Source organism: Mus musculus, chromosome 10, assembly GCF_000001635.26.
Source record: "Mus musculus strain C57BL/6J chromosome 10, GRCm38.p6 C57BL/6J".
Taxonomy (NCBI): Eukaryota; Metazoa; Chordata; class Mammalia; order Rodentia; family Muridae; genus Mus; species Mus musculus.
The window spans coordinates 118,932,302-119,076,480 of NC_000076.6; the positions used below are offsets into that span (position 1 = coordinate 118,932,302).

Sequence of the window (144,179 nt, forward strand, 5' to 3'; positions counted from 1 at the left end):
TCCTCAGGGAGAGATGCATACCAGAACAAATTCTGGATTCTGATAGGATTAAAGAAAGATGGCAATAGATGCCAGCTTGGCACCAAGAATCTCTACAGTTTCCTTGGATTGTGGAGCCCCACTCCTCTCAGATACGAGCGTTAGTGTCTTAGTCAGGGTTTCTATTGCTACAATGAAGTAACATGACCAAGAAACAAGTGGGAGAGGGATGGGTTTATTTGGCTTATACTTACACTTTATTCATCATCAAAGAAATTCAGAACAGAAATTCAAATAAAGCAGGAACCTGGAGGCAGGAACTGATGCAGAGGCGATGGAGGGATGTTGTTTATTTACTGGCTTGCTCCTCATGGCTTGCTCAGTCTACTTTCTTTTTAATTTATTATTATTATTATTATTATTATTATTATTATTTCATGTGCATTAATGTTTTGCCCAGTTGTATGCCTGTGTGAGGGTTCCAGGTGCTCTGGAACTGGAGTTTACAGAGCTGACATGTGGGTACTGGGAATTGAATCCTGATCCTCTGGAAGAACAGCCAGTGATCTTAACCACTAAGCCATCTCTCCAGCCCCAGCCTACTTTCTTATAAATCCTAGGACCATCAGCCCAGGATGGCATCACCCACGGTGAGCTGGCCCCTCCCCCATCAATCACTAAGAAAATGTCCTACATCTGAGTCTTATGGAAGCATTTTCTAAGTTGAAGTTTCCTTCTTTCAGAGGACTCTAGCTTGTGTCAAGTTGACACGAAACTAGCCAGCACAATCACTCTCTAGGGGACATTTCTATGAACTTTGTGTTGGAATTGTCTGAGGTTTGTCCTCCCGGGAGAAGATCACTGTGGTTTTATGTTTATATTGTCTGTTTTTGTCTTCTGATGGTGTCAAGTGCACGTGGTTGAAGATGTCAACTTTTAGACTCATTTAAAAATCCCAGAGGGGAAAAAAAATAAAAACAACCTCTGAACTCGGAAACCAAAGCAGATAGATGAAAGGGTGATAATATTTGAGTTTCAAGACTTTAAAAACTGCTTAGATAGAGTAACCAAAAACTGCTGACTGAGGGGGCCTGATGCTGACATCATTTAATCACTTAACCCTTCACACCTCACTGTTCAAAGAGTTCACAGCATCAAACTTTGCAAGTATGTGTGTCAAACTGATAAAGGAGACACCTACCAAATAGTCCTCTGTGGACAGAGTAGGATACCTGAGTTTGAGCTTTTTTCTCTGGAGCTCTTACGCCTATTTAAATAGATTTATTTCATTTCCATGCCTCAGATCATGGGAGCCGTGGTGATAGAAGCCAGGAGAAAGTGAGGGTCATTTCAGATGAAACGGAGGAAGGGAAAAGTGGCAGTGGCCCTCATGAACGCTTGAGTTTGCAACCATCCCCTGGCTATGTTCCAAGGAAGCTACAGACATTTAAATTTGTGATGGTGTGCTTCAAGAGACCAAAACAGTAGAGAGGAAAAACTTCAGACTACTTCAGGCTTGGGAAAGAGTCTAGAATGACCAACTCTTGCCAGGCGTGGTGGTCCATGCCTTTAATCCCAGCACTTGGGAGGCAGAGGCAGGGGAATTTCTGAGTTTGAGGCCAGCCTGGTCTACAGAGTGAGTTCCAGAACAGCCAGGGCTACACAAAGAAACCCTGTCTTGGAACCACCTCCCCCCCCTCCAAAAAAAAAAGAATGACCAACTCTTCCAGGTAGGTCTGGACTGCCCCTGGGATAAAAATCTTTGAGTGCTAATAGTTGAGAAATTGTGAGCAAATCAGGATCCATCTTGATTACACTAGGGGAATCTGATAGAGTGGAGATTAGACCTTCTTCTGCCTCGTGGACACCATGTTTGCCTCCTCCATATTTATCTTTTCCAAGTAGGGTAACTTGAAAGGAGGTGGCGTTACAACATGGCTGTATGATCTTAGTAGGTATAAGATCAGTCTTTGGCTGAGAACATTAGGCCAAAATATTTCAACATTCATAAACTTTTTATTCCAATAGCTGCTCTTTACACTGTATGACAATTCCAACATAGTATCTTGTAACCAGACACATTAATACACCTGTAGAAATAATTGATGATATTTCTATCAAGTAAACTAAGTATCTTAAGTATCAGATACAAAGCTTGGGCTAGGTGTTGCTGCTGAGTGGGTTCAGCTTTGCCTATAGTTATTGCACTCTTCTGAAGCCTTGAGGTCTTGCAATGAAGGATGATGGAGTGCTGTGTTGTAAATGTTAATCAGCATAAAAACACATCTTCAATTTATGATGTCATCTAGTTGTGTTCCAAGATCAAATCTACTTTGTCTTTCCCAACATTTACTGAGGGTTCTAAAGAATTAATGAACACATAATGCCACTTAACACACTCATGGAATTAAATTCCATAGCTCCTCGAAGGGACAATACTCAGGGAGAGATGCAACATTCCTGTGTTCTATTTACACATAATGGATTTTTTTATCCAGGCAACCCAGGTGCAGTTATCACCGTCTAAAATAGCTCTGCAGAGGTCAGCTGAAATGCTGGATCTGTTTGACTCGAGCGTAATGAAGCAAAAGCTTACCCTTTAGTCCTCCTGCTAACTGAAGGGCCACCCCAGGTTTGTAACCATCAGGCTTTGGGTGAGAAAGCTGTCTTTATCGCCATAGGGAAACAAAGTCAATGACACTTGTTTATGAAGTGTCCTCTAGGGATCCAAAATAATAATAATAATAATAATAATAATAATAATAATAAATGTATAAGCCTAGAAGCTATGGTTTTTGTTAGCACACTTGTGTGAGAGCCTAGTCATTCTCTTCTGGATTCAAAAGCTATCAAACATCAGCTCCCCAGGGCCTGAAGAGTCACAGCAGGTAAGGTAACCAAGGGTGTCTTAGACACTTGCTCTCTAGTGAAACCATGTCTAGCATGAACTTAAAGTGACTCATCTCTATGTTTGTACCTACCTTACATTGCTACATATTGTGTAGATTGGTTCTCTAGTCACATATGCTGGAGAGTGAGACATGAACTTTGAATGGAGCTTTTTTTTTCTTTCTTTCTTCATTTCATGTGGTTTTCAAAGGGCTTCGAGATCAATGTTCATGACAGCCCCAGTCACTCCTGCATTTTAGAACTCCTTGGTTTCAGGATTCAGTGTAACCCTTAGTCTTGGTATTCATGACAAACTCATTACATGAGAAAATCTAAACTATTTGTGGATAGATAACACTTTGCTTCTAATTATTGCAAAGAAGGCTTCATCCCTCTTCTACTATTTCATCAGTGAGTAACTCTTGTGTTATCATTTTCTTTCCCAGCTCATTGAAACCTTCAGAACAACTCACCTCCTTGTAGCTTCTCCAGTGGTCAGTGCCTCATGGGGTCCCCTGTTGCCTTTGTTGTGACCCCTAGCTCAGTGCACTCTTGAAACTTACAGGCTTTGTCCAAGGCCAGGTGGACTAATGTGACACAGGTGAGTCTGGATCAAACCCTGTCCTTCCTTTGGAATGTCCCCCCAGAACCCCAGCTGATGATAGCTTGAAATGAGAGTCCAGGGTAGAAGCAAATTCATTTTGAGGTTCACTGTAAAATATAATGACCGATTTTTTTTAAAGCCTTGGACATGAAGATCTACGTTTCTTTCATTGTCCATCTGTAACTAACCTCCCTCTGTGGAAGATGAAATCTGATAGAAATGGAAAGTCATAGAACAGATGAGTAAAGAATGCAGACTGTCTTATTTCACTGTGTGCGCCCAACCCTGCAGTCCAGCTTGAAGCACAGTGGAGAGGCGAGGGGTTTCTATTTTTCCATCTACATCCTGCACGTAGACATCACGCTGTAAGGCAGAGGCACCGATAGTCACCTAGGTAGCATTTTAAAAATATTTAGCAATGAATACATGTCGGTCCAAGAATGGTGAGTACCACAGGTGCTCGTGATTAGCCTATTCAACGCTGTGGAGTGGGTCCAGAACGAACAGTGTAAATGAGTTATCATAATCATTTGGAGATATCAGTGACTTGGAACAGTGTCTGGCTACACCCCAACCCTTGTTAGCACCCCAGCCAATGGCTCAATACCCAAATAGCTGCTATGTATATTCATACACAAGAAAAATAATGTACACCTCCCTCCTCAAGGTAGCATGCGGTGTCTTTTCTTTCTCAAAAGGATCCAAGCTTCCCCTAGGGTTATAGAAACACTGAAAATAACTACCCTACAGCTTAGGTGAGTAGGAAAATAGCCCTAAAGTCTGTTGAGCCTTAAAAAGAAGAAACAAGATTCTAAAAACTGAGGGACAGTGCCCAGCTCCATGGGACACAGCTAAGACTGAAATTATTAGCCTTCACTCTTGAAGCCATCTGTACCCCTCCTTTGTGACACATTCACAAATTGTATTTCTTGGGTTAGCTATGCTCCGAGTTGTCACCAAAGACTGAGAACATTTGGTGTTGTTCTTTTTTACTCTGCTCAGAAATTTTGGAAGTTTCCACCTGTTACCTTGAAAGTAAAATTAGGTCATCTACATTCCATAAAAGCTTAAACAGAAGCCAGATTGCTATTTGAAGGGAAAATATTTATGTTTGGATAATTGCATCACCTCTAAATTGGAATGTTCAGTATGAAGCTCTTTAGGACAGCAAGTCCCCTGTAAAAGACTGTTCCTAAACTGCTTCTGGGTGGCAATTTGGAGTGGAAAGGTGAGCTGTAAGTGACCATGACCATACGGGTTACTGCTAAGATCTTCCTTGGATACCAGCTTCTTGGAAGCTGTCTTAGTTAGGGTTTCTATTGCTGTGAAGAGATACCATGACCATGGCAACTCTTATAAAGGAAACATTTAACTGGGGCTGGCTTATAGCTCAGAGGTTTAGTCCATTATTCTCACAGAGGAAAACAAGGCAGTATCCAGGCAAGCATGGTGCAGGAGAGGTAGCTGAGAGTTCTACATTCAATCATCCGGCAGCAGGAAGGGTGAGACACTGGGCTTGGCCTGAGCTTCTGAAACTGCAAAGGCCACACCTCCTAACAGTGCCACTGCTTTTGGGCTTATGGGAACCATTTTCATTCAAATCACCACAGCAGCCTAGAGCCTTCCCTGCTGAGCATTGTAAGGGAGTGGTGGCCTTTAATACACACACACACACACACACACACACACACAGAGAGAGAGAGAGAGAGAGAGAGAGAGAGAGAGGCACATACACAGAGACACACACAATCATGCATATGCATGTATGCATGTATTAGTCAGGGTTCTCTAGAGTCACAGAACTTATGAATAGTCTCTAAATAGTAAAGGAATTTATTGATGACTTACAGTCGGCAGCCCAATTCCCAACAATTGTTCAGTCGCAGCTGTGAATGGAAGTCCAAGGATCTAGCAGTTACTCAGTCTCACGCAGCAAGCAGGCGAAGGAGCAAGAGCTCGAGCTAGACTCCCTTCTTCCAATGTCCTTATATTGTCTCCAGCAGAAGGTGTAGCCCAGATTAAAGGTGTGTCCCACCACACCTTTAATCCCAGATGAAAGGCGTAGCCCAGATTAAAGGTGTGTTCCTTAAACTCGGAGATTCAATCTTCTGGAATCCATAGCCACTATGGCTTAAGATCTTCAAACCAAGATCCAGATAAGGATCTCCAAGCCTCCAGATAAGGGTCACTGGTGAGCCTTCCAATTCCGGATTGTAGTCATTCCAAATATAGTCAAGTTGACAACCAGGAATAACCACTACAATCCACCCCTTGTCAACTTGACACAAATAATATCTCATGTTCACATGAAACAATAACAAGGTTGTAAATACGCCTAACATGATATAACTATCCCTCGTACAATCGCAAACGCATTAGTAAATTTACAATGGGCATTCATATTACTTTATAATCCTCGTTTCTGCAACTGGTTACGTGGCCTTAATTGGTATTTATAACTACCTTCCTCTACTACCCATTCTGTATTTCCTTCACCTTCAGCCAGCACCTCAGCAGGTCTTGGCTCTTTTCCTGGAGGATTGACCCATACCTTCATTCCTGATGGGTCTGCGTCCTTTGTCATCCTGCTTGGATTAGGCTGTTGTAGTTTCCCATTGACTTTAATCACAGGACATGGTAGTACTAAGAGACGCCCTAAGGGATCTCCTGCACTCCAGACATAATCTTGCTTACCACCATTGTGAAGAGGTAATCCAATTTCCCCATGGTAATCTGGATCTATCACCCCTCCTAACACTGTTATTCCTTTTTTAGCCTGTTGGTTTAAGGGCATTAGAAGCCCAAAATGACCAGGGGGAAGTCTGAGCTTCCAGTTCAATGGAATGTTTGTTGTAGCTCCTGGTAGGAGCACTCCCCTCTCTGGAGCCAAAACTTCTAAGCCAGCAGAACCTAGAGTTATGGGGACAGGAAGCAAAAATTTTCCTAGAGGGTCACTAGGAGTGATAGTAAGTGGAACTATTCCTTTTTCCACCCCTTGATTCCTGGACCCATGAATCCTGGCTATGGGTGAAACTGTACCATATATCGAGCGCTGATTCAAAGCATATACTGCCTTCTGAAGAACTCTGCCCCAGCCTTCCAAGCTGTTACCACCTAATTGGCGCTGTAACTGCGTCTTCAAAAGGCCATTCCATCTTTCTATCAGCCCAGCTGCTTCAGGATGATGGGGAATGTGGTAAGACCAGTGAATTCCATGATCGTGAGCCCACTGTCGTACTTCTCTGGCTGTGAAATGAGTTCCTTGGTCAGAAGCAATACTGTGTGGAATACCATGACGATAGATGAGGCATTCTGTCAGTCCGTGAATGGTGGTTTTAGCAGAGGCATTACGTGCAGGAAAGGCAAATCCATAACCAGAATAAGTATCTACTCCAGTAAGAACAAAACGCTGTCCTTTCCACGAAGGAAGTGGTCCAATGTAGTCAACCTGCCACCAGGTTGCTGGCTGGTCACCTCGAGGAATGGTGCCATATCTGGGGCTCAGTGTTGGTTTCTGCTGTTGGCAGATCTGGCAATCAGCAGCAGCTGTAGCCAGGTCAGCCTTGGTGAGTGGAAGCCCATGTTGCTGAGCCCAAGCATAACCTCCATCTCGACCACCATGGCCACTTTGTTCATGTGCCCATTGAGCAATGACAGGGATGGCTGGGGAGAGAGGCTGATTGTCCACAAAACGGGTCATCTTATCCACTTGATTATTGAACTCCTCCTCAGCTGAAGTCACCTTTTGGTGAGCATTTACATGGGACACAAATATCTTCACATCCTTTGCCCATTTGGAGAGATCTATCCACATACTTCTTCCCCAGATGTCTTTCTCACCAATTTTCCAATTGTGATCTTTCCAAGTCCCTGACCATCCAGTCAATCCATTGGCTACAGCCCATGAGTCAGTGTATAATCGTACATCTGGCCATTTCTTCTTGCAAACAAACTGTAATACCATGTGTACTGCCCAAAGTTCTGCCCACTGTGAAGATTTCCCTTCACCTGTGTCTTTCAAGGTTGTCCCAGAAAGGGGTTGTAATGCTGCAGCTGTCCACTTCTGGGTGGTGCCTGCATAACGTGCAGAGCCATCAGTAAACCAGGCTCTAGTCTTCTCCTCTTCGGTCAGTTGATCATAGGGAACACCCCATGAGGCTATAGGTGCATGCTTGGCAGCAGATGGCATTGTAACAGGAGTAGAAACCATAGGCATTTGAGCAACTTCTTCATGTAACTTGCTTGTGCCTTCAGGACCTGCTCTGGCCCGATCATGTATATACCACTTCCATTTGATAATAGACTGCTGCTGTGCACGTCCCACTTTATGACTTGCAGGGTCTGATAGTACCCAGCTCATGATGGGTAGTTCAGGTCGCATAGTGACTTGGTGTCCTATTGTCAGACGTTCAGTTTCCACTAAGGCCCAATAGCAGGCCAAGAGCTGTTTTTCAAAGGGAGAATAGTTGTCTGCAGATGATGGTAGAGCTTTGCTCCAAAATCCCAAAGGCCTTTTCTGTGATTCACCTACAGGGGCCTGCCAGAGGCTCCAAACAGCATCTCTATCAGCCACAGACACCTCAAGTACCATCGGGTCTGCTGGGTCATATGGTCCAAGTGGTAGAGCAGCCTGCACAGCAGCCTGGACCTGTTGAAGGGCCTTCTCCTGTTCCAGGCCCCACACAAAGCTAGCAGCTTTCCGAGTCACTTGGTAAATAGGCCTAAGTAACACACCCAAGTGAGGGATGTGTTGTCTCCAGAATCCAAATAGACCCACTAAACGTTGTGCTTCTTTCTTGGTTGTAGGAGGGGCCAGGTGCAATAACTTATCTTTCACCTTAGAAGGAATATCTCTGCATGCCCCACACCACTGGACTCCTAAGAATTTCACTGAGGTAGATGGTCCTTGAATTTTGGTTGGATTTATTTCCCATCCTCTGGTACGCATATGTGTTACCAATGAGTCCAAAGTGGTTGCTACTTCCTGCTCACTTGGTCCAATCAGCATAATGTCATCAATATAGTGCACCAATGTGATATTTTGTGGAAGATCCAAACGATCAAGATCCCTTCTAACTAAATTATGACACAGGGCAGGAGAGTTAATATATCCTTGAGGCAAAACTGTGAAGGTATACTGTTGGCCTTGCCAACTGAAAGCAAATTGCTTCTGGTGGTCCTTATGGACAGGTACTGAGAAGAAGGCATTTGCCAGATCAATAGCCGCATACCAGGTGCCAGGAGATGTGTTAATTTGCTCAAGTAACGAAACTACATCTGGTACAGCAGCTGCAATTGGAGTTACTACCTGATTTAGTTTTCGATAATCAACTGTCATTCTCCATGATCCATCTGTTTTCTGCACTGGCCAGATAGGAGAGTTAAACGGAGATGTGGTGGGAACCACCACCCCTGCGTCTTTCAAGTCCTTGATAGTGGCAGTAATTTCTGCAATGCCTCCAGGAATACGATACTGTTTTTGATTCACTATTTTCTTTGGCAAAGGCAACTCTAAAGGCTTCCATTTGGCCTTTCCAACCATAATAGCCCTCACTCTACAGTTCAGGGAACCAATATGAGAATTCTGCCAATTTCTGAGTATATCTATCCCAATTATACATTCTGGAACTGGGGAAATCACCACAGGATGTGTCCGGGGACCTACTGGACCTACTGTGAGTCGGACATCAGTCAAAACTCCATTAATCACCTGCCCTCCATAAGCCCCTACTTTAACTGGAGGGCCACAATGTTTCTTGGGATCCCCTGGGATCAGTGTCAACTCAGAACCAGTATCCAGCAGACCCCGAAAAGTCTGATTATTTCCTTTTCCCCAGTGTACAGTTACCCTTGTAAAAGGCCGTAGGTCCCTCTGGGGAAGAACTGGAGAAAGGGTAACAGCAAAACCTTTGAGTGTCTTATCAAGATCCTTCCTCAGCGGAACCTGGCCACCCCTTCATTCAAGGGGTTCTGGATCTGCAAACTGTCTCAAGTCTGGAAATTGATTCACTGGCCGAGATTGCTGTTTACCACGATCTAATGTAGCCTTTCTTTCATTTGGCTGTTTACCACGATCTAATGTAGCCTTTCTTTCATTTGTTTGAGAATTTTTCTGCTTATACAGATCAAACAAATATGCAGTAGGCTTCCTATGTATTTCATTCCTGGAAACACCATGATTGGTTAGCCAGTACCAAAGGTCCAACCGAGTCATGCCATTATAAATTTCACCTCTCCTGTGCTGACCATTACTGGGTATGTTATTATAAACATTCTTTTGTCTACGCTGTCCATTATAATAACTAGAATCACCTTGTCTCGGGCGATTCAGTGCTGCCACCTGGCCCTTGTTACCTCGGAATCCAACTAAACCCAGTGAATTTAATTCATCTAATTGAGCAGAAGCATCTCCAATGCTAAGATCTGGCACAAGGAAAAGGGAAAGAACAAAACCCTTCAAATGTGCTGGTGCCCCTCTCACCAATTTGCGTCTTATAGAGCTGGTGAAAGGCATATCTTCTGGACCTTCCCATTGTGGACAATTATGCTTTACACAATATATCCACTCTAGCATTGCAATTTCCCTAAGTCTTAAAATCCCTTCATCAACACTAAGCCACGGAATATCAGGCATCTCCAAGTCATTTCCAGTAGGCCATCTTTTGATAAACACCTCAGCCAACCATTCAAACAAACTTTTGACACCTTTTTTAACTATGCGAGCTTCCGTATTAAACCTAGAATCTCTACTCAGAGGACCCATGTCAATAAACTCAGCCTGCTCTAGTTTTATGTTCCTTCCACCCTTATCCCACACCCTTAAAATCCATTCCCACACATATTCACCAGGTTTCTGCTTGAATGAATTAGCAAACTCATTAAGCTCCTTAGTAGTGTAGCGAATTTCCTCATGGACTACACTTTCTACCTCCCCTCTAGGAGCCTGTTTTGCTTTGAGTCTGGTTACAGGTCTAGAAGAAACTATTGGTGGGCCGTGAGCAGACTCTGCAAAATTAATTTCCTCATGTGGGGAAGGCATTATTTCAAGAGGTGGGGCTGAGGGTACTACTTCCTCAGGTGGGGCAAACCCTTGAGAATCTGAGGATTCAAAATTCTCAGCTTCAACATGGTCTTCCCACACATCCCCGTCCCATGTTGTAGGATCCCATTCTTTGCCAATTAGAGCCCTTACTTTAACTGTCGACACACTCTGAGGCTGAGACTTGAATTTTCTCTGTAGTTCAGCCAACCTTACAATGAGAGTTTCTGTTTGATTTTCTGCAACTTGAGCTCTATTGCTACAAGAGAGAAGATTCTCCTCAAGGACACACTTAGCAACTTTTAGATCGTTTACTTGTGTCTGGAGCCTTTCGATTTTATCACACAACTCCTTCCTTTCATTCATCATTTTTTCCACAGATACTAAGAGCAGCCAGCCAGTAAAATCATTTTTCGATTTTTTCCCCATCTTGTAGAAAGCTTTGTGCACTGAATCACCTAATTCATTAAGAAAATCAAGGGCATTAGCTTCTTTAAGTTCGGAATATAGTTTCAACCATGGGTCTTCAAAATTCTCTGAGCTCCCAGGAGGGAGAGAATCTGGAGAGGTTTCAATATTTGAAAGTGCTGGTGGATCAACAAGCCAATTCCAGTATTTTAAAAGATTCATCCTTGTACTTCTGTTACTCTAGAACCACTCCTGGTACCAACTTCTGTATTAGTCAGGGTTCTCTAGAGTCACAGAACTTATGAATAGTCTCTAAATAGTAAAGGAATTTATTGATGACTTACAGTCGGCAGCCCAATTCCCAACAATTGTTCAGTCGCAGCTGTGAATGGAAGTCCAAGGATCTAGCAGTTACTCAGTCTCACGCAGCAAGCAGGCGAAGGAGCAAGAGCTCGAGCTAGACTCCCTTCTTCCAATGTCCTTATATTGTCTCCAGCAGAAGGTGTAGCCCAGATTAAAGGTGTGTCCCACCACACCTTTAATCCCAGATGAAAGGCGTAGCCCAGATTAAAGGTGTGTTCCTTAAACTCGGAGATTCAATCTTCTGGAATCCATAGCCACTATGGCTTAAGATCTTCAAACCAAGATCCAGATAAGGATCTCCAAGCCTCCAGATAAGGGTCACTGGTGAGCCTTCCAATTCCGGATTGTAGTCATTCCAAATATAGTCAAGTTGACAACCAGGAATAACCACTACAATGCACATATATGGATTTTGTCTTTCTGAGTTGGGCCACCTCACTTAGTATTATGCTTTTCAGATCCATCCATCTTTTTGAAAACACCATGATTCCTTCTTCTCTGCAATATTTTATATTCTGGCATTCTAATATTCTATAGTGTATATGTTATATGTTCTTGTTATCCATTCTTCTGTTGATGGACATCTAGGTTGGCTCCATTCTCTTGCTATTGTGGATAATGCAACAGTATGTATGTGCAGGTCTCTCTGTCAGGTGATTCAGAGCCCTTTGGGTCCAGGCCCAGGAATGGAATATTTGGGTCATGTTTGTTCTATTTTTAATTATTTGTGGACCTTCCATACTGCTTTATAATGGCTATACTCATTTAAACTATTATTAGCAACTAGTAAGAGTTCCTCTTTCCACACATCCTCTCCAACATTTCCTGTCAGGTTTCTTGATGCTAGCCATTCTGACTGAGGGGAGGTGGGATCTCAAAGTAGTTTTAATTTTCATTTCTATGATGGTTAAGGATGTCCATCTTTTAAAAATATTCTCTGATCATTTGTGTTTCTTCTTTCAAGAACCATTAATTTTTTTAGCCTATTTGTTGATTGGCAGTATAGAATCCTTTGTGCTTTAAAAACAAAATTCTTCATAAATTCTGGATATTAGCCCCCCTTGTACTGGCTCTATTGCTCGACTGTTTTTTCTTCTTCAACTTGACTCAAGCTAAGCCCATCTAAGAAGAGAGAACCTCAATTGAGAAAGTGCTTCTATCAAATTGACTTGTAGACAAGTCTATGGGATATATTCTTGATTGCTGTGGGAGGGCCCAGCCCACTGTAGCCTGCGCCATCCCTGGGGATCTGCTCTTGGGTTGTATAAGAAAACACGCTGAACAAGCTTCAAGAAGTAAACCCGTTAAAGGAACAACTCCATGGCCTTTGATTCAATTCCTGTCTTGAGTTCCTACCGACTTCTAAGATCCAAACTGGATCAAACTTCCCTGAGTTGCTTTTGATCATGGTGTTTATCATAGCAATAAAAGTTAAACTAAGCCCCCCTCATCTGACACATAGCTGCTAAAGACTTTCTCCTGTTCTATAGACTCTGCTGATCATTTCTGTTGCGGTGCAGAAACTTTTTAATTTATACAGAGCCATCTATTGGTTCTTGGGGTCAATTCCTGTGATGTTGGAGTTCTGCTCAGGAAGCTCTGGTCTACAGAGATACTTTGAAAAGCAATCCTTCAAGGTTTTTAAATAAGTCTTTAGCACACTCTGAGTTGATTTTTGTACAGGGTGAAAAATATGGATCTAGTTTCACCCTTCTATAAATAGATAGCCAAGTTTTTCAGTACCACTTATTTATTAGGCTGTCTTTGTGTTCATTGCGTGATTGTTTCCATCTTTGTCAAAACACAGGTGGCTACAGCAGTGTTAGTTTATTTGTGGATTCTCTATTCTGTTCAACTTGCCCATCCATGTATGCGAACACTTTGAGAAGAGCAAACATCAGGACTATGTTGACCTCATGTCAGAAATGCAAGGCTGGCTCAATACACATAAGTCAATATATGCAGTCCATCATATAAACAAACCTGAGGACAGAAATCATACAGTCATCTCAATTAGATGCAGAAACATCATCTGGTAACATCAAACATGCCTTCATAACAAAAATTTTGGAGACCCTAGGAGCAGACAGAATAGCTCAAAAATAATAAAGGCTATATGCACCAACCTGCAGGTAATGGTATATTAAGCGGAGATGTCTGAGAGCAGTTCCTCTGACGGAAGCAGTCATAACAATGTTAGAGGTTTGTCCTTGAGTGACCCTGATGATTGCAGGTTCACCCAGTCATGTACCCATGGGGCTATTGCTCAGAAAGTCTATAAGGAAGCAAAGTCAAGGACACTTGTTTATAAAGTGTCCCCCGATCCAAAATAACAATGACATATTTGTTTATAATCTCAGAAGGTATGCTTATTGTCAGCACAATTGTATACAAGCCTAGTCATTCTCTTCCTGATTCAAAAGTTATCAAACATCAGTTCCCCAGGGCCTTAAGAGCTAGATCCTGTAAAGTTAGCATTTCTAGCATTGATGGTTTCATGATCTTGTTCCCTAACACGACAATCTCCATCTGGCTTCTTGAGGGCTTTGAAGATAAGATTTAATATTTTGAATCACATTCAGCTGTATTTCAGTAATTCATGGGTGAAGCAAGGACTTGTCACAGTCCTTGAGAGCATATATCTTCTGTCTTGATGCTATTATTGTATTGATGTTGATCAAAATACTTAGATAATTGTATTGCTTATTAAACTGTTCTGAGGAATAATAAGATGGCACCGATGATAATGATGAGAAAAAAAAAAGGCGAATTAGAAGAAGAATTAGAAAGAGTTCAGCACACATACAGTAGAGGACTTCCGGATCTGTGTTCATTCAGAGATGATGCACCTAACCCTCAAGAGACTGGGGGCTCCAAGGAAATTAGAGGTCAGTTGGGGTGGGGCATGGGGGCCATCCACTTGGAGATGGGATGGGGTGGGGAGGAGATGTGGGATGTGGAGAAGTCAGTGGGTGGACGAGTGGGCAGGGAGTGGAATATGGAGTGTAAAAAATAAATTAAAAATAAAATTTAAAATAAAATAAAAGAGGCTTCACACACACACACAAAAGAAAAAGAGTTAGAAGGAGGAAGAAGAAAAGAAGGAGAAAGGAGGAGGAAATAGAGAGGAGGAGAAAGAGAAGGAGGAGGAGGAGAAAGGTAATAGTGAAAAGCAAAGAAAAAAGCCAGGATTGACTCACAGTGGCTGCATTTGGAAAATAAACAAATAAAGAAGCCTCGTGATCCATTGCTGACAAGTTCAGCTTGGAGGTACTGATTCGAGTTTTAGGTTTAACTAGCAAGCAAGAGGTACATACTGCTGAGCAGTGATGTGGTCACACATCAATGACCCATCATTGTCTTGTATCTGATCTCTCCAGTAGGGTTGTCTGATGAGATGTCAGAACTACCTTTGATGGAGAAATCTCTCCCTAAGAGATCAATTCCTCCTTTGACTGGCAGCAGGCTTCAGCCTCCTCCTTCTCCCAGCGCTGGCTTCCTGGGGGGAATTCCAGTTCCTTTGAGTCCATCTTCCCACCAGCCTGATGACTGACCACAGCACTGAGGATGGAGTTCACCCCTGGCAGCTCGCAGTGAAGAATTGCACTTTTCTGTCTCTCTGCTCTGAGCCTGGCACAAGTTCTGAGGTCATTTGGTTTTGAAGGTCAGTTGGAGGGATGGCTATATTGAAGCGATTGGATGTGTACTCCTAATAACAGGCAGAAGGTACTGAAAGCCTTGTGATTAAGTGTAGCAAGAAAAGCAAAGAGGGAGGAGTGAAAAGCCCCTCCTTTAGATATGAGCGAGCAGTTGTAGGCAAGAGTTCCTTGGAGACATCTTGGAGAGCTGGAGGCCAAAGCTAGAGAGGTGTGGAGGGGGAAGGGGCTCCTGTAAACATGTGGCACGCTGAGTTCATACTTGGCAGAGATGGATGTGTTCTCTGGCAGCCTAGTGAATAATGGAATCTGAGAGCTAGAGGTGATCGAATCCAACTCCTCGTTTTATAAACGAGAAGAGTGAGGCTTATTGAATTATGGGGAGGGTGGAACTTGATTCTAATGACCTTTCCACTCTTCCAAAAGCCCGAACTACACTTGCAAGGCAGGACAAAATGAACGGCAATGACATCTCTGTGCATGTATCGCGTGCTCTTTTGTATATGTTTGTGTTTGTAATCCCAAGGCTAGTGTAATATCATAGAGCAATTTCCAGGTATCCTGATAGATGCTGGAAGTTATTCTCAGGACACAGGGTAGGGCGTTTTCATTTCTTGCCGCTCTCAGTGATATAGCAACTCTGACTTGGAGTCCCTAGCATTTTCCTGGCCACAACCCAAGTCAAAGCTTGACCCTATCAGCAGTGATAAATTGGTCATGAAACCAAAGTCTGCCTAAAGTGAAACCAAGACCAGAACTCTCCAACTAGCTGTCAGCAGTTGAAGAGGGGGAGAGTGGAAATATACGAAATAATAAAACTTTCCTACCATGGAAAGTAAGTGGATAATTTACAGGTAGTTTAAAGAAAGTATTCTTGCTTTCGCACAAGAATCTGATGCTTATTCTATAGAAGGCTTGCTCTACAGGGTCGGCATGAGCTCTGGAATATTCCAGGAAGAGTAGACAGTGAAGAGCTAGAAATAAGCAAACTGAGGGAATCAGAGCAAGGAGGAGTATATAGGCTGGGATAAGAGGATGCTACTAATGTATGTGTGTATGTGTGCTGTGTGTATGTGTATATGTGTGCATGTGTGTATGTGTGTACATGTGTATGTGTATATGTGTGTATGTAGTCATCTGTGTATGTGTGTATGTGTATATGTTAGATATGCGTGTATGTGTATATGTATGCATATGTGTATGTGTGTATATATATGTGTATGTGTGTATGGGTTTAAGTGTGTATATGTGTATATATGTATATGTGTATATGTATATATATGTATACATATATATGTGTGTGTGTGTGTATACTTTTCAAAACATGTTCCTCCTCAGTGAAACACAAAGAAACTAATCTTCATACTTAAAACATGAGACTAGCTTCATAGTGGCTTCACGATGAAAGCCGAGCAGTGTATTTGTCGTCCTCATAGAACTGACAAGCATGGGTTTGCCATCCTGTTAGGAAGCAGAGAGATCCCGTTTTCCACGTGCACGTTACTGTCACTGGCTCTCTGTGACCAGCAATTAAGCTCTTACTTTCTTCCTTGAAGACATTAAGCCATCTTCCAACAAATTAACTTTTACTCCACGGGGAGTAAGAGGGAGCCCAGGGTGAATGTGTGTTATTAACAAAGGCCACAGTTCCTCGGATCCATGGGAAAGCCTTCCTCTGGTCCATGTGTGGATGTTGGCAGAGTGTGCTGAAAGCATTGTCTGCAGGTTCCACCCCCTCATGTCTACTGCCTGCAGTTCCACACTTCTCATCACTGTCAGAACCTACAGGGACTCCCTAGGGGGCTTTCAGTCCTTTGGTGACAGACTGGGGCAACATCCCCATATCACCAATGTGATGTCTCCCACTCTGAGCAGTTTCTATAACTTTCCACCCTGCCAATGGCCACTATGTGACTGTCTAGACTCTGCATGTTAAGCCCATCCAATATAGTTCTCTTACAACTACATGTTGTGATGGTTTGTATATGCTTGGCCCAGGGAGGGGCACTATTAGGAGGTGTGGCCTTGTGGGAGTAGGTGTGTCACTGTGGGCTCTAAGGCCCTCATTCTAGTTGCCTGGAAGTCAGTATTCTGCTAGCAGCCTTCAGATAAAGATGTAGAACTCTCAGCTCCTCCTGCACCATGCCTGACTGGATGCAGCCATGCTCCTGCCTTGATGACAATGGATTGAATCTCTGAACCTGTAAGCCATCCCCAATTAAATGTTGTCCTTATAAGAGTTGCCTTGGTTGTGGTATCTGTTCATAACAATAAAACCCCAAGACACGTGTGTATTCTATTGCATTCTGTTCATTCTTTTCCTCTCGAGAATGCTAATACAACGGTAGACCCAATACTTCTCTCCCCATTCAATTAACTTGTGCAGGATAAACATTAATTTTTCTGAGATACTGTTTACTATCTGTCATTCTTATGGCTCCAAATCTCTGTTTTTCTCCTCTTTTTCTCTTTTTCTTGTCTTCCTTCCTTCCTTTCTTCCTTCCCTCCCTCCCTCCCTTCCTTCCTCTCTTCCTTCCTCCCTCCCTTCCTTCCTTCCTTCCTTTCAATAGGAACTCATGTAAACCAGGCTGGCCTCAGACTCACCACACAGCTAAAGATGGCCTTGTTTTTCTCATTCTCCTGCTTCTGCCTCCAACCTCAGTTGCATCATGCTGTGCCTGATTTGTTCGGTGCTGGCAATTGAGCCCACGGTTTCATACATGTTGGACAAGCCCGCCACTGTGTGAGCTATTCTGACCCTTTTTATACTTTTTAAATTAAACTTAGAACCTTTTACATAGTAGGAAAGCACTCAACCACTGAACTACATATCTCCAGCACAAACATTCCTATACTTTTAATGGCTCCATTTCAGGGTCTGATGACGTAGCAAAACAGAAACAAAAGCAACAGCCTCAGCAGGCGGGCCTCAGCCTTGAAATTCTCCTGCTTCAGCCTCGGAAGTGTGGAAATCAGGCCCCCCTAGAGCAGTGGTTCTCAACCGTCCATAGTTTCTAATGCTGTGACCCTTGAATACAATTCTTCATGTTCTGGTGACACCCTCCTCTAATAAAAGCCTAAACTCTTCTGGCATTAGATATTCAATCTACCGTCTCATTCATGTTCTCTGATACTCCACAGGACAGATATACTAAGTGATCTACTCAGAAACCTCAAGTCTATCATACTGTCAACTCTCTACCTTACTCATCCTGCCTGTGACTTATTGACGATCCATCCATTCCCTCTAACTCCTGATTCTTTGGAAAAATATCCATGATGCCCACAGGGAGTGCAGAAGTAAGATAAGCACAGCTCCTATCAGAAGGATCTTTAAACTCAGGCTTGTTGAACGCCATGCCTGGATATGTGGCGTCGTGATGACCACACATGACTTCCCCCACAAGAGAGTGACTTCTTTGATATAAGATACAAAGCCCTGGGAGGGTTTAGCTTGCTCAAGTTTCTCTCTGTGAGAAAATAACAGGCACACAACTTTAAACTGCTTCCGAATCCCACTCACCTTTCTGACCTAAACTCAATGTGTGGTTCTTCATTGAGTTGTTCCCAAACTCTGCAGTCTACATTGGCAAAGTCCTTATTCTTCTGCGCTTCCTGACACTAATTCTGTGCTAGGCTTCTCCGCTCCTTGTCACATTTTGTCTTCTGGTTGTACCAGCAGCACTAAGTGCTTCACCTTGCCTCCTGTGGGATATCATGGTAGAACGATGGTCTATGTGCCTTATACTCACCTTGAGCACCTAATCCCAGAGGAAGCTAAAAAATGAAAACGAATGTGTGTATGCATAAATGAACATAATGACTAGTGGATTTTCAGGCTACTTAAAGTTACATGGATAACCAGCAAGCTTCACCAGAGGCCCCCGCAGCCGTACCAAAGATACTGTGTTCTTGTTCCTTATAGTCATAAAGATATGTTCTATGATGATGGCAATACATAGATCCTACCTCTCCAATCCCTCAAAAGAAAGCCTTAGGATGAATAAGTAGTCAGAGGGCCCCATTCTGCCCAATAGGTCTTAGGTTACGTAAATGGTTCCCAAGAAAATCTCTAAAGGGAACATGATGCATTCTGTCAGCTATAAAATATTCTCGGTGAAAAAGAAACTGTCTTCACTACCCTCCGGGCGGAAGGGCCTTCAATAGGAGCCTGCTGCTGGAAGAGAGGCCAACAGCTAGCTAACATTTTCCCACCAACTAAAGTTTAGAAATGGACAGCACTTGTCAGTGTGCATCAGATCCTCTTTGCCCTGCTCCTGGGTCTGACAATGCTGCTGCTGCTGTGTGTGTGTGTGTGTGTGTGTGTGTCTGTGTGTCTGTGTGTCTGTGTGTCTGTGTGTCTGTGTGTGTATGTGTCTGAGTGTGTGTGTCTCTGTGTGTGTGTGTCTGTGTGTGTGTGTCTGTGTGTGTGTGTCTGTGTGTGTGTGTGTCTGTGTGTATGTGTCTGAGTGTGTGTGTCTCTGTGTGTGTGTGTGTCTGTGTGTGTGTGTCTGTGTGTGTGTGTCTGTGTATGTGTGTGTGTGTGTATGTCTGTGTGTGTGTGTCTGAGTGTGTGTGTCTCTGTGTGTGTGTGTCTGTGTGTGTGTGTCTGTGTATGTGTGTGTGTGTATGTCTGTGTGTGTGTGTGTCTGAGTGTGTGTGTCTGTGTGTGTGTCTGTGTGTGTGTCTGAGTGTGTGTGTCTGAGTGTGTGTGTCTGTGTGTGTGTGTGTCTGTGTGTGTGTGTCTGTGTGTGTGTCTGTGTATGTGTGTGTGTGTGTGTGTGTCTGAGTGTGTGTGTCTGAGTGTGTGTGTCTGTGTGTGTGTCTGTGTGTGTGTCTGTGTGTGTGTGTCTGTGTGTGTGTGTCTGAGTGTGTGTGTCTGAGTGTGTGTGTCTGTGTGTGTGTCTGAGTGTGTGTGTCTGTGTGTGTGTGTCTGTGTGTGTGTGTCTGAGTGTGTGTGTCTGAGTGTGTGTGTCTGTGTGTGTGTCTGTGTGTGTGTGTCTGTGTGTGTGTGTCTGTGTGTGTGTGTCTGTGTGTGTGTGTGTGTGTCTGTGTGTGTGTGTCTGTGTGTGTGTGTGTGTGTCTGTGTGTGTGTGTCTGTGTGTGTGTCTGTATATGTGTGTGTGTGTGTGTGTGTCTGAGTGTGTGTGTCTGAGTGTGTGTGTCTGTGTGTGTGTCTGTGTGTGTGTGTCTGTGTGTGTGTCTGAGTGTGTGTGTCTGAGTGTGTGTGTCTGTGTGTGTGTGTGTGTGTCTGTGTGTGTGTGTCTGTGTGTGTGTGTCTGTGTGTGTGTGTCTGTGTGTGTGTGTCTGAGTGTGTGTGTCTGTGTGTGTGTGTCTGTGTGTGTGTGTGTCTGAGTGTGTGTGTCTGTGTGTGTGTGTCTGTGTGTGTGTGTCTGTGTGTGTGTGTGTCTGTGTGTGTGTCTCCTGCCTCCGCCATCTTGGTTCCTTAACCCTCTCGCCTGGGAGCCGGGCATAGTGATTTGCTTCATAGTTCCTACGCTCGCTGTCCTCCCCATTCTTGGGACTTCAGATGAAGTTCCAGAACAAGCAACATTTTGCTCAGCATAAGTAATAAGATGATCTTTGCAGTGGGTGTCAAAAGAAAAGCCATCAGACTGTGCCTACGCAAAGAAAGGCCAGATGATAAACAAGTTTGCTTTGGTTCAGTGAGTGCCTCCGAGCACCTGCTAAGGCGCCTCGCACTCACTGGAGGCTACGAATACAGAGGAAGATGCAATTCTGTCTCTGAGCTGAAGGCGCTTATTATCTCGCCTGCTGAGGACTCAGACACCTTGGCGTGTGATCACTACTCTGGGCTGTGAGTGCAGAAAGCAGGAGAATGAGAGGTAGGGCAGCCACTCCACCTCAGGGTAAGGAAGAAGGTACAGGCGAAAATGGCCATATTGTCATCTTACAGTATAAATGGACCTATAGAAAATGAAGTCACAGTTTCAGGGAAATAGTTCCCAGCGGCTCAAAGGTAGGTTCCACAGCCCAGATAAAGCCAAGGCACTGTGATAGTTAATTATATTGATAAATTAATATTTTACTATGTGTGTATATATAACTGTGCACTCATGTGTGCATAGCACGCATAAGGAAGTCATAAGACAACTTACAGAAGTCAGTTCTTTCCTTCTACCACATGGGTCTGAGTGATCAAGTTCAAGTCATCGGGCCCAGCTGCAAGTGCCTTTGCCTGCCACGCCATCTCACCAGCTTCAGAGTTACTTGTTTTAATCCCATGAAACAGGCAATGCTCAGAGCTCTGCACGTAGATCCTGACATCCGAGGTTATTTTAACTTGCTTGAAGTCAGGTGCTTATCCCTCGGCCATTTGGCTGGATAACTATGATTAGGAGCAGCCTGAGTGTTCTGGGCGATGCTTAGCCTCTGCCCATAGCCAGTGCTGTCCACAGTTTATCTCAGCAGGACAAGGGAACACTCCCGAATTTGTCAAGATTGCCTCTGGTTGAGAAGCACAGAGTGGGAGAATGAACACAATCATATCAGAATTTTTTTTTTAGAGCTGATAATAAGTTCCTGTGCAAGGCCTGTCTAATAGCCAGGGTCCTGTCATCATTAGCATAGTTAAGTCTTTCCTTAGGCCATGGCTACTTGAGATGCAACAACAACTGTTGAGAAGTCCTTCCCATTTCACCTCCAGCTTTTCTCACTCAGCCTAGAAAAGTAACCCAACTTCTAGCTGGACTTTCAAAATAAGCCACCCTTGTGCTCAGTAACAAACTGTCAGGGAATTAGATATGGGCATTCCCCAAGACTGTCGTTAAAGGAATGAAGTGTGCCCTCTATCCATTCTTTCTTTTTAATACCACTTGATGTGGGAATATGTTTGCTGGGGCTCCAGCACCTACAGTTGACTAAGTGGCAGGAAATCAAACCACAGGTGACAGTATAAATGGATGGGAAAGAGAAACGGAAGCTGTGGGAAGCCTTGTGGCCCTCTACCTACCAGCCACCGTGGGGGTCCACTTTCTCACGGCTGTCATCAGTCTTTGCTCCCTCAGACTCACCTGGTGTTGACCAGCATCATCACCCAAAGCAGACATTCATGTCATCCTAAAGGTGGCATTGGGAGGTGGCTTAGGAAGTTCAGACAGTTTTTCTACAGGGATCTTTGTAGGAAATCCCGTCCCCACCTCTTCTCTTCCATGAGGGCACAAGAGTCTTGTTCTCCTAACAATGAGCCTCCCACTGCCTTTCCCTCCAACACTGCAGTCAGCTCTCAGTGCTACTGTTCCAAACTAGTTCCTAGACTCTGATGTGTCTTTGTATTTTTCAGACACATAAAAGTAAAAAAAAAAAAAAGAAAGAAAGAAAGAAAGAAAGAAAGAAAGAAAGAAAGAAAGACAAAAAATGAGCATGGGGACCCCAATGGAGGACTTAGGGGAAGGACTGAAGGAGCTGAAGGGGTTTGCAGCCCCATAGGAAGAACAATATCAACCAACCAGACCACCCAGAGCTCCCAGGGACTAAACCACCAACCAAAGAATAAACATGGAGAAACCATGGCTCCAGCCGCATATGTAGCAGAGGACTGCCTTATCTGGTATCAATGGGAGGAGAGGCCCTTGGTCCTAAGGAGGTCTGATGCACCGGTGTAGGAGAATGCTAGGGTGTGGAGGTGGGAGTGGGTGGGTGGGAGTGGGAGCACTCTCATAGAAGCAGGAGGAGGGGGGATGGGATAGGGGGGTGTGGAGGGGAAACTGGGAAGGGGGATAACATTTAAAATGTAAATAAAAATATCCAATAAGAAAATGAAGTGAGAGTGCCTATTATTGGCAGAATTTAGGTGAGAGGGGGCAATATAACTTTATGTATTTATGGTATAAAGGTGACATATTGCTGTCTTCTTAACAGCCATTTACTAATTGCTACAGAATTGAAAAGTGCCTGCACGTTTCTGCCCTTCTACCTACTTCTAAGTAAAGTTGATACTATGCACAGGAATATGTATTGCGTTTTTCTCAAGAAAGGAAATATTTCCTATAAAATGAATAGCTGAAGGTATCTGAGGTCCGTAAAGATCGTGTTGACATTAAAATGATAGGACTTGGGTCTAGGAAGATGACAGTGTGTCTGCCACAGCCTGGCACCCTGGTTTGCATCCCCTGCCCTCAGGTAAAAAGCCAATCATCTTGACCCAGGTCCTATTGGGTCCAAGCCAATCGTCTTGATCCCAGCCCTGAGGAGGTGGAGGCAGGAGGACCCTGGAGCTCACTAGTCACCCAGTCTAGACAAACTGTTGCCTCTAGGTTCAGTGAAAGACCATGCTTCAAAGCCGTAAGGTGGGGAGAAATTGAGGAAGACACCTAATGTCAACCTCTGGTCTTCACATACCCACAAAGACACGTGTGCACATGTGCACACATACACACATGCAGAACAATGTGAGATACAATAATGTACATTTTTTTTTAGGATAGGATGAAATTGCCTGGAACAAGATGCAAAAGAAAAGAAAAGGAAGGAGAACTAAAGATGGAGTCCTGGAACTTCCCAGGACTCGAGAACTGGGAAGATGAGGAGAATCTGGTCACACAAAAGAAGCAGCCATTGTCAGTGAAGTCAGCACAGAGCAGGGACACTGACTTCTCAGCATCCAGGACAAAAAAGACTCTCCAGCAGGTGATAGTGACACCCCCAACATGCCAAACGCTGCTAAGAGCTGCGCAGGGTGAAGGCCACATGCAAATCTCAGCAGCACAGCAATAGCCAAGTGTCGACTGATAGACACCCTCACTTGCCTTCAGTGGGCTCAAGAAAGAATGAAGGTTATAGAGCACAGAGAGCCAATGCAGGTAACCAGACATTTTTTTTTCCCCACAAGGAAAATGTTTCAGTTGGTTAACTGGGAGCCTTTGTTGAGTACAAGACGTTGTAGCCTATTTTTAGAAGGGAAAAAAATATGTTACAGCAGAGAACAAAAATAGGTGGTCCGAGGCAGGGTCATCTCATAGACAGGTGAACCTCAGACAGGAGCCAGGAGAACAAGCGTACCTGCTCCCGCTGAACGGAAGCCAGGACGCATGGCACCGATGAAAGTGTGCCATCACACTTGGTTGGTGAACATGGAAGAAATTCTCCTCTGATTGCTTTGGTCAACATCCAGCTGAATTGCAGTTGAATAAGCAAACTCAGCTGAAACCAGAGGAACTGCAAAGTCTAAATCCTCAGCCCACAGACACAAGAGCTGCATGCTTATGTTAAGCGACTGAATGTTGGATGGTGCGTTAACGTGTTATTACCATAGCAATAGACAACTGATGCGAGGAATGGTCCAAATTTCACGGAGTCTATAGCACTGCCTCGTTTCAAGAGCACGGAGCACATGTTACATAATATGTACCGTTTCCTTAACCATTTGCCTGCCTCTTTCTGACTGCTGCTGCCAGAAACAGAGCTACAAGAGAGAGCTGACTACACATGCCTCTGCGTGCACACATGGATGTGAATTATGGATCCCTGCAAGTAGACTCTCTAGGTCTCTGTGTAACTGGGATATGAATAAATATGAGGACACTGACTTCTATGAAGGAGAGAGCCAGAATCCATATTTACATGCTTGCCAACAATTTATTTCCACTCAACTTTATGCTTTTGGCATTTTCTTTGACTGGTGTGTCAATGTTTTCTATGGAATCTTCTGCACCTGAGATTCTCTCTTCTACCACTTGTATTCTATTGGTGATGCTTGCATCTCTGACTCCTGATCTGTAAGGTTTAAGGTTTTCTAACTCCAGGGTTGTCTCCCTTTGTGGTTTCTTTATTGTTCCTATTTCCATTTTTAGATCGTGGATGGTTTTGTTCATTTCCTTTGCCTGTTTGATTGGGTTTTCCTGTAATTCTTTAAGGGATTTTGTGTTTCCTCTTTAGGGGCTTCTAGCTGTTTACCTGTGTTCTCCTGTATTTCTTTATGGGAGTTATTTATGTCCTTCTTAAAGTCCTCTATCATCATCATCATAAGAAGTGATTTTAAATCCAAATCTTGCTTTTCCAGTGTGATGGTGTATCCAAGACTTGCTATGGTGGGAGAATGGGGTTCTGATGATGCCAAGTAACCTTGGTTTCTGTTGCTTATGTTCTTATGCTTGCCTCCCGCCATCTGGTTATCTCTATTGCTACCTGTCCTCGCTATATCTGACTGGAACCTGTCCTTCCTGTGATCCTGGTTGTGTCAGAACTCCTCAGATTCCAGCTGTCTCTGTGACCCTGTGATTCTGGAATCCTGAGATCCTGGGTGTCTCACAGCTCCTGGAAGTCAAGCTGCCTCTGGGACCCTGAGATTCTGTTGTGGCCAAGGTCCTAGGATCCTGGGATCCTGGGAGTGTTAGAGCGCCTGGGAGTGGAGCTTCTTCTGGGTGTTGTGGGACTGGCTATGGAGTTTGTGCCCAAGGTCTGCTCAGGGCACCTGCCCAGACTGGAAGGAACTTGTGCCACTGGTCAGGCAGAGTTCCTGGGTGCTGGTTCCAATTACTCCCGGTGTTGGGGCAGATGTTGTGTGCTCCTCACGACATGTTAGAGCACCTGGGAGCAGAGCTTCCTCTGGGTGTTGTGGGACTGGCTGCGGAGCTCATACCTAAGGTCTGCTCAACGCATGGGTCCAGACCAGAAGGAACCTGTGCCACTGGTCAGGCGCAGTGCCTGGATGCCTGGGTCCCGCTGGCCCAAGTTACTTCCGGTGTTGGGGCAGAGGTTGTATTCTCCTCCTCCACTCTACTTTATGTCAAGTTTCCTTCTTGGCTAATATAGTAAAGAAAAAATGTAAATGAATGTATATGTCATTTTCTACCCATTTTAGTCCAACACTCTAGAATGCACTTACCAATCCGTCTGGTCCCGGGGATGCTCAGAATCTGTTTCAGACTTATCAGCCCTGCCTCAATGGGCACAGAGACCTTTTTGCTTCATGCTCTCTCCCAGTGGTTCTATATCATCAATAACTTCCTTAGCCTCTCACTAAATGTCAGCCATCTATAGGGAACATATCTCAAGACAGGTGGGAAGGTTGACCCCATGTTTTCAGAGGGATGCTCATATATGGAAATGGGGGGGGGGGGTTGGGAGGAGTGGGGAGAAGAAGAAAATTAAAGACAGAACACTGGGACAGATGGGAGTCACTTTCTTTGATCTTTACCATGGTTGGTCATTTGAGTCTCTCAAGAAATCTTAAGTTAACCACAATTTACTGATTTTTTTAAACTTCACACATAAGTATGTATTTATATCATTCCCCCCTCTCACTACTTCCCCCAACTCTCTTCATGCCATCCCCCTCCCCAGCTCCCTCTCAGATAGATAGATAGATAGATAGATAGATAGATAGATAGATAGATATAGTGTCTTTAATTGTTATTGTTACACATAAATATTATACATATACATACACACATATATAGGCATATATGTGTGTGTGTATATATATATATATATATATATATATATATATATATTCTAGTCAATTAAGCATTTCTTGTATGTATATGTTTTTAGGACTGACCACTTAGAATTGATCATCCTTGGAGAAGAGAGCTTCTTTCCCTCTTAGAGCAGTCATTAATCTTCTGTAACTCTTTATCTAGGGGTGGGACCCTGCGAGACCCTGCTCTCAGCTATGCTGGCATGAGAGCAGGTAGGGCCATTCGTTGTTCAGTTCTTGTTGAGACAACCACAGTTCACTTTGAATTTGAAACACTTTAGGACAGTCAGTGTGACACATGTACTAGCAGACATTTTCACCTGTTCGTTGCTCAGTTGCTCTAAGTAGGTTTACTTTCTCACAGGCCTGGGAGCTGCACCAGTATAAAGCAGTTTGAAGTCATGATGACAACGGGAAAAATATTAAGCAGGGAAGGGTCTAGTTGCGCGGAGTGGGGTGATACAATTCCTGAGGGTAGGTCTGGGCCTTTAAACCTTTTAATTATCATAATACCATATCAGGCATGTATGCGGGATATTTACGTAACTCTTTAATGTGCTGTACACTTTTAAGATGTGAAATGAGAACAGGAGTCCATCTCTGGGTAAGGGTCAGATTTGACATCCACCCAGGGGTAGAATCTCCTCCATCTTCTAATTTTACCCAAGCTCCTGATCTTTACTGCTTTGCACTCAGAGGGCAATTAGCTTCAATGGTGCTTGCTGATATTTAAGCATTTTTCTTTGGTGGGCCTAGCTAAACTGCATTTGAAATAATAACCCTCTCTGAAGATAATAGGTCTCTGGGGGAAAAAACAATGTGAGTGCCTGAAGAGAACTGAGATGGGGTCCCACCAAGGACAAAGTACAGAAGTCTTTTATCTTCCCAGTTAAATGGCTCGAGAGAGTGAACCTTCTTGTAACTGATATGATTTCCTGGATGGCTCAAGAAAATGCAACGTCTTTAAGCTCTGAGTTGAAATTCTTAAATAAAGCACCAAGTTGAAAAGACATACTTAAATTGAGCTGTTCATTGTCTTCATTTCTATGGCATTCCCACTTAACGTGCCTCCCCCCGCCTTCTGTGCATAATGAACCTTAGTTATGAGGGAAGGAGGCTGGCAGGGGAGACAACTGGGCCATTCAGGACTTCTAGTGGGTTCATCAGATAATCACAAAACATCGGTGCCATTGAGAGGGCTGGAAAGAAAGACAGAGGGACAGGGCCACGGGCGCAGAGGCTAGGCGGGGATTCGGCAGCAGCCCTTTTTGAACAATTCATTCAAACAATTGTTTTCTTCTTTCTGGGAAACAACCAGTTATTTGAGTCAATTTTGAAACAAATGGTTGTTTTGACTTCAGGCTCTCTTCCCCAAGGCTAAACTGAAGTTTGAATTTGGCTACAGCTATGTTCAATTCACTACTAAATTGACATCTGGTTAGAGAGACACACAGCTGCCAATTCTATTCCAGAGGCAGATAATCAGTGTTGGCTCACTCTGTGGCCTTCACGGGAGCAGGAGGATGTATCTCAGCAGACTCCCCCCGAGTGGAGGCACTGTAAAGGCCAGGTACGCCAGTGCTTGCTTCTAATCCCAGCACGCGAGAGGCAGACGCTGGACCATCAGAAGGTCAAGTTCTCAGCTGCACTGTGATTTGGAGGCCTATCTCAACACCACCACTGCCAAAAAAAAAGGGGGGGAGGGGGTATGGTGGCTTCAGAGGTGGGTGGGTTGATGGTAAGTGCTTGCTTCAGAAACATGAGGGCCTGAGTTGAGATTCCCCACACACCACATAATAGCTTATGCCTCGTTCTGCATACACCTTAGCACCAGTGATGGGGGTGGAGACAGAAGGATCACTGGGTCTTGTTGGCTACTGGGCTACCCAAATAAACTTGAATTACAGGTTTGAGAAAAGACTGACTCAATCTCTTAACACACACATACTCTCTCTCTCTTCTCTCTCAATCTCTCATATATATATATATATATATATATATATATATATATTTTTATATATATATATATATAAAATCTCTCTCTTGATGATATATATATCAGCCAGAGGCCAGGGTATAGCTCAGTGTTAGAATACTTTTTTAGTTTGCTTAATGTCCATATTTAAATATTCAAAAACATATATAATACACATAGACACACATACACAGAAGTACACACGTACCAAAAGCGTGGAAAAATAGTGTATAGTAGATAAAAATATATTGCTCCAAGCAGCCAGTAATCTTTGAGTTTGGTTACTTTATTTTCCTCTCTCTCTCTCTCTCTCTCTCTCTCTCTCTCTCTCTCTCTCTCTCTGTGTGTGTGTGGGGGGGGGGAAGGGGGAGGGAGGGAGAGAGGGGGAGGGGGAGAGGGAGGGAGAGAGGGAGAGGGAAAGAAAGGAGAGGGAGAGAGAGAGGGAGAGGGAGGGGAGAGGGAGAGGGAGAGGGAGAGAGAGAGAATACATTGCCCTAAAAGTAACTGATTCTCACCCATTTTTTCTGTTCATATTGGCCATGCTTCCACACCTGAATTAAGGAGTTTCATGTTGATACTCTGCCTTTCTTATTTATATATCTACCTCCCACTGCACTATTCTTTTGTTTATCACAAAAGTATATAACAGGAGACTTTATCTCTCTCTCTCTCTCTCTCTCTCTCTCTCTCTCTCTGTGTGTGTGTGTGTGTGTGTGTGTGTGTGTGTGTGTGAGAGGGGGGAGGGGGAGGGGAGGGGGATGGGGAGGGGGAGGGAGGGAGGGAGGGGGAGACAATGTCTTCACAGCTGTGGCTAAGCTCTGTGGGGACTGGGGGCTGCCCAACAGGCTCTTCCAGGTATCTATAAGTATTTATCCTCTCTCAGTTTCAAGGCATATCTGGGCTCTTGGTTGATCTTTTATGCATTCATTGTCACTTAGCATTCATGGTTTTCATCTCCTAAGCAGCAGAGAAGACTTCTCTGCAGGGTGATTTTTATAGCTGTCCATAAAGGGACCTCTAGTGACAACAAGCTTGACAGCCACAAGAGGTCTGTGATGACTGAGGCCAGTGCAGAGAGACAGAGGTTACAAGGCAGAGAGCTACGGCTCACCTCCGCTCAGTTGCACTAATGGCTCTCATGCCACATGGAGCACTTGGAGACTTTGAAGAGGTGAAGTGGTTTCCATGGTAATGGAAAAGCCTCAGCAGGACCCCAGCCTCTTGGAGTTGGTCATCCATCCGCTGGCTACCAGTGAGTGCGCTTACCTCCAGCCAGCCTTAGCAAGCCGGTGACTCTGGAAAGCATGAATTGGCCTCTGGAGTGCTTTGTGCATGCCATTCATCCTTCTCAATGGTTCCTCCCCAGAAAGGAGCTCTGCTTGTTATTCATGGGCTTCGATTTAATGGCAGTGCTTTGTGTATGCTGTTCCTAACAGCAAGATTTCACACATGCATACACTCCAGCAGTGTGTCGTGCATTTTCTCTTGTTGAGGGTCTGAAGTACTGGGTGAAAGGGCAGGTGCATCCAGAAGACATAAATCATCCAATTAGCATAGTTGTATGTTGAGGGACGGTCAACATCTTTATGTCTTCATCTATTAAAAAACCTGGCAACTCATTGCCCTGTCAACTTGGCAGAGAATGCTCTTCCCCTTTAAGATGAGTTAAAGACACACTCCTCAAATTTCTTTGTAAAGTGTAAACTGTACGTAAATGTCATCTTTATTGTTGCTCTCCCTTTGCAGAGCTGGTCACTCTACACTCTACCATAGAGTGATAATTATGCTGTAGGAGGCTTTGATTGTCCCTTGTGACAACTGACCAAGGAATAACAGACTTAGAGCAATCTAGATTCCACATAACTGTCATTCTTTGGAGATTCTTTGCATCATCCAACCAAACACTACCTGATTGGTTGACACTAGCCATTAATCTAGCAAAACTCAAGCAGAAGAAGTTAAGAGGGGCCTCTTTCCAGAAGTTAAAGGACAGGCCGTTTCACATCATCACTGGTATTCCACCACCTTACACACAGACCTTTATCATTACCATCCAATTCACAATAACATGGGTTGTCATTGAGGACGTTACACTCATCACAGAAGCCAGACACAGAAGGATGGGTACTGGACTAATAAGAAGCTTCCAGAACTGTCAGGAAACCGGAATGGTTTGCCTTGTGTTGCTATGATAAACACCCCAACCTAAAGCAACGTAGCGAGAAAAGGATTTTCTCTCTTAAGTGTGGGAGTCCATCTTTGTACTCTATTTGGGAAACTCAAGGCAGTCGCTTGAAGCAGAGACTGGAGGAACTCTGTTCACGGGTTTGCTTACTGTGGTATTCACCTGCTTGTGAATGGCCAGGGACAGAAAGTCATCACCGGCATCTCGTCACACACACACACACACACACACACACACACACACACACACACAATGCAATGAAGGTCTTCGTGCAATTGTGCATCAGAGCGCCCCCACTAGGCTTCCCAATAGTGGAGCCATACATCTTTCCTTCCTGCTAGGTTCAGTGATGCAGATAATGAAATAGAGCGGCCAGGTGGTTATTCATATCCTCCCATAGCAAAGTGATGCCTGCGGTGTCCTTCAAACCCATGCAGGAAAAAGACACCGTCTCCAAAGGAGGCACCCCGTGAGCTGCTCTGGTGCGCTGAGCCAAAGGGGTTTAAATCAAGGTCGGATGCAACTCTCATGAGGAGGAATGCTAAGGCAGCGAGTATCGGACAATGAAGCAAGCCATGCCTCTGATGGTCTCTTTCCTTTTCTGTGCTCTTTAAAGCAATTGTTGTAACAGAAGGACTTCGTGTACTCTGCAGTGCCCACTGCCTTCCAACAAAACTAACATTTCCCTCCAGGCTCTGCTAACTCTTTGCCATGACTCTTGGCCTCTCAGCCATCTGCAGTTGTTGAATAACATGCTTCAAGATTGTCGGGGTCCTAGGAGTTTCAGCAAAACCATAGGCATTTCTGTAAGGTGTTTCAATTTGTGCTGATTAACAATGCGTTTCCTTTCCAGTGTATCCTCGGCTAGAGAAATTGCCAGTAAAATCTCTTCAGACCTGCTGGGCCAATCACACACCAATTCATAATAAAGGTAGTCAATGACTTAGTGGCTCTTCTCTGAGATGGCCACCACCAAGAGTTTTAAACATTTAAGGTGAAAGTTAATTGAGCAAACTAGCTGGTTGACAGACTTTGAATCTTTAAATAAGGAGCCAGACTTCGCCTGCATCAGTCAGCTGGGATCACCATAATGAAGTTCCATGAATTGTACAGCTTGACAGAAACAGCAGGGGAGGAGGGAAGAGGTGGGAAAGTTCTAGTATCTCTTCCTCCTCCTTCTCTCTTCCTCCTCCTCCTCTTCCTCCTCCTCCTCCTTCTCTCTTCCTCCTCTTCCTCCTCCTCTTCCTCCTCCTCTTCCTCCTCTTCCTCCTCTTCCTCCTCCTCCTCTTCCCCTTCCCCCTCCTCCTCTTCCTCCTCCTCCTCTTCTTTCTCTCCCTCCTTCTCTCCTCCTCCTCCTTCTCCTCCCCTCCTCCTCCTCCTCCTTCTCCTCCTCCTCTTCCTCCTCCTCCTCCTCCTCCTCCTTCTCCTCCTCCTCTTCCTCCTCCTCCTCCTCTTCCTCCTCCTCCTCCTCCTCTTCCTCCTCCTCCTCCTCCCCCTCCTCCTCCCCCTCCTCCTCCTCCTCCTTCTCCTCCTCCTCCTCCTCCTCCTCCTCCTCCTCCTCCTCCTCTGCTTTAATTGTCTAATTGACACTGCCATTCTGTAGGGCTTAGTTCTGGTACACAGGAGTTAAAACATGATTAGTTTCAATTCAAACAACAGAATCAAAATTCTGTGAGAGTTTTTTTCACTATCTCCCGAACCAAAGTTATAAATGAATCTCATGCTTAACATCCAGGCAGAAAGTGGAGGTCTACCTTAGCACAGATAAAAATAAAATTGGCACTAACATCTTATGGGACTTACATTCTCCAGAGAACATCTGCCATTATTCCCAGCCTTCCTCAAATGGAACAAAAAGCATAATATTCAGCAAAACTTAAGGAGACAAAAGGAAAGGAAAGACTTACGTTAGGGAATAGTGAAAGGCTAAGTCTGTCTTTTGTTCCCTACCACTACATTGAAGAATCTTAAAGGGCTGGGTATGGCGCTGGCAAGGAAGGTTCACAGAGGCAACAGCTATGTGGGTGTAGCACCAATATTCTAAGCACAAACAATATTTGGAGCTTAGAAAAATAATGTTACATATTTACATAGTAGTACATATCTTACATGAGTAGATGATATGTAACATCCTATATATGTACTTCATGATATTTTTTTTCAGGTGTTTATATAGTAATACATATCTCATATAAATAGATGATATGTAACATCCTATGTATATGCACAACAATAGTTTTTGTCAAGAAGAAAACTCAGAAAAACAGTGGGAAGATCAACTGTGGCTGTAGCTATAAGTAAGTATTTAGCAGAACAGATTAAATGTAAGCATGGTAAGAAAGTCTAAGAGGTGAGAGACCGGAGGGATAATATTATTTCCTACCTGCCCAGGGTCTTCCTCCAAGTCCCTCGCAGAAGCCAATAGAGTGACTGCACTTAGGGCTTTGCTTGTCTTTCCCATTGATTGACATAGAGATGTACAGATATGAATGGCTGCTCAGTGTAGGAGAGCAGAGACAGAGAATGAACACTGTGGTGTCCAAAGCCAAGGTTCTAAGGTTCCACTCTGACCAGGGAAAGGATTCACAGCCTAAACACACTGCCCTCAAAATCAGGGGAGAAGTTCACAGGTATTTTCTAGGGTGCAGACAAAACAAACAAGCAAGCAAACAAACAAAACAAAACAAAACAAAACAAACAAACAAACAAAAACCACACTCTTCAAGCAAATAAGAGACCTTTGAGACAGATACACAGGGTCTTTGCAGAGTGACTTCAAGAAGCTGAGAAGGGTAAAGGGAGACCGTGGCAGTAAAAAAAGACAAAAGAAGAATATCTGTGGTAGATTAAGGATCCAACCTATAAGAAAGCATAATTCAATTGGTTGGGACACAATTTCCCATTCCAAGCCATCCTTCTAACTCAAAAATTATAAGAATTAAGCAAGCAAGCAAGGGATGAGAACCACAAAAGATGACAGAGAAATACAAGAGAAAAATATAGTTGGAGAAATGGAAACAACAACGAAAGCTCCAGAATTTCAAGTAGAGAGACAGTAGAGAGAGATGAGAGCGTAGTGTCATGTCTACTGTGTGCCAGGATCTGATGGGGGTGGTGAATGCATGTTAACACACTGAAGCTTCCCAAGAGCTGTATGACGTGAGGAATATTGATTTTGTGCTGTACCCAGGAAGGATCCTGGGCTCTAGGACATCCAGGTAACTGGGCAGAAACCAAGGCGCTCTAAAGGAACAAAGCCTAGGTTTCAGCTTGCACCTTGACTTGAGAATGCAACATTTTTCATCCTGGTAATAGACTGCCTACAACTTGTTAGTTTCTCCTCAGGTTCAACTGTTTCCCTGACCCTGTGTGTCACCACGGGGCCAGTCTTGGGCAGCCAAAACTCCACTAGAAACTGGATTGAAATTTTTCATCTAGTTTCACCCAAGTCATTGGAAGTTCCTAAAGGACCAACTCTGAACTTCATCTTGTTAATTTTTATTAACACATTTTAAATGGACACTATAATTGTAAATGGTTGTAAGGTGCAGAGCGCCATTTTGAAACATGTACACTGTGTAAGCAGATCAGGGTTCACTAAATGTTCAGTTCACTAAATGTTTAGTGAGATTATCTATCAACTCACACCTACTTCTTTCTGTTGGAAAGATTACAAAAAAAGTCTTAGGCAGTTTGAAGCATCTCATTTGAAATGAGCTCTGTGGCTCCTTTGCAAAAGCACTGGATGAAGACAGGTAAGCAGTAACATCTTCAATGGAAGACTCATCCCAACCCCAGAGACTTTGCTAGAGGATAAAAAGAACCACATACTTTGGGGCATGATAGCAGGTGAGAATAATACAGCATCACTCTACGTCTGAGAGACCGTGTTTTCAGTCCAGGTTAGAGTTTGCCTTTGAGAAGAACTGGTATGGATTTGCAAGTCAGGATGCAAGAGGAAGTAGTTGCTATTTCCAGAAGCAGTTGCAAGCAGATGTTGGGGACATTGAGTGAGTCCCTGTAGCTTCCAGAGAACCCCCCCCCCCCAGAGCTACCTGCTTTGCTCCAGCAGACAGACAGTTGGAGACATTTCTCTAAGACGGGTAGAAACTATAGTGTCTTAGAAAATCTTCTATTTCCATGATAAAAAATGTGTTAGATCAACCACTTAAAATAAGGAACAGTTAATTTTGGCAAATTATTTAAGAGATTTCATTGAATGATGTCTTGACCCTGCTGCTTTTGAACATTTAGTGAAACTCAGTGTTATGTCAGAAGAATATGGCCATGAGACGCTGTTCTTCTTATGACAGCCAGAGAGAGAGGAAGAGAAATGAAGGGGAGGGAAGGACAGAGGAAGAGCAATAAAAAGAACTAAGGTCACCAATATTCCTGTAATTCATCTCTGGTGGCCTACTTCATCTAAGTAGACTCGCCTCCAAAAATGTCTCCTACTTCCCAACAATGCCATCAACAGAGGAACAAGTCTTCAATGCATGAGTCTTTGAGGAACACTGAAGATCCAAATTATAGACCTTGGACTTCAAGAAAGAGAAAGACCAAAACCCTACAGGTGAGTGTAGCCTCTTCAAATAGTGTATCAGCAGAAATAATTTCTTTACCAGTTCAAGAAGCCAAGTGCACATCGTACCATTGCCTCATATGTCATAGCAACTATGGAATTGTGTCTTCCTCAGTGAGATAGGTAATTACCCAAGATAAGAAGACTTTGAATAAAAAATCCTCCCAGAGGAGCTGTAGCTGTGCTTGAGGCTACTCAGCTACTGAGTTTTAGAGTTAAGATTCAAATCTAGCTCCATTCACTATGTGTTTTAAAAAGAACTGGGAAAAACAAAAACACAAAACATTAAGCCACTGACTCCAAAAGTGGTAACAACACAGACCCAAAACCCTTAAGTATAATGAATGCGAATGAAAAAGAGAAGAAATTAAATACAGAAGATGAGAGTACGATCAATAGCTTCCAGCCAGAGTGGAATCCAATTCATGGGACAGTGTAAAAATAAAGCAGCAGATGCAACTCAACAAAAATGTTCTAAAGTGGGATGGGAAGAGATGGCTCAGCACTTAAAGTGCTTGCTAAGCAAGAATAGGGACTGGAGTTGAGAGCCCCAAGACACATACAAATGCCGGGTAGGGGTGGTAATCCTCATGGATTTCCAGCCTTGTAAGGGAAAGACAGGTCCTTGGAGCAAGCTGACTATATTGATACAAAAATATTGATATGAACTATAACCTGGTAAGGTTGTTGATAACCAAATATTAATTCATTAAAATAAACTTCAAAAAGTGAAACAAAAGTAGTAAGCCAACTGATAAGAGTAGGAGAGAAATATTTGAAACTTGCTGTCTCTCCATCATCAATACCAAGATCATCCAGCAAGATCAACAAAGAAACAAAGCTAAATCCTCTTTCGTAGATAATTCATATACCAAAAATGCACATACAGAAAAAAAAAAGATTGTGATTTTCCTCCCATACTTAAGACTTCCTTTAAAGAATTAAACATTGGTTACCATTAAATCTGATAATTTTGAGACATATTTAATACCAACTGGCAGATTTTCCTTCTGATGATGTCATAACTAAGACGAACACTTCTGTAGGTAGATTGTGTAATACCAAAGGAGAGGCAAACAGAAAGGGAGAAAAAGTCAATACAGGAAGAGAGCAATGGCTGGGCCACCAGTCTCTAGAAGAGACTGGGTGGAGTTTCTAAGTGACCTTCCAAGATGTCTCTGTCTTAGTTTCTTTTCTGTTGCTATGAAGAGATACCACAATAATTAAGGCAACTAATTGAAGAAAGGGTTTATTTACATTTTCAGAGGGTTAATGTGGTTGCTTGAGTGAGAAGGGTGAAGAGTGAATAGGCTCATATACTTGAATGCTTGGTCCCCAGTTAGTGGAACAGTTTGGGAAGGATTAGAAGGCGTGGTCTTGGTGGAGGAGGTGTGTCACTGGGTGGGTGGGCTTTGAGGTTTCAAAAGCTCACATTATTCCAGTTCTCCCTCTCCCTCTCCCTCTCCCTCTCTCTCTATCACCTTGTGAGCATTGTCTCAACATGTAAGCTCTCAGCTATGGCTCTAGTACCATGCCTTCCTGCTGCTGCCATGCTTCTTGCTATAAGGGTAATGAACTTACCCTTGGAAATTGTAGGCATTATCCCAATTAAATGCTTGATTTTATAAGTTCCTTTGAAATGTGTCTCTTTACAGCAACAGACTAAGATAGTCAGAGTACATGACCATGACGGTGAGATATGTGACAGTTAGCAGACAGGCACAGCATTGAGCCAGTGGGTAAGAACACATATCTTACGATACAACCTCAAGGCAGAAAGTCAACTAGGAATGACTGGAGTTTTGAAACCTCAAATCCTGCCCTTAGTGACACACCTCCTCCAAGACCACGCCTTCTGCTCCTTCCCAAAAGTTCCACCAACTAGAGACCAAGTATTCAAATATATGCGCTTATAGGAAAATTCTCATTCATACCCACAGTCTCATAAAACATGTCTTTGAACTGTCTATCTTGGGCTGAAACAGAAGCATGCCTGTGTTAGCTCCTCTCATCTTTTGGGGGTAGCTTCCAAGTACCTCTTGCTTTCAGGCTGTGGGCATATGAGTGCTGAACTCCTGGTGATCAAGGACGCCCCTTGGGCACTGCTAGCAGCTGTGTGAGTGTCTATCCCACATTTTCACATTGAGTGCCTAACACACTCTGAGTGACAATGTCTGGAGGTGAGGACTTCACGGTAGTTAGCTTTTGATGAGTTCACAAGAGTGAGGGCCCCTTGGCAGAGTGAGCATCTTTTTAAGACAAGAGGAAGGAGGCCCTCTCTCTTTCCACCACTTCTTCTTTGCCATGTAATGATACACAGAGAAGGCAGATTTCTGAAAGTCTAGGGGAGAGGACTCACTACTGACCTAGACCTTGATCTTGAGGCTTCTGTCTCCAGGATCGTCTCCTATCTAATCTACCCTAATTAAAACAGGGAGGTACCAAAAGATACACAGTTGTGCTCTGAGAGGAAGCAGTGTCCTGCACTCTAACGTGGTGTTTAGGAAACCTACAGATAAAATGCCCATGACATTCATGGATAGAGTTAGAGAGTGCGATCAGGTGATAGCCTTATTGAAGCAGAGCCTAAAAGATATCCAAGGCATGGATGCAAATGAATTCACCTCAGCACAACCTGGCAAAAACCTACACTTCTTGACACTGTTCTATCCTGTGTTCTGATTGGCTATTTATCTTGTAGGTGTGACTTGCCAGCACAAGTGTTATGCACAGTAATAAACCATATATATGAAAGTACCATAATCAACTGAACCAGTTTCCAGTTGTTGGATACTGTAATTGCTTTCAGATTACAAACAATGCTCAAGGGCACACACACACACACACACCCCACACTGCATCTTTGTACATACATATATTTGTTCGCAGGGACATTTCCTACCATTTGAGTCAAAGGCATTTACATATATATTATGTATATGCCTCACATATGTAATTTAGTTATATTTATAATTTATATATTTATAATTTATTCATGTATACTTATACATATATATGAGCTTTTAATGTTCTTGGTAGTGAAAAGGTGTTCTCTGGCCGCTTTTCCATTTCTACTCTGACAGAAACACATGGAAGCCCGTTGTTTTCAGCAGGATGCATTTTTACATTGGTGTAATGCTTGCCAATTTAAGCTAAAAGGGACTTTTGTTCTAACTTGCATAATTGTCGAGCCTTGAGAGCAGTCGGGTATTTTTGTTTGCTTAAAAGGCTTTTCTAGGCCCTCCTCTGTAAATTGCTCATTTGCATCTGTCGCTAGGTTTTTCTCCCCATTGTATCTCAGGTCTTTCTTATTAAGGAAATTCACCTCTTCTCATGGTTCTTCTGGAAACAACGCCCTGTGTGACGCTTGCCTTTGCGGACTTCCTCTGTGACCGGATTTAGAATCTTCAAGAGGCAAAAAAAAAAAAAAAAATCCCAAAGTGGGACAGTCCCAGCCCCACACTTGCCAAGTTCTCGAATGCACTTGAAGATCTATGGGCAGATCCACATCCCCAATTGCTGTCACCCTGTGGGCATCGGGCCCCCAAGCGTCCTGGCAGAGGCTGCTACCCATCACCGGTGCCTCTGTGCATGTGGTCTCCCATATCCTGTCCATGTCAGGTCCAAGCACAGAAGCCTGGAACCCTCCTCTAGCCTGTGTCTCTCCCCTTCCATGAGGGCCAGGAGTCTGCCCTAAGCTCGTCCATGCTCAAACTTCCTTTCCTCTCCTTGGAGCTGCCTGGACCTACTGTAGCAATTGCGGCTCATCTTCCTTTCCCTCCCGAGGGCTGTGGTATCAGGGGCTGTTTTTAGCCAGCTTCTCTTTTCTGCTTCATTTACACCCTGATCTCTGTGCTAAATCTAAGGTCTTCTGGTGTCCAGACATTTTTTACTATTAGCTCTTCCCTGGATTTCTCTACATCTCAATCATATTATTCAAATAAACCCAATATACCTTTCCTTTTATAAGCCTACATTTAAAGAGCAGCCAGATGGCTGTATTTCTGTTCCTCTATGTAGCCAGTCTCGTTTCTAATATACCACTTTTTTATCCCGTAGGGAAAATGCTTCCTACGAAGTGATCAGTAGTCTCTATTTTCATCCACCTGTCTCCAATCCCAGTGCTGATGCAGGCGGGAAGATCCTAGTTTTAAGTGGAAGTCACGTACCCCCTAGCCGTCTCCAGGGAACCTGGTTATGGAGGTGTGCCTGCCCTCTGAGCCACTTGCTCAGCTTTGGGATTGGGAATTAATTAGTTGAGTTGCTTCTCCATGTCCAGCAAAGCTGGTGATATGTGTGCCGTGTAATAAGAGCCCAACTTACTTGTCATTCATGAAATCAGCACCCATGGGTGGGAGAAGATTCTGCACGGCTCCTGAATTGGAAGCTGGGTGTGAAGCGGTGTAATATATTGCACACCGAGAGTTGATTAGAGGTTGTGGAATGTTAACGTGAACACGAACCCTAGAGACCAGCCCTGTGAGTCCAAAATGTCTGGTGTTCTTTGTGCACCTCTTTCATTCTGGATGTTGCTCAAAACATGACAAGAACTCACAGTGGGGTGTGCTAACCGATTGCCAGTTACCTCTGACTCTAGTCAGCAGCTCAGCCTAACCTGGAACTTGGAAGAAATACAGAATTACAGAATCCAAACATGACTCTTAAGTTGGTGGTGGTGGTGTGGTTTGGTTTGGTTTGGTTTGGTTTGGTTTCTCAAGACAGGGTTTCTCTGCTTAGCCCTGGCTGTCCTGGAACTCACTGTATAGACCCAGGCTGGCCTTGAACTCAGAAATCCACCTGCTTCTGCCACTCAAGCGCTGAGGTTAAGGTGTGTGCCACAATCCCCAGCCTCTAAACCTACCCTTTAACAAGACTTCTGAAAGATTTAGTTTGTACATTAAAGTTTGATAGGCCACATAAAAACTAACTTTTCAGCCCTCAAAGGGAAACATGCACGACACCGGCGAAATTTACTAAATCTGGAGGCGGAGGCTTCATCTGCTTCGCCTGATACACAGGATTCTTTCCTTGGTGTTTAGCCTTCCCTGTTTGCTTTAGTTCAATGCACAGGTGCAGTGTTTTTGCAAAGGAGCCACAAAGCTCATTTCAAATGAGATGCTTCAAACAGCCTAAGATTTTTTTTTTTGTAATCTTTCCAACAGAAAGAAGTAGGTGTGAGTTGATAGATGCTCAGTTCCCCTGATCTGCTCACACAGTGGACGTGTTTCAAAATGGCGCTCTGTACCTCACAAACATTTACAATCACAGTGTCCATTTACGTGTTAATAAAAATTAACAAGAGGAAGTTCAGAATTGGTCCTTAAGGGCCTTCCAAAGACTTGGCTGAAACTGGATGAAGATTTCCAATCCAGTTTCCAGCAGTTTGGTTGCCCAAGACTGGCCCCAAGGGATAGCTGCCCTGGGGCCAGGAAAACAGATGAACCTGAGGAGACACTAACAGGCAGGAGTGAAGGCAACCCAGCTGCCTTCTGGTCATAGCTCCTTTCCTCCCTCTCAGAGAAACGGTGGGAGAGACTGGGCAATCAGAAGAATCCCACTCATATAGTTTTGGTCATTAATGACAAGCTGGAAAACAGAAAATAAGAATTCTCCACCAAATTCTTCCTTATATTTAACAACAACAACAACAAGTACCTAAGATGCCGGGCAGTGGTGGCGCATGCCTTTAATCCCAGCATGTGGGAGGCAGAGGCAGGTGGATTTCTGAGTTTGAGGCCAGCCTGGTCTACAGAGTGAGTTCCAGGACAGCCAGGGCTACACAGAGAAACCCTGTCTCAAAAAACCAAAAAAAGAGGTACCTAAGAACCAAAACTGAAGACTGAAGAGATAGAAAACCCAAGTTGATTCGGAGTCAATAGAAAAAGTTACCCAAATGATAAAACCCCTAGAAGTACCCTGGTCTCAGATATTTCATAAGGAAATCCTTAAAGCTTTTGAGAAATCAATAACTGCAACACTATTTAACGTCCCCCAGAACACAGCAAGAGGGAGAGGGGCTATGAAGAGAAAGACTTTTCCTGCCAAGTCGAGAGAATGCTTAGACAAACATCTGACCCAGATAACACCCAGACAGAGAACACAAAGACTGCTCATGAATATGGACGGGGAAATCCTAAGTGCAGTCTTCACAGCTATAATTGGGGAGTGTATTAAAGAACATTACACTTAACCAAGTGACAATTCCAGAACATAAGGGTGGCTGTCCTAAGCCGCATGTTGATATAATTTATAAATCATATGTAGTACATTAATAAATAGGTTATGTTAATATTATTGATGTATTACTAATAAATATAACATATTAGTAAATATAATTAATCATATTTATAGTCATGTAGAAATAACAAAAAGTTCAGAGCACGGAAGGGTATATATAATTGAGCTTAGAAAATGGGAAGGGAAGGGGGAAATGTTGTAATTACATTATAATATAATCTCAAAAACAAAATGGGGAACTATGTAATAAGTTCAAGGCCTTACATGTTGGAAAGTATTAAATAAAGCTCAATCTATTCTTGATTTAAAAAAAAATCAAACCACATCTTACTGAAGTACAGCTAAGACACCATGTCTGCATTGAAATAGGCCTCCTCACTAAGGCTAAAACTATGCCAAGGCTACCCAAGGTGTTAGTGTTTGCCAGGCTCTCAGAAAAGACTATCTTGAAATAAATAGAAAAGATATTTTTTCATAAATGGAAGAAAATATTTTTGGTGATAAGCAGTTAAAGATATATTCATTGAACTTTTCCATACAAAATAATATCCAACTACAAAATAAAAAAGATAATACTTCATTTATAATAACACCTGGTAACAATGATTAAATATCTAGGAGTAAGCTTAATAAAGTGAATTTCACTAAAGGGCATAAAAGCAACCAAATTAAAAGGGCTGTGTGTCTTGTTCATAGGCAGAAATTTCAGTGTTGAAATGATTTTAAAATTCTGTAATCAATATATGAGAGTGGCCCAAGCTGTAACCAGTGCACGGGTAAACACTTGGAAGTTTAAAACAAGACAAAAAGAAAAAAAAAAGTCAAGAGAAAAGATAAACTGTATGTGAGTGCACGAGTAACTCTCTAAGTGACCCACACTACAATACTAAATCGGATTATCTAAGAACTCATGGATAGTGCTTTTTCAAAACAATGCTTTTACAGATCAACATGAATGCTAAGCAGAGGTAAGATATCGATGTGCTGAGATCGCTAAGATGACTTTGGAAGGATGTGATGTGTTAGCATACTTATGGTCCTGGAAGTGGGAGGATAAGAGGCAGGTTAGAGAGACAAGCATATTCAAGAGGAGAAGCCAGGGTGGGATTCAAAAGCAAAGGCCTGAGCCTGCTAAGGCAAGCCAGACCTGAAGAAGGCTGAGCTCCTGGAGGGAAGAAGCGGGCCGGGGAGCTGGGTCGGAAGCAGCTGGGTCGGAAGGAGCTGGGTCAGAAGGAGCTGGATCGGAAGCAGCTGAGTCGGAGGTCCTCGGGCAACAGAGCACCCATCTACCCTGCTTGCAGAAAATAACTATTCTTCCAGCCACTCAAATTCCCAGAGGAGCCTGCACGGCAGAACTGCAGACTGGACTCCCGTAGACCCACAGGGGTAGACCAGAAAGACACAGAAGATGGAGATTAGAGGTCGGAGGGCGGGAGGTTGGAGGTCAGGGGTCAGCTGATCAACTTGCTACCAGATCTCTCTTGGAGCCATTTTAACCAAGCAGAGGCAACTAAAGACTTGAAGTGATCAATTACCTTAAGTACAGCTCAGAGCCTCTGCTCCCTGATGTGTAATGAATTCTTGCTGCTCTGACTCGGCAGCCTGTGATAGCTGCTTGTGGACTTTAGTATTTTGAATCTACAGAGAACTTTAATTTTGAGCTCTGTTTGTGATGTTTCAGATGTGGCAAGAACTCGAGTCTAGTCAAAATCGGTATCAATAGGTCCTTTTTTATCACTACCACTACCAACACAAGAACTAGAAAAATAACATTTATTTATTTATTTTTATGTTTTTTATTTTGTATGTATGAAAGTAGTGTATGGGGGGGGGGGAGTAGGGAGTGCTCACTGTGCGCATGTGTGTGGAGATAGAGGCCGAAGCCTTCCTCTGTCACTGTCTCCTTTATTTTTTGAGACATAGTCTCCTACGGAATGCAAGAGCTTGCAGTTGGTAGGTACAAAAGGCCCCAAGAACTAGCTGCTATCCCCATGCTCTGGAGTTACAGCTGTGTAGCTGCCATGTGTGGCTTGTATGAGGATGCTGGGGGGGGGGGGGAGGGTTGGAACCCAGGTCCTCCTGGTTGTGAAGCAAGCACGTTATTCATAGAAGTTCCCCTCAGCCCAGGAACAAATCTTTAAAAGAGGCAATTTGTTTTTAATTGGAGTTGAGGTATTATAGTAAGAAATCGTATTTCTAAACATCAGGGGGTTGATGAAACAGTCTTTCTGTAAAGGACCAGGCAGTAAATGTTCACCTTCATGAGCACAGGAGGCCTCCCTCACAACACTGTGTTCCACATGGGAGCAGTTACAGACAATATATATAAAAGTGAATACACACAGGTTATTTGAAAACAGGTGGTGAGCCAGGTTGGGCTGGAAGGATGTAACTCTTGGGACAGCCCCTCTCCCCAGCCCCCAACACACACATACACAGCTTAGAGTCTCTAGGAAAATAGGGAAAGAGAAAGAGAAAACAGCGCCATCTCATCTTTCAGTCCTTCTTGGTTAAAGAATATCCGAATTAAATGTAATTGTACGGAATGACTCAAAGGACAAAATGCCAAATGGAAGCCGTGAGCAGGGCGTTTGTAGTCGTAACACGATCAAAACACGTGCTGCCGGCCTGTGCGGGGACCCTCTTGTTTTCTCAGACACAGAAGGGCAGAGAAGCTGTCTGGTTAAGAGGTGTTTCTGACTCTCCCTTGTTCCTACTTGTGGCTGCAACTGAATTAACGTTTCCAGGGTGTACTGAACCGTGTGCATTAGAGTTTCCTGCCAGAGGCAGGAAGAACTTGCAAGCTCCCTGTGGGCTCTAGCCAGCTGCATCCCTAGCCCTGATCCGTCCGTCCGTCCGTCCGTCTGTCTGTCACCCTCCCTGAAGAATCGCAGAACCTCTCTGTAGAGCACACACTGCCCACACGGGGATCTAGGACTGGGTTCAGATCCCACGGCTACTCAGTTAGTACTGGTGGGAGCCAGATGGCTGAACTACTGAGGACACCTACCTGCTGGCAGCCGGGTGGCCTTTCAAGGACTCAGGCCCTGAGTGTGACATGCCATCTTCCCTCACTCCCTTACACATCACTTCACATGGGAGACGATGCTTAGTATGTGTGGTTTTATGGCCACAAGCAGAAAAACATAAGATGGTTCACTGAGCATGAAATCAGCCCCAGTGAGCCCTTCTTAACAACTGCCGTTGACAATAGAAATGCCAAGCACAGCAAGGGGGACAGATGTATGGCCAGGGGCATCTTTAAAAGATACATGCGTGTCCCTGGTTCCTCGACACTGAGAATCTTTGTGTTTATATAACAGCGGTAAAATGCTCTGAGAAGAAGTCTTGGTTACCCTGCATCTGGAAGAGCAGTATGCCTTGGATAGCCAACCAAAGCAAAGACAACCTCTGGGAGATCCTGCCTTCATCCAGGTAACCAGGGATGGTAACAAAATCAAGTGGAAGGTGCACCCGACCCCAGAGACTTTGCTAAAGGATGAAAACCGCCAAGTACCTTAGGGTACGAGCCCAACGCTCGTGAGACCCTAAGGCTGAGAGACTCATGTTTCCTTTCCAGCTGATCCAGGTTAGAGTTTGCCTTCAAGAGGAATTGGTGTGGCTTTGCAAGTCAGGACGCAAGGGGAAGTAGTTGCTATTTCCAGAGGCGGTTGCAGGCAGATGTTAGGGACAGGGCAGAGATTTTCTGTAGCTTCCAGAGAACTTTCCAGAGCTGCCTGCTTTGGCCCAGCAGATGAGGTTTCTCTAAGCCTCCTGAAAAGTGGAGCAGCAACCAGGCAAGCCACCAAGATGAGCCTACTCACTTAAACCATCATTGATTGAAACTGTGACCTCCAGCACAGGCATCCTTGTCCCCCTCTCTGCATCCCACAGTGTCACTGAAACCCCAAGTTCTCTATTTAACCCTTTGTGTCTGGCACACAGAAACTGCCTTCTATTCTCAGAACTCTGCCTGCATCACATGTGTGAGACCACATGTAACATCATTTTAACCTTTGGGTTTGTTTGGTTGGTTTTTTTCTTCTTAGAAATGAGAAGATATTAAACAGATCATCCACAGATGGAATCAAATTTTGTTTTCTGTAACATTTGAGGTGTTCCTGACTGGAAAGCTCGGTGTTAGCATTAGGAGACTTTGAATGTCCTCCAGTGAACTCTTATAGAAAGCACCTACACGGAGTTAGATTATGATGCATTTGCAGTTCAGGGCAGGCAGAAATGAGAAGTGAGCACAGTCAGGCAGAGATCGCACAGCCCCAGGGAACTTGAGCTACAAGCTGCTCACACAGCATCCTCCTAAGAATTTGCAAATTCTGTCTTATTCAAATCCTTAACCTGAGAATCCAAAGCTATAAGTGTTAGGCCCTGGAGCCTCGGATACCTGACCTTCAGCAAGGTGGGCTGGAATTGGGAGGTGCACTCTGACCCAAAGACTAGAGGAAAGATACAACTGTACGCCTCGGAATTGGTGGGACGCATTAGCATCAGAGGACAGCACACAGCGTGCATGGGGTCTGAGTTTCCTACTATGAAGGCTGCTAAGAGCGCGACCTTCAGATTCACTGATGTAGAACCAGCCAAGTTATCAAGAGTTGCAGCTTCTTTGCTGGCTGTGGTGGGACCCAGAAAACTCTCCACATTCACTGTCTGAGCCCCCTTTAGGCATTTCCGGTTCGAAGGGCTTTTACTGCCTTGGGCGTTGTCTTTGCTGTTCTGTCTCACAGGCATCCACAGCCTGTGCACCTGGTGCTGTCTGGCGCACGTGTGCTTGCCTTGCTTGGATGGCTGCTCCCTCAGGAAGCTTTCTTGACGGGGATCTAGCCCATGCACCTCCCTTCTCGGTCCTTCTACAGCTCCTCAACTAGTGGCTGCTACTTCCTTATTGCCAAGTGTTGCCCTTAGCCCTGAACTGTGTTATCTCAGCTCTTACAGCTTCCCAGGAGAGGGCTCAGAGGAAAACCTGGAGACAGAAAGGTTCAACATCTTGCTTGTGTCAGAAGCTGGAAAGATTTGGGGTCAGGACTCTGGAGGTCAGAACTTACTCTCTGGAGTCCTGTTATTACCCGGGCTTGTTTTGTGATGATCCTACCAAACTGAGCTCAGAAAAAGAAAGAAAGAAAGAAAGAAAGAAAGAAAGAAAGAAAGAAAGAAAGAAAGGAAGGAAGGAAGGAAGGAAGGAAGGAAGGAAGGAAGGAAGGAAGGAAGGAAGGAAGGAAGGAGAAAAGAAGAAGAAGGAGAAGGAGAAGGAAAAGAAGAAGAAGAAGAAGAAGAAGAAGAAGAAGAAGAAGAAGAAGAAGAAGAAGAAGAAGAAGAAGAAGAAGAAAGAAAGAAAGAAATTATACTGAAAGCTTATGTGACAAGGATTATTTATTTCATGTCCTGTTTCCAGTTCTCATCTCATCTCAGTTGAGACTGTCACTGTCCCCATTTTGCAGATGAGAATGGAAGCTGCTCCTTTGCCCCACCTTCTCAACTCCTCTGATGTGTTCTGAATGTCCCCAGTGTTCTGAATGTCCCGTGTTCTGAATGTCCCCTGTGTGTGAAGGCTCTAAGACAGAAAAGACCCAGCAAAAGCCAAGAACTGCAGCCTCAGTCCCACTAAGTACTAAGTCACAGGGGACCATGCTGGAGACCAGAACAGCCTTCTTCAGCAAGGGGCCACCTCTCGCAGCACAATGAGAGGTCGCTTCTTCCTGACCTCAGGACCATGACAGCTGGCTTGGGAAGAGGCTACAGCAAAGAAGCAGACCTTCAACAAGGCTCAGCTGCCAAAGTCGGAAGTCGGAAGCCGTGACCCCTCCCTGGGGCCTGGAAAGCTGAGACACAGCTGGGCTCCTTCTGCGCTGGCTTTGGGTCACACCTGGGGCTGCGCAAGCAGGAGACCCTTGCGCATGCGCTGAAGAGAGACGAGCACTCCTGCTGCGACAGGCAGGTAGCCAAGTCTCCACTAGGGGTAGGAGAAAGACTAGCTCTGTGCTCTTCGAAGCAATAGAAGTTCTCCCAAGCCTCTGGGGAGAAGGAAACATTTCTGTGGTGTTGGGGCTCCACGTGGGGGTGAAACTCAGGCTGAATATCAGGAATGGTTAAAGCACATGGGTCCTTGAGACTGGTCTCAGCAGAGAGCAAAAGGTTGGTGGGCTCAGAAGTAAAGAGAATAAAGCAAGCAAAGACCGGCCCTCATTCATAACACAGGCCACTGCTTTCATACTTTACCATATGTGTGTGCTGAACCAAAAATCGTATCCACACATTTATAAAGGCCTCGTCTAGAAAGCCAGAGGCGGAGGAACCTGAGGAGCATCAAGTGATGTGAAGACCAGAAAAACATGGCGTGAGCACACAACACGGCATTACTTGGTTATGAGGATGACTGAGGAACTGTCGGTGCTACGGGATAGGTAAAATTGAAAATGGTGTCAAAAGAAGGAAGTTGTACTAGGACTGTTCGTGTCATCTGGTTCCATTTATATGAGATGGTCACAACAGGAAAATCTGTCAGGCAGGGCATGAAATCGCTGCCTCAAACCTCAGACCCAGGCAGGTTGGGGAGACGGGAGAGGCAGCTAAAGTATATTCCTTTCCTTTTGGGTGTGGCGCTAATGTGCTAGAATTAACTGTGGTGGTGTTTGCATATGCTTCGAGCGTGTACAACTCACCCAGTTACACACCTTAAATGGATGCATTGCACGGTGTTCTGATTATGTCTCGAAAAGCTGTTTTAGAATACTGAAGGATGCTGACCAGAGTACAACTGACCCCAGCCTCATCCCCTCTCCAAGGTTCCTGGGAATGCTGTCAGAGCCAAGCATAGGAGGCCACTGGGGTACGCAAGCAAAGGTATTCACAACAGGAGTGAACATTTCAAAACACACAAAGAAAAGTTATAGGTGACAGAGGTGTCCCCCAGTTAGAGGTGCCCCCCTGTTACCCCACACAGATGGCAAACCTCAGAACTCCTTAAAATACTTTCTCCAGATGTCAAATTGTAAGACTCTTTAAAGAATGCTCCTTTCTTCTCCCTCTCCCTCCTCCTTTCCTCTCATCTCCTTCTCCTTCTCTATATATGAATTATGTACATTTTCATGTATACATTGTCCTATTGCTGCCTACATTCTCAGACACATCTCTGCTTAGATTACCTTAAGTCTGGTTGAACACTTGCAAGAAGGAAGTCCTCACGTCCCACGGTCTCCATCACCTTGTCCCATAACTCCTTATTTCTCCTCCCAGGGCAGAGCAATCCTTTGGGACTTTTCAACAATCCCAAAAACAATCCATGAACAATTCCATTGGGCTGTAAATCTCAATCGCTGCTCACCACTGCCGTTTTTGCCGTCCTGTTGAAAGGGCGCTTATCTTGCTCCTTGATTGTTACAATAGCCTTCTACCTGCTAACCTTCCTTCCGCTCATCCCTACTTTGGGTCTATTTGTCCACACTGCAGTTTTAGCACTCCTGTAATACTAAGCCAGCTCATGAGCCAGACGGTGGTGCTGTATGCACTCGAGGATCTTGCTGCTCCTTCTATCTGGAAGGCTTAGCCCCCAGAGGTCCACACCATTCATGTGTCCTCTTTCTGGTCTTGCTCAGATGTTGTCTTAGCGAGATATTTTACCATTACACAATATTACATGATTTACTTCTCCCTTTGTCTCCTATCTACCCAGCTTTTCATCAGATACCCTCTGATACATATACTACTACATGTATTGTCCATTTCTCTACACAAGAATGTAGGTCAGTGAAGACTCAGACCTTGGAAATTTTGTTCATTAATAAGATCCCTAAGCACACAATTTACACTTTAAAAAAAACCTTTGTTCAGTAGATGAATAACTTCTAACTTGATCCCAGATGACATCCACAAATTACGTCACTCACTCTTGTTTCCCAGATGAGGAAACAGAGACTTGCAGTGGTTACGTAATGATTGAAGGCCTGCACACCCTTCCTCGGGGGACACTTCCTTATTGCCCATGGGCTACATGAATGAGTCTGTCATTGTCGGATGGACTCACTCTCCTTAGATGACGAAACTTGTCCCCAGATGACAGATTGCTCTCAGAAACAGTTCAGCCAGAACTCAAACAGGTCTAGTTGAGATTTCCACAATGTTCCAAGACCCCCCACACACACACCCATTATTCAATCTTGTTCTGGGGCCTGTGCAGCTAATTGAAAGTACTTAAAGGATTCCAATTTTGCATTGCAAGCAAAAATCTGTGCTGTACAACAAACCCACCAATACCTGTAGACGCTCTGAGCACCAGAGAATTGCAGAGTTCCCTCCTCTAGTCTACCCAGGCAGGGTATGATGCTAGTGTGGCTTCTTTTTGTTTTATTCAGTCAGATTGTTCTCTTCTGAGCCAGGGTGAGGTGGGACTGTCACCAGCACTGACTGTCAGCCAGCAGAGAAGTGAATAAGCCACTGAAAAATGTCGCCCCTGTTCTTTCTCCTCCCCCTGCCTCTGCATCTACTTCTCAATCTGCTCTATGACATCTCAATAACCACCCTGTTACTGGTAGAGTTCCCACAAAGCTGCAGGCAGCCCCTTTCCTGAAAAGCTTGGTGCTATTATTTGTCTGTGCCCTAATCCCTCGCTATTGGGGCCTTTTCCTTTTCTGTAAAAAAAATAAAAATAAATAAACAAACAAAAATAAAAATAAAAACAAAAACAAAAGGTCCCATTTCCTCTTAGTATAGAATCCCGTTTGTGTGGCTGGTAATGATTCAGAAATCATTATGGTTAATTTTCAAAGGAGTAATGAAAAAAAATTTTTTTTGCTTTTCTGCCAATCTTTATTTTCTTTCTTGTTTACCACTTCCTTGTTTGGCTTTTTAAAGTTATTCTTCACGAGAGTGGTTCTAATTCCACTAAGATTCAATGAAAGTCTCACAGGAGCATCATACGGAGTATTTTAGAGTTCTGCGTGTATCAAGAAGACCTCATGGCGCTGTCCTTGTGGCTGAAAACTGCTTCCATTCAGGTCTGAGGGACTAAACCACTCTAGACTGGGAAAACGGGTCCTGCTTCTCTGAGAAAGGCTGTGTCCAAGCCGAGCACAGATTGGATAAGGATTTGGTCTCCCCTTGGGTGGGAGGAGGACTCACTAGAGCCGTGCAGAAGCCCCGCCCACCCTACCGCTGAGGACTTTTGGATCTCCAGATCCCTGAGGATAAATGAAGGATCCCAGACTCTGCTCCTGCATGTGGCTAACAGAGCTGCGGCTCTCACCAACTGTCCAATCATCTCTGTAATCATGGCGGTACTTTGCTGCCTGGTCTACCCAGAGTGCTTTCCAGTGAGTAGACAGCTGTAATAAGTCCAGTCAGCCCAGGGGAAGATCGCATCCTCTAACCAGAACAGCACAGGGTCCATAAGGGAGGGAGAAAGTCCGGGAAACTATCAATATCTCCGGGCACTAAAAAGATGTGGAGCTTTTTTCTACACGGCTAACTGGAAAATGCACAGTACTGAACCATGAAAATGAGTATCAAAGGTTCTAAGACGTTCTGATCCTTTCCCCTAGAATATCAAATAAATCCAAAGGAAAAGGTAAATGCCTTTGGCTCTCAGGTCCTATAAACCTACTTTCGGTCTTTTCCAGAGTGGCACAGTGCTCCAACATAGAGGTTTTTGTCATCCTGGAACATGCCCAAAATAGAAAACATGAATGCAGATGTTCTGACCCATCAGGTGGTTTGCCGGGTATGATATCCTGAAATTTGACTTCATTTTCTAACCGTAATAATATAATTATATAATTTTTCTATAATTTTTTTAAAAATTCTGTTTATTTTATATGTATGGGTGTTTTGTCTGCGTGTACATGTACCCTGTGTGTGGATTGTCCTCACAAGCCGGAAGACAGCATTAGATCCCCTGGGACTGGAATTACAGACAGCTCTGAGCTAGAAATCAAACTTGGATCCTCTGAAAGAAGAGCCAGTGCTCTTAACCACAGAGCCATCTCTCCAGGCTCCTAATAGCACAATTTTGTGGTGGCTTGGGGTATGAATAAATGAAAGGCCTTGATAAAAGTCACCAGGACTGTGAACTGTGTTGTGCTAACAAGAAAACCAAGTGTCGGTGTGTTGGTCGGGGTCAAGCAGCAGATGGCAAGATGATGAACTGTGAGACCGATTTGCTCAGGACAAGAACAGGAGGAAGCAAACTGGGCAGAATCAGTGCAGTGTAACCCCTGCAATGAGGAGAAGGGAGAGCAAGTGCCACAGAAGCCTAGCTGGCCTTAGGGGGACCTCTGTCTCAGTTAGGGTTTTACTGCTGTGAACAGACACCGTGACCAATGCAAGTCTTATAAAGGACAACGTTTATTTGGAGCGGGCCTTACAGGTTCAGAAGTTCAGTCCATTATCATCAAGGTGGGAACATGGCAGCATCCAGGCAGGCATGGTGCAGGAGGAGCTGAGAGTTCTCCATCTTCATCTGAAGGCTGCTAGTGGAAGACTGACTTCCAGGCAGTAGGGCGAGGGTCTTAAGCCTACACTCACAGTGTCACACCTACTCCAACAAAGCCACACTTCCTAATAGTGCCACTCTCTGGTCCAAGCATAGACAAACCACCACAGTACCCAAAAGGCACAGTGGTCCACTGGAGAAATCTCAAGTGGATGGGGAATGGGCTTGCCCACACGTCCTATAGGCCACACTGTTAGTAAAGTCCAACCTTCAGGCAGCATGACTGGGTGGATGCAGGAGGGGAACGCATAAAGGTAGAGAAGGAAGCAGGTGATGCCCCTACAGTGAGAGATATGAGGAGTACCTGTGGCTGCCACACTAAGGCGTTGGATTGAGTGGACTTCCCATGTGTTGGGCTTATTTGGCGGTTATTCAAATCCAGAAGATCTGAATCCAAATTTTATATGCCTCTCGCTATGTTAAGCAGATCTTTTATAGGTGATGCTGTGGGCTAGTTGAAACTTAGCTTCTGGGCTTAAGGGGGGAAAAAAAATAAGGCTTCCTTTTAATTTGCTGTGGTCAGCTCCCTTCCAAGTCAGGGAGTTTTGCCAGCTCCGGGCTATTCCAGTGTAAAAGCTTATCCAGGTTTCTGGGCATGAGCTTGTGCCAAAAGAAAACATGATAACTTTGGAAAGTAACCAAGACTCTCTGTGCTGTGGGCATCTCTGAACTAGGACGTGCATTCTTTCGGGAGATACAGTATCAAGCCCCATAAAGCGTCTTTTGGAGGCCCTAGGGTTATAAGACAATGAACAGAAACACCAGCTTCTAGCAATGAAAAAGATATGCTTTCTGCCTCGCTCTTGCTTCTCTCTCTCTCCCTGCCAGAGAAGCAGTTTTGTAGCACAATGACCATCGCAACTGTGCTGGGAGAAAGTGCATTGAACAGATGGCGTTCTCTGAGGAATCCCCCCAGTCCATAACTATATACAGAGTACTGTCTATACTATATATATTCTATAGGCACTTGAAATGGGGTGTTGTCATGCGGCTGAGGGTATTCTGATGCCACAAAGATCACTTCCTAGTGGGAGGAGAAGAACAATAAGTTGCCAGCGAATACTGCTGGATGAAGGTGCACGTGAAGACTACAAAGCAGAGAGTGGACTTGCGTGGAATGAGAAAAGGAGATGGGGAGGGGTGTCTAAGCATGCAAAGGTAAAAATGGAGGTAGCTCTGTGATAAAGCAGGGGAAGACATCCGAGCCAGAGACCATGATGAAGAAGGGAGTTCAAGACCAGCATCCTTCACTAGACACAAGGCACCTAGTGGTTGTGTGGATCCATCTCAAAAATAAAATAGATAATAAATATTTAGCTGGGCAGTGGTGGTGCAAACCTTTAATCCCAGCACTTAGAGGCAGAGGCAGGCGGATTTCTGAGTTTGAGGCCAGCCTGGTCTACAAAGTGAGTTCCAGGACAGCCAGGGCTATACAGAGAAACCCTGTCTCGAAAAAACTAAAATAAATAAATTATTAAATAAATAAATAAATAAATAAATATTTAAAGAGACTTGATCGCTTAACCCCAAAAGCAAAAGCATAATACACACTCATACATACACACACTCACATACACATACACACTCATACATACCACTCACACATATGCACATACTCATATACACATATACATGCATACACACACACTCACATATATACACATGCATACACACACACATACTAATGCACACACATACACACATATACTCGCACACACATACACATGCATATACACACATACACTCACACACACACTTATATATACACATGCATACACACATAGTCACACACACATGCACATGCATACACATGCACACACTCATACATAAAAACACTCTCACACACATACACAATATGTTCGAGCATCTTCCATTAATAAGACCCTGTCCTTCTGGTAATGGGTCAATGCTAGGCAACATTTCCACAGTTTTCCCTATGTGGCTAGCACTGAGTTCTTTGCTTCTAATGCCTCACTGAAACATTATAACAACTCTATAATATAGGGTTATTATTCCCACTACACAGAGGGGGAAACTGAGGTACAGAGAGGCTCCATTACAGAGTGTGATGACTTTCCCTTTGAGGCTATCTCCTTCTAGATAAGGCATTCAGTGACTCCAGAGACAGTGAATCCTTGCCCAATAAGCATGGGGTCCTACCTAAGAGCCACCAGGGGGTAGTTCTTAGACTGCGGTTCTCATTACTATTGGTGGTACAGATGGCTCCCACCCCATCTCCTACAGGAAGCTGATGACTTCCCATTCTTCTTAGAGATTTCCAGTCTGGCAAACCTGAGATTCATAGCTTCAACAAAGAAAATAATGTCACGAACTGGAGTTGGAGATGTGTTTAAAAAATAAAAGATGGCTTCGTGGGTAAAGGTGCTTCCAGCCAAACCTGGTGAACTGAGATCACTTCCCAAGACTCGCGCAGCGAATGAAGAAAATCAAGTCCTGCAAGTTGACCTCTGCCTTCCACTTATGCCGTGGAACATACGGGTATACACACACTCTCATTTACAGAGACACACAAATAGATGCTGAATCTCTAAAAAGATCATTCAAATGTAACTTAAGCACAAAGAAGAGTACTCAGGGACAGAAAGAGATACACCCAAATGTAGATACAGGCTTCTGAAGGAAGTGTCACTATTAGGATTCTTTATATATGTTCTTGGTTGCTGCTCTCAAGAGAATCGTTAGAGGTTGCTAAGAAAACCCCTTTCTTAACATTGTTCAAAGAATGCAGCTTATAACAAGGTTAAAAGCTAAAGCATTCCCTTCTGAAGACAAAGTTGCAAGGTGGGTTTATGAGGGACAGTGTTTAGACTGAGGAATGAGACTGAAGAGCCAGAAAACCAATGTTAGACATCGTTTTGGCCTTAAAGGAAGTACAACCAATTTATTTACTGTCCTTGGCGAGATGTCTTTTGGAACACATATAATGTTCTGTGAGCGACTTGGCCTTTGTCAGTGGGATCTGAAGTTCCCTGCTTCTTAACAGAAAACGCACACCAGCGCCTGAGATGTAGGCTTTGGTTTTGTTTGTTTTTCGTTTGTTCTGCCCAGCTGTCCTTCCATGCCATAATCTTTCTATCAGGACTCATCGCCGTGGAGTGAGCTTTCCCAGTGTGTGCTTTATCTGTGGTTACAAGAAAAACCAGATTGAAGAAGGTGCCCAGGCCTCAACCATCAGACATCACTGGTCCACCCACCACACACCCAGCTTTACAGCTCAGGTACTTTTTAACCCGGTGCCAAGGAAACACCTGGTAGCAAATACGGTCAGCAATCGTTTACTATGCTTAAACTGGACTAGGGGCTAGAAGACAGTGGGGGCAAAGCCACTCCCTGACTTTAAAATCACACAGCTTAGTGGGGAATCCCAATAAGCAGACTGACTAAAGTTCCTGAGAGAAGATTAGCAATACCATCACCAGATGGGAAATTGGACCAGCAAATAGCCAAGCACGTCAGAGAAGTGTGTGTTTCATGGAACTAAGAATCTAGAACAATGCTGTCTGTGTAAGGCGAACAGGGAGAAATGGAGTTAAGAAGGGGGAGGGGGTGACTCCACAGGTCTCAGAGAAGGAACGTGTGGTGCATCTATGGAATTCAGAAACACCAAGAAGCAAGCATCTCTACCATGTTTCTGTAAGAAGCTCCACCCTCCTTCAAGGCTGAGAAGCACAAACCATCTGCTGAAGAAGCTGTCTTAGCATGGAGGGACACCAGACCTCTATTCTGCCTGGGAAGAAATGGGCTAATGACGGAGAATGCAAGGGTGTGTTTGTTTCCCCAAAGCTCCTGGCCTGACTGACTGCTCTAAAAAAGTGTTTCATTGAGTAGTGGTCAGCTGAGAGCTGCCCAGAGCCCTCTGTCAACCATGGATGTTCAGGGGAGCAGAGTGGGAAGGGTGAGGAGCTGGGGACTTCAGGGCCCTGATCCCTGAGGTCCTGCACCCACCCCACTCTCCTAGCCAGGAGAAAGACCAGTGAGTCTTTCAGGTGAGTGAGTCAGATGAGAGAAGAAAACCAAACCAGTTTGCTTCGTTTTGAGTTGCACCTGAGTCACAAGGCTGCTGTCAAACAAGGCTTTCCAAAGATAGCTCGGAAGATCATTGCCGAGAAAGATGGAAGGAGCCTCGGGAGTCCCCTGCTGTTCTCTGCACCCTGGTACGAGCTGCTACTTTGTTGCCACTTTGGAAACAGCAGACAGGTTCAGGGATGGCTGGGAAGAAAGGCTCCTTCTGGTAAAATGGCCCTCCTTGGCACCAAGACAGAGCACATGTTTGCCTTTCTGTTGAGTAAGAACGCTTTGTCATACTAGTAAGGACTCTTCTGTTTAAACTGGAAATACAGTGATGACTCAGCATCCTCTGGTGCATGGTCCCGAGACCTTGAGAGACTACCAGGCTCTCTAGATGCTCAATCCTCTATGCAAATGGTGCAGTGCTTGCAAATAGCTCATCATCATGTAGACTTGTGGGTTCCGGTCATGGTCACTGCTTTACATTATTATGGGAAAATTATGATGAAAAAAAGCCTGTGTGTGCTCACTACGGATGCACTGTCCCTTGAAACATATCAGTCCACACTGGGCTACTGCACGGATGAGGACATACAGGCCCAGCTACCCTGTATAGCTGTACCCAATGAATGCTATTCAGTCTGATCTTAGTGGCAGCAGTGGCAGCAACGCTCCTTCATACCTGCCCCAGTGTTCTGGGTTCCCAAATTAAATATGCACACTTTATATTCTGATATGCCTAAAACAACTAAATGGCTGAGCCATTTCCTAACCTCCACATGGCTAATCCACCCCTCTCTGATATCCCCATTTTATTACTTACTAAAATCTATATTCCATCTTTGCTGCCCTGGGCCCAGTCATGTAGCCCTCTTGAACTGTGTTCCCCTGGGTCCTACAGGGCGGCCATGTTCTCTGACCCGCTCCTCTCTGGTGTGGGATCTTGGTTCTCCTTCTTTCGACACCTCGGATCTCCCTCCTTCCTCCTCCCTCCTCCCTCCTCCCTTGGTCCCTTGCCCAGAGAATCCTAGAAGTCCCACCTCTGCCTCTCTGCCTGACCATTGGCTATCGCCATCTTTATTTACTAATGAGAACCTACTGTGGGCAGTCCCTCAGTGTCTTCCGTTCATGGGAGACACTGAAAACAGGTTTTGGGGGGAACATAACTAGCATGAGCATAGAAGCAGCTCCAACCCTGCCCACCCTTTGTTCCTGCCTCTTGATTGGCTTCGTTTATGGTCTTACTGAAGACTCTGCCTTTTCTATATCAGCTGTACTAGACTGGACCCTTATCGTCTCCACCTTTTGTTTTATGCCTTTTGATGGAGACTTACAGGGGAAGGAGGCATGGCTCAGTGGCAAAGAATTTGCCTGGCATAGGTGAGCCTTCACGTTTCCCCCATGTTCTGGCCCCAGCAGTTTTCCCTCCCTACCACACATAAAAAAAAAAAAAAAAAAAAAAAGTTAACAAATAAATCATGCTGTGGAAAACAAGAGAACCCTTCATAAGCAATGTTACAAAATGAATCATTGTCTATATTATTTCCAATTATTTATCACTAATCCGTTGTAAGCCATTTCTATATGACTTGAGGTAATCTATAATATTATCTTCCCCAGCTTTCCCAGGACCATTTGTTGTCTTGCCCATCCCTTGAATAATCTGAAAGGTATCTTTATCGTATGCTAAATATTTTATACTCTTGGGTGTGGTCGATTATGTTACCACACCCTCGCTAAGTATTTCAGAACCCCTCCCTGTGGAAGCGGTCCGGCAGGGATTAAACATCTGTTAGCCTGGGGTGTGGCCACTTGGCCGGTGGTGGTCAGCGAAACCCCATCAGGAATGACAAACATCTCCTATAAACAGATGCTTCAGGGGCGCAAGTGGCTCACCCTGCTTCCTGTCCCTCTGGAACACCATTACAAATCTGATGGAAGTTACTCCGTCAGCCTGGGCACCCGGATGAAAGTAGAATGGAAGAAAAGTCAACTGCCCCACAAAGGATACACAGTTTGAACAAAAATCCTCCTGGCTTATCAGCTCAGAAGGCTTTGTTTTCACAGGAAAGCCCATAAAAACCTAATCTGTCTTGACTATGTTTCTGTCCTTTCTTGAGTAGGAACAAGGGGCTTAATTTAATTTTTGTGTTTTGGTTCCTGGGGATTGAACCTAACAAGTTAGATCCCTCATCCTTCATTTTTATTTTGAGATGGGGGTTCACTGAATTGGCCAAGCTGGCCCAGGCAAGGCTTAAATTTGAAATCCTCCTGCCTCAGCCTCAAGAGCTGCTGGGATCGTAGGCCTAGAGCACCAGGCTGGCCTTCATGAGCCTTATTCTTGCTTAATAATCATACCCACCTGAAATCAAAAGTAGCTGCAAGCCCCTGCTTGTCAAAACAAGACCAGAAGTGATCCAAAAACGTCGCCACAAACGGTTTCTATGCTTCGTGTTTTTCTTTCTTCATCCAGCATTTTGGAATGCAGGGAGCAAGCCACGGGGGCTGGAAAGGAAGGACAAACCCTGGCAAGAGGCTGCAGGACAGCACTTAAAATTGTGTAACAACACCACTTGGGGGATTCTAGTGTTATCTTTTGCCCCACCAGGACAAGAGCCTTAACTGCAGACTGAGTTCACGGAGCTGACTGTGAGGCCATTCTATCTGTGATGTTCACACCTGCCATCCCTCTGTGTGGGCCTGACTTAAAGCTCCACAGTACATTTATTAAAATAATTCTGCCTCTGTCTGGAAGTGACTTGTTCATGCCCAAGAGGACAAGAAGAAATCCGTAATCTAGAATATCAGACAGATGTCTTGGAGGTCCAGGAAAAATCTACAAGATCATGTCTTCCCAGCTTTGAGATTACCTTCATGACCTCGCATGTAGTCATGAATAAGAAATGATGGATTCTGGTAAAAAAAAAAAAAAAAGAAAAGAAAAGAAAAGAAAAGAAAAAGAAAAAAAAATCGCATTTGTACACGACAAGACCTGATTCTGTTCTTCTGCCCAAATTATGACAGTGAATGGTGGCCAACCTTTGGCTTGCTCTTGAGCCCAAAGTCAGAGAAAAAAATGTTATCTTTTCCAACGGCATTTCTACTCCATCCCACCTCCCCGAGCCTCCTCCGCAGCTCATCAGAGATTCACAGACATATAAATCAGAGTTGGCTCTACATACAGAAGGAGAGAGAACTGGACACCGCCCAAACAGAGATGTCATTCCCAGAACAATTAGTCACCAGCAGCACACATTCCATGCAGCGGTCAGGAGCAAGAGCCTCCCGAAATAAGTGCAGTCAAGAATCAGAGCTGTTAGGGAGAGAGAGAACACTAGTGAAGCTTCTAGCCCAGGGCCACCGTGTGGGAACTCTCCACACTGGGTACAGAAAGCCTGCTGGGGAAGCAGGGTGGGGGCTGCCAAGGACTCAGGTACACAGAAAGGGTGATGGGAAACAGAAAAAAAAAAAAAAAAAAAAAAAAGCCGATCTGGAACAAATCTAGAGTGTTCACTTCGTCCTCTCCTGGGAAGAGGTCTAAAGGCATATGCTCTATGTGGTGGTCATATGTTATAGTTATGTGTGTGATGGTTCTCACTGGGCAATCCATAGCAAGACTTGGATCTACCTGTCTGTGAAAAATATCTCACATTCATGATGAGGTTTTGCCCTCCTTGTGCCCATGAAAGGCAAGGAAGGAACACATTTTGCTCATAAGGAAACTGAGGCACAGCTGGGTGATGAAGTTGAGAAGTGATAACTGCTCTTTACTTGGGAAAATGATTCTTGGGCCCTTTCCTCTAGGCCCTGATGCCTAATTGGTAAGTTCTTTCAAGAAAAAAAAGGAAGGAAGGAAGGAAAGAAGGAAGGAAGGAAGGAAGGAAGGAAGGAAGGAAAGAAAGAAAGAAAGAAAGAAAGAAAGAAAGAAAGAAAGAAAGAGAGAGAGAGAGAGGAAAGATGGAAGGAAAGAAAGAAGGAAGAAAGGAAGGAAGAAAAGAAGGAAAGAAGGAAAGAGGGAAGGGGAAAGAAGTGGAGGAGGGGGGAGGAAGGAAGGAAGAAGAAATGAAGGGAGGGGAAGAAAGAGGGAGGAAGGGAGGAAGGGAGGGAGGACAGGAGGAAAGAAGGAGAAAGAAGGAAGGGGAAAAGAAAGAAAGAAAGAAAGAAAGAAAGAAAGAAAGGACGACCAAAAGAAAGAAACAGACAAACAAAGAAAAGGAGGAAAGAAGGAAGGAAGGAAAGAATGAAAAAAGGAAGGAAGGAAGGAAAGAAGGAAGGAAGGAAAAAATGTTGTGAATGGCTAATACTCAATCCAACCAAGAAAGATCTGCCTGAGTCCAACCTGAAGCTGAGCCCTTAGCAGCCAGTGAGATATCACTGCACACTAGGCTGGAAGGAGCCAGGCTTGGCACCTTAACCCACTTAGGTCACTGAGACTGTATCAGCAATTAAAGGACAGTCTGAAGAATGGAGAAGGTCACTGGGTCCAGCCTCCAAATGGACAACATTCTCAAGCAATTCTTTTTTGACGCTGGTAAGATTCTTCACCGTGCATGTGATATTTTAAAATTCAATTCAGCTTAAACTGTTTTAAGCTGGGATCCAATTCATTAGACTTCTTAGCATGGCAGGTTGGTTATTTTTGCCACTGTGACAGAATACCTGGCTAAAAGACATTTAAGGGGAGAAGGTTTCCCTTGGGCTCACAACTTAGGGGATACAATTCACCATGGTAGAGCAGGCATCGAGGCAGGAGCAGGGCATGCAGCTCACACTCCTCAGATCTTGGACCAACAGGAAGTATAGAGTAGACAGGAAGAGGGGTATCTTCTCCTGCACAAAACATCATGACCAAGAAGCAAGTTAGGGAGGAAAGGGTTTATTCAGCTTACACTTCCACATTGCTGTTTATCACCAAAGGAAATCAGGACTGGAACTCAAGCAGGTCAGGGAGCAGGAGCTGATGCAGAGGCCATGGAGGGATGTTACTTACTGGATTGTTTCCCCTGGCTTGCTCAGCTTGCTTTCTTATAGAACACAGGACTACCAGCCCAGGGATGACACCACCCACAATGGGCCCTCCCCCCTTGATCACTAATTGAGAAAATGCCTTACAGCTGGATCTCAGGGAGGCATTTCCTCAAGGGAGGCTCCTTCTCTGTGATAACTCCAACTTGTGTCAAGTTGACACACAAAACCAGCCAGTACAAGGGGCCAAGCTATAAAACCTCAGAGGCTACCCCCTGCAACCCATTTCTTCTAGCAAACCTGTACCTCCTAAAAGTTCTCCAATCTCTTAAAGATGTATCACCAGCTGGAAACCATCAGATCAAACACAGGAGCCCGTGGAAGGTGCACGCCAGTCAACCCACTGCACAAGACAACCCTACCTAGCACCATGCATAAAAAGTGGAACCTTCTTAGCTTTGTTGTGTTTCACTCCATAATCCAATAACCATGAAAGCAGAAGTAAGATAACACAGCTCTCCCAACCAGACTCCGGGTCTCGAACTCACCTTTTTGTCAAACAGGACATCTTGACTCAGCAAATTCTCCATTGATTGTTTCCTGTGCGGCTTTTCTTTCTCCAATAAAAATTTGGAGCAATTTTTTTTTTTTTTTTTGGACTACATTATCCTTAGATTCACTTTGGGGTGACCTTAGATGACCATGCAAAACTAAGAGAGAAAGCCATACTTAGGTGCTTAAGGGACGTGAATAGACTGGCGTGAAGCCAGTGAGATTGTGAAACCTCTGGTAAATCAATAAACTCCGAACACTGAGACATTACTAACAGCACCTCAAGCCCACCAGCACCTGCTAATTGACTCCTACTGCAGATTAGGTCAGCCCTCACGCCACCTCTCTTTAGACTCCGTTTGGCAATACCTGTAATACCAGATAGGCCAGTTAGTAACACTCAGGAAGAGTGCTAATGAGATTTAAGCTGGCACGGGAGCTATCAAAGAAACACCATCACTTTAAACCTTAATCCTGTCCTTGCTTGAAAGAAAAGAGACTTGCTAGCCTGCCTTCCACTGAGACAAGCCGGGGAGCAGTGGCCATAAAAGAGTGTGTAACAAGAAGCTTGCAGGCAGCGCTGGCAAGGCCCTGGAGTCTGCCAGCGGCCTTACCGAAGGCTCAGCAGAACAGTAAGGAAGACGATCCATCCCCCATGGACACTGAGGGAGGTGAATGATCTGCGCATGTGCCTGGAAGACGTCATACAGAGGCCTTCTCCACTCTAGGTGGGATCGAGCATGGGGAGCCAAGAGTGTGCATTACAAGTCTCTGGTGTCTACTTCAGCATGGCTCCAGGTGTCCTTAATGAGATTTCTACTCAGATGTATTAGATTAACTTTACAAAAAAATATTGCTCGCAATTTGGTTCAGAGTGGGGAAACGCTCGGACCTGAGCTAATCTACAGGTTGGAAGCATTAACCATCACGCAGTTACCTAACCAACCGTTGCATAGGAGCAAAACACAATGCCAATAACGTTGTTGTTCCTGATTTTAACGTAAAGCAGTATTGTGGCTGAAACTAATGTGGTCCCCCCCCCCCCATTTTCTTGGCATGATACTGTGGGTGGGGGGAGATGAAGCAAAGCCTGTAGATTCAGATTTAGACTGAAAGTCTATCTATCTCAGGTAGCTAGATCAACCTCATTCAGGGTCAGCCAATCTCCAGCGATGAGCAGGTAAGAGCTGATGAAAGGCCTTTTTTTCTTCAGCTATATTTAGGCACCAAGAAAAATCCCTACACCGGGATGTCAGAGGCTCCTCTGGCTAAGCAGCCTCCTCCTGGCTTAGATAAGCAAACCTAGAAGAAACGCAATTCTGAAAGTCAGTGGCTTTTAGATTTCAAGTCAAAAATCACACACATAGGTCTATTTTTCTTTATTATTTATTACTGGCCTAAAACTTGGAGTCAAGTTTATCTCCTGAATCGCCACCATTCCAACTGCAAACCTGGAGCAGGGATTTAGTTCAAAGAGTCAGTTTTCGTAAAGTGGCTTGAAGTTTATAATGATAGGTACCATGTAGTCCAATATCTAGTTTACTTTCCAAGTCGCAAAGAAAAGAAATTAGTTTCTGCTCAGGGTCATTTATGAATGTGTTTGTTCTCTAGCTCTATTCCAAAGAAATTTCAGGGAAATTCAAGAAGGTCAGAAGAGTTCAGAAAAGACTAAGCACCCTCCCTCACACTAAACAGCATCTCACCCAACTTCGAACCTCAACATTGAGTGCTCACGTTTGTGCTGACCCCCCCCAACCCCCCGCCCGCCCTGTAAGTACATCTTTCATTTGTACTTGCCTGATTTTCATCATTACTCCAGAAAAAGACTCATCCCCCATTCCCACCCCACCCCCATTCCCACTCTCCACTTCTACCTCCACCTCCACCAACCACCTCAGGAAAACCAGACTGTTGCCATGACAGCGCACATAGAGACAAGTCACTCTTATTTCCTCTTATCTTGAAACAACTGATCTTGATTTGCACGGAAAATTTTCTTAAATCCAAAGACATAGCCTTGGTTTTATTGAGGGAACTGTGCCTAGCCATTTGACATATGTCACTTCCTAAAGGATACTCAGGGGGCATGAGCTGTAGAGACGGTGGGAGGGGTCTACAGCATTGCCTAGCCATTTCCTCAGAATGGATAGAGTCCCTCCTGGAGAGGGGCATCCCTGAGCCTCAGGAATGAGCGATCATGAAATGTGGAAAGAATCCCTTCTATAATATACAGAAGCGTCACCTATCAATAAAAAGCTGATTGGCCAATGCCCTGAGATCGGAAATAGGAGGTGGAAGGAGAGAGAGAGAGAGAGAGAGAGAGAGAGAGAAGAACTCTGGGATAGAGTCAGGAGCAAGCAGGAAGAGATTTGCCCTGACCTCTGAGAAGACAGACTCATGAAACAGAGAGGAAGTAACCAGCCTTGTGGCACTTATAGGATAGAAACTGTTTAATTGAATTACAAGCTCGTTGAGGAATGAGCCAAAACTTGTGGCTGAAGCACTTAGTCATATATAATAAGTCTCAAGAGTCATTATTTCCAGAATGGGGGCAGAGGTGAAAAATCCTGCAATTACAATGCAAGACCCAGGAAGTTCCTAAAATTTACAAGACTCCCAAGAACCCCTACCCCAAGGTTCTATGTGCAGTAGCAATTGCTTGGACGAAGGCAATCTGAGCACTAGGTCTGCTTGCCAGTCATGCATAGGCTTCAGGGATACAGCTTTTATTAGCTGTCACCTAAGCTGGAGTCAACTGTTTGCTGCTGCACCTGACGCTTAGTCATCTATGTTCCCATAGCTAACTCCTCACCTATGCTCCTGTGAGCAACCCCAATAAACTCACTGGTCCATCAAGACAAACTTGGATGCAATCTTTGGCTTGTCATTAGTGCCCTATAGTGACTGGGTGGGTAGAGTGTCTCCCCAGGAGAGTCAAACGAGATGCTTTAAAGTACTACCTCCCTGGGAAGCTAAGAAAGTTCACAACTGACAAGTGTCACCCTCAGTTCACCAGAGAGAAGAGAATTGGAACACTGGTGGGCGAGAGGTAAACGTCCACAGGAGTCAGCTCCTGAGCCCATTTGCACACGGGGAAATTTTAAATGAAATTTAACTTGACTTTTTTTTTTTTTTTAATTTTCTCTCTTTTCTGGAACTGGCCATGATGGGTTCAAATCTCGACTCAGCCGGTAGTTAGCTGAATGATTCGCAGTATGTTATTTGATCCCTCTGTGCCTGGCTTTCCCCAGTGTCAAACGGACATAGTAGAACTATGTTTCTCGGAGGTGCTTGTAAAGGTTAAAGTGCTTCTACCAGTCGCTGGCACATAGCAAGGACAGGTTCTTGTTCAGCCCATGTATTCTAGATCTTAATGTCTTTTCCATTTAAAGGCAGAATTCACGCAACTTCAGTGTTCTTGCAGTCACTTCAGAAGGTGAGAACAGGTCTCTCAGGACTCAGTCCAGTTTCCTGGTCAACTTACATCAGCCATCTCCACCCCTACCTTCCAAACATGCTTCTCCCCACCCATTGCTCCGCCCTTTCCCCCTCACCTTTGCTCCACTGTGTCAGTTAGCTTCTTAACCTCAGCCTGCATCTCCACTAGAGACTTCCTCTGTTGAGGTTTTGTCTTTTACTGTGTATTGTAGTGCTAAGACAAGGGAGCTATGTGACCTTGCCTCCAAGTTATTTTTGATTGGTGAATAAAGGACTCCTATACTTGGGCAGAAGAGACACGGGCAGGGTTTAGGTTTCCTGGGCTTGGGGGGGGGGGGGGTCAAGGAGGAGACACAAACAGAGTAGAAGGTGAAGGAGGAGGAGGAAGATGCTGTGGGTTGGGAGTCAAGAAAATGTGAGCATGAGAGCTGGCCAACTGGAGCTAAGAGCAGCCCAGACGAAATATAATAAGTTATATAAAATAAAATATAATAACTCAGGGTTATCCACAGGAAAGTAGATTCTAGTAGCATACAGAGTAGATGTCTGCCCAGCTCCTCTACTGTTTAAGGCTTACTGTAAATATAAAGGTTGTGTGTGTCTTTTATCCGGAGACTGAGTGATCAAAGAGTAGACACCCCGGGTCAGAGTTAAATAGTTTCTACATCATCCCCCTGGAGTGCTCCCGAGCCGTTTCACCAGTTAGGATGTTTTATACCCTACTTACTAGGGCACTTAGTACTTTATTAGTTCCTTGCATCTCCCAGACTTACCAGATTGCAAAGTCCTTGCAGACAAAGCCATGTTTTAGTCCTTTCGAGAACTCTTGAGTTTCTGAATCCAACAATTTTCATATAGTCAGTCCTAAGTTTATCTTGGAAATTAACGTCTAAATTTCAAGCATTCAAAAGTCAACAGTAAAACAGTTGATTTTTGAGTCAGACAGACTTTAATTCTGGCCCTGTCAATATTTGCCGTGGAGCTCTGGGCAGTAATCCTATCAGCTCCTCGTGTGTTCATCAGGATGGTGGAAATTGCCTATTGCTCCCTTAGAATGCTGTCCTAGTACTGAAAGAGGCAATGCATAGCAGTCCTGAAAATGACCTAGGATTCCATAAGACTGCTGTCCATAGGTGAGGCTGTTGTCTTGTTACCTTCTTCATTCTTTTAACACACCTGGAGTTCTTAAAGAAGTATTTATTTATTTATTTATTTATTTATTTATTTATTATATGTACGTACTCTGTAGCTGTCTTCAGACACCCCAGAAGAGGGAGTCAGATCTTGTTCGGGGTTGTTGTGAGCCATCATGTGGTTGCTGGGATTTGAACTCAGGATCTTTGGAAGAGCAGCCAGTGCTCTTAACCACTGAGCCATCTTTCCAGCCCCTCATCTAGAGTTCTTTAGTTACAGTGAAATATCATCCCAGCTGCTAGTGGTACCTAAGGAGAAGCGTATATTCTAATATGCTACAACCTTTAAGGGTAAAAACTCATGCTCTTGGATTATTAAAAAAAAAAAAAAAAAAAAAAAAGCCTTGCTTAAGGTATCCGTCTTCAGTTTTGTAACCACCGAGAAGTTGCCTATGCTCTGTAACTCACTCTCCATTCATGATTATGCAAACCATTCAAACTAAACTCATCTGGGAGCAACAACAAAAGAAGATAACGGAGAGAAAAGACGACCTGACAGAAAGAAGAGTTGCCACCGGGAGGGGTGTGGCGAGAGAGGGTCACGAAGGTATAAACTGCTAAAATACATTATTTATATTCGTGAAACTGTCAGAGAATGAAAAAAAAAAAGAACTACAAAATTATGTGTCGCACAGGAGGCTTACCTGATAAATGGCGTTTATCTTTGAAGAAAAGAATGATATGGATCCATAATTTAAAATATGAATGAAAGAGCAAAAGGCTCCTGTACTCTGTGCCAGCGGTTAATGGCACTGCTGATAGCCTGGCTTTGGAATCGCTGAAAGAGCTGCATGAGCCAAGACCTGGAATCCCACACTCAACCTCCCAGACTGCCCAAATTATTTTCTGTGCTCCTACGTGACATTCAGAATTCCTGGAGACCGAGTCTGAGTTAATTGGTGACGGGAGGGGTGGGATAGCATTCCTATTTACTTAGTTCATTTTGAAAATGGCTCCTGCTCCTGTGTGTCTGTCCACACAGTATATAACTTGGGATGTTCTGATGAGGAAAGGCCTCTCATTCAAGGGGAGGGTGGCTCTGAACACAGGTAAAGGGATTTTAAGTCTGGTAGCTGTTCACCAAAAGTCCCCTGTCCTCTTTTGCAAGGCCAGCTGCACTGTGTCCTCAGCCTCCATTCTCTCACGTAGTCTCATGGTTACGCTCTACCCCATGAACTATGGAAGCAGTACACCTGGGTCCTACGCGTTCTGCAAGCCTTCTTCCTTCAGCTTTTCCCCCCCTCCTAGCAGTAGAAGGGCACCCAGGGATGACAGCGACTTTGGGAGCTGCGTATTGAGATGTGCAGTGCACATCACCCTGGGTTTCTAGGCAATGTCACGGAGCAAAAGCAACTGCACACGAGCTGCCTCAACAACTGGGATGTCTCCAGACTTTCGCAAGAGAACTAAGCGTCTACTGTATTTAAACTTCGGGTCCGTATTCTGATAGGAGTTTATTATGGTTGGAAACCATGTGAAGGAACTGATGTGGTTGGGTCAGAATAGATAGCACTTAACCGTGGTCTTGATCAATTTCTTGTGCCTCAAACTCACATGTATCATCTCGCCTCATAGACACAACAGCCCTTTCTTTGTGTGTTCATTAGAACCTACTTCATTAATGAAAAAGATTGAAGCCCAGATCAGTGGTGTGATTCCCCTACACCACACAGCTAATAAACACCAGGACCATAGCTTGACTGTAGGGCTGCTGGCACAAATCTCTGCTCCTGCACCTTGAGCAGAGGACATGGCAGGCAGGTCAGGGAGCGTGGGACATCGGCTTTCGTGAAGTAGACTATTCTAAGCATTCTCCATCCGCATCTGATTCTAACAACCTTCTCAGATGGCTTCTGTTGTGTCCAGGAGATCCAGGGGTAGAGACCCAGAGTACACAGAAGTTACATTACTCATAAAACAAAAGGGAAGCTTGAAGCAGATTATGAAGATAGTCTCTAGGGTCTGAGATTTGACTACTGAGCCGTGCCACCTCAGAACATGAATTTTAATATGATCACTGTGACAGGCTTAAATACAATTTCTCCCCATCAGAAAACACACACATACACATGCACTAAAAACTGCAATAAAAACAGAACCTATCAAAGTCACCATATCTACCATCAAGTTTAGCTTGTTTGCAGTTAGTAGCAACTTTTTACATGTTTGTTTTGTTTATCCTGAAGCAGTGCTTCTCTGTGTGGACCCTTGGTTGTCCTGGAATTCAATCTGTAGACCAGACCAGCCTTGAACTCACAGAGATCCACCTGCCTCTACCTCCCAAGTGCTGGGATTAAAGGCATGCGCTACCACCTCCCGGATAATTGCAACTATTCTATCAAAAGAAAAAAGTTGGCATTTCAAATATTGGCGCACATCCCTTGAGTAGATAAACTACATGGCAATCTTTAACAAGAAATAGGATGCATGCAAAATAAGTAAGGCTTAATCACGGTAAGCCACTCTTTCTGGAAGAGCTAGCCATGTGCACACAGTCATACTGACTTACAGTCATCCCTTTAAAAACAGAAGAAACCCAGGACGTGGAAGCATTGTCTATTTAGCATGTTTCATTTTAGATTAAACAGATTTCACTCCCTGTTCCCTAGTAATTATATATAATTAAAAGGCACAGAGGGACATGTGTAAAGACACGATGAAGCAATAACCGCGTGAACAGAGTCTCATTTTAACTCACCGCTGAAGGGAAGTTGCTTCTATTCAGATTAACTTGTAAAAAGGCCGATGAGAACGTGACACGGGGAGACGGAAGAGAGCGTGTTCTCTCAAATTGCTCTGGTCAGAAAACTCGGTGAACAAAATACATCGAATTGCATCAGCACTTCGGAAGGCACTGTTAGTCAGCATACTTTAAAGAGTTCACTTCTTCAAAACAGCTTTTTCCTCAGGGGAAAAAAAATTCCTATTCTTCACAACTGTTAGTGAAGGCAGATGAACTGAGTCATTGTTCTAAATCAAGAGAGGCCTCACTGAGGACCCGGGAGGGCCGGGAGCTGAGCTACAAGGGCTCAACAGCCAGGCCCTGATGGCACACTCCTATAATCAGTACTTAGGATCAGAGAGACAGGAAGGTCATGAGTTCAAGACCAGCTTATGCTATAAGGTGTCAAAACCACAAAATTGAATTAAAAACTAAATAAGTGCTTGTGTAGACATCATCTTTAGATACACCCGTGTGGACTTTCCAAACCAAGACTAACTAGCATAGGCATGTCGGCAATACCATCTTGGGTGTGGCCTTGAGGTTTCTGTGCTGTGATAAAACCCCCAAAGCAACAGGTGGGGAGGAGAGGGAGTGTTTCTTTGGTTTATATATCCCAGCTCATGGTCCACTGAGGGAAGCCAAGGCAGAAACTGAAATCAAAGCCACGGAGAAGAGCTGCTTACTGGCTTCTGCCTTATGGTTTTTTCCCAGCCCGATTCTGATTTCTTATACAACTGAGAACCACCTGCCCAGGAGGGGCACCCCCCCCCTTATGGGGTGGGCTCCCCAGCATCAACCATTGACCAAGAAGATGCACTACAGACTTGCCTATAGGGGATGTGATGGAGGCATTTTCTTAACGGAGGTTCCTCTTCCCAGACAACTCTAGCTTGTGTCAAGTTTATAAAAAGTCCAAGAGGACTGGTGTCTGCTGCACACAAAACATTAAGCTCTGTGATTCAGGGCATGTGGAGCACAGTGATGTTCAGCCTTCCTGGGGAGGGGTGTGGTCTACCGCCTTAAGCACATGTGCGGCGTCCTTTAGTCTTCTCAACAACTGTGAGGTTAGTTCGTTGTTACATCAATGTCTTCAGATCAAGGAGAGAGTGGGGCTTGTGTATAGAATCTGGCGTTCAGAAAGAAAGTGAAGTCCCAGAGGAAGGCAAGAAGAAGTGGAACTCTACCATGATTATGGATAGGGTCGCTAAGGAATGTCACTTTCTAGTGACACTTAAAAACTGCTTTTCTAGCTGGGCATGGTGGCACACACCTTTAATCCCAGCACTCGGGAGGCAGAGGCAGGTGGATTTCTGAGTTCGAGGCCAGCCTATTCTACAAAGTGAGTTCCAGGACAGCCAGGGCTATAGAGAAACCCTGTCTCGACAAAAAACAAAAAAACAAAAAAACAAAAAACAAAAAAAAAAAACCAAACCAAAACAAAACAAAACAAAAAAAACCAAACAACTGCTTTTCTTTTTTTTTTTCTTTTTTTTTTCTTGCTTTCTTTCTTTCCTCTGAGTTGGATACAAACCAGCACTCAGAAGTTTGAGGCAAGAGGTTTGTGGAGTTCAAGGCCAGTCTAAGCTACCTAGTACTAGTAAGTTTTGGGCTAGCCTAGACTACAAAGTGAGACTCTTTCAGAAATATCCAAAAGCTGAGTATGGTTGTGCACATCTATAATTCCAACATTCCAGGGGCTGAGACAGGAGGATCACTACCAGTTGGAGGCTAGCCTGGAATACAGACCCAGTAAACCCAAAAGCCAAAACTTGGTTTTGGCTCAGCTGATAATTCATACTGATAGTCCCAAGTGCTTCAGAGGCTGAGAAAAAAACACTCCAAGTTCAAGGCCAGCCTGGACAACTTAGTGAGGCTTCATCTCAAAATAAAAAGTCAAAAGAAGTCTGGGGGAGACTACCTAAATATCAGTTGTGAGTTGTGAGTTGTGAATATCCAGTACGGCCCAAATATTTTGGGGGGAGGGGGTGGTTAAAAAATGTAAACATAAAGATTATATCCATTTATGAAGTGTTATGTGTGCTACAGTTGGGGGTTAATCTGGTGCTGCTGTGTATACAAATGCTAGATGCTGGCCCCCAACATCTGCTTGTCTCCAATGAGGAGCTCCTCACAGAGACCAAAGGATGCTAACCTGATTGGTTAAAAAGATGCCTACAGCCTGGGTTGGGCAGAAGACAGGTGGCAGAGTAAATGTTCCCTGGGGTTGTGGTCTCAGAAAGGTACCATGAGGGAGAGAGAGGAAGAAGGAGGAAGCTGTTTAGGTGGATCATGATCTCATGGCCATGAGGGCCGGCCTGATGGAGTAGGAGCGGCCCAGGAGGAACATGGCCAGTGATATCTTGGGATCACCACAGGGAAGTAGACAAAACAGCATAGAAGGCTGATGTCTGCCCAGCTCTACTGCTTTTAAGCTTATTATACATCTAAAGGTTTCTGAGACATTTATGTGGGAACGATATGGTCTGAAGTGGGGTAGAAGCCCCTAATAGATATTTAATGACAACAAGGGGTTGCAGCAAACCCCCGAAACAATAATTACCATTACCTGGGACATCAAAACACGCATTCATTGCCTAGCAGCCAAGTTGGGTTGAGCAGATCAGTGTCCTCAAAGTGTTGTCAGTTCCTTGTACAAGGGACACTTGGAGAGCACAGTTGGAGGGATGGAGGGGACCGCCACGGACGCCTCCAAAGCAAAGCACTCTAAGTTCAGAGATGGGGAAGTGGAAAGGCTTTAGTGTCCTGAGAGATGGCAAGCACTGGGAGGGGAAGGTGGGGCTCCTGGGGCCGAAGAGGGGACCAGAATCTCTGAGAGTGAGAGCAGAAGTCTATGGGGCATTTTGAGTGAGGAGGGTCAGGGTGTGGCCACTGTGTACTCTGGCTGCTGGACATAGAACAGAGTGAACGGCAGCATGGGAAGAAATGTGTAGCTGAGCAAGAGGCCAGTGTGACTCATCAGCTGAGGTGATGTGCTCGGGCAGGAAGAGCCACGGTGGAAGAAAGGGCAAGGTTCCTACATTGTATCTTAAAAGCAGAAACAGGAGTTGCTACAATCCTACAATCTCAGCCAGTGTGAAAGGGAAAGTGGGGCGTGGAAGAAGGCCTCTGACCTTTGACCTGGATACTAAAAGTATTCTTTCAGCAACAACTCAGTCTGGAAGCTGGGACTGGCACACTTCCGAGGGAAACAACCATTAAATAACCAAACACTATCCAAGATACTAATGATTCTGTGATAAAGAGAATATAACTAGTTCCTCATGTGCATGTTATCAGTATAGAAATGGGGTTGAAAACCAAGAGAATGAAATCCCCTACCATGGAACTAAGTGTGGCAGGAGATGTTTGAGAGCTGTGTCCAAGATTAGCCCCATATTTCAAGGTTGGAAGATGCAGAGGAAACAACAAAAGGGGCGCTAAGCAGCCATAGAAGAAGCAAACCCAGTGAATCCGGAGTAGCCAGGGAGGCTGGAGAAAGTCACAGGACCCCAGCTCTGCCTTCTTCCGTGGTGTTTATCATCAAACACGATCTCACATGTGAAAGCAATGGCTAAGGTGACGCCTCTGAGATTTCTGAGAACTCCACCCCTGTGCATGCAGATTAAGGGTTTTGATTTAAAAAAATACTCATTTTAATATATTGATTTTAAAATGTACGAACTTAAACAAAACACGTAAACTAGAGTTCTATGAAAGTCGATACAAGTTACAAAGCCCGTCACGGCTCCTCATCACTGCGAGGTTCCTGACATCTGACCAACCTACAGGCTCCTGTGGCTGGTTTTTAAAAATTGTTTTCTAGGATGTCAGTATCGTTTCCGGATAGCACCTCTTTTCTGGCCTTGCCCTCTGAAAAGTCAAGGGTCAAAGCCCGCAACTACAGTCCAGTGGTTCTCAACCCGTGGGCTGCAATCCCTCTGGGGTGGCACATCAGATAATCCTGCATATAAGATATTTAGATGATGATTCATAACAACTAGAAAATTACAGTTGTAAAGTAGCCATGAAAATAATTGTAGGGTTGGGGGCCACCACAACATGAGGAACTGTATTAAAGTGTCACCGCATCAGGAAGGTTGAGAACCACTGCTAGGTCCAGTGACACATTCAGGACAAGAATGGTCTCTGACCTGGTCACTCTTCCACTTGTATGATCTCTGTTAGGTATTTGGACTTCAGTTTTAGGGTCCTATTATTTGTGTTCATTCATCGTAGAGCTTATAATGACCCCGCATCTTAAGGCAAGGATAATGTCAGAAGTGTGTTCGCTTATCCAATAAAAAGGTGGTGGGCACGTCCTCAGACAGCTGTCTGAAGCTCAGATGCAGGGCTCAGGTTGCCTGGGTTCGAATCCCCACCTAGCTAGTCCCTCACCTAGCTAGTCCCTCACCTAGCTAGTCCCTCAACACTTCCCCTGCCGTGTTAGTGAACTTTTCATTGCTGTCAAAATACCTGAGGAAATGCTAAAGCGGAAAAGGTTTGTTTGAAACAGGATCTTGTCCTCAAAACTTTATCCGGTGACCGTGCTGTGGACGTGTGGTGAAACAGACTATTATAGTAACGAGGGGCACGCCATAGAGAAGAACGTTCACCTCACTAGAAAAACAGGAAGTGGGGAAGAAGGATCCAGGGTGAGCTATACCTCCAAAGATGTACAGCTGGAAGCCTTTCATCTAGTCAGGCCCCACCCCCTTTGACTCCATTCAGTATGAATTTATCAAAGAATAGCCATTTGTGAAGCTAGCACACTCAAGATCTAGACAGCCCCTAAAAGAGCCACCAAGTAAGAACCAAGCATGAATCTTTTGAGTGTATCCTTTACTTCTAAACCACACCCCCATCTACAAAATAGAGATCGGCTTGAGACCTGCTTCATACTCTTGTTGAGATGATTAAATGTGGTAATACTTTGTGGAGCGCTTAGGGTGGTACCCGGCACGCGGTGAATGTTCTGGGAAGACTTGTGACATAAGGGGAAATATTTAATACCTGCAGCACCTCTGATCAACATTGTCTAAGCACTGGGGACAAGACTGTGCTGGGGCGGGGGGGGGGGGGGGTCAGCACAGAACAAAACAACAAACAGCTAAGTGAGAGCCATCTCAGGAGTGCCCGGCACTAAGTAGACACCTACAACATAGACAGGCATGGAAGAAGAAAGGCCTTCCTATGAGAAGAGAGAGAGTGAACTGGGCTCCAGAGCACAGTGAGCAGCTGGAACTGAATTCCTTCAGCCAGAATCACACAAGCAAAGAGAGAGAGCCGTGAAGACAAAGCAGCCATCCTCATCTCAGGACCAAACCATCCGATTCAAAGCCGGGAAGGCTCCTGAGGCCATCAGAGCATCTAGATAGGGATCAGAAAAGATGCACCCCTGGGGTGATGCTCTAGAAAGGGTCTTGGGAAGTGTTCAACTGACCTGAGGACACACGGTGAGTCACATCCAGCCCAATAGGAGCAGCAAGATTACAAAGTAGCCCCGCCCCTTTTGCAGCCCCGCCCCCACCCTCAATTTGTGTTTAATAAAACCTCAAGGAACCAGTCGCTTTTGCCCTGTAGCAAATGTCCATCTTGTGTGTCTTGCTTTGAGCGCCTAAACCTGCTTCTTCAAGGCCTTGCTTCCAACCTTACTGAAGAGATGGCACGAAATTAAGACAACGCCATGCCTAGGTCCCACCTTTTGCCTTGCAAGAGTCAAAAGCCAAGTTACCAGGCACCTAGGAACTCAGTAGGTCTTCTGCCTCCGAGTCTCCTTCTCGCCCTGCTCACTCTGAGTGCCAGATGATCCTGGACCTTTAGGCCACCCCATCCCTGTGTTTTGTTTCCCGTAGGACAGCTAGAGACCTCTGCAGAGGAGCCAAACAGGTTTGGAAACCAGTTTGGGCTCAGCAACCCTGCACAGTGGGCAGTCACCTGCGCACAGGAGGATCTGGAGCAGAACCCGACCGAACACCAGGAAGTCAGCCCAGGTTTGCCGAGAGCCTGAAGGCATGCAGTCCAAAGAGATCCATCAGTCTGCTCACGAAGGGAATAAAGCTGGCTCCCCGATGTAATTACAGGCTGGCTGAATTGGAATTCCGAACTTTGGGACATAGCAGGGGGCACCATGAACTGTGCCAGGTTGTGTACTGGGCCAAAAGATGAAATACCAAACTAATCTGACCGGTTTCAAGAATCAGTTTGCAAAAAAAAAAAAAAAAAAGAAAAAAAAAAAAAAAAGCACCAGCATATGCCAATCTGTGTGCGGGGACTGGGTCACATGGCTTCGTCTCGTTGGCAAAGCTCTTCCACGAAGGAAATTACAAATCTTCATAGATTCAGAACCATTTAATAGCTGGCAAGCAACTGCCAGTCACCAAAGCGACTGCCAGATCGACTGAAATCTCTTAAAGGGCCCTTTTCTCCTCGGGTTGTCCCCGTAAGCAGCTTTGCCTACCACCACTAACAGGTGTTACGTCTTTCCTAAAAAGAAGCACGCATTATGTTCAGCTCTTGACCTACTAGGTACCAACAAACTAAATCCCAGAGAAGGAAAGAAACTGCAGCAGGCCGTGATATCACCACCCAAGATTGCTGGCTTGGGAATGGCAAAGGCCAGATAAAGGCTTTACCTGATAATTCTTTATGCTCTAGCGGATTCCATGACATCTTGAAACCTCTCATCCCATCTGTGACGTGGAAAACTTGTGTCTGAATGGTTTTGGATTACCAACTAGATCCAAGGCAGTCCTCTGACCAGACAAGATAAATTGTGCAGTTTTGTGTGTTTCTGTGTGTGTCTTTGCATGTGCGCATGTGGACGTGTTGTATGCAGATGTGTGTGTACAGACGTATGTGCACCTGACTATGATAGCAGAAGCCGGGGGTCAGCATGATGCATCCTGCTCTATCTTTCTATGCCTTATTCCTTTGAGTCACAGTCTCTCACGGAACCTGGAGCTAGGCTGGTAGCCACCGAGTTCCAGCAAATCCTCCGGTCTCTGTCTCTGCACCAGCAAGGGAAACAGCCACACCTGGCTGCTTTTTACCGGAGTGCTAAGATCAGAGCTCCGGTCCAAGGACTCCACAGCAAGCGGACTTTGCACGTAGAGTCTCTCCAGTCACATACCACTTTATTTTAAACAGACAAAAGTGAAACAATGTTTCTCAAAATGATGGTGGTCCAGGTGCTGCTGACTCCCCAGGGCCTGGAAAGCTTTAATGATAACGCTTTCGAGTTTCTGTTTACCTTTTCATCATAATGGAAGCATCAACACAGCCATGCTCTGATCTAGCTGACGGGCCCATTTGGATTTGATTTTAGGACTCAATTTGGAATCTCTGCTCCTGATTCCACGGGTACCGGGTGGTATTATTTGAATGGCTGCGAGCTGGAAAGAGCAGAAGAGAAAACGGTGTTGATACAAAGCAAGCATTTGGTGCCAAGTCAGGGCATGAGATGCAGGCTACGCTTCTAGAAGCTCCTGAGAATATGGGACAGGGAAAGGGAGCAGGAAAAATTGAGTGGCCCCTCCCCGCCACAGCATGGCCCTCTTCTACCAGGAAGGCATGAGCCTGGCTCAGCCCGGAGAGCAACAATTAAGTGCACAAAACACTGCATGTCGCATTGAATTAATGTTGGTTGAATTTTATTGACCCTGTAGATTCATTTTAACAGGTAAGATTGTTTTGATTTCATGGCTGTTTGCAAGCGACAAAAAGCCTGATTTTAGGCTTTACATACAAGGAAGGGTATCACATATTCGTATTAGATGTGGGAATTTGATTATGCACACACAAAGTACATATTTTGGATGCTACCGATTTAACTATGACAGTCGTAAGCTCTTATCAGTAGCAGATGTTTACAATAAATTTTCCTGTAGAATGAGTGCTCAGATCATTCAGTTTCTGAAAACCCTGAAACAACTTATCTCTGTTCCCATAATTATTATAAGAAAGAAGAAGCTATGTAAAGAATAGACAGCCTCGTAATGAATAGGAAAGGGGAGGCTGGTATGATATTTGTATATACATTATGATAACATCATGCTCAAAATTATCTCCAGAAAAAAATCATAATAAAAATATATATGAAATAGATTATATGTGTGGATGATAAAATTATGTATGGGTTTTTTTTCCTAGTTTCAAATATTTTATCTTTAACAGACATGAATTTTATGGTTTTAAAATGGGTGTCTTGAGACTTGTGATGAATATGGCTGGCTCCAGACGGGCACCTGAGGAGCTGGCAAGACCCACTCCTCGCAGCTCCTCCATCCACCCGGCTCAGGCCCTGCTTTTGGGGGGGTTACTGAGCGTGCTTCTCAGGTCCCTGCCCAGCCCCCTGCCTCCAACAGATGTGGTTTACAGGGTAAGTTTCTCTCTTAAAACATCTCTGCAGATGCTAATTCTTTTCAGTGCTGCTGGCTTCCAGGAACTCCCTGTGTTGAGGATCACGGTCATCCTCTGTGGTCCGCTTCTCCATGGCCACCCCCAGCAAATACGAAACAGGCATCTGCTCCTCGCCTCTTCTGGCTGCCTCTGCCTTCTTCCTGGCTTTCTTCTCCAAGCCTTAGCCATGGCATGGTGCCAAGCCAGACCTTCCTTACCTGGGTTATCAGACCTTCCTCCTCAATGCTCACCTTGGGAGACATAGCAAGGAATGCCTACCAGTACCAGAAGCACTCTGTAAGTGACTACCGTTATCTGATACACAACCATTTCACATACACGCTCTTGCACACACACAAACACTCATACACAATACACACATGCATACACTCACACACAATGCACACATATACCACACATATGCCCTCACATACAACACACACATATACACGCTCTTCCAAGACACACACACACAATAGCACATACCACATATGCACCCTCACATACAACACACACACACTCTCCACAACACACACACTCTCCTACACAATATAGGTCACACATACACACACCCTAAACTATACACACACTCACTCATACACCATATGACATAAATATAATTTAATACCCCAAACACAAAAATCAATATCTTTGGGGAGGTAAACTCTGGCACTGACCATTTTAAATGCCACCCACACCCCAGATGATTCTATTACACAGTAGAGCATTCTCAGATCCAGGGCAATATGCTAATGGCCCAATGACCCATCTTCTGAGGTCAAGTAGCTGGCAGTATGTAACTGGCTCCATTACAGACCTGCTAGCTGCATCACTTGTATGAGTCAACGTATCCCTGTGTTCCTCCATCGCAACTCTGCAAAGCAGTGGGGATGAAGTAAAGGCAGCCACTCTCCAGATCAATGTGAGGCATAAAGACAGAAATACCTGTGAAATATGCAAGGCAGACTGGCATACAGCACATGCCTCATGCAATCTGGGTCCACTTATCAGTCCTTGTAGTGGGATGAGGGGGTATCGCTTCTTGGCAATGTATTTGCATACTCTGGGAGAATCCCTGGTTATATCACCAGCACCAAAATCCAACCAAACAACAACAACAAAACCAAGCAGTGATCAATCCTATAATTCAAGATCAGTCACCTGGTTCAGGCAACAACTACCCGGACACGGCTTCCCACTAAAGACACAAGAAGTGTCACACAAAGACAAATACATATGGGTGCACACACATACAAGTACACACATAGAAGTACACAAGAACTGGAGCCACTGTTGGGACACAAGGCTGTTTTCCCATTGACAGCTCTCTGAAAAATCTCCTGACCTTGATCAGTCTCTGGTCCCCACCAGGAGTTACAGCTAAGGACACCTAGGAGTTCCGGCCTCTCAAAAACACTCTTCTGGGCGGGCCTCTGCTAAGAAGCCCTGAGTGACCTGGACAGAAACCCTGAGTGTCCTTGCAAAAGCCTAAGTGTTTCTCCTGCCCTCTCCCAGGTGAGTCTGGTGTGGGAGGGACCCTGGCAGTCTTCCAAGCCTTTGGTGGCCTCTCCTGTCCCCCTGTGTGTGGAAACCCAAAGGGCTGGCCAAATCAGGATTGGTTTTTCTCCCCCTCAGTTTGCTAAACCCAGCTCGGGATAAACGTCCTCCCTAGCTCAATGCGCTCCGCACCTGTCAGTGTTTGTTTTTAACTGACAGTGTTGATTTAGCGTTAGGCCCAGTGGGGGATGTGGTTACAGGCTATGGGGAGGATTCGGAGTTGCTGTGTGTACAAGAGAAAATGCCAAGTTAGGTAATGAAAACTGAACGGCCCCGGTGCTCCCGCTTATAAATACCTATCAAAATCAGGAAAAGTACAACAAAACCAACACAAAGCATGTCCCTTTCTGAAGCATGTTCCCTCCTCTTAACCCTCTAGAAGAGCAGGAGGACAGACTGGAATCTCTAAAAAGCTCAGGTACTGGGACGTCTGTTCCATTCATATTTCCAACGCTCCTGTGCCTCTGTTCCCTCTTCTGTTCCCAGTTCTCCCTAATTCCCAGCGGGAAGGATTGGAAGGGACTGTTGGCTTTGCACCTGTCTGGTACCCCAACCCTAAAGAGTAGTCCCTTTTTATTGCTGAGTGAAAACCATGCACCCCACTGGGGAAACACTGAGAGAGAAGGCGTGGGAGAGCAAGCTGGACACAGCCCTGGGAGCACGTACGGAGACAAGCGTAAGCAAGCGGGTTGTAAACACAAGTCAGGATCCAGAGTCTTCATAAAGGAGGAGACTCTGGAACTGAGTGTTGAGTAATGAACTGGGGTTTGCCAAGGGCAGATGGGGATATGCAGAGTTCTGCAGGCAGAAGGAAGGGAGGCAACACAGGCTGGGTTAAAATGCAACAGGGAGTGTCCAGAGAGGATCCAGGGGGAGCTCTCCAGGAAGAGCCTCCAGGGAACCTAGACTGTAAGGAAAGGCAGGTGCCCTCTCTCTCTTTCTTGGTCTAGTCTCTGTCTCTGACTCTTTGTGTCTCTGTCTCCCTCTTGTCTGTCTCTCTGTATGTATGTATAAAAGAGACGAAGTCAATGTCAGTAGATAGACTGACATTGCATATTAACCATGTGACGTGAGTAGAAATGCAAAGGAGTTTTGAGATCACCCTGCAAACACGCAAAGAGTAAGTGCTATTAGGTACTTGGTGCCATCAGGTACTTGGTGCTATGGTTACTTGGCCCTATCGGGTACATGGTATTGTGAATATTTGCTGCTATCAGGTACTTGGTGCTGTGGGTATTTGGTGCTATCAAGTGCTATCAGGTACTTGGTCCTATGGGGTACTTGGTGCTATCGGTACTTGATGCTGTGGGTACTTGGTGCTATCAGGTTCTTGGTGCTGTGGGTACTTAGTGCTATCAGATACTTGGTGCTGTGGGTATTTGGTGCTATCAAGAAAATCTCATCCAGAATAGAGATATATGGAAATGATTAGGAGACTTCACTTGTCCTTTACATTGTTAGAAAACCTATGTGTGAGTGAATGGTCCTGATTCCTGGCTTGCTGCTTATGACAGTCCTTGGGGCTTCAAGTCCTGCATTTCCAGGCTTCTGGCTTTGACTTGCTGGCTTATTGTTAGAACTCCCTCCATTTGGACACTGCACATGGGTAGGCTGTCCACTGGAAAGCTCTCCAAGTTAGTTCGCACTGTCCTTTTAGCTTTACTAACACTCTTCTCTCCAATTATGACTTTTTCCTTTGCCTTTCCTCGCTGCCTTTGATCCTCATCTGGCAAGCAAAGTTTATATCATGAATATTTTATAACTCTGCAGTTCCAGCATAGACAAGGCCATTAATAGCCGAGTGACTTAAAAGATTGCCCCCCCAACACCCCATACTTAGTCCATGACTGGCACAGAGCAGGCGGGCAATCAGTAGAATGCACTTTAGCCATCGAAGGAGATTGGCCATAGGTCACTTAGTCTTTAATGGTCAGGAGTAGGTCTATCTTGTTTTTCCAGAACTTTCCCCATTTTCCACAATGAGGAATTGAAGACAGAAAGAGTTCAGCAGAGCAAGGGAACGGTCTTTCCCTTTTGTTATCGAAAGCCTTTGCTCTAGAATAGTAGAAGGGACCATCTGATTTGTACTTCACAGAGAAGGTGGGGTTCCTAATAATTTCAAGATCCAGACACACAGAGATGCTCAGACAGACAGGCACAGATAGGCACAGACTGCACTCACATACATACACGCATACGCACACATACACACATGCATATACACATATAAGTACACACAAAGACAAATACATATGGGTGCACACACATACAAGTACACACACATACACACATAAGAGTACACACACACACACACACATATATATACATATGTAAGTACACACAGAGACACATACGTATGGGTACACACACAGAAGTACACACATATATACACATATGGGTACACATACACACACACATGCACACACATATATACACATACAAGCACACACACAGACACATACATATGGGTACACACACAATAAAAGTACACAGACACATACATACAGACAGACACACACACATGTGTATGTGTACATGCACACCTTCTGGTTGTCCCAGTCTGGCATTTCCCCAGAGGCCCTGCTCCTTGTCACATCCAGGATGCTTGCTGGGTTACCTGGATGGACACTGGCCTCCAGCCGGGCTCTGCAGCTGCCGTAATAACTCTGTGGTTGCAGAAAGAGCTCTTTTCCTAAGAAGGATGATGCTGTAGGGCCCGGCCTGATGTACCCAGAAAGGAGTAGGTACCCAGAAAGGAGTAGGTCTGGTGCCTGCTCTGTAAAGGCAGAGCGAGCCTTTCAATGTAGGGCTTATCTGTAATTATTTTCACAAGTTCCTGAAAAAAAAAAAAAAAAACACCCTCATTCTACCAAAATAACTCTGCCTTGCTGGAGAAGGCCAAAAATATGCCACCATTTTTAGTTCCGAGCCCCCAAGCACCTGCTAACTTGCAAAAATGCTGATCCTCACTCTTTCCTCAAAGGTAAAAAAAAGGCCCGCCTAGTCTAGTGATTCGTCTCATTCAGAGTGCAGAGTCCTGTGAGAACTGGAAACAGTCCACACCTAAGGGAAGTGTACACACACACACACACACACACACACACACACACACACACACACACTGTGGGCTAGACCATTCTCCCGTCGCAGACACTAGAAGCCAGCGCTGGCTAATTTAAGCACAAGAAGGAATTAATGGAAGGAGCAGGGCTGTAGATGGCAGGAACAAATTCCTAGCATGCATAATTGCTGTGACAGTAAACGGGATTCAGTCAGGCCTGGCTCAGGACTCTCCAGCAACTCCTTGGCTAGGGAAGGAAGTCTTGGTGACTGACATTCCGTGAAGAGGAAATACCTTGGAGACTGGGGCCTCAGGGTCCTGACACTCTCAGGAGAGGAGAAAATGATATGAGCAATCTAAGAAAATAAAACAAAACAAAATAAAAGCACATGGAAGAATAAAAACAAATTCAAAAAAGTGCATACGCTCACTGAGAAGTCTGCCCATCTTGGTGGAATGGAGTGAGGAGGTCGTGAATCTTTATCATGGACCCAGCTCTAAAGTCTAGGGCCTTAAAACCCCCAGATAGGCTACATCCTAAGACTTTCATTAATATGTCCTGACCCCTAAGGGTCTGTGGGCTTGTTTGTGATCAGAGGACCTTGAGTGAAAACATTTTTCTGATAACACTAAGCATAAGGACCAAGATACTTAGAACTAACAACACCAATGAAGAAGCTAGGCAGACTGACAGAACAGAGCCTGGCCGGGACCTGACCCTGGCCTCCTGCATTGCTCTGTCAGGATGTACGTACCTTTATGCAAGCAAGAGGCTCTGATATGATCCTACCTGAGCTGGCCCAGGACCAACAAGCCTTCTGGTGACACAAGTCCTGGCAAGATGACTGGAAGAAACCAGTACAAAGAAACAAATGCTCTTGAGTATGTAGGTCTATAGCACTTGACTCCCAAGGACTCTGATGTGAGGTCAGCCCCCAGCAGATCTGCAAACATCCTGTTAGGGATATGATATAGCACTAGACCCAAAGGTTACTCTAAATAAGCTTCTCAGAGTACGCAGCAGGCTTACTCGTCTTCTCTCTGAAGCTACTGCTTGGAGCAGTATGGTTATGGCTCGTTTTGGATGAATTTCTCATTACCAAGCTGCGCAGCTCAGTCCCTGGGCAGACAGTAGAGCCTAGGCAGGAACTGCTATGACGATCCCCTGCCTGCTTCTCCAGAAGCATCTCCAATCCCTATCGCCCTCACAGGCTCACTTCAGCCCACAGCCATCTCCTTCCACCTCCTCACCCTCCCTAAGAGCTTGAGGCTATCTCATGGATCATAATTCTGACAACAGGCTCTCTCCCAATGCTGTGAACACCGACTTATTTCCAGTCCCAGCTCCTACATTTTTTGCTTTACAGAAATCTTCGTGCAGTCAAATTATATCTGACGCCCACTCGATGGCCTGAGCTTATTTCCCACAGCCCCTATCATTTATCATAACGGTAGAGAGTCTTTGGGCTCGTGAACTGTATTCCGTCCCCTCCAACATGACGTTCCGTAAGGGATGGGAGTATGTCTGTCTCCCTTGACTTTTTAACCCTAGTGTCAAGTACAAGTCAGGTGACTATCAAGTTTATGTTGGCTTCATGTTGCTTTGTATTATTACAGACGATGAGAATTAGTAAATCTAAAGAACAATGTATTCACTGATAGCGTGGTGATAAAATCAGATAGGAAACATCAGTTCCTGGCAGAACCGAAGAATATTCCTCATTCTTTTAACCTCAGGAGTAAGGACAGCCAAGAAAGTGTGTGGAACATGGCCAAAGACGGGTTATGGTTTCAATTAAATTGAAGAGCTCATGTATCGCTTTTTGGTTGCCATAGTAACAGAGCCCCGTCTCAGAAGAATGGCTGTATAATATGATAAAGCCAATACAAATAAATTAATAACTTATATGGATGAGGCAAGAAATGGTCTGGTTAGCTTCACTTTGGAGAATAATCCGAGTCAGAATCATGGAAGGTTCTCTCTGCTGCAAAAGATGCTTCTCTGAAATTAGGTTATGTAGACGAGGGTTAAGTCAGGTCATGCTGAGTGATGAACCAGTTTTACAAATATATAGGGAAGTATATAAGACGACGACCAACTGAGATGCTTTGGATAGCAAATAAGAGATGAGACTGGTCCTGTTTTGTGGAATAAGCAACCACCTAAGCCAATAGCATTTATTCTAGCTATGAGCCCATGAGTTGGCAATGCACGCATTATGAGCTGAGTCCAGCACAGCTATTTTTGACACAGCTTGCTCACATGGACAGCTGCTAGGTTGACTGAGCAATGGCTACTCTAGTATGGTCTCCACTCGGACGGGCTCCACCTAGCTTTGAGGCCGAATTCCACAAAAGGGAGTGGAAACATGTAAGCCTTGAATTCTATGTCGGGAATTGACACGGAGTCACTTTGGTCACACTCTGATGGCCAAAGCAGATAGAAAATCAAATCCTGATTCCAAGGGTGGAGAAATGGACTCAAGTTTTCAATGGGCAGGAGCTGCAAAGTCACATCATTAAGTGCACTGATACCCAGAAGCAATTAATATAAGTCGCCAGTGCAATGCCTCCCACAGCAGAAGTCAGCTTATTATAAGACTATAGTAGCTAATGCATCATGATATTGGTTTGAGAATTATTAGGAGAATGATTTGATACTGCTATTTAAGGGACTCATATGAAATCAGGGCTGATATTCAGATTCTGTGTGGGGCATGGTCTCCTGCTCCACAAACTGAACTATGACACCAAGCTATGCATTGGAAGAGAAGTCAGGAAATGAGTCCTCACCGCATATCACTCACAGAATGAATTAAACATTTATTAAAGGATTTAAATATAAAAGGCAAAGCAACATTTGGAATAAGTGATGAATGAATAGCTTAGGCATTGAAAATGAGCTATTAAATAAAACATAAAAGACATTAATCAGAATGAACATACACATGTATATACATACAACCAATTGCATATATGTTTTTATAATTATATATAAGTTTGTACCTTGTATATATTTACAAATAATTACAAACATAGTTTTCAACTTCTACACTAAGAAACTTCCAGAAAATGAGATACTCATCGTATTTCCGAAACAGGAACATTGAGAACTAACCAAGAACTTCCAAAAATAAATATGAAAAAGGTAAATAAATCAACAGGAGAAAATGGGGGGGGGTGTGAAAGAAGAGTAAGCAACGATGAGATCTAAGTGTCCGGTGGGCCAATGGCAGAAGGTTCACTCTTAGTAGACATTGAGCAGCCGCAAGTGAGTCTCACAAGGAAATATTGCTTCACATTCATCACGGGGACAGGATCAAGTAAGCTGGCAATGTCAAGAGTTAATGTGGCCATGACATTCTCATACACCGTGGGGAGATGCTGAAACCAGCGTAACTACAATGGAGAACAACTTCCCAAGGTCTACTGAGGAAAGCTAAATACACCCAAGTGCTATGGCAGAAACTATGTGCATCCATAATACAGAAAGCTTATTTTCTCAGTTCACGCAGAACAATATACATTGTGGTATTCTTCGCAGTAAAAAGACAGAAAACAACCTAAATATTTACATAAGTGTATGGATGAGTATCAACTGGTATACTTTTACAAGGAAGTATGGATGAGCTAAAGCTAATACAGTAATCTGGAAAAGTTGTACTAACCAAGATGCTAAAGAAAAAGAAAGTTACAAGAAGGAATGCACAATACAATAAGAGTTATATGTTTAAAAATATGCTAATTCATGCTGTCCTGTTGTAGAAGAAATAAATATATAGTGAGATCACAAAGATACATATAGAAATGAGATATGAGATTCAGAAGGCGATGAAAAGAAAGAGACTTCTGCTGCATCTGGGTCGTGTTTCTTAAGCTATTAATGCTAGTTCAAAGGTTTTGATATTGGTCTTCACATGATGTCTGCATGCCTCCTGGTTAAAAATGCAAGTGAATATTTAAGAAGAAAAGGAAAATACTTGGTGAGCTAGAAGCAAGAGGGAAGACCACCAAAAAAACAAAAATAATGAGGACCAGAGTTTAGATTCCCTCCCCCACCCCCATTAAAAAAACCAAGCGGTAAGTTGGCTCTTATTGTAATCCCAGCACTCAAGAAACAAGGGACAAGGGTAGGATCCCCAGGGTGAGCTGCCTGGCTCAAATCCGTGGGTTTCATGTTCAGTAAGAGACCCTGCCTCGATAGGCAAGCAGACAGTGCATCAGCTAGTTTTCTGTTGCTATGATAAAATACCATGACCAAGGAGACTTAGAGAAGGAAGATTTTATTTGGACAGGGTGGGGGAGGCATGGCAGCGGGTAAGTGGCTTAGGAAGCTGAGCGACCACATTTTCAACCCTAAACATGTAGTGAAGAGAGCAAACTGAAAGTGGGGAGGGGGTATAAACCCTCAAAGTTTACCCCAATGCGAGTCTCCCTCCAGAAGCCTCTACTACCTAAATCTCCCCCAAATAGCACCTCCAACCAGAGACCAATTGTTCAGTCACATGAATCCAGGAGACATTTCTCCTGCAGACCAAGAATTTGGGTCATTTCTTGATTGAGCAATTGCACGTGAGACCCACAATGAACTATCACTTCACATGCATTGTGGTGGCAGGATTATGTAAGCTGGCGATGTCAACAACTAGTGTGGGGCTGTGACACTCTCACACACTGCACGGAGATGCTGAATCCAGGGTAATTACAATCCAGAAATATACCCAAGGTCAACTTAAAGTACACACACACAGAGAGAGAGAGAGAGACACACATATGCCAACACAGACAGACAGACAGACAGACAGACAGACAGAGCAAGCTTTTTCCTGCAACACTTGTGAGGGTAAATACTCTGATTCTAAGCATGAGATGGAGTAAGATGTCTTAGTTGAGGTTTCTACTGCTGAGACAAAACACCATGACCAAGAGAAGCAATGGGCTATTCTGTCTTACAGCTTACATGAAAGTCAGGACAGAGTCAGGACAGGAACTCCAACAGGGTAGGACTTGGAGGCAGGAACTGATACAGAGGTCATGGAGGAAGGTTGCTGACTGGTTTTCTACCCAAGGGTTTCGCAGCCTGCTTTCTTATAGAACCTAGGACCAACTGCCTAGGGACGGAACCATCCACAACAGACTAGGCTCTCTTCCATCATTCCCTCACTGATACAGTGCCCAATCGTACCAAGGAGTTTGCGCAATTGAGGTTTCTTCTTCGCACATGACTCTAGCTTGTGTCAAGTGGACACAATCGGCAGCCGGCACGGAGCAGTTGGAGAACCACAGTTCACTTGCATTGGGTGACTGGAAGCATTTTCTCACGCGGTGTCTTGGTGCTTTTGTTTTCCATGAAAGAGTTTTTCAAATATGTTCTGCAAAGCATCAGAAATCTGGTTATAGAACAAGCACCCCTAGCTTCTTCGCCTCGGTGTTATTTCACCCACAAATTCCACTCCTTTCCACTTTCTTACTACTTTGATTCTGTCTCAGCAGCTGTCACTCAAGTCTCTCTTTCCTGAGGGACACACAACAAGGCACTCAACAGTCTGAAATCTACCAGGAGCACTTGCCCTGGGTCTGCTTAGCTATAGGACGCCAGTCAGGGTCGTTGACCTCTCTGGATGTTTGTAGACATTTTCAAAAGGCAGGACAGAACCAACCCCTGAGAACGTTGTACTAAGTCCATACCTGATGGTTTGATGAGCTTACTGAGTGTGGACTATTATTCAACTGAGCTGGTAAAGATAAAAGCTTTGTGCTTTAAGAGAAAACTTTGGGAATCTATATTAATTTCCTACATCTATAACCAAGAGACTGAAAGGCCAAAAATTAAGCTTGTTTTCATAATACTGGATGTCTAAGAAGAAAAATAAGCAAAGTGAGTTCCCGATGGGGCCTGGGGGACTCAATCCACATCTCCCCTGAGCTGTGGCTATTTGTGACAGTTTTTGACATTCTTTGGTTTTTAATAATAACCCCCGGATCTCTACCCTTATCTTTACATCTTCTTGAGTGTATGTGTATATGTGTGTGAGAGTGTGTGTATATGTGGGAGCATGCATGTGTGTATGTGTGCATGTTTGTATGTGCCCTTCTGTAGGCATCCATCTCCTTTTTATGAAGACACAGGTCATACTGAATTGAAACCCAGTTTCCAACTAAAGTTATAGTCTGCGGTATTAGACTCTAACATAAAAACGTTTCAATAACACAGTTCACCTTGTAACAGAGTCTAGTAGGAAAAAAAAACAATCAATAAAAATTAGTTTTAGAAATCTATAAAGGCTTACAAACTGCAGTGTTCTGTTCTTATCACAAGTCGCCTTCTCTTGAAACATTTACTATCAGATCTTATTGAAGCACAAAGTCAAAATTTGACCTGAGACAGTGTTGGGGACTTGATGAACAGTTTGTCATCTCCCAAGGCTGGAGAGATGACTCCTCTGTTCGCTGTACATGCTTCTCTTGCATAGGAACTACATTTGGTTTCTAGAATCATGCTAGGGACGCTAGCTCTCAGCTGCCTGTAAATCGAGCACCAAGATATTCCTCCCATATGTAAAAACGCACATAGATACACAGACACACACACACACACACACACACACACACACAAACCCCACACCCAGAGACACACTTGTATGCATGAAAGCATGAAAAAATAAAATCTTTAAAGCAAATACTGTCTATTTGAGTCTCAGTGTATTCCTGATGACTAAGTGCCTTGCGTTGGCTAACAGAGAATAGCCCCTCTGTTCACAGCTACTAGGCACCTGCCTGGGCTTTACATATTGAAGGAGCTGTGTAACTTTAATTTTTTTCAAATGCCTATTTTTAATGACGGTTCTTAAACGCTTTAACCTCCTTTGTAGCCCACCACTCACCTGAGGTAGTGGAGAAGAAAGGATACGGGGGAGATGGACCTGTTTAGAAAGGTTCTTTGGAGCAACTCTTGTCTGTGTTGTCTGGGAACCCGCAGTTCAGTTCACTGGTCAGCAGTAGCTCAATCCACTCAAAAACCCTTCATGGATACACCAGCAGTCCAGTTTGGGAGAGTTGGGATAGCAAACATGAATCAGCAGTGTTGGCATGACCTAGCAGATACAGCCAGGCCTCAGCCTTGGCACCAGTCGGCAGGAAGGACCCGAAGGGTCGCCAAGAGACATTCCCAGCTGTGTCTCTCAGCAAAGCAAAGATGGGCGAAGACGTGAGACCCACAGGCATTGCAAAGCTAGCTCTATAAGCAAGCCAAGCTCAGCCCCTGTCACTGTCCGTGGGGTCCTTTCGATACTCTCTCCGAACAGCTCGTGTCCTCCACGGGTCTTGCCTAGCACGCGCATCTGACTCAGCTGACATCACTCTGCCAATCAGCTTGAGTCTGTGAAAAGGTCAGGAAACTGCAATACAGCAGCAGAGGTTTGCCAGTGCGTTTCTCTCTGGAGTCCTAACAAAGGCGGCTCGCCCACGCAATGTAAGGCGGACCGATCCATGCGTGTTGTTCGCGAAGGATCCTTCATCACGTGTCCTTTCACGTGCTTGCTTTAGCAGAACATCCTCTCTCCTGTGTTGGCTTTAGCTAAACGTTCCTTCACATGTTTGCCCCAGAAACCTACAATTCCTGTTATCATGCTCAGTACAGCAACGGCGTCCCTGGGAAATTACTTTGAGATAACCTATTCCTTTTAAGTTCCGAAAAACAGATATAATACGCAGCCAACAACAACAACAACAAAAAACACCACTCAGACTTCTGTATGATTTCCTACTGCCTGAGGATACCCGGAGTGTGGATGCGGTTTTTTTGTATTGTGCAATTTATTGTTAGCAACTTCTGTGTTCCAACACAATCATTCTTAACAGATCTATCAAATTGGATTGAATGAATCTACCAAGCTTTTACCTGGCTCCCCTGGCGTGATAGCCATTTTCCTTATTTCCAGGATGACTAACAAAAACGACTTTGTACAAAGCAGCGGAGTTTTTAACCTTAAAGCAAATGGGGCATTACGATCACTCATGAGTCTCTACCTAAGGGTCTTTGGTTTGGTTCATGCCTCCATCATAATGTTCCGACTTAAATGATCATTTTTATGATCTACTCTCTACCTCGCTGCTCCCCAAGCCTTACATACAAAGTCAAGCCTCCACCACTACAGGCCCCAGACTTCCCTGACTGTTCCACAATGTCAACCAGGAGCTGCTGCTTCTTCATGTCTACACCTAGATACACATAGCAACCTTTGCATACATCTAATGGCATCACAAAGGTAGGGACACTTGGGCTTCCTCCTGCTTGCCTTCTTAAACCCGGTGGGTACTTTGTTAGAGTCTAAGCATGGAGCAGCAAATCTACCTAGACAATTATCTCTCCTGCTATGCTTGCTACACATATTTGTCCTTCAACATTCAGGCTAAACACGAAACTCCCCCGCCCACCTCTACCCTCCCATCCTCCCACCAACTTCAGTGAGACTCTCCTCAAGACATAGCTCACCAGTGGCCCTAGTCTCTCTGGTGGCCCTAGTCTCTCTGGTCCTGTATCCTGTTATGCTCACACCTAGCAATGATGACACATCACAGATGCTCAGGGCTGTTCTGTGAGTAGACAAATAGTGGACGGATCTGTGTGTGAAAGTTGGAAACTGCTTAATTACCTGTGTAGCACACTGGTTTAATTAGGAATCCTTGACAGATGTGAGGTAATGTCTGTGAGTCTCAGATTCCTCCTTTTTCAAATGGGGCATTGTCTATCATCAGTGTACTCAGAAACATGGGGATCAAATGGGATCGCAGATGTTGAGCACCCTTGAGGACCTGTTTAAATAATGGCTAATGATATCAGCAGAGGGGGACACTGAAAAACCAACTTTGCCCCAGTACTGTCCACGTCTAGGCTTTTTAACAACCTCCAGGTTCCTATCTCTTATAACCTGAAGGCAGAGTGAGTTCGAAATGCCAGGAAGCCACATTTTAATGATTCTCACATCAGAACTGGAACAACACTGTCTGGTCTCTGCAGAGATAGTGCTTCATTGCTTCAGATTCATACCACATGCCTGGTCTTGGTGTGAGCTGTTTTCAGTCAATCTGGCTAACCATGCACATTCAGTGTGTGATCCGGAAAGATTTGGTGTGTCAAGTCATGAACAATTGTAACTCATTTGTTATATCTGATAACCACAATTAATAGAATAAACAAAATTAGACCTCAAAGGACAGGGCACTCAAAAGATGTGTTATGTACATTCCTGATAGATACAGGAATGAGAAGCAGAACATGGGCACCCCGATGGGGTTCCCAAAACATAGCCCTGGACAGCCAGAGGGGGATGTGTGTCTTCAGTAGGAAGGGAAAGGTGGAGGGTGGATGCTGTGTGGGAGAAGGAGGGTTGCTAGTCAGCGTGAGGCTTTGCCTGGACCAACATCCCAGTGCAGAGCATTCGGTACCCTTTGGCAGGGTCGGTAGCCTGCCTGCAATTTCTGAATAGATAACCTGGTGGGAAGATGGAACCCACCAGGGCCCACTCCAGTTTCCAGGCTATCTGGCATAGGAAACAGCAGGGTGGTATAGTATGTATATTAGTGAATCTCTTACCTTCTAGAGGCCAGTGAGATGTGTTTGATGGCCTTGCAGAGGCTAGGCAAGAACTCTGTTTTGCATTCAAATTCATAAAATAGAATACTAAGCCAGGCAGTGGTGGCAAACACATTGAATGCCAGTGCTCAGGAGGCAGAGGCAGGCAGATGTCTTGAGTTCAAGGCCAGCATCCTCTACAGAGCCAGTACTGGGACAGCCAGGACTACAGAGAGAGAAACCCTGTCTCGAAAAACCAAAGAGAGAGAGAGAGAGAGAGAGACAGACAGACAGACAGAGAGAGAGACAGAGAGAGAGAGACAGAGAGAGACAGAGAGAGAGACAGAGAAAGACAGACAGAGAGAGAGAGAGAAAGACAGACAGAGAGAGACAGAGACAGAGAGGGAGAGAGAGACAGAGAAAGACAGAGAAAGACAGAGATACAGAGTCAGAGAAACAGAAAACAAAGTTCTTTTGTTTTGTTTTCAGAAAACTAGAGCAATGACAAAGAACCTAGTCTCAGTGTGGACAGGCATCCTGAACTGCTTGCTTGAGCCAGCTGCCTGCAGAAGAATGCTACTCTTGGCCTTAAAACAAAAGAAAGCAAGTGTGGGGAATTTTGAGAGCACTGAAAATGAGTTCTGGAGACAGTAAGATTTCTCTAATAAATCAATCAAAGATGTTTTAGAAATCTGCAGCGTGGGACACACCACTAGAAATCGTGGGGACGGTGGTGACTCCTGACTGCACCTTGGCACTTTCGAGCCTGGAGTGGTAGAGATGTGCAATCCCGTGTGAGGCATGTCTTCCCCCGCCTAAGGAGATAATAACCTGGGGAGTTAGGAAAGGCACATACACTGCCTGATAAAAAACAAGTCGGATGATTATAAGAGCTATAAGGAGAGTAATAAATTATGACTGACAAGCAGCACGTCCCATAAAGGAAGTGTAATTCACAATGCACTTTGAACCTTTGATAGGAGGAGGTGTGAGGGAGTCACCTCAAGCAGAGAAACGTCACGCACAGAAGCCGGAAATGGCAGGCTGCAGCACGTGTTCAAAGCACGTGGACCTCTCTTGCTTCTGCCTATTCAAAGTTCACCCTCTATTCTCCTGGTGATAAGAACAATATTCCTTTAGGAAATTCTACCTGGTTTTCATGTCTTGCTTCTAAAATCAAATACAGCCTGTTTGTTGGCCATGCCCTGACCTGTATCACTGGATGAAGTCACTCGTTTAGAGTTGAGCACCGGGCTCAGGTCAGCCTGAGCAGTAACACACATTGCAGTTGATTCCCCACCATCTTGTGCTTCTCCACTGGAGTCCTTCTCTTTCCAAGAAAGTGGCAAAGCCTGGGTTTTCATGTGATTCTGTAACTAGAGTGGCTGTCAGGAAGACAGGCCAGAGCATCGCCCAGTGGCTCTTGTCTTGATACAGCGACAACACATTTGCATTTGGCTTACCCTGTCCAAATCACTTTCTGACGCCCGTAACAACAAGAATCACACCACACAGCTGAGAGCAGCCCGGAGAGAACCTTGACACATCGTCAACACATTTATTCTGTAACCAAGAAAGAGGGTCACAGGAGACTTTAGGAAAGTGGTGGGTTTGGACATGGCCTAACAGACACACTGCTGTAGGCAGGGAGACCAGTGAGAGAGGGTCACAAATCAACCCCAGCGGTGAGAACTGTCAGCGTTTCGTTATGAGGTCCAGAGACTACACCGCTGTCCTTTCTGAAGCTTGCTGTGCAATAAGCCCTGGGCTAAGCTCCTCACACCCAGTCACTCGCTTGCTACTCACGCAACAATAAATAAGATCCTCTTATTCATATTAACATTTACTTCATTCCATAAAGAAATCCCATTTTGTAGAAGCTGTAATTAGGTGTTAGCAGGTTAATAAATTCCCAATACTCCACAACCAGCCAAATAACATAACAGAACTAAGATAAAATAGACAGCAAGCCATTTCCAAGTGTCTGTGATATATATATATGTATATATGTGTGTGTGTATATACAACATATGTATATATTATGCATATCTACTTTGTTTTGCTTATAGGTATATATATGCATACTATATGTATGGCTGGTGCCCAAGGAAGGCAGAAGAGAGTATCAGGTCCCCTGAAACTGGAGTAATAGAGGCGTATGAGTCACCATTTAGGTGCCGAGAATCTAACCTGGTTCCTCTGCAAGAGCAATGAGAGACAGACACTATTCTTAAACAGGGCAGTTGCCAGCACCACAGACTTCCACATGCTCTCCCATGTGTGCCCGTCCCACCTCCCCCTCTGGAATGCCTGTGTGTAGAGTTCATTCTTTGGTTTAGAGAACGTCGGAGAATATTGTTTCTAGAGCACCCCACCACCACCATTGTACAGTACTTACGTAACAGAAGGGGACATTGATGCTCTGGACCAGGAACAGAACCTTAAAGGCAGGTAGATTTGGAATAAATAAGCCTTAGAGAAAACTATTCAGAAAAATGTCCCATCTCCATGGTGTTGGCAGAGGGTCACACAGTGTGGGTGAGGGAGGAAGAGAACAGAGAAAAACCCTTAACAAAAGCCCCACGTCTCCTTCGGAACGCAGATCTCTATGCAAATGTCCAAAAGCGCACCCATGCGCACTTCCATAAATGACCACTGCCTGCCCTGTTTCAGCCAGTCCTCAGATACAGGGAGATGAAGTCAGGCCTCCCAAGAACTGTCACCGTGGAGTCCCTTCTCTCTGCCAGACCTTCCCACAGCCCCAGATGGTCTAGTTTCTCCTTCCCTGTCGCTTCCTGAGGGTGTGGGAGAAAGAAACGAATTAGAAGAGAAGCAACTAGCAAAAGAATTTTCCAGGACTAGCCCAGCAGGGCAGGTGCCAAACAGACCCAGGGTGGTGCGTGGCAGAAATGGCTTGGTGCCTGTGCTTCCTTGGTGCCCAACTTCTCCTGGTAGTGTCACCAAACTGCAGCTTACCACAGTCTCTGATTCTCCTGGAGAGTCTGTCTACAAAACACTGCATGGGAACAAATGATCCATCAGACCCTCCTGGGTGACACAGGGGATTGTGCTAATGGTAGCATTTCCAGGAAAGAACTTCACACGGGGGCAAATCCATGCTTTACCGGTCATTCACTAATTTGTTTATTAAATATCAATTGAGAAACTGTAACATGGCAGTTCTCAACCATGCTGATGCTGTGACCCCTTGATACAGTTCCTCATGTCGTGGTGATTCCCAACCATAAAATTATTTTTGTTGCTACCTCTTACCTATAATTTTACTGCTGTTGTGAGTCGTAATGTAGATATCAGATATGTAGGATACCTGATACGCAATCCCCAAAGGGGTCACAACCCACAGGTTGTAATGTGCCTGAGGCTTTTCTTGGTAGTGTGGGTAGGGTACCAGACTGCTAGCTCCTGGTGAGAATGATGAGCAATAAACAAATCAATAACCATAGAATTAGTGACTGAGAGAGAACAGGGGGGAGGCAGAAGAAAAAGGGTCGGAGGAGGAGTGGGGAGGAAAAGGAAAGATAAATCTCATTAAAGGTAGGGAGAGAGTAGGAGGCACTGACAGGAAGAAGTGAATATCAAGCCAAAGCTCAAGGAAGAGGAAGGAGGAGGAGGAACCGTCTTCAGTATGGTGAGGCTAAGCCCACCCACATGGCTGGTGGAGAGAGTCAGAGAGATGCCAGAGAGTCAGAGGGAGCAGCAGTCAACAAGACTGTATCTATGTCCTTTCTTTAGGATGCTGGCAAGCCACAGAAGGGTTTTGCATGGCAGTGTGAGCTGAGGTGTGGGCTGTACTTTAGAAAATGCTTGAGGCAAAAGCAAAGGAAGAAAACAAGAGAAGCAGGACCAGTTAGTGCAGGCAGCAGAGGGTGGCCAGGCCCCAGGAGATGGTCACAGGAGTGTGGAGGAGGCAGAGGACTTGAGATATATTTGGAATTCAGAGCCCTTCCTCTCACTTCGCAGCTGTACAGTGGACACTCTGGGGGCTGTGCTCTTTGTGCGCTCGTGTCTGGGTTCTGCCTCACAGCGGTGATGGACAGCTCCCAGGGGCTGCAGCCCTCTCCTGGGTTTCTCCCATCTGGAAGATGTCTTCTTGTCCACAGATAAGCATGGTCTGGAGTGCCAGCTGGAGGAATCTGTTTCAGGAGGAACGACCAACAGTGGGGCACTGGTGTTGGAGGGACATGTGTCCCAGGGCCCTGTCATGGAGATAAGGGTTCTAAAACTATTCTAGATACAGTCCCTGGCATTGCTTACTGTTTGTCCTTCTCAATGGACATTTAAATTTACTATCTGACTTCCACTACCACAAAAGTCTCAGACACGTCATAGTGTTTCCCTCTCCCCGCACCCTCCCTGACTTGGCCTAATCGATTGCTTACCTCTCTATTGTGAGGAAACTGTCTTTCTCCCATGGCTGGTAAAGGAAATGCCAGAATCTTCATATAACAGTCTCTTCTTTTCTGTCATGAATTGGTCGATTTATAACAAGGAACAAGCTTTCCCCTCAGCTCCTCTCAAACAGTCATTACCCAACTGCACTTGGAAGATTAGCCTGGCTTATGGAAAGTCAACTGGAGAATAATTGTACAGTAAAAGGAAGACACTTAGAGATCTCTTTCGGGAAAGCAATCAAGGTTTAATCTCAAACTACATAGATGGCTCCGTAATGGACCAGAATAGATGCCAATGGTTTCATAGACGGTAAATAGACAAGGATATGTCTGGGTGATAATTCAACAAAAGGGTCCACGCTTAAGTGAATTTGGCGAGAATCCCCTAAAGTGCTGCTGGATCCTGTATGTTCTTTGTTAGAAGTGACTATAGATTAAAGAGATGTGAGACAAGTGTAAGGCAGAAGACTTCTTTAAGTCAAAATAGACATTTTAGTAACTGGGCTTTGAATACATCCTCCCTCCTCTGACATCATCTAACATTTGACAGCTGTGAATAAATATGACATAAGCCAATGGAAATGCTTAATAATATAGGAACCGAAAGAATACAGGGGAAGCTGAGGCATCCTAGCTTCAGCTCCTCTGACAGTCCAGCCCCCATCCTGTCCCCCTTCTTCCTGACACCCTGCACCTACAGTATCTCACAGCCCAGGCAGGCTTGTTACTGACACCCTAGGGGCTATCCAGGCAGGGTTTAACCCTGGGTTGTGAGGTTGCATCTCTGTGCACCTGGGTAAACTTCAGTATGAATGGCTATGGGATGGGAGTGATTCACCCTAACAGGGTTATTCCAGGGTTAAGTGGGCTAACAAAAGCAGAAGTAGGGCCACCACTCAGGAAAACACCATTTGTCTATTATCTCTACCTCGCCAAAGAAGCATCAGACAGCTAGAGGCCAAGAAAGAAAAAGAAGAGGGTGGGGCATGACACCCGGGGAAGGGTGTCCTGGAGTAACTAAACCTTTGCTGTCTGAATAAGGCTGCTGGTCAAGCAGTGTACCCAATGGGCTGGCCAGCTGGCCTCAGTTTGGAAGGGCAGGAGCTAATAACTCTACCTGTTAATACACTGGGAGTACCGCCCCTGCCTCAGCAGTTCAACCACTGCGAGTCACAAGGCACACATCTCTGCTGATCTTTAACAAATCAGTGTAACAACTCACATCAAAGGCCAAGAAACTGTTAATATTCTGTCTCCATCTGGGCAATTTATTCCAACACACACACAAAAGAAATTTGCCAGAGACACACTGACATTCCCAGAAACGGTACCACTGAAGATAAGAAGCCAGCAAGTAGCAGCCAGCGGCATGGGGATGGAAAAATCAGCAACCCCCTCCCCCCATTTTCTTTGAGAAGGTGATAAACTATTGGATTATAAATATGAATGCTGGAAACCTCTAAAAACGAGTGCTTGTGGTTAAAAAGAAACCCTCATTGGAAGGGTTGTAAATTTGATATGTAAGTTACAGATGGTTTGGAACAACAGAACATGCCAGAACATGGTGGAACTATTCATTTAATTTTTAAAGTGTTAGGATATATTTACTATATATTATTCTAAAAATTAAAAGAGGTTTGAACTTGAGAAGCAAAGCATCTCTCTCAAAGCCTCAGGTTCAGAGACACCGGGTAGCACAGAAAACTACCCCAAAGACTTATCTCTTTCTTACAAGTACTATCAGCCCGCCTGGAGTTTATGTGCAGATTATACACCATCTCCCCGCATAGAAACACACGCTTCCAATAACGTAAACGTTTCCTGTGTACTGAGATCTGTTCAAAACCTTCACAGCCAGCACTGGAGGCCAGTTATCTTAGCAGTCTTGCCAAGGGGCTGCAGCTATGGACCAAGATATTGATTATTTTAAACATCATGTTGGCAAGAGTCAAAACCCTGGCCATTGAGTGAAATGTGATCTGCGTAAAAGGCAGTTTGGCAAAATGCAAACTAGCACTCTCTCCTTCTGACATCAGCAAGCCATCGGCTTTCTAAGCATTTTCTTCATGCCCAAAACTATATTTAGATTAAAGCAAGAAAGATATCACACCCAAGATCCCAAAAAGAAAAGTTTGAGATATGAGTCTCAGATATGGAAGAAAGAAGCTTTTCCAAACCATGTGTCCTGTCCCCTCACTGAGACAGCGACACTGGATCCCTAGCAAAGGCGTGAGATACTTCTCCATAGATGGTGCAGCATGGTCCACAGGCACCAGAGCCAGAATCCTGGGCCACCACAGCGACTGCTCTTGGTAGCTGTATTATGCCCACTTGTGTGGAAGAACCCAGGATGGATCCTAGGCACCCCATAAGAGCAATGTGTCTTTCCAAGAAGACTGGTAACACGAGAGAACATTCCAGAGCACAGAAGATATCTTCTGTACAGGTTAGTCTTCTCCTTCAGCTCCATGTGCTCAGGGCCTGACTTTGGATCAATCCCCTGGAGATATTTGAGCAGTCAGACCATTCTGTGCACTGAAGAGAAACAAAGAAAGTAGTTTCTGTTCTAGATGAGAGGCGAGAAAGATCTTCCTTCTGTCCATCAGTTTTACATCTGCTCAACTATGGGACCCACCCTCCTAGGACCAGTGGTTCTCAACCTGTGGGTCACAACCCCTTTGGGAGTCAGATGGAACCTTTCACAGAGGTCACATATCAGATAACCTGCCTATCAGATATTTACATTATGACTCACAAGAGTAGCAAAATCACAGTTATGAAGTGATGACAGAATACTTTCGTGGTTTGGGGGGGGGGGTGTCAGCACAACATGAGGAACTGTATTAAAGGGTCACAGCAGCAGGGAGGTTGAGAACCAACTGCTCTAGAAGGTAAGTCAAACCAGGTTGCAATTGAGGCAAACAGCTACCCAGTGGTTCAAAGTCAATGCAGAGTGTCATAGATCTCAAATGGCGGTTTCATAACTCCTGCTGGAGTGTCAGAGACAATGGCCTCCACTGAACCAGAAGGGGTGGTTTATGGTTTTTTTCTCGGAGGACTTGAAAGTTCACACCTGGCAAAGCCCTGCAAGGCTCAGGACAAGGTGGTGTCATCCTGGGGAGTGGCTGTCTTCTCTAGCTACCAGCAACTCAGGATCATCTACATGACCCTTTTCCCTGCTAACCTCTAGTTTGCCATGCCGAGTCTCCTGATGGCACAGGCCGCCCTAACAGGAAGAGCCCCCCCCCCCGACCAGCCAAACCTGACCAGGTCCCCAACCATGGAGTAAATGGCTTATGTCACTAAATAATGTGACAGGTCCTTGCATAGCAAGCCTAGAGCATGAGTCCCAAACCTGGGTGGGGGTTGGGGGATGGAGGAAGAAGGGCTTAGTACTTGAAACACACCTACTTAAGTTTTGGGGGGTGGCTCCACCCACCTCTGACTTCAGATTTGGTAAACAGAAGACAGCCGCCAGGAAGTCACTAATACAAATGTCACTGCATAAGTCACTCTGCCACAAACCCAACGTGCCTGTTGACATTCTAGAGGCTAATGAGATTTCAGTGAGGAGACTGGGTCTTCCTCTTCCAGGGATGGAGTGGCAGGGACTTCTGACCTGGCATGCTCTCACACCCATCACCCCCACCCCAGATGTTTCCTTTTCTGAGGGTGTTCACAACCCAGGCTAGAATAACTTACTCCCTGCTCATTCCGAGACTTCTGCCCTGCTCTGCTTTGAACAGGGAAGCCATAAATAAATCTCAGGCAGGGGACACCCGGGCACAAGTGTCAGGACAATGCTAGGCCTGTGTTCTGCAGTATGCTTGTGGCTAGCGGTTCAACATTAAATTTCTCATCGTTGACTGAACCACGGTTTTATTCTCTATTGCTTCCAACTCTGGTAGACGTATGCAAGCCTTTTTTCGAGATGTAAATGTCCCCCCGAGTGGCAGTTTGGAGACAGCCTGGCAATGACAGCTAAAGCACACTGTGGTGTTCTGTTCCTCTTGCCTTGGCACAGGATTCTTCCTCTGCCAAGGAGAACCACCCACCCATGCGCATGGCCAAGTCTAACGCTCCCTCCAAGATTCGGATCTTCTCCCTTCTCTGACAAATATGGATTGAGCATTTCCTTTGTGAGCCCGAGAGGCTTGTACCATCAGGTTCTCAGTCTATGAGAAACATGAGGGGTGAAAGAGTTCTGAGCAGGCCAGGGGGTGTTTCTGCTATAAGCTAACTCCTCTTGGGGAGGGGTTGGGGAATCACGTAGAAGGCCAGTTCTATCTCACCCCTCCTTGGCTTTCCCTGGGCATCCTTACTGCCCTGTTCTTGCGTTTTCTCAAAGGCACATATCCCATCGGCTCCTGAAGACATTTCTACATGATGCCTGCCCTCTGTCCTCACCATTCCCGCTATTTTCTTAGGTTTTTAATTTCATGGACTGTCTTAGGAATCAACTAGCTAGTAAACCGCCAATGCTTGAGGTAAATACACCTCTACAGAAGCAACAAGTCTACCTGACACCGAGTGATCAGTGATTGTTTTCAAATCCCCCGAGCAGTCTTTTGGTGAAGGCATGTTATATTGTTTGGAATGGGGGCTTGCAGGTGAGCATGAGAGTCACTGAGCAAAGCTGCACTAGATAGTGTGATGGTTTGAATGTATTTGGCCCCAGAAGCGTAGCCTTGTCTAGGTGGGTGTGGCCTTGTTGGAGGAAGTACGTCACTGCGGGGGGGTGGGCTTTAAGGGCCTACGCTAAGCTCCACCCAGTTCAGAGAGCTTCTCCTTCTGGCTGATTTCAGATCAAGACTTAAAACTCTCACCTCAGCCGGGCGTGGTGGTGCATGCCTTTAATCCCAGCACTCAGAAGGCAGAGGCAGGCGGATTTCTAAGTTCCAGGCCAGCCTGGTCTACAAAGTGAGTTCCAGGACAGCCAAGGCTATACAGAGAAACCCTGTCTCGAAAAACAAAACAAACAAACAAACAAACAAAAAAAAAAAACTCTCAGCTTCTCCAGCACTAAGGGTTCCTGGGTGCCGCCATCTTCCTGCCATGATAATAATAGACTGAACCTGTGACTGAACTAGCCCCAACTACATGTTTGCTTTCATAAGAGTTGCCTTGGTCATGGTGTCTCTTCACAGCAATAAAGTTCTAACTAAGACAACTAACAGTATTGGTTGCACCTGAGGGCAGGGGTGTTTGTGTTTTGGGGGGCGGGGGTGGAATAAAGTCTGGTTTTTCTATGATTTTTTTTTTTTTTGCTCAAAATTTAAGTTTAGATTTAGCATTGGTTTCTTCAGAAGTTAACTTGGTTAAGTATTGCAGTGTTCTGCGTGCCACGGAGCAACTTAGGAAGTTAGGATACAGCTTGTTCGCGTTGATAATACATACAGTGTATTTCACCAAAGAACTAATTTGGAGTCTCCTTCTCTCACAAATTCCCACCTGTAAATCCAGTATGAAGGTTACCTCCGATCACCACTATCCTGATAAGTTACTCTTACAGAAGGGCGACATTGCCCTTAACTATTTATATATGTTTGTTTGTTTGATTGTTTATTATTCGAGACATGTGCTTGCGTGCACATCCATATGTACTCAAGTGTGTATACCAGTCTGCATGCAGGTAGAGGTTAGAGGCCAGTCACACTCCACCTTAGTTTTTGAGACATGGTGTGCTTCAAGTGAGTGAAAAGCACTTGCCAATTTCCACAAATTAGTCTGAGTAGAATTATCAAATTGTAATAGAGGGTCTGGCATTCCAATTCCAAGCCACTCAATATAGTTCCTAGAAGCATAGACAACTTCCACAGTTTTATATGAATTGGACCATTGCTATTTCAATTCAGAGTGAGAATGCGGTCCTGGAGAATTGGAAGACCCTCAAGCATAAAGGTTCCAATCAATGACTTCTCCTTGGGAGATATTATCAAGCACTGGGGGATTCTCACCTGTAGCTGGAACCTTTCCCAGCCACAATTAACCTTGTATAGTGTTTGAAGAGAGTAACTGGAGTGAACTACTGGGCGTCAGTCTTTTCCAAAAAGGCTGAACCCTTCTCTCTGCTCCTTCAGAAAATGAAGGCTTCTCTCGCCTATGGCCAGCATCAATCAACACCAATGAGCTCTCAGGATTCTCTTGTCTCCTTCTCCCCAGCACTAATGAGCTCTCAAGATTCTCTTGTCTCCACCTCCCCAGCACCAGGATCGCAGGCATAGAGCACTGAGCCTGACTGTCTATGTGGGTGCTGATGATACCAAATCTCAGACCCCATTGCTTGCACGGCAAGCACTCTGCTGGCAGAGCCATCTCTCTTTCCCTAACACTGTCCTTTTCTCCTGACTCTCCTATGTTTTCTAACTCTGCAAATCTCCTTGAAAAGGTAACCTGTCCTGCAGCCTTGCCCAAGATTTGGAGCCACTGATAATGGAGAAGAGCTCTCAAAAGCAGGTCTCCTGGAGACTCATCCGAGCTGGGACTCCATCCAATTTTTGTACAGAGCGGTAGCTTCCTTCCTCAAACATTGCACTGTATGAAGCATCTACAAGGGGGCCAGTCTGGCCCCATTCTCTACAACTCATGTGGGTTCCTGCAAAACGAACTCAAACATATGTGTGGGGGGGGGGGGTGGCCACTCCTAGCTGGGGAAAAAAAAAATAACCACACACACCAAAAACGGCCTGTGTTGACCTAGATGGTCTCACAGAGAAAGCACAAAGTTTAGGGCTGTCCTCAGAAAGCAGAGTAGCCACTCAGGGCCCTGTTGAAGCCTTCAGTTTTGACACAGCCCCTCTCCCGCTGCTGTAGACTGGCTCCCCCCGCCCCCCCCCACCCCCCGCAGGTGGCCTGGAGTGACAGAATGAGGATGGTGACTGAGTTCCCACACTCACAGAGTGAGTTGAAGCCTTACACCAATATTATGGCCAGATTCCACCCAATGCTTCTTTATGTCCAATACCCATCTTGCTTTCTGTGGTAGATATTTAACAAGTCCAGTCCCTGAAGATTCTTCTCATAGGGAAGCATTGTAGGCCCTGTGCTCTGCCTCGTGATACTGTCCCATGCGTGCCCATAGTGGTTCCAAAGATGAAAGGAGAATCCATTCTCACATGAATTGGGAACGGTTTTTGCTGAGTAGGTTTTATTGTCAGTTTGACACAACCTATAGACACCCAGGACGAGGGAACCTCAACCTACCTCAGCCTACCTCAGTCAGATGGTCCATAGTCTATAGGAGACCATGTCGGCTGATGATTGATTTAGGACAGTCCAGCCCAGTGTGGGCAGCACCATTCTCAGGCAAGTAGGTCTAGGCTGTTTAAGAAAGGTAACTGAGCAAGCCAGTAAGCAGCCCTCCTTCACGGTTTCTGCCCCGAGTTCCTGCCTTGAGTTTCTGCCCCTAATTCCTTCAATAATAGACTACTGCCTGGAAGGGTATACTGAAATCATCACTCTTCCCGTAAGTTGCTTTTGTTCATGGTATTTATCACAGCAACAGAAAAGCAAACTACAATAAGGCCAAACAAGATTAAACTGACTTGGTTATGGTATGAACCCATGACATCTTGAATACTGTTTTGTTCTCTATAACCTCTGATATTTTTTTTTTAAAACAACACATTTACTAAATATTCTAAATACGCTCCTGCTGGGTAGAACACATTTGGGAGGACCATTCCCTTAAGTGACCCTTGTTAATGACGTCACTTGGACTTGCTGAGTTCTTACTAGATTCCAGGTACTTTGTTAGGCCTTTTTCATGCTATATGTGTCTCTCTTAATGCTCCTTCCCAGGGAAAAGTGGGTATGTATGACTGTCTTCTTTGTGCATTGGCCTGGAGAAGTTCATTGTCCCATATAAATAAATAATGCAAATAATTCCTAAGTCCTAATTTGCATTCAGGTGGGACTGATCCTCCTCCAGTCCATGCCTTTACCAGGAAGCTGGCTTTGTCATGCTAACCTTTGGAACGTTGACCTGATGGGGTGATTCCTTGCACTACGTCATTAATTTATACCACCTGCGTGCCCTGTGAACTCTGTCCCGCACTCCTGAGAGTGAACCTGGCAGAATTCTTCCCTTGCTGAGCAGTTCACACCAGATGACAACCACCATTGACCACTGAGAGGCTATTGGAGCACCTGTGGTTATGAACATTCACATTTCCTCGCAGTGTCTACACATGTCAAAAAGGTGTCTGAGTGGTGTTGCTCATCATTCCACAAAGACGCAACTCAGAGTACCAAGCCGGATGCAAGACTCTGGTAAGAGAGCCCCTCTACTGGCTGGTTTTGTATGTCAACTTGACACAAGCTGGAGTTGTCACAGAGAAAGGAGCCTCCCTTGAGGAAATGCCTCCATGAGATCCAGCTGTGGGGCATTTTATCAATTAGTGATCAAGGGTGGGAGAGCCCGTTGTGGGTGGTGCCATCCCTGGGCTGGTAGTCCTGGGTTCTATAAGAAAGCAAGCTGAGCAAGCCAGGGGAAGCAAGCCAGTAAGTAACATCCCTCCATGGCCTCTGCATCAGCTCCTGCTTCCTGACCTGCTTGAGTTCCTGTCCTGACTTCCTTTGGTGATGAACAGCAATGTGGAAGTGTAAGCTGAATAAACCCTTTCCTCCCCAACTTGCTTCTTGGTTGTGATGTTTGTGCAGGAATAGAAACCCTGACTAAGACAGCCTTGTTCAAGTGGAAAGGCAGAAGGTACAGAGTAGCAAGTAACTGAGACCTCGGAGGAATCAACTGGCCAAAAAATTTCAGTTGAATTCAGGAGATCTAAAGGAAGGCAGGAGGAGCTACTGTTAAAGAACTGACAGGAATTTCATCTCCATAACCACACTCCATAGATGCTGCAGCCCCTCCCATCGAAGAACCCCATCTTTAGTCTTCCACTTCTCCTTACATCCCCATTTCTCTGTCCAGTCACTCTCCTCCCTCCCACATTGTCCTACCACAGTCTTCTGAGCATAGAAAAGATAACATCACTACCGAATGGTGTATTGGCACCAGCCTAGGAACACCAGCCTTTGAACCAGGTCTCATCTTTGGGGAACATAGAAACATCCAATGAGAACTACCTACATGAATCTCAGCTCCAGGACTCCTGGAATGAAAGTTGTTCAGGCACAGAACTGGGCTTGGAGAAGCTGCAGTTCTCTAAGTGCCTCTCTCAGGGTGTCCTCCTACCCTCTCCAATAAATGATAGTAAGGCTTTCCCATGTGTGTGCTGGGTGTTTTACACAACGAACCACCCCAATATTAGGCATGGTTTAATAAATGGTAGCTAATCATTATCTGTCATTTACTCTGACTCTTCTGATTGCCCAAAAGTCCTTCTGACCTGAATTTAAAGATCCAATCTTTGTTGGACATGTCCATGTGTCTAGAGTAAACTAGCCAATTACGTGGAGGCTGCCTCGTTGATGACAACCTCACTAGAGTGTCTTCTTTTTTGCTACATGTGGGCCTCCTCTTCTCATACCTAGCCTAGCCATGTTTCTGTAATAACCTCAGGGCTTGCAGAGAGGGCTGAGAGCAAACCTCTGTGTACCTGTACTCTAGCTGTTGATGGTTTTGGCATGCTTGCTGTTATTACACCAGGCAAAGCCAATGTCACGGATAAGTTCATAAATAGACATAAATAGAGTAAAATAGACAACAGAGGAAGGGCAGGTGTGCAGAGAGGCTGCTAAAGGGAGCTGTTGTTGCCTCAGTTGCTACGCCAGGCCTGACTTAACTGTGACTACTGAGATGACTTTCAGTTGACCGATGCTCAACTGAAGCGATGACATAGTGACAGAATCAGGACACGCCACTTTCCAAATCTTATGACTTTGGTGCAAGCAAGATGATACACCGAGGACATATGATATCTAGCAGATGCAGGGGAAATGTTTCTTGAAAGCTTGCCTTATCTCTAAAAACAGAGATTTCTGGGAATTGAGGCTGTCGTACACTTCCCCTTTTAGAATGGCTCTGATGCAAAGAGGAGAGCTAAATCTATGATAGACATGGTCCGTGGTGGATATCCATGACCATGAAGAAGATGAGAAGACAGGACCTAGACAAACTAGGTTTCTCTCGCTTGCTCTCCTACAGATCCACATGTTTCTTTAAAAAAAAAAAAACATGTTTGATCTTCACACAGCAGCTACTTCTCCCTGCCTTCTGGTCTCCCACTGAGTTAGGTTTCCAAGATCCAGCTCTTACTATCTAGCTTATTGAAATCACTCACCAAAGCATGCTCCTGCACATATGTGACATGTACCACCAAGCCCCTTCTCCTATAAGCTTGCCTTTGCCAGATTGATCCCCGAATACCCACCGTTAAACATCAAAGGGTAGAAGAAAAGGCTCTTTGTCTCTATTACCCCAGCCTTACCTCAGAACCCACACTCTACAGGATGGCTTAAGTCTTTTGAGGTAGTGTCTTCTGTTGCCTATGGTCATTCGTATCATGACCGTGTTTTGTTTAGTTTTCTTTGGGTGTTCCAGGATCAAACCCGTGGTCCTGGTATGCCAGGTAGGATGTCTATAACCACAGCCCAGGACTGAGCCTCAGTGGCCTCTCAGACAGCTAATGAAAGTGGTCAAGGAATCAGTCAGACTTAGGAATCTCGATTTGTTTGGAAACGTCAAGACGAGGGATAAATTGAGTGTGCAGGGGTGAAGATGCTATTTAAAGCCCTGTGATTAAATTAAACCACCTTATAAAGTGTGAACGAATTATAAGAGGCATGAAGAGCCAAGGGGTATAGGTCTCAGAGGGGAGAAAGATGTCAAAAACTGGTATACGATGAATAAAAGATGGGAACCAAGGGATGGGGTTCTAGAAACCCAGAGGGGATAAAGGAGGGTCGCCTGGAGAACACTGTCTGTCCTCAGCAATTTGGAGAATTCACACTCCTTCCTATGACTGTCTTCCCAGGGCTGATTCTGTCACAATGGACGCATTTGCCCTAGATGCTCTGAGACACTGAATTTTTCCTCCTCTCTGTGTACCTCCATGGCCTTGTCCTCTCTGCCTGCAGGTGTTCCCTGCATAGCAATCTAGTCCTGTCCTCCTATCTCCCCTCCCCATCTCAGGTCTCAGACACAAGTCCCACATCTGGTTGGGCGGGCGCCCCTTCCAGGAGCGCAGTCCCTCCCTCTTGCAAGCACTCATTGCTGGCAGCCGGTGCCTCTAAGCTCTTCAGAGGTGAGCCCAGGCAATGGCTGCTCCTTTTTGTTACAGTAGTCGTCAGCAATTCTTGATCTTGGTAGAGATATATCTGTGGGCTAAATCAAAGGACACATAGGGCAGGGTCCCCAGTATTAGCATCTGGCTGACCTACCAAATAAACCAAGACTCCAGGGGCCTTCTGCTTCTGGAAGACTCGAGGCAACAAAGTCTTACCTGTTTGAAACAAATGGTAAGAAGTCTCAAATGAATTGGCACATTGTAGGATTTTGAAGAAGTTTTGATACATTCAAGAAACACTAAAAACACCCACCTGCCCACCCCCTTTCCTGTCTGAACTATGGCTTTGAACTCAGTAGGTAATCATTTTTCTTTAAATAATATTAAAGTCAGTTTAAATGTGACAGGCGTCTTTTCACAAGCACTCCAAGCACCAGCAAGGAATGGATGGACCCGGACAGACCCTTAGGTTCAGTCTTTGCTTGAGGCAGTGAGGCTCTCTAGAAGAGATTCGGCAATGGTAAACCTACTCCCCCACCCTGAGGGAGGGGTTTATAAGTCACCTAAATCAGGACTCCAAAGGTCCTCATAAGTATGGCAGCAAATGCCTAAGATGTGGGGAGGAAGGGAGGTCTCTGAACACTGCGTCCTTTGTCATGCAAGTAGAGCCAACGTTCTGAACAGAAATTGTAGATACTAGCAGACTATCTTTAGAAACAGGAAGTCAGGAACAGCCTATAAATATCTTCCCCTTCCTTCCTGAAGATCACATATACATTTTTTTTTTAAGATCCAGAAAAAACAAACAAACAAAACAAAACAAAAAAGATTTAGAAATAAAGAAAGTGCCTTAGTCTGGCTACTTCCTTTCTAGATTTTTCTAAAACTTTAAAATGTGTTGTGAGGGGAAGAGTACCACTTCAGCTTTTGACTGTTTGTGAGTGTCAGCCCTTTAAAAATGGCTTTCTTCTTTTTAAAACATTTAGTATATTGAGGGAAATCATGACTTGGGGGTTGATAAAAGAGCCCTAGTTACTGCTAGAAAGCAGTGGGGCCCTCAGCTGCGGGGTGTTCAGCAACTCTCCAGCTGGATTAGGCACTGTTGTCTCACCATTGTCCCAGTTGTGTCGGAGTGAGCCTCAGGGACACGTGACATATGCTCTGACCTCAGCCCTTGCTGACACAGACAGTCTTAACAATACCACTCCAACAGACCCACGCCAGGCTGCTCTTCTTTCCAGCTCTAGGTGTGTCTGGTGGGAAAATGATTCAGAGAGGCAGACACAAAATGTCTGTGGGTCCCAGAATCACTGTGAGGAATATTTTCCTAGGATCACCATGGGAGAGAGGGAAGCTGGGAGAATGGTTCAGATACCCATTCTACTTTCAGCCCAGCCCTTCTTCTTTGCCTCAGGAAAGGGCAACTTTTCCTTTCTTTTGTCTCTTTCTTCTAGATGCTAACTCCTCAGCCACTGGTCCTCACCCTCCCTAATGCTGCAACCCTTTAATACAGTTCCTCATGCTGTGGGGACCCCTCACCCCGACCATAAAAATGATTTTCCTTGCTACTTCATAACTGTAATTTTGCTACTGTTATGAATCGTAATGTAATATCAGTGTTGAGTTTGGTCTGTTGTTATGTATTGTAATGCTAAATTCTGTGCCCAAATGTCTGGACCCTAGAGTTGACAAGCTTTTGTTGTGCAAACCTTATTCTTTGATTTAAAACTACTGGTTAAATAAAATTGGTTGAATCCAATTACTGGAGGGATTCAAGGTAGATGGGTTTTGAGTAACCTGGTTGGCAGTGGAGAAGGAGGGGGTGGGGACCAGGAGGAGAAGGAGGAGGGATGAGGGGAGAAGAGGAAGCCTCCAAGAGAAGAGATGGACCGTGAGCATGTGGCCAGGAGAAACAGCAAGTATCTGGGGTTATACCCCTGGGAAGGTAGCCAGGCCAGCAGTCAAAAGAGTAGATTAAGGGTGACCCCCAGTAATTATCAACGCCAAGTAAAATAACCATAGTCGGAGTCTCATTTATTTGTGAGCTAGTTGGGGATAAGCATAACGTGGTTGTACTACACATCTGAAATGCAGCATATCTGACATGTGACCCCTGTGAAAGGGTTGTTAGACACTCCCCCCCCCAAGGGATTTCAACCCATAGATTGAGAGCCACTGCCTTAAGTGTGCCTATGTCTGTGTACATGCTGTGTATAGGTGTGTGAGCACACATGCAAACACACACACACACACACACACACACACACACACACACACACACACCATGGTACTTTGGACTTCCATGCTCTTTCTAAAGCCCCCTCCCACTCAAATGTCAGGCCTTGCCCACCCCCACCTCCTTTTCACCGACATTCTCCAGGCAGCTGCTGGGATTTACAGCTGCCCACCCTGGGGCTTTTTAAAAAACACTAATAACACTAGCCTTGAGCTTCGTTCAATTCTTTCATTGAAACTAAGAACCCCAAGGGGGAACCCTGATTTCCCAATATCATCTAAGAAACACAAAGAACTCCTGAAAACCCCCAGTAACTGTTACAACCATTCTAACACATGAAAGACTTGTACAAATGGCATTTTTACCATTTTCTTGGTTAAAAACTGTCTAGAGAGATGGCTCAGTGGTTTAAAGCACTGACTTCTCTCCCAGAGAACCCAGGTTCAATTCCCAGTGTCGCATGGTGACTTATGATTGCTGTAATTCCGGTTCCAAGGATCTAATGCCTTCTTCTGGCTTCCTTGGGCACTGTAAGCATGTGGTGCACACACAGAAAAAAACATCTGGACATATAAACTAAAAATGAACCTTTTAGAAATAACTGAATGTCTACTCCAGTCACCATTAAGATTACACAAAGGAAGAGGTGACCACACTGATAACCAGGGTGTGAAAATATAGACCATGGAGGCTGGAAAGATGGCTCAGCAGTGAAGAGCACTAGCTGCTCTTCTAGAGGTCCAGAGTTCAATTCCTAGCAAGCACATGGTGGCTCATAATCATCTGTAATGGGATCCGATGCCCTCTTCTGGTGTGTCTGAGACAGCAACAGTGTACTCACATATAGGAAATAAATAAATCTTTAAAAAAGAAAATATAGAACACTTAACTCTGAGTGTTCAGTTTGTATTTAATCATTTTAATTTTCTGGACTGAGAAAACAAAGGTATCAAAAAAATGGTTATGAAACAAATCAAAACTACTCTCTTTCCTTGTTGAAGGTTGAAAAAATTCTAAGTTTGGTTAAGAGTTGTTGTTGTTGTTGTTTAATGCATAAGAAAGCTGAAAGTATAACATAGGGAGGCCTATGAAATGATAACATTTGGATGCTACCTTTAAAAACAAACAAACAATAAAAACAAAACAAGATCTATGAAGATGGCTCGATGGGGAAAGGGCTTGCCACAGGAGCCCGAGAACTAGAGTCGGGGTACCCAGTGAGGGTGCCCATGTACATGGCAGATGGGTAAAAATTCCAGAGCTTGGCAGGATGTGAAGACAGGCTGTCCTCAGAGCAAGCTGGCTGGCTGGATTAACAAAAGTAGTGAGCTCTGTCCAGGTCCAAGTGAGCAACATTGCCTCCACAGATACAATGGAAAACTGTCAAGAACCATGCCCAATGTCAGGCCCGGGTCTTCGAGTGTATACACACACGCCCGCACACACCTGCATGCACACCACACACTTGCAAACATGCACACACGGATGCATGCCATACACGTGGACACATCCCAAAAAAATGAAAAAAAAAATGAGACAGCTTTCAGAGCCACATTTGGCATGTGAAATACAACCCTCCTGCCCATGGTAACTACAAGCTTCAACAGGGATCTCCTCTCTTGGCACTGTCTCCATGGAATAACCTGAGGCAGACATCTCCTAAGTGCACAGTGACACGGGTTAAATGGAAAAAAAAAAAAAAAAGCGTTCTGTGTGTGTGTGCTGTAGGTGAGTGCCAAGACGGACGCTACGGGCCATTACACCAGTCAGCTGTACCTGTCTTCTACCTATGCCCCACCCTCAGTACACATGGGCAAGGCCAGTGCACACTCGATCTTGCCAAGACTGCCTTATTTGGCATCTTTCTAAACCTAAGGACTTAGCAACATAGCCAGAACTCTGGTTAGTTGGTCATCAACTGCAATTTTACCAAGGGGTAGAGCGCTTCCAAGCTTGGTCTCAGACACAGTGAGACCACACCCAACTCAATTGTTCCTATTTTAACAACGAGAGACAGAGAGACAGAGACAGACAGAGAGAGACAAAGAAAGACAGAGAGAGACAGAGAGAGAGACAGAGAGAGTTTTTATCTGGAAAGAAAAAAGCACTGCCCTGCTGGAGTTATGAATACACATCGGTGCCCACACTGCTCCTAGACATCCCAGACCACTCCAAATGCTGTGTTGAGAGTCTTCCAAGCTAGGAAAGGCTGTGGCCAGAAGAGAACACCTAAAGCTCCCAGAAGACTGCTGTAGCCCAGGGGTTGCCCCACCCACAATGGGCGGGGCCCTTCCCCACCAATCACTAAATAAGAAATTGCCCTGAAGGTTTGCCTACAACTAGATCCGTATCTTCTCTCTCTCTCTCTCTCTCTCTCTCTCTCTCTCTCTCTCTCTCTCTCTCTCTCTCCCTCCCTCCTGGCTCTCTCTCTTCTCCTTCTCTCCTTCTCTCCCTGTCTCTCCTCTCTGCTCTCTCTCTTTCCTTCTCTCCCTCTCTCCCTGTCTCTCCTCTCTTCTCTCTCCTATCTCTCTTGCTCTCTATCCTTTCTTCTCTCATATCTTTCTCCTCTCATATCTTTCTCTCTTCTCTCCTCTCCCTTTCTCTCTCTCTCTCTCTCTCTCTCTCTCTCTCTCTCTCTCTCTCTCTCTCTCTCTCTCTCCCCCCCCCACCTCTCCATGGAACTTCATGTACATAAAATAGACCATCAAGTAAAAATTAAGAGTACAAATAACAGGTCCCTCACCATCTGCCAGGCATCAGGGAAGGCGCTCCAGGCTTCTCACCTGCAGGTTGATGAGGCATCGTCACAGGCAGGCTTGAGAGCTAGGTGACAATCTCCTTCAGGGAAGAACGGAGGTGTGCTCCTTACTTAAAGATAGCTTGCCTTCCAGCTGCTGTTTGGGGGGGAAAAGTACATTTTTCTTTTCTTTCATTGTCCAGGCGCATGTGGGAGTATACAGTCTCAAATGCTATGATTGGGTTCAAGTACTATAAACAGGCCTCCGGAGACTGAGTCTGGCTTTCATGTCCTGGCATTAATATTCAGAAATTATCCTCCTGTTCTTTTCTAAAATTGAGGTGGGCAGGAGTGGGGGAAGGGGTTGATTGATTCTTGATTCTTAACTATTTTGGTGTCTGAGTGATCATGATTTCCAACCCTAAGGACAGAATGTCTGCAGGAAAAAGAGTGTAGAATTGATTCTAGTTTGTTAAACTAGACAGAAGCCCTGGGATTTAAAAACCCCGAACTATTGTGACATTTAGAGTCAGTCAGTTATCCTGGGTACCAGCATGCAGCAAACAGGTTTGCAAATACTAAGCCACTGGGCAATGTAAATTCTCTTGCAGTGAGCTCAGTTGGGCTTTCTCCATACATAGTATTCAAGTCACATACAAATCCAACATGCAGGCTGCAGAGATGGCTCAGCAATTAAGAGTGCCAACTGATCTCCAGAAGGTCGTGAGTTCAAATCCCAGCAACCACATGATGGCTCACAACCATCTGTAATGGGGTCTGATGCCCTCTCTGGTGTGTCTGAAGGCAGCTACAGTGTACTTACATATAACAAATGAATAGATCTTTAAAATAAATAAATAAATCCAACATGCATGTCACCTCTCCAAGAAATGTGTTTCCATGCCTTGCCCTCCGAGAAGGCACGGTGGGCTCACTGGGAATTTAAACAGCCTTTAATTGTGCAGATAGTGCCTGGATTCACGACTCCTACGGGAGTAAAATGAAAACGAGGCTCACTGTACGCTGGTGTCTGTCCAGATCCAGCCTGTTTGGAAACGGAGGCCCCTCCAGAGGAAAGCCAGCTGCTGAGCCACACACAGCCTACGCACTCGAACTTGAACTTTTAAATTTTGGGTTTCTTTTTGGTTCATTCATTCATTCGTTCTTTCATCCGTTGGTGGCTACATTCACCCCACGGTGCTCTTGAGCAGGTCAGAGAACAGCTTCGTGGGGATCAGTTGACTCTACTTCTTGAGTCCAGAGGATCAAATTTAACCCAGGGACAATCAAGCCCGGTGGCCAGGCCCTCTGAGCCACTTTGCCAGCCCTTGTTAACTCAAATTAACAAATGTTAATAGACGGAGTCTCCGTTGTGGGATCTTGCTGTTGCTGTTATGAAACACCACTACCAAAAACACCTTGGGGGATCAAAAAGTTTATTTGGCTTATGCTTCCACATCATTGTGTATCATTGAAGGAAGTCCGGACAGGAACCTGGAGACAGGAGCTGATGCAGGGGCCATGGGGGGGGGGGGTGCTTAATGACACACTCCTCATAGCTTCCTCAGCCTGGTTTCTTATAGAATACCCACAATGAGCTGGGCTCTCCCCCCATAAGTCACTAATTAAGACAATGCCCTACAGGCTTGCATACAATCTTATCTTATGGAGGCATCTCAACTGAGGTTTCCTCCCCTTAGACTTCTATCAAGTTGACATAAAACTAGCCAGCACAACTGACCCCTTGTCAGCTTGACACACCAACACATTACTATGAAGCCACACCCCCTCCTTTCTTCTTCATCTCCAAAATCACAAGTTAATATCAACATCATAATATAAAGCACTTTACAAAATTGAAAAGTTGCCACAGCCTCACAAAAATTCTCTTTCTCTCTCTCTCTCTCTCTCTCTCTCTCTCTCTCTCTCTCTCTCTCTCTCTCTCTCTCTCGGTTTTTTTCGAGACAGGGTTTCTCTGTATAGCCCTGGCTGTCCTGGAACTCACTTTGTAGACCAGGTTGGCCTCGAACTCAGAAATCCACCTGCCTCTGCCTCCCAAGTGCTGGGATTAAAGGTGTGCGCCACCACCACCTGGCTTTTTTTTTTAATCCAAAGGCTCTTTTAAATTTTTAAAAATGAAACTCCCTCAACTGTGAGCCCCTATAAAATCAAGAATCAGCTAAACACTTTCTTATTTCTAGAGAAAAGAACCAGGGTACACTTACAGTCCGTTCAAAGCAAAACCAAGCTCCAAACATTTAAATAACTCAACGTCCAATGTCTGGGATTCACTCACCATCTTCTGGGCTCCTCCAAGGGGATTGGCTCACTTTTCCAGCTGTGCCCTCGGCAGCCCACACAGCACCTCTTCTAAGCTCCATCAGGCTGCACTCCAAGGCTGCTGCTGTTCTTGGTGATCATCCCATGGTACTGGCATCTCCAGAATGCTGGAGTCATCTAATGCAACCGGGTTGCACTTTCACCAATAGCCTCTTCTGGGCTCTCTTCGGAGATCCCACAGTCCTGCCGCACAGTGCCAAGCCTCAGCTTCTTTCCATGTCCCATGCATACTTTCAAAGCCAGTACCACCTGGGTGACTCTGAAACTACCAAGTTCAGGTGCCAACATGAGGTACAACCTTGGCCACTCCTAGAACACAGCTTCTGTGTGCTGGCCCTGAGGAAACATTTCCCAGAAGACATCACCTTCATGATGCTGGCCTCTTCTTAATCACAACTAATTTTCCTGCCCCAGGTGGCCAGCTTCCCCTGTGCTAGCAAAGCAAAGGTTCTACTTTAGTGGTCCTGGTCTCTTATTAATCACAACCAATTCTTCAGCCCCAGATGGCCAGACACCATAGATTCCTCACACAAATGGCCCAGAAGAGCTTTTGCTTCCTTCTGAAAGTTTACAAGCCAGGCCTCCATCTTCTGCACTGCTCTCAACATTTTTATCTTCCAAGCTCTTACAGAGCAGCCTACTGAGTTCTCAACACTCAATGGCTTTTCTACCTCAAAGTCCCGAAGTCCTTCCACAGTCCTCCCTAAAACAGCATGGTCAAGTTTGTCCCAGGAATCTCCCATGATCCTGGTACCATGTCTTAGGTCTATCTTAGGGTTCCTATTGCTGTGATGAAACACCACAGCCAAAAACAACCTGGGGAGGAAAGGGTTTGTTTGGCTTGTGTTGCACATTCATATTCATCAGTGAAGGACTTCAGGGCAGGAACTCAAAATAGGGAAGGAACCTGGAGGCAGGAACTGATGCCAAGGCCATGGAGGGGTCCCCACAGGCTTGCTCCTCATGACTTGCTCAACCTGCTTTCTTGTAGTGCCCTGGACCACCAAGCCAGGGATGACCCCCACCCACAATGGGCTAGGCCCTTACCCATCAATCACTAGTAAAGCAATACCCCACAGACTTGTCTACCGCTGGATCTTATGGAGTCATTTTCTCAGTTGAGGCTCCCTCCTCTTCAATGATTGCTTGTGTCAAGTTAACACAAAACTAGCCAGCACAAAGGGGTTGCATGCTTTTCCTCTAAATGTGTTAAGGGTTGGTCTTGTGCACTGTGTATTCAGTTTCTGACTTCTGTTCCCAGAGATCTGGTTATAGTCCGGACTCTAGCATTGTCATGATTATTGAACCATCTCTGTGTCTACCCCGTGTAAAGAATGCCTCCCAGTTATTTCTGATTGGTTAATAAAGAGCTAATCAGGCTATGGTTAGGCAGAGGAGATAGGAAGGCTGGACTTCCAGTCCCAGCCAGTGGTCCCAGGAGAGATAAAGAAAAGAAGAACCATGAGGAAAGGAGGTAGAGAGACGACGAGGAAGGACACGAGGCGGAGGATCTAAGAGGAGTCATGATGAGCAGGGAGCCAAGAGATTTGCCACCAGCAGAGCAAGCCAGGGAAAGACTCAAACTGAAGGTAAATGACCTCAAGGCTGGGAAAGAGATGGTTTGGAGGGTTAGAACTGATGAATATTTGCCCAGTCATAGCGCTTAAAGCTCATTAGTAAACTTAGTAAGTCCTTGGGTCAGTCATTTGGAGCTACAATGGGAACAGATAAGGCCCATGCTTATATTACAGTCTAGAACATCGTGAACACTGATTTTATTCTGTTAAGCAGTCTTGATCTACGAAACTCTGCAGGTGACATTCATGTTACAGACATGTTACAGGCCATGCTAGGTCACTAAACCAGCCTTAGTGAGAACCGTTCCTTCTTCTGTTGTCTGGCACAAAGATTAATTTTGTTATTGATTAGTCAGCATAGCACTATCTATATAGGACAAGTTAGATTGTCAATTCCCTATAGGCAAATATTATTCCCACAGTAGTCTGTGCGCTGTTTGTTGTTGATGATGGAGATATCTTTAGTATTTTACTAAGTACTCCCATCAAAGAGTATTTTAAATTTTAATTTAATTTTGTAATTTTATGTGTACGAGTGTTCTGTCTGTATATGTGTACAGGCACACATGAAGGAATTCCTGGCTCCTACAGGGGCCAGGAGAAGATTTCAAATTCCCTGGAACTGGAGTTGCAGATGTTTGTGACCTACCATGTGACTGCTGGGAAAGAAATCCAGGTATTTTGCAAGAGCAGAAAGTACTCTTCACCACTCAGCCATCGCTCCACCTTACCCTCTAAATATTTTAAAAGAGAAGCCAAGAACTGTGTATTTTCAGCACTTGGGAAGTGGACACAGAAGAATCAGAAGTTCTAAAAGGACAACCTAAACCCCATTTGTCTCCATGTAAGGACCAGGCCTGATTTTGAAAAGAAAGTTTTAAGTCACCAGCTCTGGGAACAGACCACAAGCCCCAGAAACTAGGCCGTAAGATACCAGCTCCAGGAACAGACTATAAAATCCAGAAACAAGGTCATAAAACCCCCTCCCAAAGAACAGCCTGGAGATAACCACAAAAATGGGGAAATATCTTATCTCAGAATGGGCCATCTGTGCTGGGCTGCCCTATCTCGTCCTAGAGTTAAGCGTTCATGGCACAGGAATGCAGACCTCTGACCACCTAGTACAAGCCCATCAGACGCTGACCCCTGTGTCCTCCCTCCCCAGCACCAGCACCCACCCATGGAATTTTAGATTACCTAATCCATTCTCTAAGTATAGAAGAAGTAACTGTAGCCAATCAGAGTTATACTAATGTCACTGCTTTGGCCCCTACCAATCACATTAGAGATTACCTAATCCTTCTAGAGAGTTCTCCTGGTCTTCACACCTTTGTCTAGGGTCGCTGTTTTGTAAAATAGTTCACCTCCACACTCTGGCTGTTTCTGCAGAATAAACATTCTTTGTCTTTGTATAATACTGAGTGGGGGGGAGGGGGTCTTCCCTCAGTGATTTTGGGACCCTGAGAGTTCAAGGTCTTCCTCAATGACACAGTAAATTTGAGGTCGACCTAGATACACACATGACCCTGTCTCAAAAAGCAAAAGATTTAAAAGATTTTCTATGGTGTGTCAATAGAGTCATGGGAGACTCGGCTCTCTTTTACTTTTAACGAATATTAGTAGAAAAACCATCAAACCCAAATAGCAAAATGGGGCTCGGATTCGGCTGTAAAGACAAGAGGATATTCATGGCATTATCTGTAATGGCTTCCATCTGCCTACCACTCCTGGTTTTAAAACGTGACAGGGAGACCTCCAGGATGAAATGTACAAATTCCCTTTTCCATCCGAAAAGGGGCATGGATGGGTCTTCTCTGGGGTACTCCAACACAAGGCAAGTAGAGTTTATTTGTCGTTTTTAGAACTGTGGATTCCCTGGCATCCCTCAGTCTCACTAATATTAACTGAAAGTATAGGAATCGAAATACATACCAACCGCCTAGGAGGACACAGGAGCGTCTTCTCTGTCTGAATATAGCTGCACCTTACTTGTTTGCCCAGAGGGGGCGCATGAGCACCCACTTGTCGCACCACAAGAGAGCAAAACCACAGGCTTTAGATACAAAGATGGCCCCCTGACAATTGACTTGGAGAAAGGGGATTTCGGTTTCTCTTGGTGAGTTTGCCTGAATAGGAAGAAGCCAAATGAAGTAGGTAAAGACCTCACTTGCAAGAGCTTTTCTGAGCGTTCACTTCAAAGGACACCAACCTCTCCTTCCTTCCTCTACCCTTGCCCATTCCCACTGCAACCACATCGAGTGGCTGGCTACAAAAATAGCCCATAAAGAGTGGTTGGGAAGTGAATCCGATGCCCTCAGGCACCGGCTGGTGCTCGCTCCCGCCCCATGGTTTAAACGTCTTGATGACTCAACGGTTCCTGGGCTTCGTGACCCTGATGCCACTGTTCCATTTCAGAGCCTCAGTAAATAAGAGTCATCACCCCACGTTCACACCAGTCCTCGTCCCTGGGGAGGCTGTCAGGTCCCACGCAGAATTTCATCCTAGTGATAGCAACTTAGGAACTGGAATCTCTAGGGGTTGTTGTTGTTGTTGTTGTTCTCTCTCTCTCTCTCTCTCTCTCTCTCTCTCTCTCTCTCTGTGTGTGTGTGTGTGTGTGTGTGTGTGTGTGTGTGTGTGTGAGAGAGAGAGAGAGAGAGAGAGAGAGAGAGAGAGAGAAAGAGAGAGAAGGAGAGGGAGGTGGAGAGGGGGGAGAGAGAAAGAGAGAGAGAGAGAGAGAGAGAGAGAGAGAGAGAGAGAGAGAGAAGGAAGGAAGGAAACAATTCAGACAGATATAACTTTTAACAAATGCAATCACCATTACCTGGAGGTGGGGAAATAAATCACTTATCAGTCAAAATTTTGTCAGCCGGAGCCTATTTAAATGGGAAAATATCGACCTTTAATTCTTAAAGGACGCTCCATTTTTTAGGTATGTGTATATGTCCGTGGATCTATGGATGGATTTGTGCACATGGGTGGGGGTTCCTGTGTGGTTACAGATGTCATCTCTTGGATCTGGAGTTATAGGGGTTGTGAGCCACTCAGTACGGGTGCAGGGAAGCAAGCTTGGGTCTTTTGGGAAACAAACATGGGTATATGCTCTTAATCACTGAGCCAACTTTCTAGTCACTACCCTTTAATTGTTTAATGGATATCGCTTAACTATTTGTTTTAAAGTAATAGTATTAAGTCTAGAAAATGCAAAGACAATTATAAATTCTTTCACTTCTTTGATGGAAAACATGAGGCAGGAAGAGGCAAATAATTTGTTCAATGACATGATTCCCGTTTTCTTTTGTAATAATGCACCATTGACTAAGTCAGAAGGATACCGTTATGTACGTTTTGTGAATAAGCTCATGGATCTTTTATGTGAATCAGTGAAATCCACACCAAACTCTAGGTCTTTCTTGAGGGAAACCTCCTGCCTGCCCTATTCTTAGGTCTGGCGGCTGATGGAGCAAACAGGCATGAGCTGCCCATGTCAACAGGGCAGTGGGGAGCAATGCTGTCCCGCCACACAAAGAGAAACTGCAGACCAAAAAAGAAGGATTCTTCCTGGATCAAGCCTTCCTGGAAAATTCCACTTTAATCCTTGAATCAAAGGAAAAAAAAAAAAAACCGCTGGAGCCTGGCCCAGCCTTTAAGTACAGCAGCTCTTACCCAGGGCATCTTGAGATCCCTGCAGGTAGGAGCTGTGGAGTCAGTCAGCTGATAAACTAGGTCTTGCTTCAAAGGAGTGCAGTGCCAGCCCTGGTGATTTCTTGGTTCTTCCAGGACTTAGGGAGGGCTTTGAGGAAGAGAAAAGACAAAAGTGCTGAACTTGGAACTATTCTGGGGCTAAGCAGCACATGAAGAACAAAGGAGGAGTGCCCAGTCTGCTCTACAAACTCCCAGTCTCTTCTACAACCCCCAGTCTCTTCTACAACCCCCTAGTCTGTTCTACAATCCTCCGTCTGTTTGTTCTACAACCCCCCAGTCTGCTCTACAACCCCCAGTCTCTTCTACAACCCCCTAGTCTGTTCTACAATCCTCCGTCTGTCTGTTCTATAACCCCCAGTCTGCTCTACAACCTCAGAACGTATGTGGCTTCCTTTTCTATTTGTGCTACATTTTAAAAAGTGAATTCGTGGGGTAGGCGCACATGTGGACGGTAGAGGACAGCATGTGGATGTTGGTTTCTCCTTCCACTGTTGTGTGTATTCCAAGTTTCGAACTCAGACCCTCAAGAATGGAGGCAATGCCTTTGCTCACTGAGCCACCTCACTGTCCCCAAACCTGCAGCTTCTCGCTTTAGTAGTTTCCATTCAGAGAAGTCCAGAAGGTCCCCACACCCTCAGTTATACCATTTTTCTGAGCATCCCAGACAACTACACACATTTAAGCAGAGGCTGCCATGCAAGGATGACTAGAAATCCTGCTCATTGTTTTCTTTCTTTTCAGCACTTCCTGACCTTTCCCCTAGTGGGCAGAAATATTCACTTTGTCTGTAGAAGAATTCCTGTTGTTATGACTGGAGGGCAGGGAGAAAGAAGTTTTGTTTTGTTTTGTTTTGTTTCTTTCACAATGTTTATTTCCAAGCAGATTCCAAACAAAAGGCAGATCAGGAGTTTAGGCTAAGACAGAGATCTGCAGGCAGGGAGGACTGCCATGGTCTAGCTGGCTCCTGTCAGGAGCATGAGTCTACACTTATTTCTCTCCTCACAGCTGCACAGGGAAGCACTCCAGTGGCAGGTCACCACATATCTGCACAGATGACTTTCCCTCCGCTGGAAAATTCTGAGCCCATCATTACTGTTCCTTTTTCCATAGTCATAGATGTTTCCAGAGCCTGCTTTCCACCTCTGGAAAGGGAAGGCTGGTCTTTGACCCTCTGAGGGTAGCAAGAATGAAGAAATCTAGCAGTAGGAGGGGAGTGGAGTCCTGTGGGAAAGGAAGACGTCAATGCCTAGCCTGGCAAATAGTATATCCAAATGACAACCAAAAGGATTGGATTCCAGGCTTAGTGAGAGACCTTGTCTTGAGAGAGAGAGAGAGAGAAAGAGAGAGAGAGCACAATAGAAGACAACTTTTGTGTGTGGATTGGTGGATTGCTGCCCTCGACACACATATGAACGGGGGAGGGGCACACATGTGCACATATGAGCACTCCAATAAAAAAACAGAGATGAAAGGACACAACAAAAAGAAACACACATACCTTAGTAAATACTCAAGGATTCTGCAAAGATGCTTGCTAAGTGAGTTGGGATCCAGGGGTGCCACGGGGGAGCCCGTGGCAGAGCAGCGCTGTGTACCTATCAACCATTCCCTCGTTTGATCTTTACAACGACTCAGTGGAATCTCTGGGCACGGCATGGACAAGGGAGCATTTGGGGTGCTTCTGACCTTGACCATTTGGCTGTACTATCTCACGACCCCACATGCTTAAGAGAGAACAAACAAGAGACACATCCTTGAATATCCTATTGCCTGAACTATAGCTGTCCTTCCGACACGTTCTATTTTGAAGAACTAGGAGAGCGACATTTTTCAACTGGAACTTGAAAATCTTCAAAAAGCTAGGTGCATTTCCCCTATTCTGTGTGCTAAAATAAAATAAAAAAAAAAAACAGAAATCTATGAATAGGAGTGGTTTAAGACTGTGTTTCTAAGTCGGGTAGTGGTGATACACACCTTTAATCTCAGCACTTGGGAGGCAGAGGCAGGCAGATTTCTGAATTTGATGTCAGCCTGGTCTACAAAGTAAATTCCAGGACAGCCAGGGCTACACAGAGGAATCCTGTCTCAAAACAACAACAATAAAAACAAAAAAAACAAACAAACAAACAAACAAAAAAAAAAAAAAAAACCCAAAACCTGTGTTTCTGAAGTTGGCTAATACGCTTATTTAACGCATATTTATGCGTGGTAAATTCTCCTTGTCCAATCAAATAAAAACTTGAGACTTAGGAATGATCTCTTGAGGAACCGCCAACGGCCTTGCTTGGGACTTAACTCCCTTTGAGGACATAAGGGTGACATTAGTTACTTTTTCACTCAGTACCGTGACGAGATGAATGACTGACAGACAGATGCCGCTTTACGGAAGGAACAATTTCTTTTGGCTCGGTTTCCGGGCATTTCAATCCATCATAGCCCAGAAGGCATGGTAGGGTGGCTCTCTCTGAGGCAAGGGGAACATGGAGAAAGTTCTGTTCACGGGCATCCAGGAGGAAGACGGCAGAACCTGAATCACTGGCTGGGCGGAACCTTCAAAGGCCACTCCCACCCCTGATGGGACCTGCCTCTACCACCCAAGCCCCACCTCCTAATAGCTGCACTCTCTCTCCAAATAGCGTTGCTGTCTGGGAGCACGCTTTCAAAACAAGAGCCTGTGCAGGCTTTTCAAATTCTAACCTTAACAGGAGACCCAAACCTTATCCTTATAGGGAATTGACCTCTGCTCCTTCCTCGGGGAACCCCAAGAAATCCTGAGGTGCAGTTGCCTGTGAAGAGATTTAAGAATGAACGGTTAAACCCTTTATTGGCGATCAAGTCCTCCCCTATCCAGGGGGGGTTGCTGGACAATTCCCTTTCCATCCTGTTATGACTGGTTTTGATGATCATCAACTGGACAGGCTCTAGAACCGCGGTGGAGACTAGCCTCTAGGCATGCTTGTGAGGGATTCTCTAGACCAGGTGAAGTGAGAAGGGAAGGCCCACCCTAAAAGTGTGTGGCACCATTCTCTTAGCTGGAGTATCAGACTGAATAAAAAAGGGAAAGCCAGCTGAGCAGCAGCCATCTTGCCCTTTGCTCCCTAACTGCAGACACAATCCTGGCAGCTTCGCGGCCATGATTGACTGTCCCCCTCGTACTGTGGGGTTAGACAAGCCCTTCCTTCCTCACGACCCTTTGGTCAACGGTATTTTTCATCACAGCAACGAAAAAAATCACTAAGATAGCAGACCATAAACAAGGACAGAAGTTCTCCTATGACCCCCTAAGACAATACAGCTGACCCCTCGTTTCAATACCGTTAATGTAACACAATGAATGATCTAAGCAAATTGACAGAGTCTCGAGGTTAGTCTGATTTTAGGAGGCTCAGGGTGTTTTCAAATTAGGACCTCCAATTCAGCTTTCCCTGTGCCTGTAAAGCAACAGATTTCTGCACCATTTAAAAGAAGAAAAAAAAAGTTAGTGTGCGCTGCCAACAGCTGGCTGACAACCCCAAGCACTGGGTAAGCTGGCGCGGTTCCAGATTTTGCATAAGGAGTTCATTTTGGGTTAGTCAAAAAGAGGGAAGGAGTTGGCCCAGATCCTGTTGCACAAATTCAGGAACAAGGAGTTGTGATTCTCTTTAGAAATCGCTGGAAGGTGGCTCTCAGGTCTATTTGCCAAAGCACAGTTGGATGTCCATTTGTTTCCCTGTTAGACGCAAGAAGCTCAGAAGTGCCGTCCGCTGAAGCTCCGTACACCGTCCAGGATTCCCCTCTGACAAGCCACCAGCTGATGCAGCTGTGAAACTCCATGAGGCTAATTCCTTCTCTCTCTAACTTTCTTATAAAGATCTATTGTTTCTGCAGAGCCAGTTACTAAGCTTCTTTTTCTTCCGTCTCATAAATCTGATTCTTCTTAGCCCGAGGCTCCATTTACGGTAAAGGATTCACCTAGTCTGTTAGAGGATGAAAAGCGCTTACGTCCATAAGACATAAGCTTCCTGTTTCAAAACGGAAATCGCCGTTTCCTACTTTCAGAGTGACGCGTAAATTAATGTCGTCGCCATTGTTGTTGTTTGTTGCTGTTGTTATTGTTGTTGTTGTTGTTGTTACTAAGACAATGCAGAAAGATGTAAGGGACATAAAACTTTAACCAAAATCTCACTCCTAGGGAAAACTAAGAACCACTAATATTTAAATCTGTTTTCAGACTTTTAAGTTTTATCTTAGAAAAAAATGATTTAAATTGTTTAGCAATCTAAATTTTTTCTAAGTATAAAGTTGGATATTTTCCCATAGAGTGTGATTTCTCAGCATCCCTGATTTTGAAAAGTGGAGAGATAGGATGCATAATCATGTCCTGGATTAGCTAAACTACTATGATTGTCTACTATGAATAATTTTGAAATGAATCCCTGTTGTATATTTGTCAAGTTATCTCTTGTATTAATAATCACCTTGTGTGCATTTGTTAGGGGCGGGGGTGGTGTATGTACAATATTTGTGTGTGCAAGTTCAAGCACTCATCTACTATGGTATACAGTGGAGTTCTGAGGACAACTTTGGGTATCAGCCCTCACCTTCCACTTTGTTTGAGACGTGGTCTCTTGTCTGTCATGGCATACCCAAGGTTAACTGGTCCCTGGGCGCCTGGGCCTGCTTCACTTCCTAATTCACCCTACAAGTGTTGGGATTGCAGGTGCACACTGCCACATCTGGCTGCCGCGGAGTTCTGGGGATCTAAAGTCAGGTCCTCGGGCTTGCCATGCAGGTGCTCCCCCAGGGAGCCCCTCCCCAGGGCAATCCTCGTGATCAATGTCTATGCTCAGACCTTGCTTGATGAAGTCATGCCCGTGCTTTCAAGACCTTCCTTGCCCATGACCAGAAAAACTCTGTTTGTTTACAGACTCCCTAGCTTTGTCCAAGAGCACGTTCCCTTGCTGTTCTTGTAAAAAACAACTTCCCTTTTTTTGTTTGATTGTTTGTGTCCACTTGAAAGTCAAAATATTGTTTCATTTCTTCTGATTACTGACAAGGTTGAACATGTTTTCAAACTCTGTGTGTGTGTGTGTGTGTGTGTGTGTGTGTGTGTGTGTGTTCTTTTTAGTGTATTGTCTCTCACTCCATTTTTCAATGGGGGGTGGGGTACTTATATTTTTCTCCAGATCTCACCACACACAAAGACAACACCATCCAGACTGTGTCTCAAAGAACTTTACTGCCCCGGGAGATGTTAATAGGCATGCTGAGAGAGAGAGCGAGTCCCATGGTCAGATTTAACACATCATTTCCCTAAACTTAATTGACCATCAAAACTGGTTTTTTATCACAGAACACCCATTAGCATCTTTCAGCACGCTGGTGTTCTGAGCAGTAACATTTGAGAAAATGTGGGTACTAACACTTTATTGGTTACACGCGTGGACTGTCCTTCTCGTTTCTCTTCTTTTCCACCCAACGTTTCTTCGTCGAGTTTTCGTTTTCGTCTCTGAAGCTCTTGAGCATTTCCTTTTGCAGTATTGTGGCAGTCGGGACCCTGAGCTCACATTTATTTGCTTTGGATCCTGGTGCTGCTGGCCATTGGCTGGGACTGTTGGAAAATTAACCTTTTCCTGCCTCTGTGTCATCCTCCAGAAGATGGGAGAGCCGTGGTTGACAGTCTGTCACATGATTGGTCGCACTGAAGGTGGTGGCCATTCACCCTCTAGATGATATAGAAAGTCTCTGTTCCTGCTCACATTTTCTTTGTTGATTCTGATCTTGGCTATGAAATAAAGACTTTATGTTTCTTCTCTGGTGCTCAGCCAAAATTTTTCAACATTGTCTATTGATTCGTGTTCCTATTATATTATGTTATATTATATTTTTCTAGATTAATTTGTCTTCTCAGTGTGTCCTGAAACCAAGATGCCTTCGTTCTTACTCATTTTTATTTACCTGAATCATAGCTGACTCTCCTCTTGTGAAGGCCCCCGCCCCCAAGTCATTTGGTAGGGCTAAGGAACCCAGAGTGGTAGCCAGGGTTCTTTGCTGAAGCAAATGGCAAATAGCAATCATGCAGATCTTGATGTCACCCTTTTGTGCTCTCTTCAAACCCACATGCTAGTGAGGCTTATGTTTCAGGGCTAGCCTGCAGAACCACTCAAGGATATTAGAACCTATTGCCATGACTGTGTCAGAAAAGAATTACTGTCCACCAACTCCACGTACCCAGGAGTCAGTTTCCTTGTGGAAACCCTGCTAAAGGTTGAAATGATTCCAGGAAACTCTTGGTCAGTATGGAGAGTGAGAAGCGAAGGTTCTGAGGTCCACCTTCTGGTCATGGCCGGATGTACCTCTGAGAGGCAGGGGCTCGGGGTGGAGGAGAGAAGGCTGGTGGCAAACACTGGGTGAAAAGTGTCTGAGGTCTTGACTGGCCCCCAGGCCAGTGCCATTCCACAGCAGGGGCGACTGGTCAAGGTGCCGATGTTTGTCTTCTAAAGCCAACAGTCCTTGGCCAGTGCAGCTCCACTCTCTCCCAGACATGGAAGGAAGAAAGAATGGCTTCTCATCCTACAGTGACTCTAAAAGCTTCGCTACGGAAAACAGTAGGAAAATATGATGCAGAGGGAAACAAAAATAAAATCTATATAAAGCGAGACATGAATGGTTTCTGCAGAGGGCTCAGCAATAAGTGATGGCCTTCTTATTTCCTTCCATTAATAAAGCTCAACGGGAAACAAGCAAAGGAAATCCAGGAAGTCAGAGGCCCCAGTGGAATGCAGATGGCCACGATGGAGGAGGGTTGAACTACGCAGACCTGCAGGCTCTGGGCACATAGAGCGTGAGTCCAATAAACCTGAGGATGACTCACCTGTCTAGGAGTGGGCGGGAGATCTGGAGAGCAATTTCCAGAGAAAGACACTGACAATCCGATAGCATGCTGTTGCTTTTGAAAGAAAGGGACTAGTTCCATGTCTGTGGTTAGAAAGACAACCCCTCTTGGGTGTGTCAGTGATAAAAGCCACATGGAGAAGGCTGAGGAAAAGTAAGCTGGTGAAATTTTTTACATGGCCTTCAGCCTTCTGGGGATGTGCTTATGCGTGAGAAAAACTTCTAACGACGGCCCCTAACACAGCCAGTTATCTCTCAGTGTCCCTGAGAGACGGCATCTGACATCACTCCTACACCCCTAAATTAGCGGTTGTTTAGGCATCTTATGTAATAAGATGACAAAGTGCTCGTATTTAACGCAAGCACATCCTCCTGTATAAATTTAGTTATCCCAGGAGATTACTTAAAATACAAATGTAATGTGAACTCTACATAAATAGTAACCGTACTGTCATGTTTAGGGACTAATTTAAAAAAAAGAAAATCTGTATGTGCTCATGAGGACTCTTTTTTCCTGAATGTTTTACCTGCAAGGTGGTTGACCCTGAAGATGTCTGGCTGCATCTGGAAAGGCCTCAACGGAAGCAAGGTAGCTGAAGGTTCTGGCTCCTTAAAAAAAAAAAAAAAACAACTCAGCAGCCAGCACCCGTACCATAATCCTGATTTCAGATCCCTCAGCTCTGTGGTCTCCTAGGAGGTCTTAGATTTGTGAGTGGAAAGTGAGGTGATTCATGGGAATTGGGGCAGAAGAAGAAAGCACAGCAAACCTAGTTTTGCGAAGAGAGTTCTGTGTCCACACAAGCTCACCCACGTGGTTACTGGTGCAGGCTTGCACATCTGGGTTTCAGAATGTCGAACTTGGGCAGAATGCCACATGCTGCCCCCTTGCCATTCTCCAGATTGGGAAGTCCATTTCTGAAGAGATGCTGATGAGAGTCCCATCCCCAGCCAGAGGTCAAGTGCCTGGGATTCATGAATAGCAGTCATGATGTTTCATAGGCTGGGAATAGATTCATAACACCACCTAAAAAGTCTCAATGGATCTTCACTCTTAGGGTCAGGGTTCTACTCAAGACAGGTCACCTCCTACCTCTGATTTGCAGACTTAGTGTAGGCGCTGTGAAGAAGGAAAATCCAGATGACATTCATATGCCTGACACAGTGGCTTTCTAAACAAACACCGAAGGAGACCTGAGACAGAATCAGATGTTCAGAACACCCAACCCTGCTCACCAGAGACAGCACTTGTCAAAAGGCCAATATGAAGGAGTGAAGAAAGAACAGTATTTCCAGATTGACCAGAAACACTAAGGAGATGGTTTTGCTGTCCAGCAGGATCTCGGTTTTAGATCATAGCTGCAAGGAATCCTGGGAGATTCTGATACTATGTAGGATCTGGTGGAAAGGATGATTGCTGATAGATACAAAATACTACAGTCCTAAGGTCTTGAGATATCTAAGTAGCCACAAGACCTCTATGGCATGTGAACTCGATCCTCTGCATTTAGAACTGCCTGGCTTTGCCATTGTTAATAGCAGATACAGGCTCAACTTGTTGTGTGGTAGGGCAAGGATAGATCGGGACAAGCACAATCCTACTATATATTAGCCATTTCCCACACATCTTAGAGGACCGGAGAGCCATGGATATAACACTAGGATGAGATTCTCCTGTGACTCGAGCTGGAATATCAGGCTATAGCCAAGAAGCACAGAATCCAGAAAAGGCATCTCACGCACATCAGAGCATCCATGCTCCCCCCCCCACCCCTCCCCACCGCACGCACGCACCCCCTCCCCATTCATTTGTACCCTTTGAAGACCGGAAAGGTCTGGAAGCTTGACATCAAGGCAGATCTGTCCAGCCTTCCACGTAAGCACACTAACAATTCTCGACCTGTGGCTTCGTGGCTATGTTGTATCAGGAAGATGTCAGGAACTAGGTAAAAACTCATCTGACAAGGGCTTGGAATACATGATATCCAACAATCAGTTTACAGGCAAAGAGGTAGTGTCAAGTCAGGCAAGAAGTCAGGAGAGCAGGTAGGAGTGCAAGGTGCCTGGGCAGTCTACAGAACCCGTGGCAGTTGGCTTTCAAAGATGCTTCATCTCTTTAAGGGGTCATGATCACGTGAGTCTCCCAGAGTCAACAGCCATCTGGTGTTATACCAGAAAGCTTTGGACTTTCCAAGGTGGATCTGTTGAGGGCTCTCACTGCTGTGGTCCTGAGCACTGTGACCCACCAGGAGAAACACAAGGGACACTCAGAGCACGGGATGGTGACAGTGAGAAGCCAGAACCACCTGCTACCCTAGATCATAGATCTGTCCAAGTGAATTTGATTCTGGCAAGGAAAAATGACATAAATTAGTATTTCTTGATGGCATGTAATTGAAATGATGCTAGAATTTCTCTGTGAAGCCCCCCTCCCAAGGGCACTACAGTTAGGTCTGAGAGCTTAGTAAGGCTCATGTTGAGATATGTGTGATTGTCAACCTGCCTGACACCATCTAGAAATGCTTACTTATTTGGCAGAACCCTGCAGACGCCTTCTTCTTACAACCCCACACCAGCAGCACTGGGGAGATTTCAAACAATGACCCCCCTAAATATGGAGGTTCTCAAAAGTGGAATCTTGTTGCCTGCCTGCGTTACCATCCTTACCTAAGAGAGCTGCCCCTAGCCTGTCCTGGGTCTCCCTGGAGTCCTGGATACCTCAGCTGTTTTCAGGAAAAAAAGAAAGAAATCTCCAGTTTCCCTGCCTCCTGTGTCACTGATGAGCTAGTGTCCTTGTCCCCGCGAGCTCTCAGTGTGCAGGTTCCTTCGCGTGATTCGTAAGTTTGGCCAAAAACAGTCCCAAGGTTTCCAGGAAGGATGTCGTAACCCATGGCTCTGTCTTTTTAAAGCTTTGGTTAATTCTTCGGTTTTTCCATATTTTCCTTTTGAATCCAGCTAATCTGGGTCTCCTCTGGCTTCCATGGCCTCTCTTGCCTGAGGGTTTCAAAGCTTCACACTGAACCCTTAATTACTCCTCCCCTGGCTCTCCCTTCCTTCCCCTTGTCCTGGGACAGAGGTCATGGTAAGGAACAGGCAGCTCCCACTGGTGTAAAGCCTGCCTAATCTACTACAACCCACTAGTCTTACCACTGGCTTCCAATTAAAATCACCCAGAGAGCCCTGAAAAGTTTTTCCCTCCCAGCAATTAAATCAAGAACTCTTATGGGGAAGGCCCAAGACCTGATATATTTTTAACTCTGCTGACGGCTGAGGGTTCTAATGGATGTCCACCACTGAGAAGCATACTGTGAGCCATGGTTACCCAGGAGCCACTGGTGCAGTCAAATGTCAGCTCACATGGTGAGATCATTGAAGAATACACAAGATTCTCCAACCCTGTTACTCAAGTTCACCCACTCATGGCTTCTTGCCTACTTGGCCTCTCCCCAGTCTGAGGTAGAGCTTTCCTTATCAAAGTGACTCCTGAGATCCTCCGGCTGTCCTCTGCCCCTGCCGTGTGCTCCCACACACATCTCTTAGGTGTCAGCACTTGAGTTACTATCGTTCATTCAGAAAACAGAACTTTGCTTCTTACTTTGAGTTAATCGTTTCTCGTTTTCCCAAGGTGATTCAGAAACCCAGAGCTCACTGACAGAGTGTGGGCAGCTGTGTGGGCCTGCGGAACCACCTCCCGGCTCCAAAACACTGCAGGGCACGCTTAGAAAGGCAGCTGGGGAAGGCAGCGAGGAGACTCAGGTTTTATCCAATCATGAGAGAAATGCAAGAGGTCTGTTTCTGAAAAACCACCATTTGACTGGCTGAGGATCTGAGCAGTGCTCAAACTCGCCATCGGTTCTAGCCGTTCAAGCCTTGCTTGTCAAAGGCTTGTCAGTCGTCTGCTGGGTCCAACGCTCGCCACACGCTCGTTTTTTTGAAGCAGTGAGTTGGAGCGTGTTGTTGCACGTGGGAACCACATCAGCAGCCACACCAGGCTTAAGAAGGACGGCTACACATAGAACCCACGCAACTTTCCTGTCTCCTGGCCAACTGAGGCAGCACATCAGAGGTAGGACCAAGTGGAAACCTCCACCTTCTAAGAATCGTCACCTTCTGGGATTGTTCGAACCCTTGCTAGTCAGCATAAACGTGGCAGGTGCTGTGCTACCAATCAGGGCTAGACTGATATATAAAGAAGCACCAACCCCCAAGATCTACAGTCGGCTGTCAATCACACACACACACACACACACACACACACACACATAACAACCTTCCCAAAAGAGCCTGTCCCTCCCTGCTTCACCTTCCTCCTGTCTCTCATCAGCCTCATGAGTAAAGTGCTACTTCATCCAAAAGCCTTTCTTGAGGTATCCGGTGGGCTTCAGATGCCTTTCAGGGTTCCACAGTGCTGCAAGCTCCTTGTAGGAGTTCAGCTAGCTACTTGTTTTTCACCAGCCTCTGGCTGGCCAGTGACCTAAGGACAACAGTCTCTCATGTCCATTTCCGGTGACCACATTACTTCCTGCATGCTACAGGGACACAATGGGACATGTCCAACCCGAGACCCACAGGCCTCAGGGAACCACTCGTGACCTTGGCAAGTAACGAGGCAGTCTGGTACAAAACGACAAACATGAAACATTAAACAATAAACACGAAACATTGTGTTCTGTCACTGGATTGTCTGATTCTCTCTGGTGGACTCCGTGGATGAGAACATCAACTTCCCACAGCCAAACTGTTGGCTTGAACCCTCTTGTGCTGACAACCGAGCAAAGGATAGCACTATTCAGAGTCGTTAGGAGTGGAGGGAAGACACCCAAAGGCTCCACCCGGGAGATATGACTGCTAATCAAAATTGCAGCTGGAAAGCCTGAGTCATCCAGGCCTGGGATGATTGAAGGGCAGAGAGACGTCGCAAGCAGAAGGCATGAGGAAGAAGATAAAAGCCGGAGGGGGCCAGGTCAACGTCAGAGGACTGCTGGGCAGACTGTATTGGTAGAGCAAAGCATGATGGGATGAATGAGGGTCACACAAGCAACAGTGGCTGGATGGGAAGGGGCAGGTCCTCAGCCCATCTTCCCTTGTACCCATCCAAATAAAACCAGCAGACTGGGGAGACTCCAGAGCTGGTCTCCTCGGAACACATAAGCGACACTGGACTGCTGTGTCCAGTCCCCAGGCTGAATAATCTCCCGTGCGTCATTGCCCAGTTCTGTAAGATCCCACATGGGGTCTCCTCCACTGGGAAGCTTTCAGACAATCGTGTGTGTGTGTGTGTGTGTGTGTGTGTGTGTGTAAGACAGAGGTTAACATCTGGTGTCTTTCTCTACCACTGTCCACCCTATTTGTTGAGACAGAGGTTCACCTGGAGCTCATCAACTGGATAAGAGTAAGGGCTCAGCAATAGCCCCAGGGACCATCCCCATTCCCAGATCTCCAGCACTAGTATTACAGGCCCTTATGCCTGGCTTTTTACATGTCTGATGAGGATACACAATGAGATCCCTGTGTTTGCCTGTCTACCTATGTAGCCATGTCTCGATGCCCCCACCCAGGTCTCTGTGTTAATTATGCTCTACTCACAAAGGGTGTCCCTTATCACAAATAGTATGTACACTTCCCCTCCACTTGATAGGCTTATTTTTCCCAAAATCAGCCTGACTTCTTCCTCAACCCCGGCACTTCTGATGACATCATACCACCCAGCTTTTTATCTCGACACGCTGTCATTTCTAATGTTAATTTTAGCAATTTCATCAGTGGCCGTCAAGGAAATCAATATCCCACGTGGGCTAATCCCTGCCCTAGAGAAGAGCAGCTCTGCGACCCATCTTATTTGCTGATAGACTATCACACGAGAGGGTTTAGTCACTGGCTAATGCGATCCACCGCTGCGCTCTGCGTTCTGTCTCTGTGCTGGGCACTGATGGAGCCTGGAAATTAAAGATGAACAAGATGTGTCTTACTCTAAAGTGATTACTGACCCGTGGAGCAAGTTCTAGGCATTGTGGAAATTATTCATGAGGTGGGTAGGGCCAAGACTACCCTAGATCAGGGTGTCTTGAACTGTGGTCCCTCTGCCAACAATGGCACCATGACCTGGAAACTCATCTGATAAGAGCTTCCTTGGGCTCCTCTGACAACCCTGCTGTATTGGAGCTGTTCCTACAAAATTGATTTAGCATCCTTCCAGGGGTGTTGGCTGGGATAAGGGAGAGAAAGAACCTCCGGGTCTACACCACACACTCCCAACCTCTCTCTCCGTCTCCTCCTTCTTCTACAGAACTAGTAACATAGCCAGGGCACATCAGTCCAGAGAGACACTCCCCAAGATAAAGTAAAACACTGTCTTAGCACGTAAGGACCACACCGGACACCCTCTGCCTAGAACCAGAGAGATGCTTCTCGAAGATCAGCCGTGGTTCAGGCCACGCTGATGCGAACCCCTTCAGTGGACAAGAAAGCACGGAGGCTAAGATTGCCACTTTTGCCCCTGCTGCCTCGGAGGAAAACAAGCAATAGTCTCAGCTTGAGAACTCAAAGCGAAGGGACTCTGGGGCCATCGCGGTGTACGGGGGACCAGATCATGGTCTTAGCCCGTGAGTCCCGTGGCCCTGTGACTACTTTAAGTAAATTAAAGCACGCTGCTTTCTTTCTGGAATTCAAGGACAATGGATCCTGCCCATGGCAGACCTTGGCAGACCTCTCAGAACTCCTGGCCACTGGGTTTTTTTGTTTTGTTTTGGGTTTTTTTTTTTTTTTTTGGCTTCTTGCCACGTGTCATTAGTGACCTATTTTCCCTGCTGTGAGCTCAGCCATATCGAAGGCCCCTGAATCAGCAGTTTCTCCTCCACTTTGCTGGCTCCAGGCTGGTGAAACCGACACTAGCGTCACAGAGCATGCCACCTCGTATGCTCTCCCTCCCGTCCTCGGGGGAGGCGGAGAGCACGTGATCCTGATAAAGACGTAGGCTTTGACCTGAGGCTGCCTGGGAGAGCCCAGCTGTCGTGCCTCCTCCAGATAAACCGCTGAACCTGGGATTATTTTAGCTGAATAAGTAATCAGAACTAAAAATAGCCTTAAACTGCCTGGGCTTTGTTTAAACCCTGCCCAGGTGGGAAAGATAAGGTTTTTTGTTTTGTTTTGTTTTTTTAAATATAATCTAATTACAAAAGCATATTTTAAAACACTTTACTCCAAAATGCAAAAACTACTTTTACAACACGCCTATTTGGAATATAGTGCTCAGTTAATCTGGCTCTCTGAAAAAAAGAAAATGCCGTCATTTGAATTGCATACCGAGTTGAGATTACCAGTTGTTAAAAGCAACCAGAAATTGTGCTTAAACCTTCTAGGGATATCTTCAAACATAAATCCACGTGGGAAAATTACCCTTTGCTGCTTTAAAAACCAGCAAAAGCGAGCTTGCTGCCAGGCCTATTAATCTAGAAGCCACGTCCCACTAGAGGGCGCTGTCCTGGTCCGTCCTTCTCAGCCTCAGCGGCTTCCTGCTTTGTCCCTTTGCAGAGTGCTTCTTTTTTTTTTTTTTTTTTTTTTTTTTTTTTTTTTTGTTTTTTTTTGTTTTTTTTTTTTGTTTTTTTTTTTTTTCCATTTTTTATTAGGTATTTAGCTCATTTACATTTCCAATGCTATACCAAAAGTCCCCCTTACCCACCCACCCCCACTCCCCTACCCACCCACTCCCCCCCTTTGGCCCTGGCGTTCCCCTGTACCGGGGCACACAAAGTCTGCGTGTCCAATGGGCCTCTCTTTCCAGTGATGGCCGACTAGGCCATCTTTTGATACATATGCAGCTAGAGTCAAGAGCTCAGGGGTACTGGTTAGTTCATAATGTTGTTCCACCTATAGGGTTGAAGATCCCTTTAGCTCCTTGGGTACTTTCTCTAGCTCCTCCATTGGGAGCCCTGTGATCCATCCATTAGCTGACTGTGAGCATCCACTTCTGTGTTTGCTAGGCCCCGGCATAGTCTCACAAGAGACAGCTACATCTGGGTCCTTTCGATAAAATCTTGCTAGTATATGCAATGGTGTCAGCGTTTGGATGCTGATTATGGGGTGGATCCCTGGCTATGGCAGTCTCTACATGGTCCATCCTTTCATCTCAGCTCCAAACTTTGTTTCTGTAACTCCTTCCATGGGTGTTTTGTTCCCACTTCTAAGGAGGGGCATAGTGTCCACACTTCAGTCTTCATTTTTCTTGAGTTTCATGTGTTTAGGAAATTGTATCTTATATCGTGGGTATCCTAGGTTTTGGGCTAGTATCCACTTATCAGTGAGTACATATTGTGTGAGTTCCTTTGTGATTGTGTTACCTCACTCAGGATGATGCTCTCCAGGTCCATCCATTTGGCTAGGAATTTCATAAATTCATTCTTTTTAATAGCTGAGTAGTACTCCATTGTGTAGATGTACCACATTTTCTGTATCCATTCCTCTGTTGAGGGGCATCTGGGTTCTTTCCAGTTTCTGGCTATTATAAATAAGGCTGCTATGAACATAGTGGAGCATGTGTCCTTCTTACCAGTTGGGGCTTCTTCTGGATATATGCCCAGGAGAGGTATTGCTGGATCCTCCGGTAGTACTATGTCCAATTTTCTGAGGAACCGCCAGACTGATTTCCAGAGTGGTTGTACAAGCCTGCAATCCCACCAACAATGGAGGAGTGTTCCTCTTTCTCCACATCCTCGCCAGCATCTGCTGTCACCTGAATTTTTGATCTTAGCCATTCTCACTGGTGTGAGGCAGGGCTGGGGCGCGTTTCATCGTCACAACAATTCCTTCCTCCCTCTAGAGACACAGCCCCACCCAAGCAGTGCACCTGGCGGCCCCTCTGGGGCTATTTCTTCCTGCTCCGTGTTTTGTTTCTATCTCTTCTTTTCTGGCTCAGAAGTTACAATGAGCACCTACTGAAAGTCATTCAGAGAAGATGGACCAGCTTAGCTAGGAAGCAAATTGACCCTGCTGCGTCTGGATTCTAGGGAAACAGAAGGAAGACATGAGATGATGGATGAATCAAGTTATTCATTCGGGACCATTAAACACACGACAGGCGACAGATCCCGGAGAAGACCTCTTCTGTCTCAATACACTCCCACCCCACCGTGTGGAGTTTCTCACTCTCTGAGATTCAGTCTTCCCATTTGGAAGCATAAGATAACAAGATACCAACCCCAGCAATCAGTTCTTATCTTGGGTACTTTTGAGGGTCGTTTTTATTATTTGTATGTGTTCATTTGAGTGTATCTGTGTTATGAGTGTACAGGTGCCCACAGAGGCCAGAAGAGGGCGCCACTACGATCCCCTTGGAGCTGGAGTTACAGGGATTATAAGCCACTAGACACCAGCGCTGGGAGGTGAACTCAGATCCTCTGGACGAGTGGGAAGTGATCTTAACTCCTGAGCCATTTCTCATGCCACCTTCCTTTGGTGTTTTGAGACATGGTCTTGCTATGTCGCCTGGACTGGCCTCCAACTTGGCACCTGATGCTACTGTCTCCTGAGATCTGGAGTTACAGATGAATAGTCCTGTGCTTGGGTTTGGCTACATTGACTGTTCTGAGCTAAAATAATAACATATTGCCTTGTTCATACATTCCTGTCGTGGAACAATGTAAACAAAGTATCCATTCCTAGGGCGGAAGCATTAGTAGGGAGACAGGGAACTCTGAGTTAGATTCAGTCCGAATTCTTACTGTTGTTACTGTTAACTCATCTTTCAGGCACATGAACATTAGGTTTACTCTGGCAGACACTCAAGTGGCAAGCACTTTGAGAGTTCTTGCAAGGATGCTTACTACAGAATTCAGAGTGTTAACTATCCCGTATAGGCACCTTTAATTGTATAATTTGTTATTGTACGTTCATTGAAATGATGCAGAAAAAAATTCAAAATAAGGCCAAGGAAAGGAACTGACAGAGGGAAAAGAGATCAACACATGTCATAAACTGGCACTAAAAAAAAAAAAAAAAAAAAATGCAGCGTGTATACTACGGCATGGGTAATAACTCTAACCCTGACGCTGAAGAACCCAGAATTGGTGCCAACCAACAAATGTATTGATGAACTAGGCAAGCTGTGATCGTAGAGGTTTTAGTTTTATAGTTTGGGGAGGTTTATTTTTTTATGTTTATTTTTTTCTAGAAGAAACACATTTCTTGTGGGTACTAAGAAAAATACATAGATGTCAACATGATGGTGCATGCCTTTAATCACAACATTCAGACAGAGGCAGGAGGATCTCTACGGGTTTGAGGCCAACCACATCTGTATAGTTTCAGGTGAAGCAGCCTTTATAATGAAGCCCTTTCTGAAGAAGAAGAAGGAGGAGGAGGAGGAGGAGGAGGAGGAGGAGGAGGAGGAGAAGAAGAAGAAGAAGAAGAAGAAGAAGAAGAAGAAGAAGAAGAAGAAGAAGAAGAAGAAGAAGAAGAAGAAGAAGTAGTAGTAGTGGTGGTGGCAGAGGAGGAAGAGGATGAGGAGTAGAAGAAGAAGGAAAAGAAAGGGAGGAAGAAGAGGAAGAAGAAAGGAAAGGAGGAAGGGGAAGAAAATGAATGAAAAAGGAGGAATGATAAATGGAAAATATTTCAACTAAGGAACTCCCAAGAAGAACCTGTAGGGAAGTTTGGGGACCAAAGAATCTTTGGAGGAACTCATCGGCACTTTGGAAAGTAAACCTGAATGCCAAAGACCCATGTCCTTCATCTAAGGTGACTCAGGGCGGTGTGTGATTTCTGGCGAGCTCCATTTTGCTCACTTATCAGTGAGAGACGTGAGTCAGAGCTGCAGCAGCTGTTGGTCTCCAGGCCGGCCACTGTACGTAAAGAGGAAGAACTCCCAAACTGATGGATTATGTCTCGAGCCAGGGAGCAGCCAGTGGGTCATCTGGCAATGGAATGAGTCTGTAAGAGAAACTTCAAAACACAAGAAACGTGCGAACTCACGCGTTCATTTCATGAGGTGTGGACTAGACAAGAATCTCCAATAAGAGGAAAAGTTCTGCGGCAGCTGGTGTGGAAATAAACATTGTCCATCTTTAAGGATCCCAGCTGCTCCCTGCAAGTCTCCCATAGACTTGATTAGTGAGCATCCCCCACGTGGCATAGTAAGTCAAGTCAATGTGTAATAAAAATGCTGAAGGTCATAGCTTAAATTATTAAAATTCCAGCAGGTATATGGGACCTGGGTTGGGGAGTGCATGCTAATGTCCTCATTTGAATAGTTGATTTAATACTGCTGGCTCCACCCTAGATCCTCAGGAGAAGGATCCGGTGTAATGAGGCCTCAGGAGCAGAGTCAACTCCTACACAGGCATGTTAATGTCCTAGAGCATTTCCTTCCAGCCCTTAACCTAGAAGTATTAAAAAAAGAAGAATAAAGAAAGAAAGGAAGGAAGAAAGAAAGAAAGAAAGAAAGGAAGGAAGAAAAAAGAAAGAAAGAAAGAAAGAAAGAAAGAAAGAAAGAAAGAAAGAAAGAGGGAGGGAGGGAGGGAGGGAGGGAGGGAGGGAGGGAGGGAAGGAAGGAAGGAAGGAAGGAAGGAAGGAAGGAAGGAAGGAAGAAAGAAAGAAAGAAAGAAAGAAAGAAAGAAAGAAAGAAAGAAAGAAAGAAAGAAAGCCAGCCAGCCCCTGGGCAAAGGACTGAGCCTTCATCCCACTGGGTCTCCATAAACAGGAAACTTGTGGTTATGAGAAACTGGAGGGCAGCTATGTTTGGGGAAAATAATGGAGACCAGGATCTTGCCAGGCAAGAAGGATAAAAAAGATGGCTTCAAATTGCTGTGTCACTGGAAGTGACTGAATAGAAGGTGACAAATGACATTCAATGGCTCTCCAGAAGAGATTCTGGGGGTAGGGGTGGAGTAAGGAGGGATGGAGAAGCTGAGACCAGCAAGAACAGAGAGATTATTCTGGTCCTATTGGAAAGTACAATATTTCCCCTTTCTTCTTGGCTCCCTGGTCCTTCTGGTTTACCTCATCACCCTTGTCACGTTTGCCTGTGATCTTCAGTAACTTTCAAGCCCATGGTAGAAACTTAACTAACTTTAGTTTCAAATAAGTAAATGAATAATGCATGCAGATTAGCCCCCAAAGAAGAAATGAGCAATGTGTCCATGGAGATGTGTAGGTTACAGAACTCAGAAGTCTGGGTGGACTTGGGGAGCAGGCATTAGACCAGTGGTTCTCAACCACCAGCCACTGGTTGAGACTCCTTTGGGGGCCGAAAGACTCTCTCACAGGGGCCACATATGAGACATCCTGCATATCAGATATTTACATTATGATTCACAACAGTAGCAAGATCGCAGTAATGAAGTAGCAATGAAAATAACTGTCTGGCTGGGGGTCACCACAGCACGAGGAACTGTGTTAGAGGGTCGCAGTGTTGGGACGGCTGAGAACTGCTGCTGTAGTCAGAGATGACTAAGTTTCTGAGGGTTTTCAAAGGTGCAGAATCCCTCTTCTCACTTACAATGAGTCACAAGGGGTTCCCTCTCTCAGCTGCTCCTTTCAGATGATAAACAGTGATCGTTGTGTGTTTCCAGTACCTCCAGAGAAGGTGGAAAGGAACCCCAACAACAGGCAAGACCTCTGGGCAGGTGAACTCTGGGAATATCCATGTGAAAATGCACACAAGCCGGGCAGTGATGGCACACGCCTTCAATCCCAGCACTTGGGAGGCAGAGGCAGGTGGATTTCTGAGTTTGAGGCCAGCCTGGTCTACAGAGTGAGTTCCAGGACAGCCAGGGCTACACAGAGAAACCCTGTCTCAAAAAACAACAACAAAACAACAACAAAAATGCACACAAAGCGTCACATTGCAAGAGGGAGGAAGGTTCTTTCCATATCATGAATATTTCTCTGGACAAATGTCTGTTTCTCTTTCTTCCACATCATCCACATTATTGATTTAGAAGAGGAGGGCTGACCCCATCCCATTCTTCCAAACCAGGCCCATCTAAGAGACTCAGAGGACTGCTCTGTTCACACATGCTATCCTCTTTCCAATAGACATTCTATCAGCCCTGGACAAGTCACCAGACTCCAGAGTGTACCTGAAGTTGGGAACCCACCCTACCTGTCACCTGAAGTTGCTAGGCAATCATTATGCTGGCTTTGGCTTTGGTGAACATTGTTGACAGAGACTTTAGAAGCCTAGCTAGACACAGAGAAGGATGAGAAGGCAGTTCTAGAATCGGGCAAAGGAGGACACCAGTAGAGACCTGGGTATATGAACCTTACAAGTACCCCACCAGTGGTACTGGTTAAAGGACAGAATGCTGTCCCAGAATTCCAAACACCCAGAAAGCGCTCAGCAGCAGCAAAGTGAACTTTGGCCTCCAAGAAAATCAGGTGGTCCCTTTTCCACCCTGGAACAATATGATACCCTAGCACAGAATGCTCTGACCCAGAAGTGCTTGGGTCTGAGCTCCAGTGTAAACCTCATTGACAGCTCCCCCTGTACTCTCCCTCCAATGTCAGCCCCTACCATGACTCTGTTTCCTTGTATTCATGACACCACCACCTACCCCCCTAGCCACCCCCCCCCCATCCAGGCTGATTCATCCTGATTTGTTTATTGCCCATACCCTGTGGTTCCACGCACGTTTCATAAACGCAAGGACAGGGCCAGCCTCATTCCCCATTTCCTCTTGGAGCCAAGTTTAGCACGTAGTAAGCTCTTATTCACTATGTGCTGGGTTTATGAGTAGGTGAAGGAGTGTATAGCTGACTGTGAGGTTGAAGATGGCAGAGGAGAAAGCACTGCTTATCACAAGCAGGACCCATCTCTTCCAGCAAGAAGAGAGGTGGTGAGGAGAGGGAGGAGGATATCTGCACCAGTCACAAAATGCTCTTCTGATGTCTTTCCTTTGTTTTTGAGAAGTCCATATATGGGTGGTGTGTGTAACTCATTCCCGGCCTCGTCCCATCATCCTCTGGGGCCCTGCCCCCATCCGTGACCTCTCAGAGAATGACTGAGTGTACTTGCCCAATGCGAGTTGATACATCTACATACAACACAATCCCTATGGTCAAGTCTCAGGGAATATCATCAGAGAAGAGGCAAGAAATACAGGTTTGCTTGCTGTTATTGTGTTGTTGTTGTTATTGTTGCTGAATATCCACTGTTTAAATGTTAACATGTCTTGCTTTAACACATCTTTCAGAACGCGGGAGTGAAAGGACAGGTTACCTCGATCTGCAGACAATGCAATCACTGTGATACTAAAGCAAGGTGTTTTAAAGCATAGCAAGCACTGGAGAGGCTGAGGAGAGAAGGCGACCATGATACACTCTTGGCTGGAGCCGACATTGATGGAGTCATCTTGGAGGATAGCAGCGAAAATCCTCCAAGAGTTACAAATAAAGTGATTGTCTGAGCAAGCTGTTCAACCTTGGACTACCTACCCAATGGAGATGAAACCATCCACTCCTCCTCTGTGTTCACCGCACCGTTGTTCACAATAACCAACTGCTGGACTCAACCTCAGTGCCTACTGGTGGACGGACAGTTAGAAAGTTTCCTCCCTCCCTTCCTCTCTCCCCTCTCCCCTTCTTATTGGCCCTCAACAAGAGAAAATTCTGTCATTAGCAACATCATGAATGGACCCAGTGAACATCATGCTAAGTGGAACAAGCCAGGCGCAGACAGACAAATACTAATGGTCTCCCTTACACAAGGAATAGAAAACCTAAAACTTCCAGAAGACTGTTGAGTGGTGGCAGTCAATAGCCGGGCTGGAGTCTGTGGCTAACAATAGTGTCAGTGATGCACATGTGTGTTGCTCAGCCCTAGGGGAGCTGAGGCACGAGGATGGTGAGCCCAAGAAAACTCTGGGCTACGATGAGAATTCGAAGCCAGGCTGACATAGAAGACCCTGTTTTACAAAAGTATGAACTATGGCTAGATGTGGGAGTGCATGCTTTTAATCCCAGCACTTGGGAGACAGAGGCAGGCATAAATCTCTGTGAGTTTGAGGCCAGCCTGTTCTGCATAGCAAGTTCCAGGACAACCAAGGATATTTAGAGAGACTCTGTCTGAAAAAAAAAAACAACACACACACACACACACACACACACACAAGTATGTGCTATATCATGTACTTAGACCTTCCTAAAAAGGGCAGATCCTGTACGTTTTCTTCCCACAAACTATAATAACAACTAAAAGGTGGTGTCTTAGTTACTTTTTTGTTAGTGTAAGTCACCAAGGTGACTTAACAGAAAAAAAAAAAAAACATTTAATTGGAAAACAAACAAACAAAAAACCATTTAATTGGGGTTAAATGGTTCAGGAGAATGAGGGTTCGTGACCATCTTGATGAAGAACATGGTAGCAGGCAGGCATGGCACTGGGAGCTCATCTCTTGAGACATAAGCAGGAGGCAGAGAAACTGGGATCTGTGGGAACTTCTGAAACATCAAAGCCCACTCCCAGACACACCTCCTCCAACAGAGTGACACCGCTCCAACAAGGCCACACCTCCTAATCCTTCCCAAACAGTGCCAAGCATTCAAATATATGAGCCTATGGGATCATTCTCACTCAACCCACCACAGGCAGGATTTAGAAATGTGTTTGCAAAGATGGTGTTATATGTTTACAGGCTGGAGAGGTGGCTCAGTGGTTAAGAGCACGGACTGCTCTTCCAAAGGTCCTGAGTTCAATTCCTGGCAACCACATGGTGGCTCACAACCATCTGTAATGGGAACTGATGCCCTCTTCTGGTGTGTGTGTAGACAGCAACCATGTACTCACAAACATAAAATAAATATTTTTTAATTGTATGTTTACCCTTAAACTCAGCAAGTTGTATACATTAAATATGTATGATGTTTTATGTTTCAATCATATCTTAGTACAAAAGTGATGATGGACAGAGGGTGGATGGATGGATGGACAGATTGATAGATGATAGACTGTAGAACAGGATGTCTGTCTATGTACAGTCAACAGAACACAGAGACAGCTTTATCTTCACATTTGGGTGCAGAGAGAGAATATAATTAAGATGAATAAACCCCCTGAGAATTATTTTCGGTTCATTTAAACTGCTGCATGAAAGATTCTTAAGGAGAAGACCTCAGGGAGTTTGGCACGCATGGTTGTTTTCTGTATCTCCTTTATCTCAGAATGCCCTAAGACCAGCCTCCAACAAGGCGGGCCACCTCTACCATCAGCACACGCTCTCTGATTTATTGTCCTCTGTCCTGCACTGATGGAAGTGCTAGACGTCTGTCCCTACCAGAGAGATCTACCCAGGACTGGTTCTCACTGACCGCCTCTGTCTGGTGGAATGATTAGGTTTGTCCAACACAGCTGTTAGGCAGTCTGCAGACACTGCTCTATTCCCATAATGACTTCCACATATGTAGGGTCTAACGGCGTGGGGGAGGAGAGCACACGAAGAACGATAACACGCAATCACCTCTGTGTGTATTTAGTACGTTCACGGCCAGCCATATCTTTCCTCACACCACTCCCCTGCTTTTCGTCTGCATCGCCGTAGCTGCACGCCCCTGTGAAGGAGAACAGGTGGTTTTCCACCCTTGTTTCTTAGAGGAAGAGTCTCGGCTCAAAAGAAGCAGACGGTGCATTCCTAGCCGCGGGACAGGAAGACCTACTCCTGCCCCCAAAGGCAGTATTAAAAGGCAGATTTTTTTAAAGCAAAGGAACACACTGACACCTTGGCTGGTTATATCTAGATTGTTTATGCACGTCCTGAGGAGACATTGTTAGCATTCTGTCTAAACTCCTCCTCACAGTTATCTGGCAATAGCCAGGTAGGCCTGACCCACTATAAACGGGGCTGCTTGCCCCCTCCTCCCTCTCTTACTCTTGCTTCCAGCTTGCTTCTCTTTTGCCCTCTTGGGCTCTTCTCCTCCTTCTCCCCTCCCCCCTCTCTCCATGTGCTCATGGCCATGGCCAGCCTCTATTTCTCTACTCTATCTCTCTGCCCTTCTCTGCCTCTATTACCATCTTAACTTCCTCCCCATGCCATAAATAAACTCTATTCTATACTATACCATTTTGTAGCTGGTCCCTCAAGGGGAAGGGATGCCTCAGCATGGGCCCACTGAGACACCCCCTTCCCCACACCTCACCACCCCCCCCCCCCCACAGAACATATCGTATACCTCTTTATCTTTTTATAAACACATCAGATACTAAGAGTTGATTTTACCTTTGTCAAGCCAGATGACAGTCAAAGGCTAGACAGGGCTAGCATGGTACCTGGAACTTGAGGCAATTCTAGATTGGCATGAAGAAGAAGAAGGGAGAGGCGGGAGGAAGACGTTTCTTCCTTTTTACAAGGTCAAGGCTACATAGCACTGCCCCACACCCAGTCCTTCTCTTGAGGACGACGTCAGAGCCAAGACCCCCAGTATCGCTAAGCATCACTTACCAAGTAATGTAGACATGGAAATTCCACAACTGGCAAGGGCCTGGGAGAGACTGCGAGCTTTGTGACCCAGAGCTTTGTTAATTATTTACCACCCCTGACCCATCCTCCCCCCAACCCATCCCCGGTAGCCAGCTGCTGGCCGGCTCCCATCGGAACTCACATTCCCATATACAAACATAAAAGGCAAATACTTCCTGAACTAAAAATAAAGAACACAGAAAAGTCTGTTTAAATCGTTCATTCTTCATCGGGAAGCTAAACAGGGGTGGGAGAAAAGCCTCTGACAGGCCAGGGAGCCGGCAGCAGAGGGGATGCCTGCCTCCCTTTGATCCTCTGAGAACATCCCA

At 45.1% G+C, this 144,179-nt stretch overlaps 3 long non-coding RNA genes across 8 annotated transcripts; all 3 read right to left on the bottom strand.

Moving 5' to 3' along the window:
* Positions 1 to 53,668: 53,668 nt before the first annotated feature.
* Gm33624 lies at positions 53,669 to 74,918 on the bottom strand. 4 transcript variants are annotated; one of them, XR_872094.1, is made up of 4 exons: positions 74,695 to 74,918; positions 60,613 to 60,717; positions 58,250 to 58,392; positions 53,669 to 55,000 (listed from the first exon to the last, which is right to left on the bottom strand). It is a non-coding gene; the product is annotated as a predicted gene, 33624 (long non-coding RNA). The 4 variants fall into 4 exon arrangements; XR_872093.1 differs by lacking the exon at positions 74,695 to 74,918 and adding an exon at positions 68,734 to 68,894; XR_872096.2 differs by lacking the exon at positions 74,695 to 74,918 and adding an exon at positions 66,680 to 66,823.
* Positions 74,919 to 95,988: 21,070 nt separating this feature from the next.
* Positions 95,989 to 118,198, bottom strand: Gm33677 (predicted gene, 33677). The gene is made up of 4 exons (NR_152787.1): positions 118,047 to 118,198; positions 117,770 to 117,963; positions 111,967 to 112,077; positions 95,989 to 98,296 (listed from the first exon to the last, which is right to left on the bottom strand). It is a non-coding gene; the product is annotated as a predicted gene, 33677 (long non-coding RNA).
* A 16,905-nt stretch (positions 118,199 to 135,103) lies between these two features.
* Gm33861 lies at positions 135,104 to 143,922 on the bottom strand. Of its 3 annotated transcripts, none has more exons than XR_380851.2 (4): positions 143,833 to 143,922; positions 143,611 to 143,678; positions 142,855 to 142,945; positions 135,104 to 135,407 (listed from the first exon to the last, which is right to left on the bottom strand). It is a non-coding gene; the product is annotated as a predicted gene, 33861 (long non-coding RNA). The 3 variants fall into 3 exon arrangements; XR_001779652.1 differs by lacking the exon at positions 135,104 to 135,407 and adding an exon at positions 139,936 to 140,919; XR_380850.2 differs by lacking the exon at positions 135,104 to 135,407 and having other exon boundaries at positions 142,201 to 142,945.
* Positions 143,923 to 144,179: the final 257 nt, after the last annotated feature.